This window comes from Phoenix dactylifera, chromosome 18 (assembly GCF_051530095.1).
Source record: "Phoenix dactylifera cultivar Ajwa chromosome 18, Ajwa_hap1_PhDact_Kaust_v1.1, whole genome shotgun sequence".
NCBI classification, from domain to species: Eukaryota; Viridiplantae; Streptophyta; class Magnoliopsida; order Arecales; family Arecaceae; genus Phoenix; species Phoenix dactylifera.
In genome coordinates this window covers 14,298,801-14,428,010 of record NC_143207.1, presented here as the reverse complement: position 1 = coordinate 14,428,010, position 129,210 = coordinate 14,298,801, and the positions used below count along the sequence as shown (strand labels likewise).

The following is a 129,210-nucleotide window of genomic DNA, read 5'->3' as shown; positions in this document are numbered from 1 at the left end:
AAGTTATATTTTCATAAAAATATAATTCTCACATTTTATGAAAAAATATTTTTTATAAAAAATATGAAAAAGTTATTTTTCCGTGAGTCAAAAATCACTTCATTTTTATTTTTTTCCAAAAAAGCCCTTCAGTATTAAATAGACATTAAAAACCTAATTTTTGTTAATGTGTAATAAATATTACACATGACTTTTTCAGAAAAGTGGATAATCAACTAAACATAAGCACTTTGAAAATCTGTCATTGTTCCATGGTCAACTAAATATGCCAAAAGTACTTTTTCAGGTATATTCTTCCAAAAAATTTGCTTTCCAAGAATTATATTTCTAGAAGCAAAAATGCTTTTCGCAAACCAAACGAGTGCTGAGAGGCCGAAAAAGATTATATTACGTAATCATGAATAGTGGTGAAGGATACTTTGTCCTTTTTTTTTTCCCCTCTGGAAGTGGATTTGTTCTGAATTAAAGGAACATCGGCCATCCTCAATCCATCAACCTTATCTCCTATTGGATTAATAATTCATCATCCCCATGAACACATTCAAATTGTAGTACATTATTGTTGCCTAATGTTGTCCAAATAGTCCTTCCTTTAGAAAAAAAAAAATCAAAATAGATTGTTCAATCTCACAATACAACAAGATAGAATCATATAGACATCCATCAAACTAACATCGCTAGTGTAAATCATCATGCATGAATCATGATGTGTCAACAAATATTCCATGGGTGGTCATGCATAAGCATGTGGATTTATAAAGCATCTGTTAGATGGTTGGGATGGATTTTGATAGTTAAAATCTCATTCAGAATAGCGGTACCAATGTCGTAGATTAATCTCAAAACATAATTTAAAATTCTAGTATAAATTATATTTATTTATTTATTTTTAATGGATATAATTAACTCTAAAATAAAGTATAGTATGTCTTTTTTTTTGTTTAGATAAATTTTTTTTTCCACCATCATCTCATGTACCATATGAAACTTGATCAACAATAATTATCTTTTTGATTCAAATGCAAAAGTAAGATTTTTATGGTTATTTTTTGCCAAAAAGGATGTATTTGATTATTTTTTTTTTGGTTGAAAATGGCAACTCACACTAACCTAGCATGAGAACAGCTAGCTACATCAGCATCAAGCAAACAACATAAAGCCAAAGGAACAAAATGTATTTGATTGTTTCATTGTCATCTAAGATAGAAGACACGAATAACCTTAATTCCATGGTACTTAACTATTTATACCACATCCAGATTGATGGTAGCAATTTATACGTCTATCAATGGCAAGCCAAGTACTAATATATAGATTCCAAATATCATATGTGTAGACCGAGTATTAGAGATGCAAGCTGACCATCAAGATATAGACCAAAAACTAGAGAAGGAGATCGACCAAGTACCAAGATGTCGGTTGTGTATCAAAGGTGCAAACCAAGTATTAATTAAGGTGCAGATCGAGTATCAAGGTGTAAGCTAAGTCCAGAAGTGCAGGCCAAGGACCAGGATGTGGGCCAATCCTGGAAGAGACCATCAAAGATGCGGATCAAGGGAGGGAGAGTAATCAACCTAAGATGAGGCATTAAGTGGAGCAAAACTCAAGAAAGCTGACTGGCCAATAATTGCTGCTACCTAGGGCTAAAATCGAATTGGATATGGATAGGATCCTAGCATATCCATATTCGTATCTGTTTTCTTTGACGAATACAAATATGAATATGAATGTTAGTCGGATGCAAAAATTCATATCCATATTTATTTTAAATGAATATAGATACAAGTAGGATACCGAAAGTATGGATATCAAAATAGATGTAAATTGAATAACTAAATTTAACGATCACAAAAACAAAAATATTACTAAGTGAATGATAAATCAAATTAACAACATGCTAATATGGTCATTTATTTTCTTAAATATTCATAAGTGCCACATAAAATTAAATAGGGTTACAAATAAAATCGAATATTTAGATTTGGATCAGATAATTGTCTATCCATATCCATATACATTTTCTTTAACGGATATGGATGCAGATATTGATATTAGATGGATGCTCAAATTTCTATCTATATCCGGATAGATTCGGATACGAAAACGGATCCAGATGGATATTATCCGATCCACTTTTAATAGGAAATGAGGGGGAGCACTACCCAAAAGTATAGGATTACTAATAGAAATGGTGACAACCACGCATAGGAATAATAATCTGCATAGCGTAAATCAGTAAGAACAAGTATCAAAACTAAATAGTGTAACTAATGTGAGCAGTTAAGAGGAGCCACTTATAAATATCAGGTTATAACAATAGCACGGATCTTTTATGATCATCGGAATAATAAAATTTTTATCGTTATTTACTGGTTGAATTTTATATTTATCTTAAGTATCCTATAGCTTAGTTTGCAATCTAGTCACCACCACCGTTACTTCATTTGCATAAATAGGATTTTATAGCGAAAGTTTTTGAAGATTCAAGATGGTAGAACCCACAATTTCTTTAGTCTTTAAGGTGAGAACCAACAGCAATACTTCCCATGTACCATGCTTCCACCTACCTCCATGAGTATATTAACTATCCATCATAATGATTGCGTTATCTCAAATAAAAGCACTGACTGGCTTTGTTCACCGCTACCGCATGGAGGCAAGCTGAAAAACTCATGTCCTTTGGATTTGTATTAGGGGCACGCGCCAAGCGGCCCACGAAGGAGACGTTGAACTGGACGAGCCTCCGGAGGTAGAGGTCAGGGATCTCGCCGGAGAGCCAGTTGCTGTCGAGGTACAGCGTCCTGAGGCGCGTGAGGGTGTCGAACGCAGGCGAGATCCCGCCGGTGAAGTCGTTGCTGGCGAGGTTGAGAAGGAAGAGCTTTCCGAGGGAGAACAAGCCGGCGGGGATCCTGCCGCAGAAACGGTTCCCATGGGAATAGACGCTCCGGATCTCCATGCAGCCGGCGAGGTCCGGCGGGAGGGGGCTGGAGAGGGCGTTGAAGCGGAGGTACACCGACCGAAGCGCCGTGAGGTTGCCGAGGGACCCAGCCGGGAATTGGCCCATGAGGCCGGAGCCCGGGAGGAGCACGGTGACGCGGCCGCCGTCGCACTTCACGCCCAGCCACGAGCACGGAGTCGCCGCCGCGTTCCACGGCAGCGCCGCCCGTCCTCCATGTTCACTTCTTGACCTTTTCTCCTCCTAATTTGCAGGGAGTCCGGTCCCGTTGCGCGTTGGAGACCGACTCTCTAATGTTCCGCTCTCAGTCTGCCCTTATCAACGCCGTCCATTTCGTGGACCCTCCCGTCCGGTTTGTCTAGGATGTGACGTGGCAACGGATAGCGAAATGATGGAAGACGGTGGCTCGTGGCGGCGTTCCAGTGGAAAGCGCGGTTGACGGCGTCGGGTTAGGGGGCGGCGGGAAAATGTCGCCAATTGGTTCAACGACCTCAGGACACGCGGACTCGCTGGGAAAAGATCCTGACCCAATTAACTCCACTACACTTTAAACCGATGAATTGTCCCAAGCAAGCAATTCTTTGGGGAATCTTAATTTGGATCCTAACGTTATATGCCATTAATAAACAACTCAGCAATAGAGCGTTGGAGGGTAACACCCCTTGCTTCATCCAGTCCATGATCAGTGGCGGCATGGCCTTTCAGGCTAAGTACATATTCAAAAAAGCTAATGGGGCCGTGGACTGGATGACTTTGAACATAGCTAGTCACTTCGGGGGGTCCCCAGTGGGTTGGGAAGAAAAAGTTGCATAGAACGCTTCGTGATTTGTTATTTTCTGATCTTTTTGAATATATTCGTACTAGAACTGTATAAATCATCCAGGACCTAAATTTGGAGGTCACAAATTTGTACAACCCGGCCATGCCTAACATTTATCCAACAAACAAAGATACAGTTAAATAAAACCTTTGTCATCAATGGCTGATATTGGACGATACTAACCAGAAAAATTATATTCCAAAGAAAAAAATCTGGTGCAGGTTTGAATTGGGCTAATGGCCATTAATTTCGTTATGGTGTCAAATAAAAGTATAACAAGGGAAATGGAAACAAGCTCTAGATCCTAGAGATGCAGGATAAAGGGGAGAAAGCGAAAAAAAAACTTGAAAGAGAGGCTTCCTCACCCCCAGTTGGAACAAACACATAAAATAGTTGTACTACAACAACAACACCACAGCCTTCACTTGCTTCTAATCATGTGTAATGCTTGGACCTCCATAATGCCATTCAGTGAATCCGCTATCACTATTTTGCCATTCCTCAAGTCCTCCTCTAAGAGACATTCTTGGATCGCTGTCGCCATCCTCGTCACAGCTGCTGGGTTTCCACTGTTCCACCAAGGAAGCCAGCTTGTTTACGACATGGCTCATGTCTGGCCTTTGAGAAGGCTCGCGGGCTGTACAGTATCGTGCAAGTTCTGCTACTTCCCATAGGCTTATTAGATCTTCTTCATCAAGATCGAGAGTTGGATCTGGAGATGACTTCAAAAAGTTTTTCTTGTCGAGGATATTTCTTCGGAAGACATGCACCAGATTGGTGTCTTCATCAGGGCGGGTGTCATCGAGCACCCTCTCTCCAGTAGTTAGTTCCATTAATATAACTCCAAACGCATAAACATCAATCTTGGTTGTCACTTTTCCTGTGACTGCAAGAAAACCATCATGTAAACCCATCATGATATTATTCATGGCATGTAATTGCAGATGATCAACATGGTCAAAATACATAAATAGCAGCGACAATGTCATGACTTAAACCACGAAATAAAGCCTACTATACCAACTAGAATAGAATGGTCTCTCTTCGCATCATGCAAGCCAGAGACGTAAGTATGTATATGCACGTTAGGTGAGCATGCGAATGGGTGATGCAGTTTACATGAAACAAGTTTGAATTCAAGGGACTCAGAACTGCATTGACTAGTTATCCAGAGCAACCAAGTAAGTGTTTGAATCAATCTCTTGAGTATAATTAGTACACGATTTAGAAGTTTTAGATGAGTTGAAGGATATATAGTCATACTTGGGAGTTGATATATTGATTATAAAGTATTTCTAACGTCAGTTCTAGCCTATTCTTTAATTTCAGGGTGATGAGTTTTGGGCAGTAAACTTTGAGAACAATCATGCCTACTTGGTCAAACTACAGTGCCTTGAAACTGCTACAGAAGAACAGAAAACAAGAAGACACGCATATATTAATTTGTTTAGTATCTGTAAGATCTTACAGCAATAAAATAGTAAAGCAGACAACATGGATAAGATTATTATGTTCCTTCAGATTGAGAGAAACATACTGTTAATTATTCTATAATGATGTTACCACTTATCAAAATAACGTTGATTGCGTTCATTTGCCAATTCCTTTAGAAAATTTTCCAGGTCGTTTTGTTGGCTCTTGATGCGACAACTCTTAACTCTAGGAGCAAACTTATGGGATTACATACAAGACAAATATTTGTAGGACATGGATGAAGCTAAATAGGGAAGAGTATAGTGACATGAAAGAAGAGCATATCACAAGCAACACATCAAAAACTTCAATAAATCTACTTATGAGGATCAATAACAAGAAGGGTATAAAAAATGATAATCAAAATTTTACTACAACGTACGTAATCCTACAATTTTTTTTCCTTCCAAGGAGATCGTTAACAAACTCCATGGTTACTGGAATGCCAAATCTTTCGAACCCGAGAATAAGGCACAAAGAGAACAAGAACTGCAGCATTTTTTACTCAATGTGGTCTTATGATAATAATTATTGATTTGTTAGAGCTGGTTAGTAGCTCAATTCTAGGATGCCTACATTGAGATGGAGTCTATGCAAATTAAAGTGGTTCACAAGATTGGAGAGACTGATGCTGTCAAAACAAAACTAACTAGTTGTTGAGTCAAGAAGCAACTTCTATAAGTCTCCCTGTATTTAATCCAGTGTGCAGGAAACAACAGAAAGCAAAGAACCAGCAAATTTTGCTGGAACAGATAGAATGCATTCAAACACTATCTTATGGAATTAAGGATCAAAAACAAAATACTTACTCGCATACTCAGGCGCGAGATATCCGAACGTGCCGGCCAGCCGAGTCATCATCGACTTCTGCCTGTCTACTGCAAGCTTAACCAATCCAAAATCTGAAACCTTAGCTCGCTTGTCATTGTCCAGTAGTATATTGGAAGGCTTCAGGTCCCTATGGATGAAGCTCTCCTGGGCCATGCTGTGAAGGTATTCCACCCCTCTAGCCACATCCAGAGCTATAACCAGCCGCTGCTTCCAAGTAAGAGGAGAGAACCCAGTCTCACTATGATCAAACAAGTGCTGCTCCAAGGTACCCCCCGGCATGTATTCATAGATCAATAGCTTCTCATCACCATCGTCGCAGTAACCTAGAAGGGCAACCAAGTGCCTGTGCCTTACTTTCTGCAGCACATCAATCTCTGCTCTGAACTCTTCATTCCCCTTCTTACCCATCAAGCCAGCCCTGTTCCTCTTCACAGCGATCGCCGTCGCATTCAGCTGCCCTTTGTAGACATCTCCGAATCCACCCCTTCCTATAATGTTGTCTTCGCTAAAATCTTTTGTGGCGCTACGAACGGCCTGTATCGGCATGTACATGCCTTGCGGGTCGACTGTACTCCCAGTGCTGCTTTGAGTGTGCCCTCCATTCCAGCCTCCATCTTTTGAATTCATTCCCATCATTCCTATCTTCACCAATTCTGGCTCATCCTGAAGGTTTTGTGAGGAGACCCTCCCAAATTTCTTGTGCTTCCTTCGATGATTAATATAGTAAAACAAAGCAGCTGCCGAGCACCCTATAACAATTAAGACAGCTATAACTATCCCTGCGATTTTAGCAGAATCTCCTCCGGAAGAACCCACTTCTTTGCCGATATTGGGGTTGCCATCTACGTTCAGCACCACGCCCTGGGGGAATTTCGGTATTTTTCCTGTTAGGTTGTTGTTGGCGACGTCGACAAGCGTCAGTTTTTGCAGCTTGGTCAAGCTATCAGGTATGCGGCCGGAAAGACTGTTGTTGCTCAGAAGCAGCTTCTGCAAGGAGGCGAAGTCGGCAATGGCGGGAGAGATGGACCCTGGATAATGCCGGTTTGCGAAGTTGAGGACCACGATTTCCTGGCCAGAGCAGGTCACGCCTTGCCAACTTTTACAGGGGTCGTTCCCCTCCCAGGATTCTGCGAGGTCCGCCGGGTAGCCGAAGCCCGCCGCGACTTCTAGCAGCTTCGTCACTCTCGGGTCGCACTGCTCCGTCGCGCCGCCGACGCAGAATTTGTTGCCCGTTTCGACGTCGGCCTTCACTCCGCCGGCGAACTTAGGGACGGGCCCCTGGAGCTTGTTGTTTGATAAGGTGACAAGCTTGAGAGTGGTGGCCGAGGTCAGGGACGAGGGGACGACTCCGGTGAGTGCGTTGTCTCGTGCATTGAACTCGCTCAAGGAGGCGAGCTTCGAGAGATCCGGGATGGGCCCTGTGAACCCATTTGACTGCAGCCAGACTACAGACAGCTGGGTCATCCATGCGATCACGTCGATGCTCCCGGTAAGCTGGAGGCCATCCAGCTGATTGTTGAGTACGAGAGACTGGATGTTGGATCCCTTGAAGGACGCCGGAATCTCGCCTTTCATGGTGTTGTAGGAAAGTGACAGCATCTGCAATTTGGGCATCTTGCCGAAGAAATCCGGGATGTTGCCGGTGACGCCGGCCTTGGAGGCGGAGAATCGCACGAGATTCTCACACCTGGAGACGTCATCCGGAATGGACCACGGCTTGAACGGGTTCCTGTCGAGCGTCACGAATTGGAGCCTCGTGAGGCCGGAGAAGAAATCGGCAGGCATGGCGGTGAAGGCATTGCCGTCGATGTCGACGCTCTCGAGGCTGGCGAGATTGGCGAGGGAGGGGAGATCACCTCTGATCTGGTTTCCCTGGAGCTGGAGGGATTTTAGGGAGGATAGCTTGGAGATGGAGCCTGAGAGCCCGCCGGAGACCCCCTTGGACTTGAGGTTGATTCCGACGACGCTCCCGCCTTCGCAGCTGACCCCGGGCCAGCTGCATGGATCGCCATTGGTGGACTTCCAGTCGGGGACGTTCAGGCTCTTGGCGATATCCTGCATGGCTTCGCCGTCATTGGAGAGAGAGGGAGAAGGGAAGAGAAAGAGGAGGAGGAGCAGAGGGAATGGAGAGGGGCTCTTTTCCTTCCCCATTGTGAAGGCATGGGGAGGGGGAGGGGGGGGGAGAGAGAGAGGAAATAATGGCTTCGCTCGTGGTATGTTTTCGTGGATGGAAGATCGGAGAGAAGACCAAAGAACGGCGGGTGAGGCGGAGAGATGGGCGGACCTTCTCTCATCTGAAATACGTACCATGCATGATGATGTACGGCTGCTAGGATTCCTGCAACAGGTGGGTAAAGTTTTTTTTTTTTTTTTTTTAATGTGAAAACGGTAATATCATGTATAACGTATACAGATACCGCCACAAAAATCAAAAAATAAAACATCACGAAGAGCACTCGGCAACTCCACCTCTCCCATCCAAAGATGGTCTCCAGAGTGGTTGGCAACAAAGGACGCCACCTTCTTCACATGGACCTCTACTTCGGTCACAGGCGTTTGAGATCATGCCCTCTTCAGATGGATCTTTGACAGCTCGGGATACCTGGGGTTCCCTCTCTACTCAGGCAACTCCTCAGATGGTGTTCTTCACCTGGAAACCTCCACCTTCGAGTTTCCTCAAGGTCAATTTCGACGGATCGGTACTAGATGGAGGCGAGCAAGGTGGTGCGGGCTTTATGATAAAGGACCTGCACTCCAGGATGGTGGCAGTAGGTGGCTGCCAATTGTTCGGCACGTCGATTCCAAGGGTAGAGCTGCGAGAGGCCTCGGCCGGTCTTCGACATGCGAGGACGATTCAGCCACAGTTATCGGATGGATCCAGGAGAGGCTGAGGGGTGTGAGCACAGACCACCTCTTGGTTCAGGATATAGGGATGATACGAGGGATGGGGTGGCCGTCGAGGCCAAATATATATTTAGAGAAGCCAATGGGGCGGCCGACTGGGTGGCTACCTTTGCGGCTCACTACTTAGGGTACACCCTCTGGGCGGAGGAGGGGGAGTTGCCATTGGCACTCCGCGAGTTAGTGTTTTTGAAATTTATTGAGTGTATTCGTACACTAATTGTATGAAAACCCGTTTTCAGCAAAAAACAAAAAACAAAAACAAAGGACGTCACCCAATCCACGGCTCTATTGGCCTCTCTAAACACATGCTTCGCCTAAAGCACCATTCCATCACTAACTATAGCCCAAATATCTCTCAGTAGTGGATAGTAATCGCCGACCCTCCTCCCCCCGAAACCTGCAGAATCCATCCGTTGACTATCGCAGAATCGTTCTCCAGAAAGACCACTCTCCCCTACAAGGCACGCCGAACGTAGTACAATCCAGACCAGACTGCTCTCAACTCCGCTCCTGGCATCGAGGTGTCGAACAACTGGCAGCCCCAGCTGCGAAAACCCAAGTTTATTCAGACATACTCAAATCGCCATAAAAGATCAATTTACGATTACAAACTCAGCTTGTAATCGCTATAAGCCGCTAAATTTTTACCATCTTTCGACCTTCTATAGCTTGTTTAAGAAATTAGGCATGATGGCTTCCAGGAACACGGAAATATTTGTAATTAAAGATCTGCCTTTGCTGCTGCTCCTGCTGTTGCTTGAGCCCTTTTGTTGTCCCTTCTCTTGTGATGGGTTTGAAGTTGCAATTTTCCTGTGTGACTGAGAGGCAGAGTTAAAATCAATCGATGGTTCTTTGTGCCACTTGCTGGTATTCTGTACGCTTTGCCAGAAGCAGGTGACTACAAGTAGAGAAATCAAAGATCACGTAGCCAACTTGCCCCTGCTAAAAGATTTGATGCTGCATGATGGAGCATGGTCAGATTCGTCGAACTCACAACTGACATAGTAACCGGGATACGCTGCAACTTCTTAATATAATTAGGCCAATTCGACTCTAACCGCCCTAATAGTTGGGCCGAGCCAACTAAAAGCAATTGACCTCCTAGATCACACGTCGCTTGAGGTGCCAAATCAAGTCTCGCAGCTCAATCAAATAGCCATTTAGTTTGATAGTCATCTTAGGCCGCCCAAAGCCCTCTTACCTCGGCCAATGGCCCTCTATTGCTTCGAATGTAGGCGCGATTCTTTCACTACAACAAGAATTAAAGCCTATAATAATGATCCCAGATGGTTATAACACGACTTTGGATGGTTATGGCATGATCCTATGCAGTTGCAGCACGTTCCTTAACAATTACTTCATGACCTCGGATAGTTGGAGCAGGACCCAAGGAACCCCAAATTCCATAGCTATAGATAGACGCAAAACCTTCACATGAAAGGTGCAAGACTCTCACCTCTCCGATGCTGCTATGGGATTTCTTCTCCTTCTCCTGCATCATAAAACTCTCTCTGACATAACCATCGAAGGGTCTGACCGGAGCCAGGGGCGGCCCAATACATTTGGAGGCCTTAGGCGAACTTACTAAGAGAGGCCTTTTTTAAAAATAATAATAATAATAATAATAATTTTTTAATAAGTGTAAAATACTTTAAAAATTTATTTAAAAATAATCCGTCTAGCTTTTTGAGATGCAAAATTGCTAATCAAACTTTTGTATTCAAGATTCATTAAAATACTATTTTCAATCGATAATATAGCTAATCCATTTAATCTTTCTTGTGACATAGTTGACCGCAAATAAGATTTTATCAACTTTAATTTTGAAAAACTTCTTTCCGCAGAAGCAACTGTTACAGGTATTGTTAACAATATCCTGTAAGCAATGCATGCATTTGGAAAAGAATCTATTTTTTTAATAAAACTTAAAGTATCAATAGGGGTACTAGTTTCTATTTGTAAAACTTTTTTTAAAATGTTTAACTCCGAAAACAGATCAAGACCATCAATATCAGAATATTCACCGTACTTTAAAAAGTTTTCAAGATTAAAACAACACCTTTTCAAATTTTCTTCATTCAAAGATTTTAACTTTCTAAAATTAAACAAAAAACCAAAAACATCTTCATATATGGTGAATTGTTCAAACCTATTTTGAATTGAAGAAATAGCTTGATCTACTATATATAAAAAGTAATCAATTCTAAAAGATTCATCAGCTGATCTTGTTGTCTCATCATCAGTATTTTCGTCAAATTGTTTTTTTCTACGGATCACACGTTTTTTACGAAATGTAGGTTCTATTTCCATTTCATTTGCAATTTCTTTAGATGAATTCAAAGCATTCAAAAATCCATTTTCTCTATAACTTTTCAAATAAGAAAGAAGACCTTTTAATTGATCTATAGCAACATCAATATGCATGTCTTCAGATTGTAAGTTCTTACTAACTGAGTTAACAGCAAACAATATATCGTACCAAATATTCATGCCTAATAAGAATTCAAAATTTTCAATCTCATATGTAGCTAAGCATATGGCTTCACTCTTTATTTTAGGATCTTCACTAGTTTCCGCTAATTGAACTAAGGCATCTCTTATTTTAGGAGCTTGATGTTTAATTGCTTTGACACTTTCAATACGACTTTCCCAACGTGTCTGTGACAAAGGTTTAAGAGTTAATGTAGATACATTATCTTGTAAAATTTTCCATCGTTTTGTAGAAGAAGAAAATAAGGTATAAATTCGTTGTATCACTCCAAAAAAAGATATAGCCTTAGGACACGAGTTAGCAGTATCACATAATACTAAATTCAAGTTATGACATCCACATGGTGTGTAAAATGCTCTAGGATTTATATCTAATAATCTTCTTTGTACACCTTGATGTTTTCCTTTCATATTAGATCCGTTGTTATACCCTTGTCCTCTTATATCATTAATCTCAAGTTTATGTTTTTCTATTATATTTATAAGTTCATTAAAAAGGCCCTTTCCAGAGGTATCATCTACTTCTAAAAATTCTAAAAAATATTCTTCTACTTTTACTGGACTTGTTGAAGTATCTACACATCTTAGAACTAGGGTCATTTGTTCCTGATGGCTTGCATCAGGAGTGCAATCAAGTATTACAGAAAAGTATTTTGCTTCTTTAATCTTTTTAATTATTATAGCTTTAATTTCAGATGCTAATATTTGAATCAATTCATTTTGAATATTATGACCTAAATAATGATTGTGAATTTCACCATGTTGAATGCGTCGAACATGTTCTTGCATTATTGGATCAAATTCTGCAATCGTTTCAATAAAACTTAGAAATTTCCGTTATTGTTTTGATAGATCTTTTCATTCTTTCCTCGAAATGCTAAATTATTTTTTGCAAGATTTTTTACGACAGCAATAATTCTTAATAGAACTTTTTTCCAATGATCTTTTTCTTGGTTTATTTGTTCTTGGAGACTTTTATCAATTGTCTTATTTTTTAGCAATCTCACTTCTAAATCAATCCACCTATTCATGCTAATGATATGTTCATTAGTTGTTTCATGACTTTTAAGCTTAATACCTAGATTTTTCCAATCCCTACTTCCTTCATTGACTAATTGACTCATGCTAGGCTTTGAATCAAATAATTTACAACAAAAACAATATACCCTATCCAAATCCTGCGAATACACTAACCATCTTCTATCATATTTTTCACCATTAGGTAACTTACGAATGTAATGTATAGTAGAAAAGTGTCTATTATTTTCATCTCTAGGAAAATAAAGATCATAATCTCTAATTGGACCTCTTTCCACTAATAGATCTTTCAACTTTGTATCAATATTTTTCCATTGACCATGATCATATATATTTATAGAAATAGAACTAGTTTCATTAAATTCTATACTATCCTTGTTTATCCTATCTCCATCTAATTTCTTATTGTGTTCTTCACTAGATATTGTTTCAGTAGATATTTGAATACCACTATAAATCTGGTTGTCAATCTCATTTTGGTTCGTTCTTTTTATGTCATCTTCCAACTCTATTTCGTTCTGAGTTGAACTTGATGTAATGTTTTGTTTATTTGTGACAATAAATCTATCTAAAGCACCTTTTTGAGATTGAATGAGTTTTTCGATTTTTCTTTTCTTTTTGAGTTTTTCATACCCACATTCAAATTTTCTATTAGACATTTGATCTAAAAATAATATTATCAAACAAAACAATTAAAGCAATCGCTACAAACAAATCAAAATAGAATAGAGTTGAAAATGATAAAACCCGAAATATCAATAGAAGCGGTGCCGGACTCGACGACGAACTCAAATCCCGACAAGCGGTGCCGAACTCAACGGTGGGAAGGCGTGCCGAAGCTACTGTCAATTTTAATGGAGACCCTAAACATGAAAAGCTATTGTCAATTTTTAAGAATAAATATAAAAATTTATTTTCTTAAAACAATAGCTTGAACAAGAATCCGACAATAAAAATTTTGATGGCATTGAAATGAAAATAGTAAAGTGGAACTGTGGTTATGGATGCAAAATGGAGCTCTGTAACAGAGAGTACATCATGACATTAAGCTCTGTAACAGAGAGGCCCTTTAGGGTGTTATTTGTCTCTAAAAAGGCCGAGGTACATCAAATTACAGGCTACTAAAGAGCTCCAAGGGTGTGTACTGTGTAAAAAAATAGAGGAAGAGAACCAAATTAGAGTCATTACATCACTTTCTATCAACACTACCAATAAAAAATAAAAATAAAAACAGAGCAAAACAGAGGAAGAGAACCTAATCAGTATTATTCAGTATTCACTATACAGAAACCTGATTATGAAAAAATAATCAGAGCAAAACAGAGCAAAGAGAACCTGATTATGATTTATGAGTATATAATAACAAAAATAAATAACTAATAACCCATTACCCAGTAACCCAACAGAGATTAACACCCTAAAGGGCCTAAACCCGTTCTCGGAAGGCGGAAGCTCACCTGAGTCACCTCTGGGCTCCGGCGACGGCGGCGAGGACGGAGGGCTGGGCCGAGAAGCCGAGAAGGAGAAGAGATGGGCGAAGGACGGAACTCGGAAGAACCGAGCCGAGGACGGCGAACGCGATTACGCGAAGCCGCGAAGGACGGAGAACTCGGAAGATTAGAAGAACCGAAGATTGAACTAGGGCTAGGGATTAACGATTAGGGAAGGAACTGGGAAGGACTTCGACTCTCTCTGGTTATCTACTTATCAGGGAGACTGAGATTCTGAGTGGTGACAACGGCAGGCGGATGGAGAAGACGGGCTATGAAGGCCCTGGATTGTACTTCGTAGGTAGCCATACGCGGATACGCCGATGCCCTGTTGTCCGTTGGGCGTTGGCCATGCCTGGAGGCCCTGGATCGTACTTCATAGGCAGGCAGGGCAGCACCGCAGCAGCCAGCTATGAATCCTACTTATGATGGGCAGCTGGAGGCTTGGAGCAGCTCGTAGGCAGTAGGCTTCCTTCCGACTTCTTCTTCGGCGGCGAATGGCGATCCCAAATTCCTAATTCCCATCATAGCGATGCACTGGAGAGTTGAGGGCCGGAGGCCTTCCGATGGGCCGAGGCCTTAGGCGACCGCCTCGGTCGCCTAACGCTTGGGCCGCCCCTGACCGGAGCTAGGTGCCCATGAAGGTTTATGTGAGAATTCGTGTGGGCATGTATTTAGTCCCAAATCAGCTATGCATTGAGTAAACCTTAGATACTTATACATGATCGAAAAATCCAAATATACCTTTTAGCTAGCCTTTTTAGGTGAGGTTTTGGGTTGTGACATTACACCTGATAAATAACCTATAAATATTGCTAACAACATATAAATGGAATAAAGTTTGTTGGTAATGGCAATAAACCCCTTGGCAATCATGCAGAGGAGAGAGAGAGTGAGGGAGATTTTAATTGGCATAACCTTAGTTAGTCCCTAGAGAAAAAAAAAGCCCGGCATTCAAAGCTTGGTGAAAGGCATTACTTTCCCCTGATTGGGGTGATTCTTGGGCTCTTTTTTTAGGTCTAGTGGTTCCGAATGTTATCGCTCATGACCCAATGGGGACTTCTTCAGACGGCCTTGTGACTCTTGGGCCTCTCCAGACGGCCTTCGAAGCTTCCAAGGTTGGAGGGGGAATGTGGAGGGATTTCTTCACTTTCAGACTCGCTGGAGGAGTCTCCCAATGTGATCATCCTGAGGCTAGGCTAGATAGGCAATTCCGGCTCTTCTGCTTCTGAGTCTGTGGATGAATCGCCCCAGATGACAACGTTGCAAGTTTGGGTTTCAGACTGAATATACCCCAGGCTCCTGGTGTGTGCTGCATGTCCACTAGCCAACACAGCCCGCCTCTGAGGTGGATTCCACATCCTTTGGAAGAATTAATTTGTATTGAGCCCGAGACTGTCTGAAGCTGCATCCGAACTTCTCCAACAACTTCCTCATCTTTGGTGGGTAGTACCTGGGGACTTCTTCATGTAAAGATGCTGCAAGAGCATAAAATTAAGTCTTTTGGTTTTGGATCAAAATAAGAATAGAAATATGAGCTCGTTTGGTTCGCAGAAATAAGAATAGAAATATGAGCTCGTTTGGTTCGCAGAAAGCATTTTTTCTAATAGAAATATGATTCCTGAAAAGTAGATTCTGGAAAGAGAATGTATAGGAAAGTACTTTTGGTATATTTGGTTGATTATGAGAAAGTGACAGATTGCCAGAGTGTTTATATTTGCTTGACCATCTACTTTTCTGAGAAAGTTATGTGTAATTCCTATTATACTCTTAATAAAAATTAAGTCTTTAATGTTTTGGATCAAATAAGAATAGATGAAGGGCCTTTTTGGAAAAAAATAAAAATGTTTTGATTTCTGGCTCACGGGAAAGTACCTTTCCGATGTTTCTCATGGGAAAGACTTTTCCATAAAACGTGGAAATCATATTCCCACGGAAATACAACTTTTTCGTCTCTCTCCTTGAAAAACTCCAACCAAACAAGAGGCATCTCTTTACTTTTCCGCTAACCACACTTTTCCTCCTTATTTTTCCGCGAACCAAACGAGGTCTATGAAAAAGCTCATTCACATAGAAAATGTTATGCAGAAATCGATGCTATGTGTAATAAGATTTCCACGTCGCATAAGATTTCTATACGGACATAAAATGCAGACATCCAAAGATGTTAAATATAAGAGGGCAATCTATCTAAGAGCAGGCTTTGACTTCAACCTTAGACGTTAAGTAAGAGCAGGCCTCAACTTCAACCTTAGAAATTAGGAGAGAAATTTCATGGCGAAGAATTTTTTTCCGCTGAAATGTTCTTTCTGAAAAGCTGATGCCTGAATATATGATACTTGGAGAAAGTGATTTTTGCATATTTGATTGACAATAAAAAGTTACACATTCCAGAATGGTGTATGTTTGGTTGAGTATTTAATTTTCTGAAAAAGTTGCATAAAATATCTAGGATGTCCTTACACAATTCTATCTAAAAACTTAATGACACTTTTGAAAAAAAAAAAATCCGAATCTCCGGCCAATAGGAATTGGACGCATGAGTTTTTCTTTTCTATAAAATATAAGAATTTTATTCCTATGACAAAATTACTTCTCATCTCTTTTTTTTAAAAATTCTAATCAAATATAAAGTATTTCTATATTTTTCTACTGACCATACCCTCTCTCGTCGTTTTTCTGCAAACCAAACTAGTTTTTAGAAACTAGGGGGGGAGATCGACACCCGAAGCGTTTTCCACGTTTGAAGCCAGAGAAACTATGAAACTTTCAAACATCCTACCTCTTTGCCCACAGAATTTTAACATATAATTGTCCACCCACTAGATGCGAAATGGACATTTGAATCAATGAGAGTGAAAAGATTAGTGTCTTTTAGCAAGACATGCATCGCATGATAGACTTGGCAAGGTCTAGTGTTCCAGAGGGAGCTACACTTTTCCAGTCTGGCAACTCCATATTGAGACTCGCTTACTAATTCCTTGCTCTTTGCCTTCTCTGGACTCGCATACTTGAATGTATGTGCAAATTTTGAGACCGGCACGCATCTTTTATCAAATACTATTTGCAAGAGCCATTTCCTCACCAGTGACCTGACACCTTAAACTAATAGGTTGGCCGCCAAACCTCATGGACCTTTGGAGCACTGGCAATTTCAATGTGGAAATATATGTTACGAGAAGGCAAAGGGGTGCCATGAACAGCTTCTAAGCTTCCTTTCACCACTCTAATTCACTGTAATCATTTCTTAGTACATATTTCTTTATCAAGAAAACTAGGGAGAAGTATTTCACTTCCCCATTTACTCACTTCCGAAGATAAATTTCAGTGGCAGTGTGATACTTGGGCCTAGCAGTCCTCGTTTCTTCTGTTTTGTGTAGCCTTCTTGTTAGTAATGTAGCTTGTTGTGCTTATGCAATAGCAGTGTGAGCAACTAATGTACTAAAAAAAAAAAAAAGAAGAAGTAGGTCTGGGTTTGTCATCAGAAGCTCTGACTCTAGCTTGATTCTGGCAGAGGGTTGTCGGCTTTATGACAGTTCTGATCCTAAGGGGGAGAGAGCATCTCTTAAACTTGCCTTGTTCTAGGAGCCGATCGAATTCAACTTAAAGAAGATTCGGTGACTAACATTTGGTGGATCCAGAGTCACTTCAGGGCTGACGTTGAGCATCCTCTTTTGTATGATATTTGTGGTTTTCTACGAAATTATCTAGATGATCGTGCCACTCATATATACCGAAAGACGAATAAAGCAGCTAATTGGATGGCATTGTTCTTCGTCCAGTTCTCTAGCAATTTACTTTAGGATAGTATGGAGTCTTCACTCTTTTTTTTTTTTCTTTTTTTTTTGATTTTGTTAGATGTACCCATACTAAAATAGTATAAATTTTTTTGTATTATTAAAAAAAAAGTGCCGACTTGGACTTGTCATGCTTTCACCTTCTACCTCATCGTTACTCGCATCACTCTTCGGTTCATGCACCAAGCAATGAATCCATGATCCATGCCTCGGAGGCCGGCTCTTTGGACTTGCCGAACTTTTCCTCCTACTTTTCATTGTTTCTCCCTTCGAGATGGTTCTCGATTCTTGCCCAAAACACATGTATGGGGTCGAGGCCGCCGTTTCTGCGCCCACAATTCTTCTATTGGGACCTACGTTGCCCCCCAACAGTTAACCAAACAGGTTATAGTGATCCAAAACCTCACCAAAAAACCAGCCACTGGATGTTTTCTAGATTCACATATGCAAGTAATATGGAATTAAATGAACGCTCGTGCATATCCTCATATATCTCCAGTTTAAACCGGTTGCATCATCAGGATAAAAATCTAAATCTATTCAAATTCGAGCATCCTTGTCTTGCTAAAAATTCAAATATAGTGAAATCAAAAATACTACGATCGATTTGTGATCAACCCTAAAAAAACTTAGCCGAGAATCAACGAATTCAATTACAAATACCACAATTAGTGAATGGTTGGTGTAAGAATCTAAATTCAATTAACCTCAAAAATCTACTCAAATTTTATTGACAGTATCTCTTAGTAAACATATAGGCTATGGACTACATCTGCTATGATAATATTTGTAACAATTCAGGATTATGCTCAAAAAAATCTAGGCATAAAGTGTTATTTGGGCTCATTCTCTTTGCATAAGTATAAACATGCGTCCTCGCATGTCCTCACATAAAAAATAAAAAAGAAAAAAACCATGCACTTCTTAACATTTGAGCACCCATTTTTAAACGAAGAAATGGTGAAGTGGATGTGAATATAAGACGTGAACTTGGAATCTGGAATTGGAAGACTTGGAATCTAGTCTTTTTTTGACCGCCATTTTGTTGTTAATCCTTGTACAGTGCATATTAATGTCTTCCCCCAGTTTCATTTTAGTGAAAGATAGAAACGAGCAATTAGACCCTACCTTTTATATTACTTTTGATCAGTATTTCTCCTATCAATATAAGGAGACAAGAAAAAGGGGACATCTGGTTATGAATAGAAGATTCAAAAGGCTCGCTAAACTAAAAATTGGTGCATTCATGGAGGTGATTAATTGTAGATTGATATCCAGTTGAGAGTTTGCTTCATGACTAGAATATATCATATGTGATAACTTAATGCTCAGTTCAAGAGTATGTTTCTAGTAACAGAAGATGAGAAGAAATTAGTTGATGAACAGTGCTCTCCGAGTGGGAGCACCATTGCCTCTACTACTGTGTGTACCTACCATGCACACCATTAGACCAGCATCCAAACAATTGCTATTAGTTAAAAGCTTACTTAGAAGTATGCAATTAATAGTGGACAGATTACATCGTACCTCCCTAAAAGATGATTGTCATAAAGGACAAAGCACCTTCTTTATCACTTCTATCATTGTTCCAAAGTTCTAAAGGAGTTTCTTGGAATCTAGCTATGGCATTCAAGTATAGCCAAGGCATCTAAATAATAGATGAGAAACTACACGAGAAGGGATATAATAATGCTTTTGAACAAATATTATAAACCATTAGGATGGATGCACTTTGGACTTTTAATATAGATAGGCATCAAGTCTTTTTCTTATTATATCTCGGCATTAGATTTTTTTTTTTTTTTTTTTTTGGTGCAACAGCGGCACATACACTATGGGTGTGAATGCGATCGGCGTCAGATCTTCATAGAAAACCATCTGAAGTGATTCTTGTTCTTTGAACTTTTTTTTTCCTCACTTCAGATGGTTCTTTCAACTTCATCAACTGAATGCGTTTTTCTTCGTCTACACTGAGAAGATTATTCTTGTTTTCACTCAAACATTTTTTTTTGGATAAAGTGATAACGATGTCTATCATTTTTTTAATAAAAAATAAAATTTTAAACCTTTGAAATATAAATAGTGCTGTTTATTTTTTAGGGGAGGGAGGTGAGTTGCATGAATATACTTCTAAAAATTCAAATTTACATGAATACCTTCTTAAAATTGATATTTATTTTTGTACCTTCATAAAACACTGTTTTTGCACTAACGCCCTTAATATAACGGTTCTTCTAACACCATTACTAAAGATCATATTTATTTTAATTAAAAATAAAATAAAATTATGAAATTACTTTTTTATCCTCCATTGCGATCGTCTTATAATTTTTTTTTTTGCACATCTAACTATTAAAAGTATTTTAGTTATTTTAATTTTAAACCGTTAATTTTTTAATAGCGTTAGATGACGTAAGTACATATATAAAAATAAAAATAAAAAAAATAAAATAGTTAAATAAGTGTTCTATGAAAAAATATATATAAACATTATTTTGAAGAAGATATTTATATAAAATTTGGTATTTAGGACTGCCATATAATGATTTTTTTAAAAAAAATGAGGTGCCTATGAATGGTAGGGTTGCAACTTTATCATCACTAATTTGAAACAAATATTTTATATACACGACGAACTCCATGGATCATTGCTTATAGATAGAATGTTTTAAAAAGGCATTTGAGATAATAAAATTTTTTTAGGAAAAATGTGAACCACACATGAACCTAATAAAAAAATAGGAAAGAGCTTCTGCCACCCTCCAATCTATTGAAATAATATGTTTTAAAAAGATCTAGAATGGCCTCAAATCAATGACATGGTGATGGATAGGTATGGTAACGGCCATTCTCTTATCAGAGAGATTCATAGGCTGATTCAAAAGATGGGTAGCTTTCATGCAGCACATATATTCAGAAGGCGAACATGACAGTAGACTGGGTCGCCTTCTTTATCGTCCGGTATTTCAAAAAATTTCTTTGGATATCTATAGCCTCTTTTTTGTACTTTTTATTTTTTTTCGTAATTTGATAGGATGTATAGTTGCATTGCATCAATATAAATTATCTTTTTTTTAAAAAAAAAAATTCAATGACTTGACAACGACTTCTAAAGACTTCCCAAATTACGCCTGCACCGCTTGACACCACTATGGGGAGGGGCCATTCAAAACCTGCAACACGGTTTCCGGCTCACTCAAAATCCAACCGAGCCGTCATCATCAATTGGAGCTGTGAGTCCAGTAGAGTTCCAGCTTCTCGATTTGACAGCCACCTCATGACCTCAATCTAGTCAACCAACAAGCCTATTAAACTCCAGATGGATAGATACTCAGAATCAATCCAACCGTGTTGACTCCGGAGTCCGGCCCAAGCTTAACACCGCTTTCATGCCCGTGAGAATAGAAAAATCATTGACGAATAGATGAAAGCTACCTTCCTATTAATTAAAAATTAATTTTTTTAAAAAAATATTTTTAAACTATTAAAATTTATAGATAAGATTTTTTTAATTAAAAGTATAATAAATATTTTGCACAACTTTCTAAAAAAAATAAATGCTCAATCAAATATAAGCTATTTTGTAATGTAATATTTTTTTTATGGTCAACCAAATTTGTCAAAATCTTCTTTTCAAACATCATATTCTTAAGAATCATCTGTTTAGAAAAAACATTTTTGGTGAGAAAAAATATTTTTGAAAGCCGACACAGAGATCCAATTCTTGACTTTCTAAATCACCGTATGCAGAACTCAACACACTGAGCTTTTAGCATGTAGTTTCTTAACTATTATCAACGAAATTTTTTTTTAGAAAGCTAATTTTCAAAAATATGATGCTTAAAAAAATAATTTTGGCATGTTTGATTGACTACGAAAAAATGACATATTATAAAGTGGCTTATGTTTAGTCGAACATCTATTTTTCTGAAAAAAGTTTTGTAAAATATCTATTATATTTTTAATTTAAAAAAAAACTTATCCATAAATTTTGAGGCTTAAAAATAGTTTTGGGAAAAAAAATCCAACTAGTAAAAAAATAGCTTTTTTATGTTTTTTATGGTTTTTTATTAAATATGAGAATTTTATTTTTATAAAAATATTATTTTTCTATCTCTTTTTTTTGAAATCTCCAACCAAATAAGAAATCTTTCTTCATTCTTTTTCGTTGACCATATTTTTTTCTTTTTTTCCCCCCAAGTCCTCATATTCTTTCTGCATAAATATACATAATTATGTGTAATTATGAACGGACTGGAGAATAAGTATCTACAATTGTTAGCACCTGAAAATTAAAAATAAATTGTAACTTGGAACGGGTATTAAAATCCCAGTCAGACCGGCTATTAATTTACTAGACTAATTATGGCCCATATTTTGCAACAAGTCAGATTCCAATCAAACATGATAAACAAGTCCCAAAATAAATTAAAAAATTTTGGCGACACGTGGGACCGCCCCCGCCTGGCGTCAGCCATCTCGCGTGCGGGTCGCGTCCCCGCGGAGTCGGTTTGGTCGGACAAAAAGAGAAGCCGAAGCGAAGGCGCTTCGCACGCGCTTCACACGTAACGCAGCCAAGCCACTCGGCTTCACATCAGGAACGAGTGATCCCTTTGGCTTCGCACGGCTCTTCTATAAATGGAGGCAGTTCTCGCTGTTCTTGGCTTCATCTCTCCTGCTTTTCGGATAACAGAGACAAAAATCTGGAAAGAAACCGAAGGTTTTCTCTACGTGTCTGTCTCTGTTTCGTGGCTCTGGATTGCTGCATTTGGTTGGAGGGAGGGAGATTTTGGGGGGATTTGTTTGTCGGAGTGTTCTTGGGAAGAGAAGGGATATTTAAGGAGGTCGAGAAAGGATGGTTTCGTTGGTTTCTCGCCAGGGTAGGCATCTGCAGCGGTACACCAGCACCGGGCGTCGACTCGTTGTCGGGTTCGTTCCTGTTGTATCTTTGTGTCTTCTTCGCTTCTTCTAATCGATTTTGCTTAATCTCGAGAATTAGATCGAGAAAAGAGATCTTGGTTTCTTGTCATATGATCCATTATTTGCATTGATTTCTCTTGTTGATAAGTGTTCGTTATCATTTTTCAATCATCGAATCAAGAGAAAAAGGATATTTTGATGGATGATTTATGCTGTGAGAATGGTGGAGACTATGGAGTTTTTTCTTAAAAAAATAAACTTTGTATGCGAAAGAATTGGGGGTTTCTTGGTGCTACTTTTTGAAAAGCAAAAGAAAAAAATTAATTTGAAATGGTGATTGAACCTGACACTAGTAATCATAAGGAGTAATCATGTAGGATTGGAATCCAATAAAAATTGTTACAAGAATTCGTTCCCCGTTGCTATAATATAGCTAATATCTTGCCTTGTTTTTCTACTTTTTTTCTGATGAAACAGATGCATTCCATACAAGTTTAAGGTTGACAAACCATGGGACAATGACATTGATCGAGCAATGGAGGTTCTCGTTATTAGCTCACAAAAAGGGCATGGAATGATGTTCCCAAAGGTATGCAGTCACGAAATCCTCAAAACTACTACGACCAATCATAAAATACTGTGGAATTGGGGAATTCCCTCCCACAACTTGAGGAATGATTAGTATCTGATGGAAATTTGACCTCCTACAGAATGATTAGCTTATGATATGGTTTCAAAAGAAGAAGACATTTAGGAATGTGATGCTATTTCTAGCATTATCTAACCGGAATCTTTCTGATATGTTTCTTCCAGGGAGGTTGGGAGCTTGATGAAACCATAAAAGAAGCAGTCTCTCGAGAGGCTTTGGAGGAAGCTGGTGTACGAGGAAATGTTGAGGTCGGGACAGGAACTCTTTCACCTATTAGATTAAATATTCCATACCATTTTCATAAAAAAGTTGAGACTTTTGGAAGCAGAGCTAATAAACTTTTAATGCAATCACAGGGTAGCCTTGGCAAATGGAGATATAAGAGCAGAAGTCATGATGCATTTTATGAGGGAATCATGTTCCCTTTGGATGTAACAGAGGAATTGGTTGATTGGCCAGAGATGGATGTGAGAAAACGACGATGGGTAAGTATATTTAGAATGCTACATGAAGCATTCTTGGACACTAACAAAGCCTTATTTGTTGATTCCTAGCAAGAAACAAGTGAACATGTTTATAATTCCATACTTTCATTTGGTTATATAGGTGACAGTAGCTGAAGCAAGGGAGGGATGCCAGCATCCATGGATGAAAGAAGCATTGGAGAGACTGGTGACAAGAATCTCGAATTCGAGTAGGCAAGAGACCACCATGGAAGCATAGCATGCCTTCATGACTGTCTATGTCTGTACATATAAGCTACTCCAAACAAGGGCTGAGGTTTTAGAATGACTCAGTAGCTCTCAAGAAGGAAACTATGCAGCTGCATCTTGGATGAGTACAGAATTTTAAAGCATAGAATGTAGATGCCGATCGGATTCTTTGGCAAATAGTTTCACACAGCCTAATCGAATAAACTTGTATCTTTTTGTTAAAATTTTTTCCTTTGATAAATTTGATGAGCAGTAGATACAAAAGTACTCAATGAAACATGTCCATGTGTTGCAAACTACAGCAGTCTCTTAATCTATCACTGTCATGCGAACTAGTCAACTAACACTGCTTATTGAAAGTGTCAAGCTCCCAAATCTTGGTTGTTACTATAAGGACCAGTGCAAGCGTGTGTCTAGTCCCACATCAGTTATTCGCTAGATAGATCTTGGATACTTATACGGAATCAAAAAATCCAAATAATACTTTCTGGCTAGCCATTTTGGATGAGGTCCTGGGTTGTTACAAATGGTATCAGAGCGAACTCGACCCATAGCCTATGTGGACTAGAAAACACTGCAGCACGGGTTAATGGATGTTGACTACGGGTCTATCGTAGTGCATATGATTAGATTTGAATGGATATGAACCCTTAGCCTGACGAGGACGTCAGGACTTAAAAGAGGGGAGTACGTAAGGATCCGTGTGGGCGTGTGTTTAGTCTCACATCGGTTATTCGCTAAATAGACCTTGGGTACTTATACAGAATCAAAAAACTCAAATAATACATTCCGGCTAGCTTTTTGGGTGAGGTCTTGGGTTGTTAGAGTTGCCGGGCCTTTTTGTTCCATGATACTAGTCATCATAGTACTCTATTTCTCCACAAGCGTGCATGGAGTACAGAGTACAAGCATGCATGGAGTTAATAGGACGAGCATTTGCTGCAAGTTCTGAGGGTTTGATTTTTTCGCAGAAAGAAAGAAAAAAAATTCAGGTTAAAATGATAATTAAAGATCTTTTATTTTCCGCATTATAAGGAGCAACCACCTGGAACAAGCACAGTGCATGTTGTATGGGTCTCATGCAATCAAAGGGATACCTTGGAAGGAATTTTTTCATAACCAAGGTGTTTTGGTGAAATTTCAGAGAGTTTCAGAGTAATGATTGGCGTTTATAGATCACCAGACCAGTTCCTAAGAACATATTAACTATAGTATAGCCATCTGAGGGAGGAAAAAAGGAAGAGATGGAGTCTTCCAATGCCCTGTTTGGGTGCAGGATGGAGTCATTCCAACCAAACAACTGCCCCAGATACTGAGTTTTACATGATTACATGATCCCATTCAACAGCCTTCTATTCCGGCCTATTCGGGTTTTATCAGATTAAATTGCTAAATGAAGAGGGTGAAACAGAAATTCTCCTGCAGCAAAGGAGGATCTCATTTCATGCTTTTTTTTTTCTTTTTTTTTTTTTTGAGTTCTGGCTTATGACCTAAGTCCCCAGAATAAAATGATCCACATGGAGGGTCACCATTGTTGAGAGGCATTGCAGTGTCCAGCTCTTTGAATATACCAGCTTGACTATGCTGAGTACTCTCCATCTCTAGCCATTCCACAAACTGAACTCCTTTGTTTTCTTTGCCAACTCCACTTGATTTAGAGAAATCAACTATGATGTTTAACTAACTAACTGGCAGTCACAAGAACTACAATGATAGGTCAAAGCCATATATTTGGAAATGGAAATGCTTGTTAATTGCAGGTAGGCACTTGCTGATCCCCAATAGTTGTGAATTCCCATGTTGCTGTGTCCTTCAAGATTTGTTTAAGTGGCTGGCGGGCTACTTGTAGATTCATTGTGTGGGGTTATGATGCAAATAAAAATGTACTTCACTTGATCATTTGGGAGACAATTTGTAAGCCAAAATCTCATGGAGGTCTTGGGGTTTGCCTCTTCAACAATTTATAGTGCAAAGAGTTGTGGATAAAACATACTTTCGATGGCTATTGGAGTTCCTACTACGTTCAGCCAAAGTAATCGGGGAGGGTTATTTATTTGTGGTATTGGCAGGCTTCTTCAACATCAGTTCCATTTGGTAGGAGCAAATGGTGAGAGCATTGGTTACATCTTATTACAACTTACAGCTTGACCAATGGATATCTTGTATTCCACTATTGAGACAGGTGATCCCTCTGAACATGGATTGTAATGTCCGGGGCCAATACAGACCGGGCCCAATACTGTAGGGCCCAGTTGAATAGTATTGGGCCAGGAAGGGGTTAGCTGGCCCAAGATGGCCATAATCTCCCGCCTGAGGGCTGAAAAGACAAGACCACCAGATGGCCAACGGAGAAACCCCCACCGGCATGCAAAACAGGAGCCCGCCACCTCCTTCCCCTCGGCAAATGAGCTGTGAGCTGGCCTGAGGAGGAGGGGCAGCTGGTGGCTCCCGGAGCAGTGAGGAAGGAGAGAACGCCACCTCTCCTTTGGGGTCAAGTCATAAGCCCTGTATTTAAAACCCCTAAGATTTGCTAACCCCGAATTGAATGTACCCTCCCTAAACCTCTAACCCTCTGGATCTACTGCACCAGAGAGCCAAGCCTTGGAGCTGGAGGCGGAAGGGACCCTGCAGCCCTAGGAGAGGAAGGAGGGAGTTGCCGAGAAGGAGATACTGCCCAACTCCAGTCAACCGAATCAAGGTAAGGCTCTGTAAGTAGGTCTCTAGGCAAGGACAGAGTGGAGGTACCCCTCTGTAGGGTATTCTCCCCTCTGTTTCACTGATGAAACAGAGGGGAGGAGACTGGCACAGAGAAGAGGAGACCGGCACGGGAGAAAAAAAAAAAAAAAAAAAAACAGGAGGAGGGCCGTGGGCCGGACCCACGGGCTGCGGGCCGGACCAACAGGCCGCGGGCCGGCCTGAGAACGGCCCGAACCCGAGCCCAATGTCACCCGGGCCGAGCCCACCCGGACTCGGCCTGCGGATGACCGGCCCCGGCCGGGGCCGCCCTCGGGCAGAGGGGCAGCCAAGGGGCCGCCGGGTTTGGTCGTACCGGCGACAGACGCGGCCCCGAGGCCGCCAGCCTCAGCCGAGCCCCCGCCTCTCCGTCGGCGAAGAGGTGGCGGCACGGCACACACACACACAAAAAAAAAAAAGAGAGAACTTACCTCGGACCACGGCCTTACCTCGCCGTGGTCGGAGCCGGTGAAGACCCCCGGAGGAGGTCCGGCCTCGACCTCGCCTCCCGGCCCTCCCCCTCTTCTCCGGCATCACTTCGGAGAAGGGAAGAAGGGGTCGGCCTCCCGCCGTCGTTGCCCGAGGGAGGAGAACCCTTTCGGCCGATGGATCGGGGGGCGCAGCATCTCCCTGGTCGACTGCGAAGGAGGGAAGGCGGCCGGGAAGGGGCTTCGGCCGGAACAGGAGGGAACCGGAGGCGGAGGAGGCCGGGAAGGGCCTCGGCGGAAAGCGGGGGAGACGAAGAGACCGGAGGAAGGGGAAGATGGAGAGACACGGGCGAAGAAGGGGGCCGAAGTCTCTGGAAGCCCCCGGAAGAAGAAAAAAGAAAGAAAGAAAAAAAAAGGGAGAAGGCCCTTAACGGGCTGCCTAGCGGGTCGGATCCAAGTTTGGATCCGAAACCCGTTAGGCCCAAATAAATGCAAATAGGTTTGGGTGAGCCCAATGATCCAAGCCCAATCGAATTAAACGGGTCGACTAAACCTGATTGATGTTGGGTCTGAACCCGACCAAGCCTGAATGAACCCAAAGTAAGCAATTGGGCTAAATGTGAACCCAATTAAACTCAATTCAGCTGGGTCCGAACCATGTTCATAACAGGTTGACCCCAGCAGGCCCAATTAGCCCTAAAACAGGCCCAGACCAGGCCCAATTAAATTGGCAGAAGGCCAAATTGGCTAGAAAAGGTTGGACCCAATTATAAACGAGGCCCAATCCTTTAATTAAAAAAAACCCAATCAACCCATGTGGACCCAATCTGGTTTTAAATCGAACCCCAAAGGCTTCAAATTGGACTTGGGCTGAATCCTTGGATGGGATCCAAGCAAGTAAGTTCATAGTATGATGAACTAAGAGATGTTATAATAAATGAATGGGGAATAATGTAAACCCTATGATGTTGTTTTAGGTGATTAAGGATTTGTCACCTGGACTTGAGCAATTTGGAAAGCGAATTGAAGTAAGTAATCTGTCTTAATCCTATCGTAGATCTTGTATTACGTTTTATAAGATGAACCAGTATTTTTCTTTATACAATTTGAATTGTATGCATGAATAGTGAAGAATGTAAGTAACCTGTCCTAATCCTGTTATGGATCATGTCATGTTATTAATGTTTTCCTAAGCATTTATTTTAAGTATATATGTTTCATGCATGATATGTTACAATGCATAAGTAACTTGCATGATCTCAGAAGCTATGGCTATGTATGCAACATGATGATACTGATAGTTTAATCATGCATGTAAGTTTATAAAGTCTTAGCTAGCCCAGAGGCACTATAATGGGCTCAAAGATGCTACTGAGAATGACTGAGCCGCCAGTGGCTGAATAGTAACTGAGCTGCCCCGCCAGTGGCTGAATAGTAACTGAGCTGCCCCGCCAGTGGCTGAATTGGAATTGGGCCTGCCCCGCCAGTGGCTGAATAGCAACTGAGCTTGCCCCGCCAGTGGCTGAATAGTAACTGAGCCTGCCCCGCCAGTGGCTGAATAGTAACTGAGCCTGCCCCGCCAGTGGTCGAGTCTGACTTCGCAGTAGCATCCGAGAGAAAAAGGACCACGGCATGCCGGGGGGCACGGTTTCATATGCATATAATATGAAAATTTTGTGATTTGCACTACTGCTTTGTTTAAATTGCATACTTATTATGCCAGGATGATTATTAGATAAACATGCATGTCAGCTTCTCAAAACCCTGATTTACATGTTTAGTCTACTGGTTGATCCGGTAGGATTATGCAGGATTACTTACTGAGCCGTGTAGCTCACATCTGTTTATGTTTCGTTTTCTTTCAGATCCTCACCAGTGATCGCCATCAGATATATTTTTATTTTGTTACAAAGCTTCGTATTTTTGGAGAAGCTTATATACTTCTGTACATTTGAATAGCATAAAAGTTCTGTATTTTTGGTTTCAAACTTGAAGGTTGTACTGCAAACTTTTAATATATATATAAGGATGAATCCTTTTTTGGCTACCTGTTACCCCTGTATGAGGCTGCGTGCTACTGTGGGCGATAGTCGGCAATAGCACGGCCGTGTCACGGATCCGGATCCGGGGCGTGACATGGATCAGCCCCAGCCGTTCTCAGGTAAACTTGTTTCTATTTCCCAACTGTAGATGGAACGTCGACCTCCTACATCATTTTTCTTTTCCTGAATAAATAAAAAAAGTCATAGTTCTTATGAACAAGGGTTGTGCTTTTGTTATAATGGATTGAAGAACACACACACAGAGAGAGTTGATCTTAACTAGCTCTGTGGACGAGGTTTCCAACATTATACCACAAGACCAGTTCTTATGAGATCGCTAGGGCGTAAAATGCAGCCTGGTAGATTTATCGGCAGACATATAGAAGAAATATGATGAGATATAGTCAAAATATGATAAGAAATGTCTTTGATCTCTAGAGAAAACTAATAGCCCAAACACGCATCCTAGTAAAGGCACATATTCAAAAAAAAAAATCACACTACTCCTGGCCTCTACCCAGCCATCTATCTGAAAGCAATCAGTTTCTAGATCTGAACATAATATCAAGCAATTGGAACTAGATTTCAATCAGAAGGCTCCTTGAAATGGGAAGACATATTATCTACAACTCAACATCCGTTTGGTATCAACTAAACAATGACATGACGTATGGGAAATCCAAATAGTAACAAACATTTCCGGTGGAGATGGCCGAAGTAAAACAAATACTCCTCTCTTTTTTTTTTCTTTTTTTTCTTTTTTTTTTCTTTGTTTTTGTGTGGAGGTGGAGTTGGGTGGTGCGAGGGCCTATGCGGCATATATTTAGTTTTACATTAGTTATTCGCCGAAGAAATCTTGAGTATTTATACAAAACTAAAGAGCCAAAAAAAAAAAGTTCAGCTAGTCTTTTTAGGTAAGATTATGTATTGTGACAAATAATATCAAAAGCAAACTCGGCCCATAGCCTATGTGGACTAGAAAACACTGCAACATGAGTTCATAGAGATTGACCACAAGCCGATCGTAGTGCTTATAATTAAATTTGAATAGATTAAAATTCTTAACCTGATGAGGACATAAGGACTTGAACAGGAATATGTGAGAACCATGCATGTATGTGTTTAGTCCCACAACGATTAATCGTCAAGAAGATCTTAGGTATTTATACAAGACTAAGGAGAAGAAGAAAAAAAAAAAAAAACCTTACCGTTAGTCTTTTTGGGTGAGGTCCTAAAAAAAACTGCACAAAATTTAACTCTTCATGACCGGAGAAATCTAATAACATATGATAAAGCAAAAGGAATTAAAATATGTAACAAGACAACAAGCAGCATAGATGGGTCGACAACAAGAATTGAATAGCATTGTAGAACAAGAAGACTGCAGATAGCCAGTTAAACGTTAGCTGGGCAATCAGTGTTAGCATGTATCATGTCCTCCAGTAGTCCTGACATACTAAAATCAGAATTTGACAGGGATGATCATTACCTAGCTTACCTTGGTCTCAAATTTTAATATGTGCAAGGTGGTGTCAAGCCATATAGTAAGCAAAGCTGGTCCACCAGTCGAAGAATTTTGCATTGATGCCAATTCACAAAGATAGATATGAACATAAGTTGATTAACTTAAAAATTGAAACCCCAAAAGGCCAATATAACTAGATATACAATCGAAGTTCCCAATTCATCTTATGCGAGTGGTTGCAACATTCCAGATACAGTATCAATATTGAATAAGATACAGTGAACAACACAAAAGCACTGATAGAATAGGCTAGGGCAACACTGTATGTCCCCAAAGGAGAACAGCTGGGAACAAGTTGAACTTGTAATGCAGAGTATTGCTACAGGATAGGTTGGCAAAAAGCTGACAAGCCATGTAACAAGTGGAATACTATCGCCAATACCATCCAAGTGAAGGGCTAACAACTTAGAATAGCTTCCACATTTGCTTACTGTAAGGTAACCAACTATTTTACAGGGACAAAGCCCTTGTGTCCAAGCAACAAAATTCATCAAAGTTTACAGGTGAAAAAAAAAATAGAACTATTCTTGCTAAGACCATTCCAGCATCAAAATCCTCTGCTCCCCACTCTTCTTCCTTTTCAGACTCCTCTTTTTATTCTTTTTTTCCTTAGGAAACGTGTAGAAATGTGCTTACTCTAGCAAAAGAGATGGGATTAAAGGGAAGAGAATAGCTCTGCATACTTCTCATTTTCTTCATCTAAGTTCTCCATTTCTTGCTCATATTCTGCATTAAGCTCTGCTGCTTTGTCCACATATGGCTTCTTTTCCTGTTTGCAAAGCATAAGATGATGAACACATCAAGAAATGATATAATTTTAGAAGGTAAAATCTCACATTATAGTATCAAAAGGAATCAGGGTTCTACTCACAATTATGGATTTCTGTGGGGGCTGCACCAGGAGCAGCTTGGTCTTCAGAACAATTCATTTCTGCCGGACCACTATCTTTACCGTCAGGGTCCACATCTCGGTGACCAGAGATCTCTTTACTCGGACCCTCAGGCGTTAGATCATCACTACAACTCTTGTTGGTAGGCTCACCATCTCTCTCCAATGTTCGACCAGGCAAATTTGAAACATTATCACAATTTAACCCAGTACAACAATCTACTGTCTCTTTAGCAGTGGAAGTTTCACAAGAACTATCTGTTTGAATAATATGAGCAGGCAAGTCTACTTGCTGATCCAGTTGATGGGTCTGTCCTGACACAGGAACATCTGACAATTTTACCGCAGTGCATTCTGCAATGTCATTAGCATTCTGAATTTGCTCTGATTTTTTATATGTAGCAACAGATCCCGTTACAGCCACTTCACTAACACCCCACTTGGTTTCTTGCTTGTCCGGTGCACATTCAGTTGCCCTGCATATGCTAGTCTCTGGTAGAGCAGTTGCTGATGAATGACAATTCCATATGGGATGATTGTTAATTTCAGCCACAGGAACAGTTTCACCTGGAGAACTATACTTGCTGGCAGAGCTATCTGGTTTCATTTCTGTCATGGATTGATCAACTGGAATACTTGCAGAAGGATCACACTCGGTTGGCTCGCCAATTGGAAATTCAGCAGTAATCCTAGCTTCAGATGCTTGCTCATCATTGCTGGCAACATTACTTGCAACCGAGGCAGAGAAAGAGTCTTCTTTCATTATTGACTCACTATGGCTAAAGTTATCATTTATTGCAGCAGTAGCACAAATGATTTCCGGGCAGACATCATTTGCAATAGACCCTGTTAAGATTTCTTTCGGTGTACATGTTGGCTTGCTTCCAGTGTCTGTTTCAGCCACTACTGGAGACAGTTCTTCGCCCTTAACTGCAACTGCTATCACAGGCAGTGAAGGTCCATCGCCAGCCTGTGTCTTCGGACTTTCCGAACAAGATTGATCGAGTGATGTTTTTTCCACATCAACCATAAGCTCATCCTTCAAAAGACAAGCATTAACTTCAGAACCAGGACGTACAGAACAGTTCATTTCTGTACTAGTCTGCGAAAGGTGATTATCATTGTCACTTTGCCTTGCATCTGCGATGACTTGCACAACTTGAGGACGGACACGAGGGACTTCACCAACCTCCACAATTTTTTCCTTCTCTTTGGCAACTCCAGAACTGAGGTTAGATGGATATTCACCAAGCTTCACAGAAATGAAATCAGATGGAGTTTCGCCAACCTCCACATCTTTCTCCTCTGCAAATTCAACACCAGGTGGGATGACACAGCTACTTGGATGCACAGAGCACATTTCTGTGGAGATCACATGTTCACTTTCCAACAAGGAAGTTTCTTTAGCATTAGTTTTGAGAACCTCAGGTCCACCATCTACTTGGCACGATTGAGATGCATTTCTTGTGCACAGCTGCTGCATGGCAGTCTCACTGGGTAGGTTTGCTAGTTGATTAACTGTTTTGCCTATTGCAAGAGTCTTTGGTTCTGAAGTCAGAATCACAGACTCCCCCGGGTCTACAGCAGTTCCAGCCTTGCACGACTCAAGTTCTATATCTGCATTGTTCTTTAATGTAGATTCCACAGGATCATGTAATAAGGCACTGTTTTTATCTCCTGTGGATGATTCAGGTACCTCTGTCTGTGTAAAAGAAGTTTTACCTGTAACATTCCCTGCTTCTGTGTTCGTTGAAGATGATCTGATAGTGTTTAATGGCAAAATTTCGTTTACACCAGGGGTTGGTGATTTAATAAGATCAACATCAGTACCAAGCACATTATCTTGGACCAATTTGATTTCTGATTTGGCAGTTGCAAGAGTTGTCCCACTCACACTGGCAGATCTTTCTTCAATTGCACATATATCAGAGTGCCTGTTAAATTGTTTGGATAGTTCTGACTTTTCAGATGAAATTTCCATCTGGGTTGAAGGAGTAACAGGGACCTGAATCTCTGGCAATTTCTCTTCCAAACCAGAAACAGTGACAAATGTACATGCTTTAATGTTGTCAGTCTCCTGTTTCTCTCTCACAATGACTGCCTTTACAGATTTTCCCTTACTCTCCACCTTCTTTGACCCTTCTGCCTGCTTCAATCCTGCAAGTCGAGCACGGCGTTCACAAGCTGCTGTTGCTGAATTGCTTCTATTTCTTGGTTCGCGAGAAGTGGCCTTTTTCCTTGTAACTGAAGCCTTGGTCTCAGCTACTCTTTGGGTTACATTAGGGACAGGAGAGCATTGCATTTGACCTAAAGGGACAGCAACCAGTATTTTTCCATGCTTCATGCTCTCAGACATCATAGCTGGCCCTATGTCAAGGTTTACATGTTCCTGGTGTTTGATGACTTCAACAGGCGTCAGGCACTGTAGCTGATCACTGGAGGTGGCTTTGTCACTACTTGCACCACTCACAGGACTAGCCAGGGCATCACTATGAGGTTCTACTATAAGGACGTTTTGAAGGGAAGCAACATGTGACTTTTCAACTAATTTGTGCTTCTCACTGGATTTAACATCAGGACTTGTTATTTCAATTGGTTTCTGCTTCCCACTAGATTTAACATCAACACTAGCCATTGCTTTCTGGGTGCTCACAAGAGAAGAATCATCTTGTTTCTCAGTTGGGCTCTGCTTCTCAGTTGACATGACATTAGAACCAGATGTTATTTTCTGGGTACTTCGAAGAGAAGATTCATCTTGTATTTCAGCTGGTTTCTGCTTATCAGTAGATACCACATCTGTCCCCATATGATTTCTCTCTTCTTTCAAATCTTGTGCAAACACAGGCATAGCAGATGCAAATGGCCCAGACATTTGACCTGGACCAGCTTGCCCCACAACACCTTTCACATTATCATGCATATTTGACTGCATGAAGCTCATACCATCCGCACTTGCTGTCAATTTCATTCCAATAGAAGATGGTTTAGTCTCAGAAGCCGGCATTCCTCTTCCTACTCTCATGTCCACAGCAGGTAAAGCGTTCTTAAATTTCTCTGGTACTTGTGCTGAACTGGAGGCTCTGCCAGAGGCAGTGTCAACAACTTTCTGCAATCTTGAAATTGGGTTAACCTGGTAGCCTGTAGGAGGAGCATTCGCAATTCCTGAACTTTTATCAAAACTTGGACTCTCTTGGGCAAATGCAGAAATTGCAGATTTATTATTTGCTGCTTCGATACCCTTTAGAGGTCCAGTAACTGTATTAGCTTGAGCACCAGCAGCAGAAGACATGGACTTCTGTTTTCTGCCATGCCCTCGAGGTGTTTGTCCACTCTGAGTCTTCCGACCCTTAGCTTGAACTGACACGGCAGGGCCAGGTGATGTCAGAAAGGCAGTAGTTCCTACACCAACCTCATGCTGTGTATGCCCAGTAGTTTCCTTTGTAGAAACAGGATCTAGTACAGCAACTGTTGAGGAAACAGCAAGATTTTCTCTCTGAGTTCCCATTTCCTGTGCGCTGATAATATTTGATGGCAAAGCAGCTGGAAATGGTGTGACATCTGTAGCTGATCTCTTTGGTCTACCCCTTCCCCGTTTTGCTGGAGGTGGTGGCTCCTTACATGGCTGCAATGACTCTTTGGATGTAGCCGAGGGATTTTTCGATGAAGATGACTGCACCTCCAAGGCACTCACTTTAGGGCCACTTGAATCTTTTGTCGCACTCGGATCTTTTGGTAGTTCTGTAGGTTGGGGTGAATCTGGGGAATCAACCTGACAAAGTTTTTCGAATTCTTCTTCTGTCCACTGATCTTCATAAGAGCGGACCTATGGGAAAATTAAAAAAGAATATCATTGAAAATGTGTAACTATAGACAACTTGCTCTGAGTTGTATGTGGATTGTGCACACCAACCTCACGAGCCCGTTTACCCCTTCCATATTGCTGTGTGTCAGGGCCCCCAAGATATTCACCTTTTCTTTTTACATTGACATTTGAGGATTCATATATCATCATAGCTTTGTAAAAAGGCTTCAGGTCCTCATCTGTAACAAGACGAGAAGGCAGCGGTAACGGCTCCAGCCCTTCTGTTGAACTTCCCTGCACCAATCTCTGCCATGCTGCCTGCAGGCATTTGAGAAGTAACCACATCACTAAGCATAAAAGCATATGTACGTTAGATTTTAAGTGTGTTGCCAACAAATAAAAACAGATACTAAATGTGCATGAATTAGCAAGGAATGGCAGACCATCTCTTCTTCATGCCTTTGTTTATCAACAGATTCAAAAACATCAATCTCAGATTCACTGCAAACAAGATCAACATACATGTTAAATTGTAACAGAACAGAATAAAGGCTTATTTACCTTCAAATTTAGCAGCTATAATAGATTTCCTCATCTTAAAAGGGTAATAGAGTAGTATGTGATATATATAAAATGTTACCTGCGGGCTAGGAGATCATTGAGAGCATCATCATCTAAAACAGGAGCTGCCTCTTCTTTCTTGCACTCCCTAAGGAGGGACTCCAAATATTCCCTTCGATCTTCAGCACTGTAATTTACCAAACCAAAGTTATCAGAATATCAAAAACTGTTCGTTCTGACTCTTAAAAGTCATGGACTTTTAACACAAATACCTTGTGTTATTGTCAAAAAAGCCTGCAGTTATACTCTGATTAGCAACACCTAGTTTGTGCTCAGCTGCAGCTCTAACTTGTTCTTCTACAGTGCGAACCTTTATCATAGTAAACATAAGAAATATATCAGGAAACACAAACTTCTGAATTACATAACAATCAGCATACTGAAATCATTTGTACAATTGAACTCTTTAGAACTAAAATTACAATAATGAGCTGGAAGAGAATTTGAGCCAAAAGAATTAGAAAAGCATAGTGGTAGGCCACTAATATCACCAAGTATATTTTACAATACTCGCAAAAGGCAGTGATATGCTAGAACCTATATGCAGGGACTGAAGACAATAAATTCTTTAGACAAATGTAATGCTCAGTAATTCAAGATATATAACAGAATATCATATGAATATGGATAGACAGGGAAAAAATCTGTGTATTGTTTATAAAAATAATAATAAGCAATAAAGAAATGGTAAGGAAGTGTACGATGGCTGCATGTCAGAAATAGAAAAGATTGAAATAGCACATGCCTGTGCAGTGCTAGTCTGGCACAGTTATGGCACATAGAGTGCCCTGCTGCACAAGGTAGCATGCTAAAAACTGACATGCTGGCATGCAACCTGCTAGGCACCAATTAGGCACTGGCATGATACATGCTGGCTCCCACCAACCAACATGACCAGCTTTTTAATGTATGCATTCCAATTTTATCGAATGTCTCCAAGGAGACGACCATTCTTTTTAATCTATGAAAATAGAATTACAATGATTAACAAGCTAGCCATAGAAACCACAGCATATAAGTAAATAAGAATTTCATGTCTGTTCTTGCATAACTTTTTTATATGAACAGCCATATCTAATAATCAAAATTATCAAACTATTTTCATTTTTGAGGAAGATGTTTACGCGGTCATAATATTCTATCATGACAACAAAAACAACTTGAATAACTTAGTAGCAATTTTGGATGACTTAGCGCTACAGAAGAATTAAGTAAAATGAACCTAATGCTACTAACATAATTGACTATATAAGAGCTTTCACATGACAGTATGCTAGACGGAAACAAGAGGAATATATTTACAATAAAGGTTAAATAAATGGATACATCAAGAATTTGTTAAAGGACACAGCTTTAGAGATTGTTTGACCTTGCAACTTATCACAGTAACCTTGAAATTAAGTGCAATCTCCCTGATTACAGGGACAGACTAAAATGGAATATATGCATATGTGAGAAAGAGTGAGCATGAATAAGGTCAGGAACCCAAACCAAATGCAACCAACTAAATGAAGAAAGTCTAGGCATTGAAAGAAAAGATTCCTACATATGAGAGGTGGAAATCCCAGCTCTACATGTAGTCTTAGCAAGCTCAAATGTTGACCTGTGCAGAAGTGGCCTGCCCACCTGGCCCGTAAATAGGCAGGCTTGGATAGGAACTTCTGGCCTGTAAGAGCAGGGCGTAGATATAGAGGTCAAATCAACATTCAGACCCAGCCAAAAGAGAGATTAGGGATGAAATGGAGAGTCCCTCAGCCATCATCCACCCTATCAGCTAATACACACCTCTCCCTTGCTCCCTCGCTTTGCTGGAGCAGCAAGCACCTCACTAACCTCCTCTCCCTCTCCTTTCACCCCGGCAATCCCAGCTCCTCAAATCTCCTCTCACCTAGGTCTAGTCATTCATTATTTGTTTCTGTAGATGCTTTGTTGCAATTTCTCAAGTTTATCAATTATTTATTCTTTAAAGTCATAGTTCATGCACTTGTACTTAAGAATGTTTATTTTCTTGTATCATATTTAATAAGTTTTATTTGAATGAAAACTCATGTTCAGTTGGCAACCCTCTAGGTTTATTAGAAAACTACTTTTCGTAATTTTGTATTTGATACTCAATTATTATACTTTTACCTGTAAATGGATTGCTAATTGCAGACCCATCCCAACCCAAATATGAACATTTTGGGTTGGGTCTGGGACATGCTTGACCTTGGCCTGGCATGAATGGCTTGTAGGGTATAAAATTCTTCCCATGTGCCTGGCCCAACTCGATCTGATTAGACAATCAGTTGAGACTGGATCCAAAATCATGACCCAAAACGTAACCAGGTCAGGTCCAGGTCCCACCCAGTTGCAGATTGACTACCAATTATTAGTCTCCTCTTGTACCCTCTTTACCTACAGGCCGGATCTTCTCCTGCTTCCGCCATCCATATATTAAATCCCCTCTCAATGGCGTTGCTTCAGGGATAGGGAGTTTGGGTAACATTTGGTCAGTTAGGCTCGGTTAGGTTGGGCTGTGGACTAAGAATATAACGTTGGACCAGGTTCATAATGCAAAAATTAGGCCCAAGTGGGACCTGGCTCAAGGCAGCATATGTTGCCTTGAAGTTGATATATGGACCAGCCCGAACCAGCCCCAACCCAACATATGCTCAGATCTACTCAGATGCAGTCGTCATATCCATTACCATTCAACCGCTAATAATGGTTTAAATAGATCCCTCACTTCCACCTGACAAATCAAAACTCATTTATCCTTTAACCATATATTTTGGGAATGTCAAGATAATCAAGTTTTGGAGGAAAAAAAATTATCTGGACCTGCAACAGGTGTCAACACTAGCAGAAAGTTAATCATACCACTCATAAGCCACTTCAAAACAATACCAACAACAAGGGTTCTTATAAGCTATCAATATATGAGAAATTCATGATTATCAATTTGCATTTATTTGCTTATGGTAACATAATGTCATCCAGCACAAAAGAGCTAAAGAATGAGTCGAAGAGGAGTGAACACAAATGCTTGAGAAGTTTCATTAAAGAGCATAATACTAACCGTCTCTAACCGTAGAACAAGTACATCCTTCTTTTGGCCAATCCTATGGGCCCTTGCCTGTGCTTGGAGGTCAACCTATATATACACCAAGCAGAAAGTAGGCATCAAGACAGATGAAAAAGTCAACAAACATACAGAAACTTGTTAGACAGAATAAGGTATTATAAATTGCCTGAGGATTCCAATCAGTGTCAAATATGATGACAGTATCAGCTGCTTGAAGATTTACTCCTACGCCTCCAGCTCGAATACTACCAGACGTGGGAAATAAGTAAACTATTTCAGGTCTTGTTTATTCAGCTATAACAACCGAAGAGAAATTAGCCAATAATTTTTGCTATTAATCCCTAATGAACAAAAAGAGAGAAAGCTGGCAGATCCCCTATCCATTATTAAGTACACAGGAACCTTAGCAGAAATATAAAAAATTCTGAGTCAGGACGATTGAATTCCTCGATGAGAGCTCCACGTTCATGTCCTGAAGTGTGTCCATCCAGACGAAGGTACTTATAACGTTTCCAAGCCAGATATTCCTCCATAACATCAAGCAATCTCGTCATTGTGGAGAAAAGTAGAACCTGCAGCAATGTCAGTCTAAATCATACAGAATGTAGTATCACCATAATTCTTTCAAGACAACAACAGTTGCATTAAAATGTATAGCGAATTTCAGGTTGAACTAGTTAAAAGCATGACCACCATAGTGCTACTCAGGGACCCATAAAGTTCATAAATTTTGCAAGCATCAATAGAAGGTTTTAAAATACAACAACGGCTACACAGATCCACATGCCTACAACTAGCAATAAAAATATTCATGCACAATGAAAAAAAGTAAAGTGTTCAAGGGAATAACCTATGATGGTTATGAAATCTAATACATCAGAGTTCAGGTTATATTATAATTATGATGTAATAAATTTAGTCTACTAGAAAGAACTAGAAGCATATAATTGCCAAACATATGAGTTCAATCTGACTCATCCTACAAAAAAAGTGATTTTGTAGGGTTCATATATAAAACATAGGTGTTGTGACAAAGGGCCCGCTAAATACTTGCGAGAGGAAAGTAAGAGCAACTCAGTAAACAGCACACTAAGTGAAATAGGGTACGCCAACCCCCTTTCCCACCCCCTCCAAAAAAAAAAAGAATAAAAAATTACAAGTAAACACAATGTTGGTGCGGAACCAGATTTTCTCATTCCAGGGCTGAGGACAAAGCTTATGATAAAGCAATTGACCAGAAAGCAAAAGTGCAAGTGGTTGCATGATGGAAATGGTATGTACTTAGCTGAATATAAAGTTGATATGATGTTGGGTTCATAAGACAAATCAATATGTTGCTCAAGATGCATGACCACAAATGAGGAGTCACAAGCTTTACCAACAAAAAAAAGCAAAAAGAAAAAGAAAGAAAGAAGCAATGCGGGAGGTGCTAAGGCATGTTCATGTGATGATTGAGAAAGTATCATGAGGAACTAGCAAAGCTCCGTTGGTATTCTGCAGCAACGAATCATTGAAATCTAAATATATCATAACCATGTGACCTGGACTCTAAAGGAAGCTCAAAGGAAAATTCTGTGTGGCCAAACTGACCCTCTGAAATCGTGGCATCCATAACATTGAAACGTAGACTAGCAATGGTATCAAACGGGAAATCCACCAATGTAGAAAAGAACCATAGTAATGATAGTGAGCTGAAGAGTTCAAATTGGAATCTGAAAGGCAATGAGAGGAACCATCCGAGCCGAAAGACTGACAAGATGACAAGCAAGGTAAATAGAGCATGGATATCAATTATAGGAATATTTTGCCAGCCCAAAAGGGTGAATCGTATTTACAGATCTCGAAAGAACCAAAAGATGGTCAAGAGTGATTCAGAAAAGCAAAGGTGGATGCCTAGAGCAAATTGTGGGGCCCATAGGCATCCTATGACAAAATAAAGAGAGGCAAAAGAAAAGCCATGAATAAATGCTGTGAATCGAACTTATTGAGGGTATTGAAACCCATATAAGTAAAATCCAATGAATGGAGCTTCCTTAAGGTATTAAATCTCATACAAGTAAAATGCAATTACCAAAAGGAAGTAAACAATAAATTTATAAGTGTGAAACAAAATAGGATAGCTCAAACAAGAATTATATTAAAAAAAGACCAAGTATCAACCTGTTAGCAAATCAAAAACAAGTAAAGGGACTTCAATGTTTTCTAATTGAGCGGAAAAAAAACGAGGAGGTTAAATGCCAAGTCTGATCCATCAAAACTTGATAAGAGTTATTAGCTGATTGATGAGAAAGAAAAATAGAAAACTCAAACAACACCCTCCAAAATCCAAAAAATATGGCGAATTGAAAATCTCAAAAGAAATAAAAGCCAGATAAAGAAGAATGAAGAGTTGGCAAACACGGAACTTCTAATTAAAAATGTACGAGATTTTCTTTTTCAATCAGGAAGTTAACTAAACCAAACAAAATTCAAGTTAAAATAAAGCCAAACTGGTAGCTAAAATGAACAGACTAATCAAAACACTCAAAAGAAAGCTAATGAATAAGGACATAAAAATCTTTAGAAAAAGAAAAAACTTAAATGGCCTAGAATGAAAGTAAAAAGAACCTATAACTAGATTTGGCATGGCTCAAGGCCATTAACAATGTTAATGTTGTCCCAAGATGTGGCACCAGGCATTTAAATGATGGAATGAGTATGAAATGGAAGTAACAATAGGTAGAAGAAGAAACAACTAGAGGAGAGAACAGGAGATAGGAAGGCAAAGAGAACAGAGTGAGACTTGCACAGCCGAAAAGCCTAACCTCTCTTCTTACTTTAGTGCATAAATATAACAAATATCCCTTAAATGGTCATCAGTTGCTTAAATAGATTCCTATTAGAAGTTATACAAATATTCCTTGACACTTATGATTTGTTATTACAGCTAGCAGTAATTATAATATTATAGACCTATTTATCTACCTATCTACCTATCTCGTATTACTACTATTGTAGCATTTATTATATTTAATATCAGCATAACTATACACATGAACAAAAAGGTCAAAAGTAAATGCCACATTTAAACAAATATAATTTGTGTAGACAAGTTCCATTTACATAAGGAAAAACATTGTGAAGTTTCACCTACCCGATGATCAGTTGTCCTGAGCTTGGGTAGCAAGCGGTCCAACATTTCAAGCTTTCCACAAAGTCTCACAAGAGAAGGCAAATAATGTTTAGGTAAAAAAGTATCAACCTGCAAACACGGAAAAAAAATAATAGGGAAACAAGTCAAGCAAATTTACTAGATATTTAATAGCTGAAACTTGCCTCTTCAGCATGAAGTTGACTGAGGTATGGGTGATTGCATATATTGCGCAATTCCATCACAGTATTATGTACGGAACGACCCTGATTGAAGATCATAGAAAGATTCTGTGAAGTAATGGCAAAAACACAAGCATGGCACACAAAGAAGAGGGTTAATGAAAGCACCTTTGAATTTCCAATTGAACCAAGATTCTCCTCCACTCTTTTCATTAAAAGTTTTTGATAAGCAGAAGCTTCGCATCTTATTAGCCTTTCAATTTTCTCAGGCAACTCATTCTCAACCTAAGCAAAGAGAAATGTCCAAAAAAGCAGAAATTAGCACAAGAAATCAAGATTTATTTACAATAAAAAAAAATTGGAGACTATTACATGTACAGACTAGCTGAAAATCAGAAAAATAATAGCCAGAAGTCTATACAAACCATTCAATTCAAGGTTTTAAATCCCATAGGATAGGGCTACCATGGTTTTGGAATAGGGGAAGTCCCAGAACATGCTGATTAGGATGCTGGGACAATGGTTCCACAGCCCCATCCAACACGAGACAATACCCGTTCCCGGCATATCCTCCGGGATGTCCCACCAAGATTTAAAACCTTTGATGAAATATCAGATAAAAATGCATCGAAATAACTTTAAAACTCAGTTGCAATTTCCCCAAAATTTTCTAAGTTACCCTATGACAAATTGTCTAAAGTAGGACTGCCCAACAGTCTTTCAGAAATTAGGATCCAAAAACCGACTTAAAAAAGCCCTAAATGTCAATACAATTATGACAAGAAAATATAAATTACACAATTGACTCCAAGAAGATTTAAAATAGACCCATACAACTCAATAAAACAACAAATTAGCTATAAAAAAAAATCTAAACATACTTTGATATTTATCTGCCTTGATGCCACCACCATGAAGATCTCATCCATGATATATATATATATAATGTCTACATATCTATCCCACAATAACAACTCCATAATTGGACGATGAAGTCATATCTGTCAGATAAGACCATGGTTGGTCATACCACACCGAACCAACAAACCAAACTACCGGGGGAACCATGATGGTTCACCCTGTTGGCTCGAAACAAAGGCCGACCATAGATTAAAACCTCTACATGTTTATCGCCTCCCCCCCCCCTCCAACCCCCCAAGGTGCTCGAAGCATTAGGGTAAAGGTTTTCCTCGACCCTCCTCTCTCTCTCTCGCGCGCGCGTTTTGCTAGGGTTAGGAAGGGTTTAACCCTAAGCCCTCCCCCTTGCTCTCTCCCTCCTGCTCTCTCCCTCCCTCTCTCTCTCTCTCACTCTCTACCTTTCTCCTTTTCTCCCTCTCCTTGTTTTCAGTACACCTTGGAACGACATGGTACAGACATGTACCCTGTCAAACAGGTCATCATCCAATATGCCCTCCAGTATATGGCGGTGGCTCAGTCTTGTTCATCTCAATCAATTGTCACGGATACTCAGATTTCTTAATGAAGGTAAATAAAAATAGGGTCTTGAAAATTGTCAAGGATAAGCATAACACCTTTCTAGTGGTTACACCTTGTGATGGACTTTCTTTTTGCAGATATTTGATCTGGTGTTTTAACATCATAATGTCAGATAAACCTTGACCACTGTTTTCCCTCGACCAACAAGCCTTTAATCTCTGTCTCCTCGGATGATGCATTTGTTAGCATAGATTGTCCAAATGAGTGATCCACAACTTTCAACTCTCCATCTGCTAGATCTTTGTCAACAGAATGTTTTGTCACAGTTTAATCTTCAGCTGTTGGATTTGCAGCTGATGCCCCTAGATGCTTCAAGATGGAAATAATCTCACAGACTGATACAAGATCCTTCATCTTCCACAAGCCATGCAGTCACTTAGCATCTCTCTCCAACTGACCTTGGAATTTCCGCCTCGTATTGCCTAGTCTTCTGCAGTATATTAACTTTCACTGACAACAAAAGGTTGAGCACATAATAGCAGTTTGACAAGCCAGCTTTAAGTTCATGACATTATTAAGAAAAATGCCCTAACTTAGAGTTCCACCTCAATTTTCAAAAGTTAAATTTCCTCCCAGATGCTGACCCCAAATAGTTGGGAAAAGGCTGGATGGTAACTGTACAGTTATGGTATATGTTTCACAAGATGACAGGAAACTAGCAACTGCTGGTGGGTTTTGCTAGATGTTACAAGTTACCATCAGTCATCCTCCAGAAAAGATGAAAGTTTTATGTCCAAAACAAATGAAAACAATGCCATAAAAGAGAATTTGTGATGACATGTAGCTTGGCAATGGCAGTACAGAGTATATCCATAAATTCAGAAGCAAGAAGTCAGTTACAAAATTGTGGAGAATTTGTATGAAGTTGCATGCATAGTATACAGTGGTGACCAGAAGAAAATCCAATGTCAAATATATTTTCTAGATAGATGTAATATGCATTTAAAGCATCAACATTTTAAAAGAATGACATTAATCATGAAAAGGGATGAGTCCCTGCAGAAAATTAGCATAATATGAGCATTACTCTGACACAAAGCAGACCTTGTGTTTCACAAGTTCAGAGTTACTTAAAAAGAAAAGGTATAATCTTGATATAAACCTAAAGGTATAATCTTGACATAAACATACACAATGCAATTGCAGACCTTATGTTTCAGCCTTCGAAGTACAAAAGGTCGAAGAACTTGGTGAAGGCGGTTTATAATCAAAAGATTCTCCTCCTCAGAAAGTAAAGCCTGCATATGTGTGACAGTATTTATGTTAATAAAAAATGAAAATACCATCATAATTTAATATCATAAATTTAAAATTAAAAAAAAAACTTACTTCATCAGGATTGTTATCACCGCTACCCTCAAATGGTTTATTAAACCATTGTGAGAAATCCTCTGATGAGTTGAAAATATTAGGTAACAAGAAATTGAGAAGTGCCCAAAGCTCCTCAAGATTGTTCTACATAAAAAATTGGCAGGTGCTATCAGCAAAAGGAAATTTACTATCAGATTATAAACAAAACTTGAGTGTACAGCAAATTGTTTCGGTAAAGATTAAGGAAAAAAGATATATCAGCATAGAACAGCAAACACTTAGAGATGACATCAAACAATGCTTAAGGACTTAATAAATAGGACACTAAATGCAACTAATAAAAGGAAAAGAACATTGATGAAACAACCAGTCTTGCTGGGATAAAATTCAAAATGAAAATAATATAAGTAAATAGCATAACAAGGGGACAGATCCAAAGATGAGTACAAGACAACCTGTAGAGGTGTTCCAGTCAAGAGCAAGCGGTGAGAGCTCTGGTAATGCTTCAAGTCTGCATTGAGCTTACAGGATGCATTCTTAATGCGATGGCCTTCGTCAATTATTATATAATGCCAATGAATTTTGCTTAACTTTGGTCTATCATGCTTGTTCATCAGGTATTCATAAGTTGTTAGAAGAACATTGAATTTCTGATGAATGATCATTTCTCTGCAGAAGAAAGAGACAGTCAAGATTCCTCTCCCCATAAAAAATGGCAAAACAATATTCTTCACAACAATGTGCCATTACTTGAATAATCTACGCCTCTCTTCAGGAGGACCAGCATATGCAATTTTGTTTACACCAGGTGCCCAGAAGCTGATTTCAGATTCCCATCCAGGAAGTACAGATGATGGTACTACAACAAGAAATGGGCCCCTATCATTTTTTGTTTCCATAAGATAACATATCAGAGAAATGACCTGTTAATAAGAGGCTTGTCAGTTTCTTCTTGCATGTTCAGGACACGAAGATAACAAATGAAACTCACAGAAAGAATCAAACAAACAGACATAATATCGCACTAAGCCATACTTGAACAGTTTTTCCTAGTCCCATTTCATCTGCTAGAATCCCATTCAAGTGGTTATTGTACAAGGAGACCAACCAACGCAAACCATTCATCTGATACCTATAACCGAATGGCAAAAATCACATTAGTTGAAGTTTTCATAGAATGCTACACTATGACCCATAATCAAAGATAAAAGTTACTACGAAAGCAACTGAAAGTAAATGATAGTAAAACTGAATCTAAGTATCACTTACTCCCGCAATTTTCCACCCCGAAGAGAGATTGGCTGCTCATTTATTATCTCTTTTACACTGAAAATACATAATATTCATCATATTATAATATTTGAAAACAAATGGTTAGTGAATATCACTAGAATTTTACCAGAAATCTTATGAAAAAAATCAACAGCCAGCAATCATGGATATGTAACCTCTAAATAAGCAAGAAATAGAAAATTTAAATCAGACATTATGAGTACCTGTGAGCCAACTTATAGTATTTTTCATTGCTTTCCAGATAATGCTGCAGCACGGGGAGCCAAAGTTAGATGGAGATATAAACCATCCTATAAAGTACACAAAAACAACTTACCTGAGCCTGGTCGCATTCATCTTCATCGTCATCTGAAAAATCATTCTTCTCAACAAAATTAACTGCTCGGCTATCATCCATTTCCATCTCAAACCGCCTTGACATCACCTTAGCATCTTGTAACTTTGAACCCAGCTTCTGAAGATACTTCTCTGTCTCTTTGAGGAGCTGTTTAACGCGATCTGATTTTGCATCCTATACAGAAACACATGGATGAATACAAAAAGAATATGAGTTACAAATGAAGCAAAGTAACTACAAATAGAATATTGGTACCAACCTGAACCATTCTCAAGTATCCCTCCACGTCATTGTTCTTTAGTAGATTAATCTTCTCACGCTGGATCCTGTCAATCTTCTCTCGATGTATTCGTTCCTTCCTTTTATGGAACTCTTTCACATATCTGTTGAAACCCTTCCAGCGCTCTCTCTTGACCTTGAAACAGTCCTCTAGTTTCTCTCTGTAAATTCAGTGCGCAAGGTCTGACATCAATAGTGCTGGCATGCTACGTGAACAGCTGAAACAATAACTAAAGCATAATACAAACTCCAAAAAGTTTTACAATGAGACTATTATAGGTATTGAAGATGCTTCAGTTAAAAGGAAAAAAGTTGACTGTTGTGAGATAATTGCATGATAATACCCACTTATGGATTTCTATTTCACCAAAGAATTCTTTCTGTCTTTCACGAATTCGCTTTTGCCTCTCTTCCTTCATTTTCTGTTCAAATTTTTCAAGTTGCTTCATTCTCCTTCCATGTCTATGTTTCTTGATTGATTTCAAACGGTCCATGTCAGATGTGATTGGTTTGAAAAAATCATTCAGAAAATCACTGCCCAGTGGAAAAATAAAAGTGTCAAGAAAGATAATTTGAAAAACAGAAAGTGCATACCAAAGAAAAGGTTGGAGCAATTAAATTGATAAGACATTATGCCAAGGTTCACCATCTCGATACCAGACCTTGTACCACTACCATCCTATTACAGTATCGGTATGCGGTACAGTATGAGACAACAAGACTTACCGAGTGTCGGTATGGTATGAGACTGCATACCAGTACAGTATGCCCGGTACAGTACGGTACTAAATGGATACAGCAAACCTTGCATTACGCCCTTGCTAAGTATTACAGAGAGCTTTATTCAAAATATGTATCAAATAAAGAGCTTAGGCACCTGCGTAAACGACGTTGAAGCTGCAGAAGTTGAAGCTTTTTCAATTCAATAACACTTTTTGTCTTGGCAGAGAGATCTTCTGAGGAACTCACATTTTCCTGATTAAGAAAATAGATTAGAAGGATATTTTACAATACAAAAGAAAGGAAAATAACTAATGTACAACACATAACAGATCTGCATCTAGAGAATTATAAACAAACATCATATTTTATGAAGACTTGCCAGATGGATCTCAAACAACAGGAAGATATATAATCAGGGGGCACCACCACATTAGTACTTACTGATCCAGAAGAAAAAAGGGTTCATGATACAATATAATGGTTTCCCATCGCAGCAATTTTTTTAGAAAAGGTTCACATTTCCTTTCCACTTCTTCAATAGGCAGGGCAAGAACAATGTTGAACAAGAAAAAAGTTTATAGAAGCAGAGGGGGGTGAGGGAGGACGCGGAGGAGGTTACAAGGACAATTAAGGAGATGAGACAACGAAGAGAAAACAAATCAAGAAAATATGAACAAAGATATATATTTGGTCCTTATATTGAATACCATATCAGTAGCCATAAGGCATATCATGTCCAAATATTATTAACTAATTCAGTTCTCACTTGATCTTTTTTACAGTGCACATCAATATTGTACCACAAAAATTACTTTAACATTAGTGCACATTCAAGAGATAGGATAGGCTAATGGATGTAAATTTCAATACAAAATAAGCAATGAAAAGAAACCATAAGATATCAAATAATTCTGTACTATCTTAAATTCTTAATGGTGCAAAAATGAAACGTTTCCTAGAGATGAATTGATCAAAGTTAAATAATGAAACTTTAGAGTTGCAGAAAATATGGAGGGAACAAATTGTGGACTGCATTGAAAGCATGATCATATATTAATATTATGTATTCATATGTTATGCTATATCATAAAACATACTTAAACCATGTTGCTAATAAGCACATAATCGCCAATATCTATAAGGGTAACTAGAGTCATTTGCAATCTATATTATAGTCTAACAAATGGTATATAATGATATGTAGCAATCTGTACATATAATTATCAAGATTTTTGAAATTGCATAGGAGGAAGCCATTTTCTACATCAGTCTGCAAATGTAAGTTGTTATAATGATTATAACATGTATTAAGTAATCATAGTCACTAGTCAGTAAAGGGTTCCATGTTATCATTCATAAATGTGAAATATACTGTTTATACATTCAAAAAGTGACATTTCTTGTTTTTTAAAAATATTAGAAAAAGATCTAGACTTAAGAAACAAAAAAGCAGGCACTCATCTGCCTTTCTTGCATATGTCTATGTTTATGCATGTATTTTGCATCTATGTTGCATTTGTTAAAGGAAGTGTAAGCATCAACTTTCCTAGGCAACTACCAAACCACTGGCTCAAACTGCTTACGAGGAGTTTGTGCTAGTTAAATGTACATATCTATGAATGTAGGTTCATAACCACATAGAGCACATAGAAAGCAAACGGCTCAAACAAGGAAGAAAGGACAAAGAGAATACATTGCAAAACTTAGAAACAATACCTAACATGAAGATGACTAAACCAATCTTCATACATACTGATAAAATCTATCATACAGAATTCCCAATTGTTCAATTTAGAAGAAGTCATATATCAAACTTATCAGGCACCTCCCATAAGCACATTCCGGAATAATGGCTTCTAAGAAATGACTTTTATCAGTAGACGTCCAACTAGTGTGAATTGGTACAAGTCTTGCAAATTTTTATTTGTGAAGACTCATAAATGTCATCAAAAATTTAGATGATTCTTATCGACCAATGTGATGAGCATGTATTTAAAATATGCTTTGTTTTAGTATTTGATTGAGGTCAAAAGTATGAAAATACCAACCTTAGAAGGCATGTTTCTCGCAATAACCAGTAAACTGTGATAGGCAGGCAGTCAAAAGAAAAGTTCTAAACAGTGCCCGAAATAGCTCCTGTAAACTCTGTTAATTCTGTGTAACCTTTCTACTTGCTTTGGAATGATCGACTTTGGCAAGAATTTCATTCCAAAAAAGTAACCGTGGAAAAGATACAAATTTTGGAGAACAACTTTCCCAAACCATTTATACATGACTCTAGTATGGTCTTACATAAGGAAAACCAAGAAAAAAATCAGATAAAGGGCTATTTCAGCAGCACCATATATGTAAGAGATAAACAAATTACTAAAAATTATCCACTAGAACAATTGGCTTGTCATAATAATGGCTACTGTCAGCTCCTTTGTTCACTGAAGCATTACATAGTTTCAAAAATCTACAGCTAGATGATTTTCTAAAACTTATAGCAAGTCCTAGACCAATAAAGGAACATCAAATGGACCAAGGAGATCTAAAAGGAAGCATAGACCTCTCAGCAGTAATCTTTGGAAGTTCAAGATTGATCATTCTAACACTCATTGAAAGTTTAATGACAACCAAAGTAAAATGATACCCTCGGTTTGGTTGGTTTGCTCAAGGTAAGATTAACCCGACACTGCATTATTTGCTTCAAGCTACAAATTTTAAGTTCTGATCCACCTGATCTAGGTTTCTCCTACTCTGAGAATGCTTAAAACTATAAAAGAAAAAAAAGAAAAAAAAAATCTTAAGAAATGGGTTCAGCTTTAGAATTTCAAGGGAAAAGACAAAACAGAAATGTGAAACAAAATCAGGCCCAAATAGGGTAATATCTTCTTTCCACATATCCTATCAAACTGGTTCTACAGAAATCTTCATATTTTACACAACATTAAATGTTCCAAAATTTTAAACCATGTTCCAAGCTTGTGCTACTCTTTTAATACTGACCACCAACTGGCACTGGAAATGATGCTTCTAGCCACCAAATCACATGCAGTTTAACAGTTACAGAAATCGTGACTTCAAGCATGAAGAAGCTAACCGAATTTAACCCTGAAAAAGATAATGGACTCAAAGCCTCAAAATGTTTGATCCAAAAAAATCCCAGTAAACAATCACGTTTAAATCCGACAAGACTAAGAACGATGACTATATTCCAATTCAATAAGATGTAATGTTTCATTAAAACATTCATATTCGGATCGAGAGCTTCCACCAGAAAGCACTGCCCAGATTATATAAAAATTGAAAAAGAAAATCTGATTTAGTTTAGAATTTCAGCTTTTTCTTTGTTCTTGCAGCTTCAGAATGCAGAAAGTATTGTAACTGGGAACCGGATCAAAATCATTATCTAATCTATATGTTTCTTCCTTACAAACAATATGATATTGTTCTTTTTATCAACCTTTTAAATAGACGTTATGATAATAAGCAGCTTGTGTACTTACTCATATCTAAAATTTAGGATATTTTAGATTATTGATCAAAGAGAAAGGGCCATTCCAAACGACAATCATTGTCAAAGTTAAGCAAAAGAAAAAATAAATAGGAACATGTGTAGCATAATAACATCTTTTAGCTGGATCTTTTCTCATATTGGTTGACTCTAGAATTTGGACAAACCCGATATGAGCGAAGGCTTCAAAAAAATGGGTCGCCTGATGCATGGAACCTCAAAAATAAAGCAAAGGTCACATTTTATAGGATAAAATTTTGAAGTCAAACCACGGTCAACTGTATTTGGAGAGACTTTGGTTCTTTGCAATGGTGGTGGTAATAACTGAAGAAAGTAAAAAAGGGATCCTGGATAGCTTGTCTCCATGAAATGGAGTTCACTCATGGACAAAGAAGGATTAGGTCCTACACAGTATATGAAAGCTTTGTTAGAAATGAGATAGACAGTCTTATTTCTTCTGCATTGACTTGGATCTTTTAATTTTTACAGGAATCTTATAATTTTTACAGGAATATGATTGAAGTCTGCAAAATTTGTCGGTACTCTTGTAGGCTTGGTATCTGATTTCAGATAATCCTGCTTATCATGTGATGGCATATAACTACAGAATCGTGTATCTTCCATTTTTGCATCTGATTTCTTCCTCTCGGAACAGAAGAAAATTTCCATTTGAATTAATGATTTTTCTGAGCTAAGATATTGTTTTACCACTGAAGCGCTCAAGTTAACAAAGACCAAGTACCTAACACTCCACGTGGAACATATTAAAAATTTCAAAAAGAAAACTGGTTCATTGAGGTATTGCTAGAGAAAGATATTAGAATGTTGAAGCATTACCTTTAGCTTGTCAAAACATGCTGCAATTCTTTCCTCGGCCTTCCTCTGCTTTAATGCCCACTTTTGCTCTGCAATAAGTTTCCTTCTCTGCTGATCCATAATCCACTTTTCTGAGGTACAGTACTTTGGAGGAGAAGAAGGAATCTCATCAGATGATGATTTGTTCCCCTCTTCTTGATCAGCAGATTTATCCAGCATTATCTCCAGATTTCCATGTTTTACCGTATCATTGATGGTCAAAGTCTTGAATCCATCAGAACCGCACTGCTTTTGGATAACAGAAACTCTCTGTTCATTCAGCCCATTACTTACAGCATAAATATTGGGTAGACCATTAGAGATTATTGACTCAGAAGCTGCGGAAAGCTTTTCTGCAGGACTAACATGAGAGAAAAACATGTTTACATCCTTTGAAGGGTTCACCATGTGCTTGAGGTTTTCAACTTTACTTCCTACAATCTGTGGATTCTGCTCTTTTACTAGTGTTGAAGACTGGTATTTATCTGCTAGTGTGTGGGACTCTGGCATTGGAGCATCTGGCTTAAATAACCTACCTGTACCATCATGGCTATCGATGATATGAGATTGATTAAAATAAGCTTCTCGATGAGCCACCACAGTTGCCAGTGATTCTTTAGAAGGGTCATCATAAATACCGGTTCTTGTTGCAACAGTCCCCTCAAGCTTGGGAGGTGGATTATTGCCACCTAATACAGATGTAACTTGGTTTGTCCAGGCAGCTTGTTGATTCGCATTCTCTGGACCCTCCCTATCACGATGATTGTCCAAGGCACCTTTTCCAGCATGAATCAGAGAATCGGGCTCTTGTGGCATGACTAACACTACATGTGATTCTGCAGTTTCCTGAATCCGCATTTCAGAATCAGTTTTTTGTTTAAAAACTGGAGGCCGCCTATTTTCTTCTGTCATCATGGAATTCTCCAAAGTTGTGAATTTCTTGCTTTTCTTCTTTGTGTTTTCTGTATCCTTGGATGATGAGTCTGTCTCCACTATACTTCCAGTAGATGGAGTACCCGGTGGTATATTTGCAATATCATTAGCTCTACAGGACATAACAGAACTCTCATGACTGTTACCAGGCTCCTTTGAAGATGTATCTGCCACCCTGCTGTCACTCAAGCCTTTGTTAGTTCCATCTGCAATGCCACCTAAACAAGTAAATAAAGGAGAGATAAGCAATGAGCAAGAGAATGACACAAACTTTGATATCATCAAAATGCATGCAGATATTAAAATGTTCTTACCTTCTTTGGAGTAGCTTCCCCCAAGTGCAATTTCAAGATGTAGCTTCCTAGGAATCAAATTATTTCTGCATGCAACAGAGAAAATAGTTCAGAACAAACATCAGATTGTTGGGTGGTTAGTACATAACCTCTAATACTGGGTTGTTGATACTATAAATCATAAAGGCCTGCAAAATCAACAAAAAGGATCTTATCATGCCTGAATGCAAGAAATACAAGGCACTGAGCTCTAAGCTGTTTCAATTGCTGCTCCTTAAAAGGCATGTTTGAAGAAGCAGAGGCTTGACGCACAAGACCTGTTCCAACATCTTTAGGAGTTGCACTTCTTAGAGTACTTATTTCTGCATTATTTTTTGGTTCGCCATATAATTTGGCCTCTGAGCTCGGTTTAACAAAGAAATGTTGACTACTCTGTTGAACTGTCTCAGCTTTCACTTGAACATTGTCCCTGTTCTGTAGCTCTTGAATTCCACCTCCCTGTATAATCCAATTATTAGAAAAAAAACAGAAGACACCAAACTTGCAAGGGGAGAAAGACAAAACACTATCAAAGCATGACTTGTAAACACCAGATCTGCTTAATATTATACACAGATAAGCACTACAATACATTTCCCAGTCAAAGGTGGAGCAAGCTATGACATATTCTTTCTTTGATTCTTATAAAAACAAGCATAAGAGATGCAACAATAAACACTAACGAAAGCACCACTGCTACCAAAAACTGAATACAGCTAACCTAACTGAATACAGGAAAGTATTAACATGATCTCATTGCAAACTAATCTTCCATTACAAGCCCACTCCTAAGCACTCTTGGGTTGTGGCCATCAACATTGTTCAGCCATGGGGGAGTGATGTAACTGATTGCTGCAGAAAGGGTTGGCTATGATATCAAACTGATATAGTCCTGAGCAAGGTTCGCCGTACCGGTACCGAACCCCGTACCGGTGCCGCATTAGTATAGGCGTACCGAGTGTCGGTACGGTACCGTACGCTCGGTACCGACCGTACCGACATTGGTGTACCGATACCGGTACCCATCGGTACGGATACGGTACGCTCGGTACCGACCGGTACCGACCGGTACAGCGAACCTTGGTCCTGAGGATAAGGTTACAAGATTTTTATATTTGGAAGAGAAAAAAAGGGGAAAATGAAAGCATAAAAGAAGAAACAAGCAGAAAAAGGGAAGTTGAATGATCGTGTATAGGTCTGTTTTCTTTTCTTATCATAGCGGTTCATTACATACATATTCACAAACTAGTCTGAATGCAGTCTAAGATGCATTGAATGTTAAATATAGCATCCAAATTTGAACAATTATTCCATATAAATGAGGCTCCTAATAATATATAACCCCTTGTTTCACATATAAATTATTAACAATAACAACAATGACAACAAAAGGATGTAGAAGGTGAGTTAATCTACATTTTAGTTGGTCGGGTTGTCATTTAGGGGTGCAATGTATGTGTGGACGTAATCTCTCTCAGGACAAAGTTTGTGAAAGTGGGTAGCATGTTCTCTAGCATGGTGCCTTGAAGCATTCAATTTTTGTTTGTTCACTCACAACAATTATTTCATATAGAAGCCAAATTGCTGGAGTCAGAATAAAGAATGACAAATAAAAAAGTAAACCTGCCCAATGAGTACTATATGAATTTGCTTCTGTAGCATGGGATGATGAACCAACCTGGGCTTCCAAAAACTTATCAGAATATCGTGATGTTCCATCTCTCATGATGCCAGATTTCATGATCTCCGAATCAGCTGCAGCTTTTGCAGAAACACCTGAGGGGAATTCAATGCCACTATTGAGAGCAATCACATCCTTGCCTTTTTCTGACAAATGAAAACCTGAGGCCTCAAAACTTCTTTGCAAGTGCATTTTTGAAGCAAACTCATGACCCTCAAACGGAGAACCTGCAAAATGTGCTGGCGGAGGAAAACCCATCTTTGCCATCGCAAAAGAGCTGAAAGCACCAGATGTTCCTACATTAAGTCTCCCCATACCATGTGCATGGTTTGCAGGCAACCTTACAGGCTTTGAGCCATCAATTGTTACCTCACTTGAGTTGATTTTTGATTCATTTCCAGTATAAATAGCTTCACTATTGACTCCAGGAGAAGTTTCCACAAAACCAGGAACAGAACCTTGAGAGTTTTCTGATGACAGTGAGAATCTATTCTGGTTCCAGACATAAGCAGGGCCAAAAGTATTGGTTCTAGGCGGCAGTAGAGCTCCTTTCTGCAGCCCAAGAGCCCTATGTGCAGAAGACACTTCTCCTTCTTGAAGTTTTGAAGCAGGAGTTACAGGAAATGAACTTGGGTTCTTAATTTTGTCCATAGTCCTCTCAGAGAAAGCCTGGGCATTTTCTACTTTGGCTTTGTAGAGCGATCCAGCACCACTAGATAATGATGTAAAGTGCTCTGGTTGACCAGCATACTGAACAGAACCTCCTTGTTCATTATCACCAACTTTAACAGCAAATGCACCCTGCATACGACCTTTATCTACCTGCTTCCCCTTTCTTGAGTTATGTCCTGTAGCAAGAACATCTGTCTGATGGGGGTTCTCAGAATGAACATCAACAGCTGCTCTTGAATCTGCCCTTTTTCGCTTGGCACCAGATTTTTTAACTTCTTTCTTGTTCACTTGATCTTGTTTTAAAGTGTCATGCCTTTCCTGGGAGTTTGCAGATCTGGTATCCTCCATCGGGACACTAGCTGGACTTTCATGCTCAGAAGACTTGCTGCTTTTCTGAGAAACAGACCCTTGATGAGGGTCAGCTCCCATACTGTCCATCCTACTTATTCCCGCAGTTGGCCTGTTTGAAATAAGTACCTCATGCCTAGCCACATCTGTTGCACCTGAAGCTGCTAAAGAATCTTTCACCATACCATAACTTTGAAAAGAACCAGCATAAGCTTCTTCCTTCGTTTGACTACTTGAAGCAACTTGCCATGTGCTAGCGGGCATACTTTTACGAGGCAGATCAATTCCACCTGTAGGTAATTGATTTTCAATTGTCTCTTTGTCCTTTGATCTCATATGTCCCAGCTCACCCGTGTGAGGCCCACCAGCAAATGGAAATCGAGAAGATCTCAAAGCATCAATATCAAGACCGTTCTGACTTATAACAGTTTCCATGGCCCTGATGTACACAAGCATTTTAAGTAATCAGGTAAATGCAACTGTTTTTCAATTTGCAGTTTAGGAAACTTGGTATGCTGTAATAACAAAATGAAGCATTCAGAGAACCAAACAGGCATTGACATAGTGATGCATTAAGGTAATTGTCAATAGCACAGGGGAGGGGGAAACTAATTCTTGTTTGTTGCAATATCATAATATTATAAACTGTTAATGATCAGACAATCCCCATATTTGCTGTAAAAATTTCTCCAGCAATTACCACATAGCATACATTTAGGTTCAGCCAACAACCACATGTAGTCACATCTAGCAAAATATTATATATTACACCTTATATAGATTAATGGAGCTAGGATTGCCTCTTTCGGTGAACTCTCGCTTGATAATATGTAGTGACAATTTTTAACTTAAGAATCTTTCACTTGCAATTTAACAGAGGTTTTTTTCTCCAATGAAAACTTAAATTGTTTGACAAGGTAAAAGCTTTTTTGGTAGCTCACTTCATCTAGTTAACAATATTTCCGAAGTGGTTGGTGAGGGACATGGTGGGCCTGTTAAAGAAGAGGATTCGGTGTTTTTATGTTGCCTTTGGATCTAGTAATTTTGAAAGGACACCAAAAATATGGTAGTTCATATTTCGTCTGTATTTCTGAAGGTACAATAATTTGTATAATAGGCTATGTTCAAAGTTTGTAACTGAATTTAGTTTAACATTTATGGTTTTTTATACACCTTTAGATATTTAACTACGCTATGTCAAATCGTTCAATTTGTCTTAAGGATGATCAAAAATTGATGTTCCTTTTGATTGATTCGGATAGCCACCATGCTATGCTGAATCAGCCCGTATCGGCCGGTTCAGCCCGTATCGGACCAGTCTAGTTGGGCTGTGAAATACGGTTTCGGCCCTATGAGACCGGCACCCGTACAAGCCGGCAGCAGTGCGAACTCCGCGCACGGGGCAAGGTGCCAAGGCGGTTCCACGCGCTGGGAACCGCGCCTGCGCAGGCGCGCCGGGTTAGCACGCTAGCGAGCGCGCAAGTTAGGTGCATTCGCTGGGCTTCTTGTGTGCCTTGAACCTGGGCGAGCCTTATCACACCTTTGACAACATTGATCGGTAGTCAAAATTTATTTGTTTTGAAATTTAGAATGTTAAAAATTATTTTAGAGCAAAATATATCATTTTGGTGTTTCATGGCAATCAAACATGCGACTATCTGAATGCCTATGGTATTTCATCTTTATAGTAGGCAAATCCTCATCAAAGTCTCTGTCTTTCTACTATCTTTTTCGAACAAAATGTCAAAATGCTTCTAAATCTTTTCAAATCCACAAAAATGTAGAGAAATGCTTTTGTGATTGAAAGAAATGAATAAATGACAATAATTTGCATAGACAGCTCACCTATACAAAATGTTAGTTTTAGCTGAAGTTCCAAAATTAGCACAAATTTCAGATTTGCTCTAAGCAACTAGAACATTTCAGTTTCAGTTTAGGAATTTCATAGAAACTTCAAACCATGGTTAGAATTAGATAACAAAGCATGAAACCAATCAATTAGAATATTGGAACTCCTATAGCAACTGGAAAAAGTGTATATTGAAAAGGTTCTTGAAAGAGCATAAAACCTGTTAATATGCAAGACTAGTTGAATAGAAGCTCGGTGCAAAGCTGTAACAAAAGGGATTTTGATGGTAGGATCAACCTCCCATCCATTATCACCGCAAAAGCATGCCTCATTATTCAAGTCCTTTAGAGCATTCATTGCTCCTCGAACAGAGGTATTCAATAATAGTTGTGCTTGAAGGTGTTTCTAAATGATTATGGGTTCCCTTGTGCATGTCTAGTGGAAAGTGAAAACAAATAAAGAAGAATTCATTGACAAATTAAAATCAGTTACTCTTTCTTCAATCTTCCCAGGTGTTGTTTGAAAGATTTTCCAGCTATATGCTCCTTCTGTTTCATAGTTACATATGGTCCTGTGTGATAGTTTTGAAGTCTCAGCTTCAAGAGTACTCTACTGAGAAAATTCATATTTTTCAGTCTTAGGAAGCAAATTGCCTTTTTCAAGACTTGACAGAATTATGGTGAATTTGGAATTCTACTTCATGAAAAGAAAAAAGTAACAAGAAGACTTTTATATGAAAAAAAAAAAACTAATAGTTGGATTTGTGAACAAAGTCACAAGTGATTCACCTCGATATAACTTGATACGGCAATGATTGCTCCTTTCCACTTAATTTCATATGTTGGCATATCTGGGCCAGTTCAGAAAGATAGGCATCAGATTCTAAAATTAGGTTTTAATTTAAGCTGCCTGAGTTTTCTTGCTGGATATGAAAATTTTGCTACATACCACATAGAGCTTTGTTGCTAACTTAGCAGGCTCATCCTTTGATTCTTGAATAAGTTTATGCAAAAGTTTGGCTGCCTCGACTTCAACATGCTGAGAAGAAGCCATCTCATGAAGAAAACTGTCATCAACAGAAAAAGTAGCACAGCTAAAATCAGATACACAGCCACTGATAACTCCACTGTAACATTTTTAATTAGCTTAATAAAAGAAAAATCATAAATATCAATCACACTATCTGCATCAAATTCATTTTTACAGCTAGACGTACATTAACTTATATTTACTTCATTAACTTGAGATTGGAAATAAAGAAAGATTTAATAGAGAACATGAAAGATGATTTACTCAATGTCTGAACTTGTGTTAGGACTAAAACATTCAAAAAATGAAGATTTTTACCAAACTTGAAGCTTACATACACATCAATACATCATAAAAAAAATATGAAAAACTTAATGCTTTCAAATAGGACAAGAACCTCTTTAGCAAAAAAAAAAAAAAAATAGGACAAGAACCTTGTATTGGTTACCATGAATGTAAATCCACATCAATACATCATAAAAAAATATGAAAAAAATTAATGCTTTCAAATAGGACGAGAACCTTGCACTGGTTACCATGAATGTAATTCAGCCTGATCTGTAGTTTGGGTTGTGATGGAAATTATGAATGTAGCTTAGGTCAAGATTGGATTGCAAATATGAACTCAATTTTAGGCTAGGTTAACATTGAGTTGAAAACATTTTGGCAAACAATTCTACTCTAATTGTTAGGTCTTCCAATGCAAACTTGTGTTTTTACTATACAACATCCCAAAATACATAAGCATACTCTCAATCTGACCAAAAGTCATGCATCAAAGATTAGTTAATCATGTTATACTAGTACATATAAGTAATCTTAAAATAATTTAACATTATTAATTGTTATCAAACAGCCCAAAGACAAAAGGAACTGCAAGGATAATTTGTCCATTACATCAAAAATAACTTTTTTTCCTTTCCTATCCTCAGACAGCATCCAAACAGCACAACGACCAAACCGCAATCATTGCTTGGGATAACAACATCTATCCCATCAGAAATAAGGCTCTATCCCAGCTAACCTACCAAAAATTACACTTACCCGGTACAAAGCCTGCATGTCCCCAAAAACAACATCCTCATTCCAAACTGGGGCTTAAGACTTTCATATGCAATCTCAAAAAGTTAACAACTATATGGCAAACTACAGCATCTAAAATAATAATAATTTCTGGAAGGTGAAAGATATAAAAAAAATTTATTCATGGTCAATTATAACCTCTGATGGGAGAGTATAAATCATGATAAAAGACAACAAACTATAGAGTTTAAAGAAACAGTAGTTAGTCTTGACAGAGGAGAAATAACATAAAAGGATGCTTCATAAGAGAGCATCAATAGCTCTTGGAAACAGGAATGTGTAAGTAAATGGAAGCTCTAGAATGAACACACATAGCATCTGAATTTATATATGCATCTAACAAGGGAACATATCTCAAACACTTTAATGATGATAATGACAAATAAATTAGACTAGCTAATTAAGCTGCTTAAACAATTAAAACAGCAGACTGTTATAACTTATAAGACAGGTCTGATGTAATGCAAAGAGGAAAAATGTAGAACCTGGTTAAGCTGTATAAATTAGACTAACTAATTAAGCTACATAAAACAGGGCTAAGGATGTTACTGTCCATGCAAAAGGAACAGAACTAAAACAGGGTCTTACCGCCTAAATAATAATAACCATTACTCCATTGGAAAACTATTCCAGGAATAAGCATATTTGACCAAATTAGTTATCCCTCCCTTATTCTTAACATTATCTAAAACCTGTTTGGCAGGAACGAGACTTATTCCAAGTCTGATTACAGCTTTATTCTTGAACATAACACAGCCAAAGGCAATATAAAGGAATATGTTTGATGTGCATTAAGAACATTTTGATAGTAAGTTCAGTGTATGTATATATATAGCCTAAGTTAGGTATACAGTTCCAATCCCAGCTCACTTTCATTGATATACATAAAACTTTGCTCCTCCTAGCCTGTTTCTACAGTATAATTAAACCAAAATATTCTTCGAGTTCTATCACCGATTCTTTTGTCTTTCCATTCCCGAGCTAATTATTTATCATCCAGAGCTTACACAGAGAAAAAAATGGCTCATCGTAAATGGAAATGGGAAAGAAACTCCTAATACCTGGCATACACTCTTTAGGTCATAAACATCAAAATGAACTCATGATTATTACCTAATCTACCATATTTTCTACAATTGAAAATAAAAAACCCCTAGCATGGTTTGACATTTGCATGTGCAAACATGATGCACCAACCACTTTAAGTATTTTCTTCTTTCCGAGCACACTCCTCTAAGTCCTCTAGGACTCCCTTTCAGACATCCCGATATTGTTAAAAGAAACAAGAGACATGTTAAGCAAAAGCGGCTGTGTATGTGTGCATAGGTATGCATATGTAATAAAGTTAGATATATGTACATACGTACATACAAATATGAATGTATATATAGATAGGTATATATCAATATAAATATCAATATTTATAGATACAGTATATATGTATTTACATCAAATTAAAGAAGAAAGTTGTCTAAAGATATGTATGTACATACATATATACGAATATGCAGGTTATATAGATATTTGCAGGTATATATAGATATTTATAGATATAGTATACATGCACTTATATCAAATTAAAAAAGGGAATTTTTTGTAAATAATCTTGACGGAATCATGAACACCCATTAGATACTCCAACCACTTATATCTGTCACATGCATTGCACATGTAAGTACTAGACTACAGTCACCTAACTCAATCCTCCTACATCAACTCCTATTAGATGTTCAAGTTTGTGCTCGTGAATATTCTCAATACTTCGTGTAAGTCCTTTAAATCATCCCACCTCTTCTATAGCCTCTTAAGTTGAACCCTTCAATCCTCACTACATCATATCCTACCTATAGTGCACATGTAAAAGCCATTCAAAAACACATAGTAACTTTATTCTGGATTGATGGTATTCACTAAATTTTAATCATGAATCTATCTCGCTATCCCCAAACTTCAGATGCTTTTAAATGCTGATGATCCATTTCTTTGTAAAGCAGCTTGATTTACATATCAAAACTGATCTTATAATTGTATGTTTGAGTTTCAAAGTTATCTGAACACTCTTCAAAAAACATGAATGTTATAACTTCATAAGTTAATCTATGCTCTGGTTCTCCTTTTGCCACAAAAATTAATCCATGCATATGGAGACAAAAAAGTAAATTATTAGCATAATACTCAACCTCCTCCTACTTGGGAATAAAATTATGAGTTCTATACTTTGAATTGGCATAAAGCACAGCTCAGCATTGTTAATGAGTCCAATCCACCGAGTTCTACACTTCGATCCAAATTCTTCTAAATTGTTTACCTAACTGTTTATGAAAATCGACAGTTCCACAAAAAAGTAGGTAGCTGGATGTTGTTATCCAACAAGAAATTGGATAAGGATAAAAGCTGCAACCAAGGTATGCAATCTCGGTATCTAGTGCTATATTGACACCTTACTGGTTCGGTACAGCACGATCTATATGTATGATACACACCCCGTATTAAAACAACTCTCTAACCATTTTTCTCACTTTTTATCTTGATACGCCTCGGTACAAGTTGGTACACACTTGACACGCCTCGGGATGAAGCAATAGAGGATGGTAAAAGACCAGTACAAACCCGAACTTGAGTTTCACAGCGGTTCCATCCAATACAATATGGTATGCCCCATACCGGGCAGTATGGCAATCCATGGCTGCAACAATGGTTATATTTGCTAAAACCAGATCATCATAACGATTTATGCTAGGGGCATAACAAAGTAAAATGACAGAGTGAATATTTGTGGGGATCATGTTTTATAATGAAGATCCAAAGCGAATATTTATGGGGATTATGTTTCACAATGAAGATCCTAAGGGTTAGGTTCATTTTCCTTCCCCCCTCCACCCCCTTTCTTCTGTTTGTGATCAAACACCCTTTTCCCACTTGATTCCTAATTTGTTTTGTAAAACCATCACCATCATGTTTTCTTCACCTTAGCTAAATTCACATTTTCTTTCATTTTTGTTCATCAGGAATAGTTGATGAACAGAGTACCACTAGCTAGTTAAGCATACATGGAACGGGGCTTGTTGGCTACATTTAGGTACCAACAGAACAGCCAAGAAAGGACACATAAACCTCATTATCAATGGATATCAACTATCTTGACATGCAGCACCAATAAAGAAAGAACAAAGCTCCTAAACTACTACAAAAAAAAATGCAAAGAGAACATGTCCAATAAAGCTACTAGCAACTAAGGCAACACATTTCAGGCCCCCATCATTTATGATTTCCAGATTTTATAATAGTTGTGACTCCCATCAAAGAAGAAGAGAGAAAAGAATAGAGTTTACATATGCTCTTATAGAACAATCCATAGGCGAAGAAGCAGCGGAAGAAGGAGGAGAAGAAGAAGAATAAGACATCAATTTTTCCCTGCAAGAAGGGCATCAACATTTTTCCTACAGGAATGACATCAACTTTTTCCCCTGACTAAATCATAAAACCTTACAAGCTAAATTATACACAGCATTCGCTCAAGACCTATGCATGGAGCAATTAGACGTCGACTTCAGCATTGGAAGAAGCATAAAATTCGCCAGAATAACGGAGAAAAAAAAATAAACCATGGAACATCAAAATCCTCCCTTTCTACTAGCGGTAAAAAGACCCAATCCGTAGGGCGGAAATAACAAAAATCACCAAAAAAAAAAACAAAATAATGGAGGAAAAAATAAACCACGGAACACAGGGCACCTCGCAGCACTAGCGGCTGGCTCTCTTTCTCTTGGATTCGCTCAAGGGGGGAAAGGAGACGCAGTCGAATCGGGGGCAAACGAAACCCTAACCCCCATCCCACGGAATCATGACCGAATTTTCCTGTGAGATCAATTGAAGAAGGTGGGGGGTTTGATGGATCGGTGACAAGATGAGGGGAAAAGGGGATGTCTCGCTCACAGAAGAAACCCTGATTCCGCCATGAGCGACCTCAGAGAAAGCTTTTCTCTTCCTCCGTCTCTCTCCCTGGGGACGGGGAATATTTGGAGAGAAACATGGAAATGCTAAAGAAAAGCGCCATGGAGCGCCGGTCCACCACGTAGCATGTTCATCTGGCACACATAATTATGGCGTGGCATATCCAAAAGCAGTGCGTGGAACCGCTTCCTGGGCAAAGACCAATCATTTAATGGCACGTAGCAGGAGGCCTTGTGCTACCGGACGGGCGCCCCCAAGCATTATGCGCTGTTGAATGAAGCGGATCGCGGTACGTGCGATAGAACATGGAACAGCTAAATGACAAATAAATTTGATGCTGGGCTGACCGATCCGGCCCAGTTTCTTCCATTATGAGCGTTTCATTTTGTAGGAGGATTGAACAGTGCGCTTAGATTCTGAAACCCTAGATGGTGGCTAAGGGAGCCAGGCTTCTAAGAGCCCGAGTCTGATCGATCTCGGTTCTCATTTTCTACTTATCTACTTTGATGGAATCTAATTCCTAGTCAAGCTGAATGCATGTCTATTTCGAATGCTTAGTACTCTTTAATTGAATTGTGCTCTAATCAAGCAAGAATGAATGGCAAACCATTCTTAGCTCAAGTTTAAATACAATACCTTGTTTAGACAAATAAGATCTACGATCGATGAGTCATCGTGCTAACGGTATATAACCCCATTCAAATGGTTGCACCATAGATTATAATGATATGATGAAACTATATCCAACTGCACTTAATCGAGCATGTCTTATTATACATGTCTTGCAATAGATTTCAAGCCTAGATTCCAAGAACATATCGAACTAGTATAAATTTAATTTGAGCTTGATGAACCTAGAGATTAGCTATGCACTAGCCTTTCATGTGCCATTGAAGTTGATTCTAAGCCTAAAAATATTTTTGTCCAAGTACAGATGATACTAGGCATAATGAAAAATCTAAATCTATATGCATATTGTACTAAAAGGAACATAGTTGGCTAAGGAGTCCATCATTTAAGACATTGATATTTGTCTCAAACTTTTATTGAAGAGACAAGCTTTAATTCCATGTAATTGTAAATAAAAAATATTTTTTTGTTTACCTAATCATGCAATATTTTCCTACCTCAGCTTTCCCTTCATACTGATGAGTTTTGAAGATATTAAACTCATTTATTAGCCAGCAATTAGCAATTACATAGAATTTTAAGAGGAAGGTCTGGAGAATCGTCAGGAAATCACAGGAGTTAAGGCCTAGAGGACCGACTAAGAGGACGGATTGGAGAAAACGGTTTTAGTAAAGGACTTAATTGAAAAGGGTTAAGAGAGAGAGAGCACCGTCCTTTGGAATGGTGCCGTAATGTTGTTGGACGATCGCAAAGGAGGACATTGAGTCGATCGAGTTACTTGGATGCAGCTTCAAACATGTGGGATTCGTTCGGAATTTGAGCAAAGGCAAAGGGTGAAAGCGTATTTTCATAACTTTTTACCGTTGGATCGCGCTGACCGCTTCCAGATCTGTGCAGCAAGGCGTCCGTGGTGCTTTGAGATCTGTGCGTGGCGCTACCGAACGGCGGCTGGTGCATCATCCTTTGGTCCGGTTTCCAAGCAGGAGATCAAATCTCCGTGCCATCCCCTTTTCCACGTCGGTCGCAAGGATAAGATTGAAGAGTCCGAAAATCCGATAGCAAGCGAAAGGAGGCGAAAATCGGGGGGGCGATGGCAACCGCGGAGGGCTACGACCGGCTCGCGGTGCTGAAGGAATTTGACGAGTCCAAGACCGGCGTCCGCGGCCTCGTCGAGTCCGGCGTCACCACCATCCCCCCAATCTTCCGCCACCCCGACCTCCACCCCTCCGACGCCAGCCCCGACCTCTCCATCCCCACCATCGACCTCTCCCTCCCCCGCCCCCTCGCCGTCGATCTCATCCGCGCCGCCTCTCGCGACTGGGGCTTCTTCCAGATCACCAACCACGGCGTCCCCCTCCCGGTCCTCGACCGGACCATCTCCGCCGTCCGATCCTTCCACGAGCTTCCCCCCGCGGAGCGATCGAAGCACTACTCCCGCTCCACGGACGGCGGCGTGTCCTACTCCTCGAACGTGGACCTCTACAGCTCGTCGGCGGCGAGCTGGCGGGACACAATCCAGGTGATGATGGGCCCGGCCCGGGCGGAGCCGGACCGGATCCCGGCGGTGTGCCGGGCGGAGCTGGTGGCGTGGGACGAGCACGTGACCGGGGTGGGGCGGGCGTTGATGGGGATGATGGCGGAGGGGCTCGGGTTGGGGCCGGGGCGGCTCGAGGAGATGACGTGTCTCGAGGGGAGGACCATGGTGTGCCACTACTATCCGCCCTGCCCCGAGCCGGATCTGACGGTGGGGATCGCGGATCACACTGATCCCGCGGTTTTGACGGTGCTGATACAGGATCATATCGGTGGTTTGCAGGTCAAGAGGAAGGGGGAGGCTGGGGAGGCCTATTGGGTGGACGTGAAGCCTCTGCCCGGGGCTCTGGTGATCAACGTCGGAGATCTTTTACAGGTTCGCTCTTGACCTTTTTTTCACTTCCAGTATTTGATCATATGATGATGGTGATCCGATGACTTTATTGTTTGATCGAATGATTTATGGAGCCACATGAGAACCTGCTCTTTTTTTCTTTTTTTTTTTTTTTTTTTTTTTTTTTTTTTTTTTTTTTTTGCTAAAGAAAAAGGGGTAGGGGGGAGGAAGGGACAAGCCCACCCCCGCGTAGCAGCCCCACTGGGCCCCCGCCCCGCCAAGAGAATGTTCGATGCGGGCAGAAATGGCCGTGTGTTGGGCACCCCGACCGGTTTTACTCATACCCTCCCCACCCGTAGGCCCGGCTCAGCTACTCCTCTGAGCTCTGGCTCGAGTCCCACGTGTGAGTACGTCACACCCGGCACCACCCCGGCTACTAGCGGTTCAAGAGCGGTCCTACACCACAAGTCCAAGCAGTGGCTAAAGTAGTGAGCTCCGGTCCATAATTTAATCGTCGCCGCAGCGATTCGAACTTGGGACCTTGTGGTTAGAATTGCTGCCCAGTACCACTAGGCTACCACCTTGGTGGCTACATGAGAACCTGCTAGCCTAGCACTTTATGTCCCTATGGCCAAATTGCTACACTTTGGTTGTGGATGATTGGATCATACTGGTGGTCTATTTTTCGTTTAATCTAACTGTGATTGTGCTAGGAATTGTAACTTATCATATCACTTGTGTCATAAAGGTGTTCAAAAATTCCCCTAGATCGACGCTGCCTGTTTACTAAGTGACATGATCTAAGATGTGTAACCCATTTAATAAACAAAACAGTAATGTCGTGTTACTCGAACAGATAATCCTATTAACCCCACTTACAATGAATAAACTTAATCCAAGACATTTGACTCGACACTGATTTTGGTGATAGGTTTAGCCTATTAATTTGTGGTAAAGCACTAATTTCATTACTTATTTATCTATTGATCAGTATATTATCCGATGAATGCAACTTTAGCAAATTGAGCTATGACCTAGCTGTTTTATCCATCCTACTATTATAATCACAAAAAAAAAAGAGAGAACACTTTAACACATAATTTCATTCATGCATGGTTAAATGTAGGGATGCAGATCGGGTGGGTTAATTTGTGTCATAGGTTGTCTTGGGCACCTTCCGTGCTACTAGACATCAAAATCAACAGTCAGCCAAACCCATGCTTTCCGAAAAATACTATATCCAAATCCACTGCAACATGCTATGGTTGAGCCTGGACGAAATGGAGATGGCCCAAGCATGGTTTGGACGCAAGCTATCTACTTCCTCACCAAAGTGCATATTTATAATGGTAGATTATCTGGGTAGGAACTTGAAAGGAACCGAGAATGCTGAAGCCATGAGATAGTTGGTGTACAATTCTCGGATGAGTGCCAAAATAATTAACAGAGATAGAGCTTTCTATGCTGAAATTTACAAGGACTAGGACTCATTTTGTGTTAACAAATTACAACCATTATCTCAGACTCCCTTAAATCACAGCCGGATAAGTGATAAGTCCAACCAATTAATTTGAAACTGGATTCAAGGAATAATTAACTTATATAAGTTCTTAAATATAAAGGTTATACAATAATTGGTAGGTAAAATTTGACATATTTATAGGGATTAATAAAGTTTCAGGATATCCGATTGTACCTCCAACTCAATGTTGAAATATATAAAACCTCTTTGTCACTAAAATAACTACTGATGGCTTCAAAGGAACCATGGTAATCTTCATCTCATACAAATATAGTAATGGACAGGACACAAGATGAAAAGGCCCAATGAGAGCAAAAGCAAAACCAGACTGACCATAGGTAGACGTTTTGTGGACAGGACAAGGGTTTGAATATAGTTTTTTTCCCCTACAACTGTGTCCTTGTATAGTTGTATATCTGTTTATCTTCTGTTTTGTACTAATGATATTTGTGTTATTATTGGACTAAATTCTTTTTTTCAAAAAGAAAATTGCCTTTCATGTAAGTATGTGCCATTGTGCCTCTTCATGTCCAAGCAGCAAAGCAGCAGAAATATTTCTCTTTCCTTTCACATCAAGCCAAATAGCTGAAAAATCAGATATCCTCTTTTCTTAAAAACTCATTTTTTTATTTTTTTCGTGTTCCCTATTTTCTTTCTGCTACTTCCTTGCAGCTAACTCTGTGTTATGAAAGAAAAAACACTTCAATAAAGAAGAAGAAAGTGAAAGTCATCAATATTGAGAAATTTCTCTTATTTAATTGCGGTTAGATATTTAGAATTACACAGGTAGATTGGCTTGTGCATTAAGGGATTAGCTCGATCCACTGGTCATCCTCTTCATTTCTTTGAATAAATGGAAAGTTTTAGGACCATTTGAAAAAATTACGGTTCTTTGTATGGCTTTCTTTTTTTTAATTGATTTTTGCGAAAAGAACTTGCCCATAACTTTCAACTTTCTCTCCACCTAAACAGATTCTACCTTCACTTTAAAGATAAATTCTTTATAAGAATTCTAGCAATTAAACATATTGGAGAGTTAAGCTGGAAGCTATTATGGTTCTTCTTTGCCCCCTTTACCAGTAACATGTATTCATTCTATTAAAAATTTCCAGGGCTTGTAATGTTTTATGTTTTGGATCTGCATAAAAGGCTATAACATTGAATCTTTTTTCACATTTTAATTGGGTTAACCAATAAAAGAGTACAATGTGGTAGAGGGAAAAAATCTATTTGGAATGACTTGGTACCCTTGGAGTGCAATAAGAGGGAGGCCAGAGTACAACTACATCTCTGTTTTGAGATTCCTATATTCATCTCTGAAAAATTTCTGAAATATTTTGTTATTTCCAAATCTAATTTCAAAATTTTCTAATATATACATTTTATTATCCAGCAGATGATCTCCAATGATGAATATAAGAGTGTGGAACATCGGGTGGTGGCCAATTCTCATCAAGAAGCAAGGGTTTCAATTGGCGTCTTCTTCAACCCTGGGAAGAGGGGGGAATCTGATTTTTATGGGCCCTTACAGGAGCTGGTGTCTCCAGAAAAACCAGCATGTTATCGAAATTTCACAATATCTGAGTTCATGGGAACCTTCTTCAGTAAACAACTAGCTAGTAAATCCTTGATTGACCACTTTAAGTTATAGATAGATGTGTGGCCCATGAGGAAATGTACTTAAATAGCCATGCCTTTGGTTCAAAAAGGGTAGAATGTGTCATGTAACTTCTGAAATGGATTCCTCTTTACTACTAGAGAGTGGCACAAACAAATATAGTATGTTTCTATTGGGTTTCCTGTACATGCTATCTTCAATATCTATCATGCTTCTGTTGGTTTCCTGTACATGCTATCTTCAATATCTATCATGGGTTGAAGTCTCTTTTTTAAAAATGTAATAATGAAGGCTATGTATTCATTGGAAGATTCTTAAACACAGATAGTCTGCTATATCTGAAGGACAGTTACATCTTTTTAGCTGCAAATTGTTATTCCATCCATTAATTGTTTGTGAGGCGAATATTAGCTCGGTCACTAACTTTAAGAATATGAGTTATCTTATAGTTTCATAGTGTTGAAAATAGATAACTTATCAATCTACATGATTGGGCAAAACAATGTGATCTGATGCCACCTTGAGCCAACCGACAGGGTTTTCACTAATTATATTACTGCAATTTTTTTTTTTATTTCTAATATATTTCAATAGTGTAGATTATAATTAACAATGTAGATTTTCATTTGAAATAATTAGCATACTGTCATTTGATTTCTATTAAGAGCCAAATATTTTCCCTTTCTCTCTATCTATTTATCTATCTATCTCTCTCTCTCTGCGTGCGCTCCCACCCTTTTTTTTGAAAGAGCAAAAAAAACAAATTGCCTATCAAGAAAATGGGCAGATCTTAGGTTTTCATGTCTTATACTTAAATACACAAGCAAATAACTGAAGTATTATGTCTGCTATATACAAAGACCATAGTCTTCATATTTAAAATACAAACTGTTGCTGGAAATTGGACCCGGGGGCCGCCGTGAAGCCGGAGAAGGAGGAGCTCCGCTGCTGTAGGAGGCGGGCGGCGGTGCGCCGGCTGGCTGCGTCCTCCGCCGCGGGGGGTGTGCAAGTCCTGCAAGGAAAACCGGTGGCCGGGCTCCCCGGCGCCGGCCCTCCGATGCCTAAGTCAGAGGGGGGCTTAACTTTGAAGAAGAGAGAGGGATTGTATGTGGAAGCCCGAAATAATCCCCTTGGGAGGAAGAGGCCTCCCCCTCTCAGAGGGAGAAGCTCCCCTTATATAGGGAGAGCGGCCGGATTACCTGTGATGTGACTGGGCGAATTAATGGGTTACCGTCACTATCAGGGAGCTGTCACGATTGGTCGGACCCGTTGGGGTGGTTGAACCGCCGGCCGTGGTGGGCCTGGGGTCCGTAGATGACAAGTGCATTGATTGCTGAGTGAACCGGTGGTCAGAAAGAGCCGTGCGCTTTGATGGTTTAGTGATCCGGAGATCATCTTGAGCCGTGTTCATTTAATGACTGAGTGCATTGGAGGCCTGAGGAGGTCTCATGCATTAATGATAAGGTGTGCCGAATGCCTGCGAAGATCTTGTGCCTTAATGACTTGGGGATGGTGGCAGATTGAAGTGGAGTCATATATTTAGTTGTCAGATCCTTTGGAGGGTTAGGCGGAGATTGGATATTTGGCTAAGGCATGGGCTCGGCGGGGCTGCCTTTCTGGTCGGCGCTCTCTGGTCTCGGCCTTCTGTGCTCGGCAGCCTTTTGTGCTCGGCAGCCTGCTGTGATCGGCGGCCTGCTGTGCTCGGCTCGCTGTGCTCGGCAGCCTGCTGTGCTCGGCTCGCTGTGCTCGGCAGCCTGCCGTGCTCGGCTCGCTGTGCTCGGCTCGGCCTATGAGCTCGATCACTTAGAAGAGCCCGATCACTTGATGAGCTTCGAAAGCCGAAGAGCCCGATCACTTGGATGAGCTCGATCTTGCTGACGGATTTGGGTGCTATAATTGCATTTGTGGGGTGGTCCATTTTACCACCAACACAACCCCCCGACTCCCGAGTTCGAGCTGCTTTTTGGCTCGGACGAAGGAAGTAGTCCAGTCGTCGATCATCCTGTAATATAGCCAAATATATATAAAGATGTACGTGCCAAGTAGGGTGTACCTTTCATACAGTTGGAGTTAAGTGCTCCAGGTTGACTCAGCGGCCTTCTTTGGCTTGTCGTAGGAGGCGTCGAATGGCGTTGAAAGGCGTCGAATGGCGTTGAATGTCGTCGAATGGCGTCGAAGTGCCGTCGAATGGCGTCGAAGTGTCGTCGAATGGCGTCGAATGGCGTCGAATGGCGTCGAATCGGCGTCGAATGGCGTCGTATGGCGTCGAATGTCGTCGAATGTCGTCGAATGGCGTCGAATGTCGTCGAATGTCGTCGAATGGCGTCGAATGGCGTCGAATCGGCGTCGAATGGCGTCGAATCGGCGTCGAATGGCGTCGAATGGCGTCGAATCGGCGTCGATCGGCGTCGAATGGCGTCGAATGTCGTCGAATCGGCGTCCCGAGCTTAGCTAGAGCATCATTGGAGACGCATACAGGAGACGGACCTCGTCCGTTGGCGATCGTGCGCCCTATTCGGGGCGACGTTGGTCGTTTTTTGGATTCTCCGACCTGGAAATAGATAAAATATTGAAATTATTTGAAGCCAAAGTGGCGTCCTGTACCTTTTGGAGATATTTTGATGGCTTCCGAGCTTCGAAGTCCCTTAGGACTTAGCTTGGCACTAGCTTTCTTTGGCTCGATTTTCTGGGGGAGGTGTTCTGCATTCGGGCTTCGGAGCTTGGCAGCCTTCTGAGCTCGGCGGCCTTTGGTGCTCGGCCTTCTGAGCTCGGCGGCCTTCGGAGCTCGGCCTTCTGAGCTCGGCGGCCTTCGGAGCTCGGCCTTCTGAGCTCGGCGGCCTTCTGGACCATGAAAGGATTTAGCTTCATAGTACTTTCTTGGGGTAGGATCTCCTATGAATCTAGCCAGAGGAGCGCTCATCCTTTGGAAGGCATACAAAATAAGATATCAGCCGAGCTTTCATGATGTACTAAAATCTTTTTTTTAAAACCTTGCAATGATGAGGGAAATAGCTACAGCGTCGTCATAAAGAGGGCTCAACACCCTTTTGGTCTTCATCAGAAAAGGAGATGTGACTTTCACAGAGCACGGATGCTTTGAGGAAGCTCTTTTTTCCGAGCTCGGAGCTTCTGGTACCTCTAGTTGCCCGCCCTCTGATGGTATTGATGATGCCCGTGAGAGGTCAGTGGTCATTCTGCTCCTTATGCGGCACTGGATTTTGTTCCTCGGGCTCTCTCCTGTAGGTATGATCACGGACAAAATAACTCAACCGACCTCGGCGGACAAGTGCCTCGATCTCATCACGAAGCTCGTAGCAATCCTCTGTATCATGGCCGCGATCTCGGTGGAAGCGGCAGTACTTTTTTGAGTGCTTCCGCGACTCTGTCGGACGCATTCTCAATGGAGGTCGGAGGTAGCCCCGACCCTCAATCTCCATGAGGATTTCTGCTCGGGTGGATGTCAGAGGAGTGTACGTCTGAAATTTTTGGAGGGGAGACCCCGAGCGAGCTAGGCTCTTGGGCCAAGGAGGCTCTTTCTCATGCCAGGGGAATCTGCTACTTGGTTGGGAGTGCTCCTGGTGCTTCTTCTGCATCTTGACAGGTCGTTCGGCTTCCTCCTGCCGAGAGGCCATGGCTTCCTCAGCCTTGGCGTACTTGCGAGCTCGGGTCAACATTTCGGTGAGGTCCGCAGGGAAGTTCTTCTCGATAGAGAAGAGGAACCTGTAAGACCGGGCTCCAGTCTTTAGTGCCGACATGGCGATTGACTGGTCCAGCTCCCGGACTTCCCATGTTGCGGCAGTAAACCGATCCAAGTACTCCTTGAAGGACTCTCCCTCCTCTTGTTTGATGTCAAGGAGGGAGTCCGACGTCCGCCGCTGGGGCTGGCTAGCGGCAAAATTACTGGCAAACTGCCTGCCGAGCTGCTCAAAGGAGGAGACAGTACTCGGCTTCAACCCGGTGAACCAAAGCCGGGCCGGTCCTCGGAGCGTTGCTGGAAAGGCTTTGCACATCATGGCCTCCGAGGCTCCTTGTAGGGCCATTAAGGCCCGATAACTTTCCAGGTGGTCAAGGGGGTCGGCTCTGCCGTTGTAAGGCTCCACCTGGGGCATCTTGAACCGTGGTGGGACCGGTTCATCTTCGATCTCCGGGGAGAAGGGAGACTTCGTAGTGAACTCGAAGTCGTTATCACGTCCTGATTTTCTCCCGTGGAGTGCCTGAATTTGGCGCTCCAGCTTTTCGACCTTCTTGTCGAGTTCATCATTCTGGGGGATCGCTGCAGCGGTCCGTTCGGGTGCAGGTTGCCCTGGAACCGACTCAGCTTCTGAAGGCTGTGGCCAGCCTCCGTGATCTCTGACTGGGTGCTCTCTCCAGAGGGAGGCCTGGACTTGAGAGTCCTGACCTCGAAGAGGAAGCCCGCTTGTAGGGGGCTCCGGTTGAACTGGAGCCGGGGGAGGCGGTGCTGCTGGGATGCCCCTGGGTTGCAAGCTTTGGACGGCGGTAGCCAACGCCTGCACTTGCTGCACCAGGGCATCAAATTGCTCCGGCCGAACCTGGGGGGTTGACTCGGCCGGAGGTGGTGAGTTCCGGACGGAATGCTCAGGACTGGGTGGAGGACGTCGAGAGGCGTTGGAAGCCCCTTTGCTTCTTAGCTTCATGGCAGCGAACTCGGGCCCTTCCTCTAGCGCCAACTGTTGCTGGAAATTGGACCCGGGGGCCGCCGTGAAGCCGGAGAAGGAGGAGCTCCGCTGCTGTAGGAGGCGGGCGGCGGTGCGCCGGCTGGCTGCGTCCTCCGCCGCGGGGGGTGTGCAAGTCCTGCAAGGAAAACCGGTGGCCGGGCTCCCCGGCGCCGGCCCTCCGATGCCTAAGTCAGAGGGGGGCTTAACTTTGAAGAAGAGAGAGGGATTGTATGTGGAAGCCCGAAATAATCCCCTTGGGAGGAAGAGGCCTCCCCCTCTCAGAGGGAGAAGCTCCCCTTATATAGGGAGAGCGGCCGGATTACCTGTGATGTGACTGGGCGAATTAATGGGTTACCGTCACTATCAGGGAGCTGTCACGATTGGTCGGACCCGTTGGGGTGGTTGAACCGCCGGCCGTGGTGGACCTGGGGTCCGTAGATGACAAGTGCATTGATTGCTGAGTGAACCGGTGGTCAGAAAGAGCCGTGCGCTTTGATGGTTTAGTGATCCGGAGATCATCTTGAGCCGTGTTCATTTAATGACTGAGTGCATTGGAGGCCTGAGGGGGTCTCATGCATTAATGATAAGGTGTGCCGAATGCCTGCGAAGATCTTGTGCCTTAATGACTTGGGGATGGTGGCAGATTGAAGTGGAGTCATATATTTAGTTGTCAGATCCTTTGGAGGGTTAGGCGGAGATTGGATATTTGGCTAAGGCATGGGCTCGGCGGGGTTGCCTTTCTGGTCGGCGCTCTCTGGTCTCGGCCTTCTGTGCTCGGCAGCCTTTTGTGCTCGGCAGCCTGCTGTGCTCGGCAGCCTGCTGTGATCGGCAGCCTGCTGTGCTCGGCTCGCTGTGCTCGGCTCACTGTGCTCGGCTCGCTGTGCTCGGCAGCCTGCTGTGCTCGGCTCGCTGTGCTCGGCAGCCTGCTGTGCTCGGCTCGGCCTATGAGCTCGATCACTTAGAAGAGCCCGATCACTTGATGAGCTTCGAAAGCCGAAGAGCCCGATCACTTGGATGAGCTCGATCTTGCTGACGGATTTGGGTGCTATAATTGCATTTGTGGGGTGGTCCATTTTACCACCAACACAAACATAAATGATTGAAGCATGAGATCCACCATCCATAAAGACTACAATATTTATAAAATGAAAATAAATAATTGAAATATGTGATCAATTGTACCGTGGCCTTCATATTTAAATACAAGAGCGAATAATTAAAGTATGAGTTCCAACATATATAAAGACCAGATTATTCTAGGGAAAGTATATGGATGCTATCTTCTACTTGATGAAGTAGCAGGTGCATTAGGTGTTCAATAACTTGAGCAAACAAAAACAACAAACCTGAGAATTCTAGAACTTAATGAAGTAAAAGTAAAATGCTATAATGGGCAACCTAGGTAGAAGAAAACTCCATTACCATATGTCATATAGAGGTTTGGTATTTTGATACGACCTACACCTTATATGTGTTGCACTACACGGTGCATTCTATTATACGTACTGCTTTTGTAAATTACACTGATCCTCACATACTATATGGCACGTAAACTTTTTAATACTATTGTCAGGGCAGGTAGAATTATTCAAAACAGAATTCTAATTACAAACCATAGTCATGAGATTATATATTGATATTATTTTTAGTGCCAGGGTGGAGTTTGTGTGGAGAAACCCTTGCCCCGAAGATAATCAGTAAACCATCATCATATCTCACCATCAATGTGACTTTGCTCAATGCTGAACTAACATTATTTCAAATGAATAACGTTAAAAAAATTAAGATTGGCATTTTTTTTTTTTTGGGTATAACGGCGGCTCACACGTAATGGGTGTGAATGCGGCCAACAAAATCAAAAAATAATAGCTCATTGAAAGGGTTCGGCAAAGATCCTTGGGTTTCCTATATAAAGCCCGCTGAATGGTGGACAGCAAACAACGCAACCTAGTCAGCCGCGCCATTCGTCTTCCTGTACACATACGTGGCCGTGAAAGAGCCACACTCCTCTAGTAGTCTGCAAATATCGTGAGCAACGGTCGTTCCTTCGCAGCCCCTCCCCGACTCTGGATTCATTAGATCACCATGACCGAGTCACTCTCAAGGAGGAGACAATCTGCACCCAAGACGTGCCTCACGAAGATAATGCCCTTCCAAGCAGCTCTGAGCTTAACACAGACGGCAGACGTGTCAAAGATGCACTGGCCCCTAGCCACCATCAGTTTGGCTCTATGGTCTCTGATGATGAAGCCTGCGCCGCCACAGCTTCCACTGTCACCAACGCTACCATCAAAGTTCATCTTGAGATAACCAAAAAGATAAAATTAGCATTCAAAAGTTTTTTATTCATAAGGCATTAGTGTTGAAACAATTGAGTTACTGAGTTACAAGGAGACTGTCAAGTAGACACCCTGATCCTTCATCCCTTAAGCACACGCTAAATCTGTTCTCACACAATTATTTGTTTAATGTTACTTTAATATCATAAAAATGCTAAAAGTCATCCGTTTTGATCCTCAATCTCACATAAAACCAGTGATCAGTTGGTGATTGTATAGATGATATGTGGAACAGTGGAAACAATTTTTTTTTTTTCATGTGTGTGTAGTTTCTTTAGAGCGCAGTAATGATTATTTTTCATGCGTTCACTGTGAAGCCATCATACTCTCCTCTCTAATTACAAGCACACATTACCCACAACTTGATATCTTGGTTTCCAAACTAATCCACTGCACCCTCATCTAAAGCATGACTTTCTCTACCTGCATCTGTGTGACAACTAATAAGCTGTAGAATCCAACCAAAAAAAAATTGGTTCGTAAGAGGAAGAGAAAATATATGATCAACAAAAAAAATAAAAAAATATATATTTAATTGAAGTTTCTAAATAAAAAATAAAAATAGTTTTTTATAAAAATAAAATTTTTATATTTTATAAAAAGAAAAAAATCATAGAACATAGAAAAATTAAATTTTTACTAGTTAGTAATTAAAATAATTTTTTAAAAAATATTTTTAAGTTTTTAGATAAAATGATGTAAGATTTTTCTCTTTATTAAAAATATAATAGGTATTTCATATAATTTTATAGAAAAGTAGGTGCTTAACCAATTAATGTAAACTATTATACTATATTTTTATGATCAATAAAATAGGTGAAAACTATTTTTTTAAATATTATATATTTGAATACCAATTTTTTCAAAAAAATATTCAAGTGATAGAGAATTCTTCAAATGAGTCATAACGAGCATTTATGCTAAAGCGTGATCCACTAGCTTCAAGAATTATTTAAACTATTGTACCATTTTTTTATGATCAATAAAATAGATAAAAACTATTTTTTAAAAATATTATATACTCAGATACTAAATTTTTTGATAAAAATATTCTAATGACACAGAATTCTTCAAACGAATCCTAACAAGCTTATATGCTAAGCGTGAACACCACTGCCGCTTTAAAGAAAGCAAGTTAGCAACCGAACCGCCAATAAAGCTGGGCACGTGGCAAGTAGAGAATCACTTCGTTTGGCACGTGTCGATCGATCTAAGCCCTATTCCCATCCACCGGTCGCTTTGAGATGCGCACGGCGGATTCGCATGGTGGAAGGCGAAGGCAACCGCGAACCGGCGATCGCTGCCGCTTAACGTGACACCGATGGCGAAATGAAAGCAGATGTGCCGGCCACCAAGGTGGTAGCTTAGTAGTACTTGACGAAATTTTTATCCTCATTGTCCCAAATTTAAGTCGCTGCGGCGTTGATTAAAATATGGCTTCGGCCACTACTTGGATATGAGGCATAAGAATGCTTCTTGGACTTCTAGTAGTCGGAATGGTGCCGGATGTAACATACTCATATGTGGGACTTGAGCTAGAGCCTAGAGGGATAGCTGAGCCGGGCCCACGGATAGGGAGGATATGAATAAAATCAATTGGGGTGTTCAACACACGGCCATTTCTGCCCGCATCGAACATTCTCCTGATGGAGCGAGGGCCCAGTAAAAGCTGGAAGCTGCTACGCGGGGGTGGGCTTGTTCCTTCCTCCTTCCTCCCCCCACCCCAACCGGCCAACCCCCCACCCCCCGCTTTTCCTAAGCAAAAAAAAAAAAGAAAAAAAAAGAAAAAAAAGAAGAAAAGAAGCAGACGTGTCGGCGGATGCGACGCGATTCCCTCGCAGAAGGAAAGCAAAAGCCATTCTCGAATGATGCTTGCCGTACCCACTTCCCTCCTTCTTTCCCTTTTATTACCCGGCTACCTCCACTGCTTTCTTCGGTGCTTTCTCTCTAATGTCGTCCTCATCGTCGGCTTCCGATGGTACGTTCCTTTATTCATTTTTTTTTCCCAGCCAAATCGATCTCAGTACTGGCTTCTTTTTCTTGATAACAATTCCGTTTAGTAGTTCGGGTTTCTCGTGATTAGATTTAGCGAATGAAGGAGAGGAGGGGGAGATAAACAGTGGCGACCTGACTGCGCTTCAGAAGCACGTCGCCTTCTTTGACCGGAACAAGGACGGCGTCATCTATCCCTGGGAGACCTTCCAAGGTCTCGTCTCTTATCTCCTATCTTTTTGTTATTATATGCTTCTCGTTCTTTTAATTAATATGTGCGTCTTTGTTTATTTTGATTTGTTAGGGTTTCGTGCGATCGGGTGCGGCGTTGCCTTATCCACCGTGAGCGCCGTCCTAATTAACGGCTTCATCGGCCCCAAAACTCGCCCTGTATGTTCCGTGTTTAGTTCTTCGTTTTCGCAATTTTTCCCACTCGCTTTTCTTCGTCTTAACGGTGTTAGATACTTTATGGATATCGTCACCAGCGTGATTGGTTTTGTCTTTACCGCTTCACTCACCATTGCTGAGGACGACTGTGTTAAGGATCCCTTTGATTTGATGCCTCTGGGCTCATGTAAACAGCACTGATCATGAATCAAAAACCAAATAGGGAAAAAAAAAGGGTTGCCATCAAGGTGGTAGCACAGACGGAGCAGGGCTTTGTTTCCACCGGGCTGGTCCAGGTTCGAAATGCGTGGATGTCGATTAAATTTGGAGACCGAATGGCCCACGCCTGGATGCTTTCGGTGGAAGTGCTACTGGTTCACTGGCACCGAGGTGGTGCTGGGGTGATGTACTCACACGTGGGTGAAGAACCTAGTGTGAAAAACTCACAGGTCGGGGAAGGTACGCGGAAACTTGCGGCCTGCATCGCATATTTCCTGGAGGGGGGCCCAGTGGGGGCTGCTACGCGGGTGAGATTCTCCTCCCCCCCCCCCTTCCTATTTTCACAAAAAAAAAGGGCCAATGATGACCCAAGGTCTTAGGCGGGTTAATTCGGTCTTGCATGGGCAACACTAAACTATAATTTGGCCATAAATAAACTTTAGAATATGTGATGCACAGCCAATCCTCCTGTCTGCAAAATCAGATGGGTTTTATGAGAATCCTGCATATTGGAGTATATAATAAGCAAGATTTGTTTGGTGTTAGTTTTATGAATTTTCCCTTGACTACAAGTGCTCATTTAGATGAAATTTATATCTAAATATTGGAATTAGCCTTTAGAAGCTGGATTTTTTGGTTTGGGTCAAGTCAGCTTTTTTTGATCTATGTACTGCAGAATGATCAAGGTTTGAAAAAGATTGAATGAAAAATCTTGGGTTTTAATGTGTCAGAAAGTACTAAGGAATGTGGGTTCGCAGAATTTAAATTAAAAGTGAGCTTACAATTAAGGATTATGTTATGGGTCGATTATACTGTAATTTAGTGTTCTAATAAAGCTTCATGTTGGTTTGCTTGGGCTAGATTAAGTTTCACTCAAATATGGTTTCTTGTAAATCGCATGCAAACAATCCATCACAACCCTTTATTATCTTAAGTTATTTTTGTTTCTTCCTATATCAGGATGAGAGCTTTGGTCCTCAAGATTGTCGGCGAGTGCAATGCTAGGGGATCTTGAGAGTGTGAGGCATTGAATTATAGGGATAGGATTTTCGTGATTTTTTTTTGTATTTATAGTGGGAAAATCACTGTCGTAAAGTGAGCATTTTAATTAGTGCGCCTTTCCTAACCAAATCTTTGTCCTACATCTCTCTTTCTTTTATTTCCTTCCATTTTTTTTACTTTTCATATCACTAGCTATTCCCAATATTATTTTCCCTCCTCTATCGCAAAAAGTGAATAGAAAAATATTTTTTTGAGAATAACAGGGAAAAGTTACTTGAAGTCATGGTTAGCATTTAGACATGTCTAATTAATATTATCTAAATAAAAGAAGGAGAAAGAACAATGAGAGCTTTAATAACAGTATAAGCAGACCTACATGGTAGATAAAAGAAGTAAATAGTGGCTGTGGAGGATTGTGGTGAAGGCAAATATAAGTAAAAGGTGGAAGAAGAAGAAGAAGAAAAAGCACATGCCGCCACTTAATTTTTTGAAAAGAGATCACAACCTTTTGTTTCCATCTTGCTTCAACAACCTCCTATTCAGGATTTTTTTTTAAAAAAAAATCTTTCGAGGATATACTTTAAATTGGGTTCTTCATCTAATGTCTTTCATTGAATGAAGACTACAAGTTAACCCTTTGCTCTTAGTTGAAAAAAAAAAATAAATTAAAGCCTATACAGGTTTTTCTATAAATCTCCACAATGGCCTGAATTTTGTTTTCCATCTTGGTAATCGTCTATATCTTCAATCAATGCACCATCTATGGCATCCCATATATTTTATGCTTGAAAATGAATCCATTTTTAGAGTAATTAATTTCATGAAAAGGACAAATGCAGTTTCCATGAACAAATTAACTATAAATGCTCCTCCTTTGTTTTCTGGTAAGTAATAGAATCACCTACATTGAGCAATTTTTTTTTTTCACTTAAGACTTTCTTGGGGGATAGTGAAAATATTGTAAAACATAAATGTAATTATGTCTTTACGCCCTTCTAAAAGGGTCTTTGTAAAAATATTTATCTTTTGAATGTTTGGATTGCCTTTTCTAAACGATCTTCACAGTATTAAAATATTGAGTCTTATGATGATAATTTACAAAACTATTGATGATTTTTGGTGATACCAAAATATTCTCCATTACATGCTATCAATGTCGGATATGTATGATATAATGGTACTTGTTGGAGCTTCTGCGAGATGTTTCAGATATTTATTTTAAGTATCCTATGTTTCAAAATTTAAAAATGGCTTCAGATACTTCTTGGCTATGCCTGAGCTACTTCTTTGTTATAAGAATGAATAGCTAAACCAACGAGTAAGAATTGCATTCTGTCCCAAATATAGATAAGGTTCTCCCATATGGTCAAGCATAGGTTTGAAATGGGAAATCATGGTATAACCCCATGCTAGCACTTATTGACACATTTTGGTATGCATGCTTATGCACAACTATGGATGGATATGCATCCATATGGGCTAACACAGATGGTATCAGCATATGCTCCTCTATACTGTGTTGACGACTTGTGGGAACAGCATATAGCTAGATATGATAGGATAGGTAGGTGAATTAGGTCTTGCTTATGATTCTATGAGATCCCTTCAGGCAAGTTTAGAGGAGGAACTAAGTTAAGATTAGGACCAATTGATCATAAAATGAAGAGAAATAAGATTAGTCATCAATTTACTTATAATGTAGACAAGAGCAAGAAGAGAAAGGGAAGAGGACAGAGTGAGTGAGATGGTTAAGATGGTGAGGAGATGACATGGGGAGAGAATAAAACTATTTTTTTATTAATAATGTACTCACAAACTATAAGTTAGGATTCTTGTTAAGTCATTCATGTGAAGTTACAAACTATTTTATAACAAAATCCTAATAACTTTAGGGCTTGTTAACCTAATTTAGAGCCAAAATATGGCTTTCTACTCTAAAAAATGCTTGGTTTATGACATGACTCAAGAAAAAATTTCCTATGTGAAAAAATTACTAAACCTACTTCAACTAGTGTTATTAGTTTAAGGATTTATATGAACTATGGCCCTTTTTTACCTTTCTAATCTTTAAATTTATAAAACTTTTAGATATTCATAGAATGAAGAGGAAATTAAACTGAAATTCTGATTTCTAAATCTTTGTCTTACATTTAATGATGGAAAAAAAGCAAACTTTTAGAGTTTGTGAAGAACATATATATGCATATGATCAGTTGCTTTCTCATTTCATTTCATTTCATGAGGGTCATCTTTCAAACACAAATAGTTACTTCGTAATTCCTTTTTAAATTAATAGTTACTTTCCGTATGGATCTACTGGAAATTTGTAAAGCTTAATCTGCAGCATATTTGGATGCCTTGTTACACCTTTTAATATGTCTTTTTGTTGACATATGTATAGGGAAAAGTACCTTCACCCCTTCTCCCTATTTATGTAAAGAACATTCATAAAGGCAAACATGGAAGTGATTCGGGTGTCTATGACAGTGAGGGGAGGTAAGCATCATACTTATCATTTATTTCTATAATTACTGCATTGTCAGATTGTTCACAAAATTTACTTGGATATTTTAGAGTTGTAGTAATCATTGACTAATCATTGACATTTTGTCTGTGATATTTGAGAAACAAACTGATTCCAACAAGAATTTGGTAATCTCTACAGAAAATGCAAGATATTTTGTATACATACTAAATATGAAATTAAAAATTTGATATAACTAAATTTCCCTATACATATATGTTTACATTTTGAGCTAACTCTTCAGCTTGAGACAAAATCAAGCGAAAAAGTAAATGAATAGCTTCATTTGAGACTTCCAAGAAAATCTCTAGAAACAGGGACTTTGAAACATGACTATTAAGGGTATGTCTTCATAGAGGATGTTTTATATTCAATTTTTCTTTGAAGTAGGTGCACATATAGGAAGAGAATATTTGCAAGTATTTTTATAACTTATGCTAGTCTTAGTGCCCTTCTTACTGTCTGACCCTTCCTTCTTTTTGACTTGACTGGTTATGTGGACAAATAGGCATCCCTTAAATCCAGTGCTATTGACTGTTGCAGTTGCAAACACAAGGCAATGGTAGTGCAATCAAAGAATAAAAAGAAAATACAATACATGGACAAGTCTTGACAATTATGATGCTTATATATGAACAAGAATTTTAGATGGTTCACCTGAAAGTTGAAGCTTCCTTGCGATCTTTAACCCCTTGAAGAGAGCAGGCCTCACCTTCAGCATGGGTATGCCTTCTTTTGGCGAACAAGAAAAAAGTGACCACCATTAGAGAAGACCTGTTGAAGATCTTCAATAAAATGCTCTTAAGAGAACCCCACATTTTCTTCTCCATAATTTTAGTTTTCTTTTGTTAGCCTCCTTACCAATCTCTTTTTCTCAAGAGTTGACTCTTCTTCATTATTCCTTTGTCCTCTATACGATTCCCAATAAGATCTAAATAGAACTGTCTTAGTTGTCTAATTGATATTTTAAGTGGCCTCTATTATATAGGTTGTCAACTAAACTGTCGACAGTTAGCGGCGATGATGACTGTATATGGTGATTGCACAACTTGAGGATAAGAAAATGAATATTTTGTAGTGTATCTGAATGGGTTTTAATTATGTTCAGTCAATCAGTGGTGATTACGGGCATGCCTAGTGAGCATTGAGGAAGAGGAAGAAGCTACTATTTTCCTATGTGAAGTGCTAGACTCATAAGATTCTCTTATGTTTATATTTTATCTCTCAGCATGTACGGCTTGTATTCCACTGTGCCATTATTACTCATTGAAATATTCCATTATAGCCCAAAAATAGCATAACTTAAACAACAGCAAAGTGCGAAATAAAGCAAGCATAAGATGCCAAATATATATGCTTTGGCAAATTTGCTTGTCTATTGGCACAACCCACTCTTCGCTAATGGAGCGAGAAAATATAACTATAGAGAGACATTTTTTGATGCAGTGCGGCAACAACAAAGAAATCTAGTGTATGAAAAAATGCCTCTTACTAAGTACAAGAAAGTTAGATGATAAGAAGAAAGTTAGATGCCTCTCACACCCCTTCTCTCAGTAATGTTCTACTCATCTAAGCAGCCCTCTTTATTTTTCTCTTTTTCTTAGTTTGAAGGCTAACATAATAGTTAAAGCTTTATGAAGGTGTCTCCTCATCAGGTCAGAAAAATATCCCTTGCAAAACATCCCGCGATGCTCCATTTGTCCAGCAGGTCGAATATTACAATGCTTGGTTGAGATCTCGGGTAGAGAACTTAATAATTCAAACTTTTTCTTCTTTTTTTCTGTGAGAATAATGGTGTGTATGCAAGTATGCAACTTTTTGGAGTTGCACTATGCCGCTGTCTTGACTCGAACTCAGAAGCTCTCCCTTGAGGAGAGGGGAGCCAACAGGTTCAGATAAGTAATGTTGGCAAATTATATGGTTGGTTTATTTAGTAAATCTATAGCTTGTTTTTTTGACCTACCTTAATGCACATCAACTGTTGCAGGAATTGCCTGCACATCTAATTTGTCATGAAGTTTCTTTATTCCTCTTGCTGGATATGTTAAAAATGGGTATTTACATTTTTCTTTGAAAAAAAATCAGATTGTTAATTTGACTTGATCTATGTAAATATCAGGTTTGTTCCAGAAAAATTTGAGCAGATATTTAAGAAGCATGCTCGAACTAATCCTAACGTACTGACATCGAAAGAGTTGAAGGAGATGCTTCAGACGAATCGAACTCCTAAGGACTGCATGGGGCGGTAGGTTATGAGTTTGGAAACGTTATGATAAATAAATGCTTAGGATTGCTAGGTGAATCATAGGTAAATATTCGTCATTCTCAGTGGTCCAGTGAGATTACTCACCTTGGGACTTATTTGTAGGATTGCTAGCTGGACAGAATGGAAGATCTTATTCACTCTCTGCAAGGATAAAGATGGATTGCTTCACAAGGATACCACAAGAGCTGTTTATGATGGAAGCTTATTTCTTGAGATGGAGAAGGCGAGAGAGTCTTCTCAAAGGAAAGCATGATGGTCGATAACCGGGAGAATGGATCGTGTGGCAGTTTGACTTACGCAATTCGATAAAGCTTATTGTGTGTCCCTTCAAAAAGATAAGGTTGTTGTGTGAATTATATTTCAGAATGTTGATTGATTACGTAGTTTGCCTTGTGAATCTGTATATTCCAATTCTGTCAAAATCTTTTCCCTCTTGATCGAATATAAACATCCATTAAGGAGCTCTAGTTCCAATATGTGACATGGCATGTTGGAATCCTAAAAAGGTTTTTTTTAACCTGAGATCAAGGCAGTTTGAGCCTCCTTTATGTCAACCCCAACAATGTTTATATTGCTTTCGGGATACTAGTGCCCAACTAAGAGAAGCACCGAGAGATGGAAAAATAGCATTGCTGTAGGAATAAAATTTTTATATTTTATGAAAAAAAATTATGGGGTTGTAAGAAAGCTACTTTCCTATCAGAAAATTGGGGTTCTTTATTTTTCGGAAAGTATCCTTAAGCCATTATAATCTATAGGTAAGGACTTTTGATTTATCATGAAAATAAGAGGTATTTCATATAATTTTATCAAAAAATAGATGCTTAATCAAACATAAAATTATATGCTACTTTCTAATGATCAATCAAACATGTCAAAATTATTTTCTCAGGCATCATATTTTTATAAATCATTTTTTTAGGAAAAAACATTTCTGCGTGAAAAATTTTTTTTGTGAGCCAAACGAGTCCAAAGATTTTTCAACAACTATGTCATTGAAGAAAAATAAATGAAAATGGAAAAGAGCAAGATAGAGACAGGGATTGCCCAATAAGGCAGTGGACCTATTTAGCTTCTCAAAGAAATTTCAATTGATTGCTTAAGCCTACATTATACAACTTATCCAATTAATAGCCTTTTCCTGATTACTAAAAATTGCATCGCTATGTTGGTTAAAGATGAGCAAAACCTTATACCAAACGCAAAAGAAATTTTATCTAAATGAGACTTAGTATAAGTAGACCATTTAAGTGGCCTAGTTTTAACAAGAAGATTTAGTAGCCGACAACTTTAGGAGAAGACAATGGATCTAGTTCAGGTGTTGAAGTCGGAAGAAGTGCGAAGAGAATTGCAGCATGAAGACTAGGTCTCATTGTTCTTTTACTTTCTATTTTTGATTTAAGCTTTTGGATTTGTCTCATGATGACAATGTAGGAAAGGAAGATACTAGAGCTTAAAATAGGTAGCACGATTATTTATCAATATGTAATATTACCCTTCAACAAGAAGAATTCATCATTAGGAATGTAGTTGATTTGTACAATTCTCTTCTAACGGGCCTCCTTGGAAAATATTTTTGCAATTTTCTCCTTAGATCATACCCTCTATTCTTCAGGGGAAGATGAATGGTGGTGGAGAGGTAGGGAGGGAATTAGGTTCGAAAGGAAGAGGGAAGATGGTTAAGGATGAGAAGGGGAAAGAGCGGGGGTTGGGAGGAGCAATCTCAAACAAGCAAGGATCTTGATAATTGGAATGTAGAGCTAATCGAAGGAGCCAGTATTCAAGCCTCGGAATTTTTGAGTTGTAGCTCAACCAAACAACTCAATTTATTGTGTAATTTGAGTTGCGAACATCTATATAAACATATTGACCTACAACTTAAACTATATGTAGCTTTATAGAACTCTAATTTAACTAAGTTTTCTGAGTTTTCTCCACTTTTTGACATAGGCCTTTTATGATTCAACCCCTACTTTAAGATGCCTCCCGTTTCTCTCTTTTTTCTCTGAAAAAAAAAAGAAAAAAAATGGTTTCTCCTTTTGGGTTACCATAGTCTACTAGAATATCTTCTTTCTATGCATGCCTGTTGTCCTCACTACTTTATGGCTGGGGCTGGAAGTGGGTTTGATCAGGTTATGCCCCTATCCAAACTTGGTCAAAATATTTTTTTTCAAGCTTTCGGCCAGACTTAGGCTCAAAAATTTTTAGATAATCTAAGCCCAAGCCTCGCTCGAATTGTCCATTTGGGCCAAAATACATCTAGCTCGAACTTGATTGATGTTTAATATTTCATAATATTGCTTTACAAAAAAATAAGTTAGTTAAAAATTAGATTCTCTCCTATAATACAAATAAATGATGAATTATATATTATTCTCAACTAAACTTATTTTAACTTATCCTTTACTTTTTCATTATTTTCTTTAAATAACAACATAAAAAACAAATTAATTTGAACCTAAATTCGGGCTATGTTTCAAACCTTATTTGGCTCGGGCTCAGGCTCGGGCCGGGTCCCGACCGGGTAAGTGACATATCCGAGCTTGGTCCAAAAAAAATTTAAGCTTAAATCTGATTTGAACTCTTTCAGACCGTCCAAACCCCTTTCCAACCCTAGCCGGGTCTCTCTCGATAAAACTTGGTCAAGTGCTTGACCGGGAACAACCCATAGAATAATCTATGTACAAAAAGGTGACTGCACATTTGAGTCTTCTTGAAAGCCAAGTAACTCCAACTTTGCTCCCATTTCCAACTTTGCTCACTTGCCACCTTTTCCACCGTCCCAAAACTTGGAAGAAAATGCCCATGCACTAGTTAGCCCTTCTCTACTCGAATGTTTAATTTCCCACCACAATCACTACCTCATCATTCCTCTCCTGGTCTCCTTCTCTACAAGTAGCCTCTCCCCTCTTCTCTTCTCCTTCTTCTTCTCCCCCAGACACTAACACTTCCTCTTCCACAAAAAACACAAAGCAAGCAAGCACTCTTTACACCAATAACAAAATAAAGAATGCCAAAACTGTCTCTTCTCTTCCTTCTCTCCCTCTTCTTCCTCCCTTTTATCTCCTCTTCAGATGACTACAACTCCGTCGCCAAAAGAAAAGATGACTACAACTCCTTCGTGTACGCCGGCTGCTCTCAGAAGTACACCGCCGGCTCGCCTTACCAGGTGAACGTTGAGTCCCTCCTCACCTCCTTGGCCAACGCCGCCGAGTTTTCCACCTACGCCAACTTCACCTCCTCCTCCGCCTCCTCCGCCACCCCTGCCTATGGCCTCTTCCAGTGCCGCGCCGACCTCCCCATCTCCAACTGCGACTCCTGCATCCGCTCCGCCCTCACCCAACTCTCCGCTCTCTGCCCCGGCGCCGCCGGCGCCGCCGTCCAGCTCCGCTCCTGTTTCCTCCGCTACGACAACGACTCCTTCATTGGCAAGCCTGACAACAGCCTCCTCTACAAACGCTGCGGCGGCGACGCCCCCGGCGGGTACGCCTCCGACGTCCTTGGCATGCGCGACGCCGCGCTCGGCTCCCTCACGGCGGCGCCGCCAGCCGGTGGGTCGTACCGGGTTGGCGGCGCGGGGTACGTCCAGGCCATGGCGCAGTGCGTCGGCGACCTCAGCTCCAAGGAGTGCTCCGACTGCGTGGAGTCGGCGGTGGCGCAGCTCAAGGCCGTATGCGGGCTCGCCGTCGGCGCCGACGTTTACCTCGGCAAGTGCTACCTCCAGTGCTGGTCCAATGGCGGCTACTCCTCCAGACACGGTCATGGTACGCGTCTTTCCTGTCACCGGCGGTGGTCGTACCATCTTCTTTCCTCATTCTCTTTTCTATATCTTTTGGGTTGTGTGTGGATTTAAATTAAGGAATTCTTCTTGCAGCGTCGTGCTAAGATTATTAACGAACTAATACCTGCTTAGGTGTGTACGGTTTGAGGTTTAATCTTATCTTTAATTTGGATGTATAATTTTTGTTTTTTTGTTTTTTTTTTGTAATATGGCCAACTTGACAAGATGGGTTTAGTGAATAATTTGTGGCTCTCTTTGGAAGGGATGGTTATTGTTAGGAGGAGACCACTTCGTAAAAGAATTATGGGCTTTTAAATTAAGGATGATTATTGAATGACTAAATTTAGAAATATTTCTTGTCTATAATTAAGTTATTGGGAAGAATTTTTTTTTTGATAAATTAGATGATTTATATTAACAGAGTATCAATGCATCCGAATTAAAAAATAAAATATTAAAAAGCTGAGTAGGAAGATCTGCCACAGAAATCCATAATGTAGATTTCTTGTGGTTTGTCACATAAGATGACATCCAATCAGCTGCACTGTTAGTTTCTCTATAAATATATGCAATATTAATTGATAGCAATAAGCTAGAGCTAGATGTGGACCATATTTTGTTTGATCGAAGACGACTGAGAAGTCAACCTCAAACAACTTAACTCTGTGCTTATATCACGCTATAATCTGCAAGACTATTTTGACTAGATCCCATAGAAGTTGGTAAACCATGAAGCATGACGGTTTGAGTCGTTCAGACTTAGGTGCAAGCCTTTGCATGAAGTTGTCGTCTTTATAGTGTTATAACAGTCCTGGTTATTTGGACATTTTGTTATTATAGTACCTTCAATTTTAGTGTGTTTCCTCATCCACACATTCAAATTAACCAGCGATAAAGAAAGAAAAGAAAAATGACCTTTGGGCTCAGTTTTGAAGGGGAAAGAAGAGGAGGAAGAAAAATGATTTAGTTTGAGTTCCATCAGCATTAAGGCTCTGTTTTGATTCAGCAATAACATTAATTTAGATGACGCGGATGGGGAGTCTTTTCACAATATTTAGAGGGGATCAAGTTAAAGTTATTATTGCACCAAGCTAAGAACTGCCGTAGTTTATTTAGGCGAGTAAATGGTACGCAAAGCCTCAGCTGCACGTATCCTGGTCGCAAAAAGGTTTAGGTTTTTAAGATTTCCTTTTGGTTACTTAAACTAAGTGCCTTTAATTATTGTATATATATATATATGAGAGGAAAAGCTTGTAGAACCAAACTTTTAGCTTTTCTTCCTCCCTAAGCCTACAAGAATGCATACAACTTGACAAAATCTGGCTCTGGTTCAGTGGTCCATTGTTTAAAAGTTGACAAGTTGATCACTAGAATTTGCTGCTATTACTCCCTAGATCAAGATATGTGGAGCCCTACTATATAGGAACGCAATACATTGGATGAATATGGCTAAGAAACCTCCCAATCTCATACCCTCACTCCCTCTCTCTCTCTCTCTCTCTCTCTCTCTCTCTCTCCCTTCATCAAGTTCAACTCAAAGGCTACCATACTTTCTAATACCGATCACAAGCCTGGATATTAAGTCATTTGGACGAACATACGACCCAGTTTGGTGGCCAACTTGCGGTTCCACGTTCCACCAACTTTTCTCCCAAGTGTATAATAACAGTGCTCTCCCCAAGTCCTCATAACAATGATTTCTTTTCTTTTCCTTCTTTTTTATATTAAAGATACAGCAAGAAGTGGTAGTTTGTCCCAAACGAAATCAAAGGCAAAGAAATGGAAAGGATGGCTTTACAACCTTTTTGGCCTGTAAGGTTTCTTTTTCTTTCTTTTTTTTCCTCCTGTCATATGGTGCAAATGTGACACTTGATTAGGAGATCTCATTGATTATTCTCCACAGTATCAGAATCGATGACAGTAACTTGTTTAATGCGAAGGGGTCTGGTCTCCATTATTGCACTCCTTTTCTTTTAAAAATTTCAGGTGGCGAGGCCGGGAAAACTCTGGCTGTTGTCGTTGGGCTCATGGCCGGAGTCGCCCTCATTATTGTCTTCCTCTCCTTCATTAGACGAGCTGGAAACAGTGGTTCTTACTCATCCTTCTATTCAAGTTTATTTTTCCATCCTAGAACTGAAATGTTATTCCTTGCCAATTTCTTTCTCTTTTTTTTCAACTGCAGGTAAATACTAATGGAAATGCGGTGACTTTGCTCTATTGTTTTGGTGGCCTTTGTCTCAACTTCTTCTTCTTCTTCTTCTTTTTCCTTCGCTCAAGCTCGTTGGTGTTCTTTTTATAATATTTCCAAACCCACCCCACTTTCGGGGATGTCATAATTAAGCTGCATATAGTTGTTCCTTCTAGAGATATTCATTCATGGTTTTAATTGGAACTCTTCCAGAGAATATGTTGTTGTCTCTTGGGTGGGGCATGCTTTTCTTATATATATATATATATATATATATATATATATATATATATATATATATATATATATATACACACACACACAAATTAACTTAATTAGTTGTCTATTATTCTAACTCCCTTAATTAATAAAATTATATGGAATCTTACTTAGAAGAATGGTTGTTATTATCCAATGGGCCCTATCTAGCAGTAGACAAGATGGCAAGTGCATGAAGATAAAATAGTTTAGAGAAAGCAATCAAAGTTCAATGATAACTAACTAGCATATACCATCAAAAAAAAAAAAAAACATATCTTAATTGATCTACAGCTCAAGAGCCGATCGAACAGTTCAAGATACTTCGATATTGGAATAAGCCCTTAAATAAGAATTTCAGATTGTGGCAACAGCACTATTTCGCACCATGTAATGGTAGACGGTGAAAACCGATTTAGTTCTCTCCTACAAAAAAACCTGTTTACAGGAAGATAAAATCCAGAAGACTGCAAATCTTCTTCTATGTGAATGTTCCCTAGCTTAAATAATTGGTCTACTACTAAACAATGTGTTAAAAGTATAAGCTACGTAAGGTAATAGTAATGCATTCCATGGGAAAAAGTTGGTGGATATTTTAGTTGATACACTTCAGCCATCAAACCCAGGTTCTTTTTCTTTTTTTTTTTGATAAAATGAGCATGATATATTAATTATTAAAATTCTCATTTATATTGTTACTTACATTCATGTACCCATAGTGAGCTACATTTCATAAAGAAATACGGAACAAGTGGATTGGAATGAGAGTGTTTTATAATTTACGCACTACTAAAGTATGGCTTTTAACAAAGCATTTTCTCCAAAGGTGAATCTCAATGGACTAATCAGTTTGCAACAAGAAAGAGAAAAAGATAAAGTGAACCAAAAGCATAGCTTTTGCAGAATGATGGGTGGGGCTAAATCTAGTCTACTTGCCAGTGTACGTATGCTCAACCTCGCCATCAATATTCCACCATTGCTTCCCTTGCCACTCCTCTCCCCTTAGTCCTTTATCAAGGAGAAAGATATTAACTCAAGTGAGCCATTTCTACCTTGCCTAGGACAGAATTTTCGTAGGAGATGGTTTTGAATGTATCCCCAAATAATACTACTCCTTGGGCAAACAATCTCAAGCTACAGTATCAAGATTAAATGCATGGACATTCACTATTCTAACAGCTTGATTTCTCTGTTGGAAAATTTTGAAGTTAAAGGAACTGGCCAACGTATCAAATCAGCAATGCCCACAGATACCAAGCAATAAAGAGGATATATTAACCGAGTGTGGTCTGTATGGAGCGGCACATGTCTACAAAAAAGCGAACTGTGTGGCTGACTGAGTGGCTTCATTCGCTGCCCACTATGCCGGAGGTTTCATCTGAAATACTTGTGCAGTGGTGCCTCATGCTTTTAGTTATCTTATTTCTTCTGATTTAACTGGCTGCTTCCATGCCCAACATGGGTGAGCTGCCGTAAGAAGGACGTACAAGAACCCTAAGGGATTGGGTTCACCAATTCCAAAAGGCCAACAGCCACGTACCTTTAGAAGTTTGTGGTGAATAGCTATGATTTTTGCCATTAATCCAGGCCCATTGAGGCACTCCATGGGCAGCGTTCGCTTATATCGCAAACCAAAACTAAAGACAGTGAAGGTCAAGTCCGCAAGTTTTGTTCAACAGGATGTTTTGGATCAAAGACAGGGATGGTATTTGGGAAGTCCGAAGAAGAAATCTTCTCTCTCTCTCTCTCTTGCATGCATGCATCCACCATCTTACGTCCATAGAGTATCTTGGAGAATTGAGATCTGTTTTAGAAACAATTTGGATTGCCACCATCAAATCACTAGAGATTTGAGATTTGAGATTTAAAAGTGGCTTTTGAGTTTTTAATACTGGTACTCCTCTGGAAAGTGGCATGCCACCATTGAATGCTTTAAAGGGATGTGCATGGTGGAAATAAAGCGAGTGTATCTTCAGTATATCCAGCTCTCCTGCGTGCAATTATTCAGCTGATCCATCTCTCCAGAGGGAGAATAAAGTGGGCGTAGTGGGGCTGACACCCTTTCAACTATTTCAACCATGGTTCGCACCATAGAAAGAGAGGATCATTCCTCTTTTTTTATTTATTTGTTTATTTTAAAAATAAAAACAACATGGTAAAAAGAAGAAATATATATATATATATATATATATATATATATATATATTATTTATAAAAATTATTTTGTATATAAACACTTCTAAATATCCAAAATTATATAAATATTCTTGCAAATCTACTATTTATGTGCACACTTTTATAAATTCTATGAATACCTTCACAACTGGCACCCTTTTTTACAATTAAGAAATAAGCTAAATCCATCATCTATCATTGGGTTGGACTATGCTCAACGAGGACTTAATTTATGTTACCAAACATTTTAAATTAAGTCAGGCCCGGACCACTTTAGGCTTGAATTTTTCAGGCCCATGTTGGCTTTTAAGTCCTCCATTGGCATCCCTAAATTTCTCACTAAAAGGTTCTCCAACTCTCCATGATGACTGTAAAGACTTGAACCTGACGAACGATGGGGTAGGCAGTATGACCGAGTCGGCGATGCCAGCCATGGATGGAGACGCGGACACCAGTGAACGCCAATTTCAGAGTACGATAGGATGGAAGGGAGAGGCAGTAGAGACCATCACGCAGAGGGCCGCGATGCAAGGTGTTCCCCAAGTAATCCTTAATCACGAAATGGGAAGCATGAAATTCAAAGTAAACATTATTATCACGAGCAAATCGCTGAACAGATAAAAGGTTCGTTTGAATATCAGGGACTAAGAAAAGTTGGTCAAGAAGAAAAGAGGTTCGGGAGGTGGAAATGGTGGAAGAGCCAACACGGGAGATATGCAAACCTGCACCATTGCCGACTTGAATATGATTATTGCCGGAGTACTCCTCGTTCTGAAGTGTAAGATTGTTGACGTCCGCAGTTAGATGATGGGTTGCACCAGTGTCCGGATGCCAGTCATGGGGATGAGAGACATTAGAAGCAGCCACCATAGCATGGGCTGAGTGCTAAAAGGTACCAGGAGTGCTAGATGTGTCTTGCAAGAAAGGATCAAAACAACGATAACACTGCAAGACACTATGTCCTGTTTTATTACATATTTGACAAACAGGACGAGGAGGGGTATGAGACCCTGGGTACCCACTGGGAGGTCTGTGAATAGCGACCACCATGTCCACGATTGCTTCCGCGCCCCCGAAAACGATAGGAGGAGGTAGTGTCACGGTTACCTTGTCCATGACTACGAAACAGAGTGGAAGAATTCCGGGTGGCCACATTCGCCGAAGGGTCAGTAATATCAGCGAGAGAGAAAGGCTGATTGTTGTGTGTAAGACATGACTCATGGGTGAGGAGATGACAGTAAAGTTCCTCAAGAGAAAGAGAATCAAGTCGAGTAGTAACCATTGTAACAAAAGGATTATAATCGGATCCAAGACCGGCAAGCAAGTAGCTTTCAATATCAACATTACTTAAGGAATGGCCGGCAGAGGCAAGTTCATCGGAAAGCTTCTTTAACTTTACAAAGTACTCAGCAATAGAGAGGTTACTTTTCTTCAGACTTGCCATAATTGCACCACCCGTGCACGTGCACGGGAATGTGAGGCAAAGCTCTTCTCCAAAGCTTGCCAGACTTCATGGGAAGTGGTATAGCCAATGATCAGAGCCAGGATACCCTTAGAAAGAGAAGACATGAGGGCTGAGGATGAGTTGATCCTGTTTAACCCACTGATGATAAGCGGGATTGGGCACTCGTGTACTCTCCACTTCATCAGTTGAAGAAGACAGTAGCCAAGGAGATGGAGCTCTGATAGATCCATCAAGAAAACCAAACACGTCCTGACCCCGGAAGTATGGGACCAGTTGAGCCTTCTAGAGAAGAAAGTTGTTACGGGTGAGTTTTACCGTGAGTGTGAGGTATCGCCGTGAAGATAGGATAGGTAGAGACGATATTGTCAGGAGAGGATTGGGAAGACGATTGCCTAGAGATCGACATCTTGACGTTTGTCTATGGTAGCTTTGATACCATGTAAAGACTTGAACCCAGGTTGAGAAGAGACGATAGGAAAAGAGTTTTAGAGAAAGAATAAGACGTTTCAGAGAGGGAAAAGATATTCGATTGTATTCCCGTGGTCATCTACAGTACCAATATATAAGTGATACAAAACGGTTCAGATAAACATAGGAAAACAGAAGTTGTTAACCTGGTTGGTTGGGTAACAGAGGCTGTTGCAACTAGGGAAGGAGGTCACAACAATGTGCGGGAGGAGATGATACGCCAGACTCAACAATGACATAAGTATTAGTGCAATCCGCTTAACCTGACATACGTTTCTCCCTTTAGATCATGGACTTTGTTCCGGGCTTCAAAATAGGCGAGTAGGCCTCGACGGGGCAAGAAGGTGAAAAAGGTTACAAAGAGGAGTAAGGATCCTCCACAGTGCACACATAGCATTGCATAATGCTGTGTAGTCTTAGATGGCTGCCATCAAACAAGACAGTCTATAAGCGTGTGTCATGTCATACATAGTATGTGTTATTTGATGGTCGTTCATTTTTTTCATGGTAGCCATTCAAGGATGCACAACATTCTACAGTGCACCAGCCACACCCCAAAGAATCCTAGTCATACAAAAAAAAGGTGGGATGTGATGGGGCAAAAAGAATGCTGAAGAATGATGGGCTTTGCCGGCATTGAGGCCATTTTGGAGCTGGTGGGTTAAGGTGGTGATAGGTGATGAGATGGGTGAAGATGAAGGATTGTTGCTCTATCATATATTTTTCTTGCTCATTAAGCAAAAATCAAGAATCTATTTGAGAAATCTAGCAGAATTAGATTGGATTTTCCAAATCAAATAATTTAGCTCATTTAAATTAAAAAACTCCAGCAACCTGATCATGCGAGAGGAACAACAAAATCCTCTCCAGATTTTTTATTTTTCTTTTTCCATCCTACAAATCAATAGCCTTGTAAGCTAAAATTAGGATAGCTTTTTAAGATAGATTTCTAGAATATTCTTATAGAAATATCCAAACCGGCCTCAACTTGGATTGCCAACTGATCGATTAATTCAAGCTTTTCTATAGATTCAGATTCAAATAAGGTTCAAGTCTCATTTGAATCTTGAGCTATCATTTAAACTATATATACTCGACTAGATCTAGGCAAATTTAATCTAGATGGTTCTCTTTTATTTTGTCTTGATTTAAAATTAATTTAAGTAACTCAAGCTTGGTTTGTTTAACTTACCATATTACTACTTGTTATGGCAGTGATAAGATAGAGATAGATTCCGGAAGGTTCTGCCATTTCGCCTCTTCTTCTGGAATCATCGTTTCCACCCCTAATTCTATCAATCAAATCCTCCATCCTCAGCCTCCAATTAAACTACTCCACCCCTATAAAAATCGAAACAAATCCACGCCCGATAGAAAGAAGAAAAAAAGAAGAAGACGAAGGAAATGGGGGATTCGTTCTTCGGCGAGCCCTTCCGGCGGCTCTTCTGGAGCCCGGCGATCTTCCGCGAATGGCCCGGATCGTTGGCCGCCGCCGTGGACTGGCTCGAAACCCCCTCCTCGCACGTCCTCAAGGTCAACGTCCCAGGTAAACAAACTCCTTCTCTTCTCCTTCTTTCTTCTCTGGTTCTCTTTTTCTGGGGCTATTGGAGATCTGGATGATGTAGGGTACGGGAAGGAGGACATCAAGGTCCAGCTCGAGGAGGGGAACGTCCTCAGCATCAAGGGGGAGGGGCCGCCGCCGGCGGCGGCGAAGGAGGAGAAGCCCAGGGACGCAGTGTGGCACGTCGCCGAGAGGGGGAAGGGGGAGATCTACAGGGAATTCGCGCTGCCGGACAACGTGAGGACCGACCAAATCAAGGCCCACGTCGAGAACGGCGTCCTCACCATCGTCGTCCCCAAGGAGCACCTCCCCGCCAAGCCCAAGCCCAGGACCATCGCCGTCTCCAGCAAGCTCTGATCAAATCTCCTTCCCAATCTCGTCGCCTTTGTCTTTGTCTAATAAAAAGCTAGATGAATGCTTGTTAGAAAAAAAACTTGTGTGTCATAAATAATAAATTATAATGAAACAGCGTACGGATGATGAACAATAAGATGTATTTTGATGGTCCTTGTGTTGATGTCGTTGTAAAATTTCATGCGCATTTCTATTTGAAATTTGATTTCGATTTTTGCACATGTCCTCCTTTGATTGTGGATATCTCATAAGGTAATATATTACAGAGGCAAATAGAGCAGGGGATTGGGTTAAAATTTATATATAGCAAGGTGCAGTGGAGCTGGGTATATCATTCATGATTATATTGGATTCATTATATGCATAGGATTTAGCGTCGATGATTTATATTGTTTTAGTTCTGGTAAGATTTGAAAATAACAAGTTCGGGCAATTTCTTTTTCTCAACTTGTAGGGTGCTTCTAAAATGATTGGCTGAAGCCATACACTCTGCAGCTCCGTTAATCTCTCTAAACACGTACTTGGCTTGAAAAGTTATATTGCTATTAATCAAAGTCTGAATGTTCCAAAGCAAGAGATGACACCCACTTCGGATTGCTAAGCTACATTGCTAGCAGCTTGGAATTGAGCTGAAGAAGACTTCGTCGCACCCACTTTTGGGACTTGGATTAAGCAATCAATCTCATCCTCTGGTTCCATCTTCTTGCTGCATGATGTTTTGCTTCTTTTGAACTCTTATTTCTAGTACACTTGGTCTTTCATATTTGTGAGGGAACCAACAAACCTACTCGTTGGCTGTAATCGAAGTCCTTTGCTGACTCCGTTATAGTGGTGACTTGGATTAAATAATCTAGCTCCCTCATGGTTTCAACCTTTTCTTGCATGATATTTTGTATGCTTTGAGCTCTATTTTGACGTTCACGTAGCTAATGTTTAGTGGGAAGCTGGATCAGCCGGCTAATTGGATTTCCATTTGGAGCTCCTTGGCTAAAAGCAGTTTCCTTTTTGACTATCGTGGCAATATAATTCCATAGGCTTTGATCTCCTTAGCGAAAAAAAAAAGAAACAAAATCAGTGATTTATCTTTTAAATTTCTGCTTGCTTCGATTTATGAATATGTCCAATGAAGATTTGAGAATGTTTAGAATTTGTTTATCGAAGAGTGCAACAAGAGAAGACAAAGGAAAGCCTAAGGAATGAGGATAGTTGGCAAAAGGATTTGGAAAGGCACACAATGGCACAACCCATCATCATCTTCTTCTTCTTTTGGTACTATGGTGGCTTACATATAGCAAGTGTGGATGCGGCCAACAAAATCAGAAAATAAAGAACTATATAAAGTTTCCGGCACAGCCCCACTATCCGTCCATACAAAGCCTCCAGAGTGGTAAGCCGCAAATGAAGCAACCTAGTCAGCAGCACCGTTTGCTTCCCTGTAGATGTGCGTGGCCTGGTGAGAGTCGCACTCCCCCAGTAGTCTACAAAACTCATGGATTAGTGGCCGATCCTCAGCTATGTGTCCTCGACCTCGAATCCACTCGATCACCATGCCGAATCCCCCTCAAAAATAATGCGGTCCGCGCCCAGTGTCCATCGTGCATAGGAGACACCGTCTCAGGCAGCTCGAAGCTCGGCACACACCACTGACGAGTCAAAGATCCGTCGGCCCTTTGCCGCAACTAGTCTGGCATCGTGGTCCCGAATGATGAATCCCACACCTCCGCTGCTCCTGTCCTCGGTCTCACTATCATCGAAGTTCACCTTAAGGAAACCAGGGAGTGGGGGCATCCAGAAAACAAGCACAATTCTAGACGCTGCAAGAGCAAAATGGGGGCCCCAGATGTCCCTGGCCAACCTAGAAGGTGATACCTCAATAGTGCCGGTGATCTCCACCGCGTGCAAGAGAGCTCTGGTCGCCACCGCTCTCGGGTGAGAACTAACTCCCTCGAAGATTCAGGCATTCCTATCTAGCCAACAGTAGTAGGCCAAATAGGCAGCACGAGTCCCCCTCTCCTCTCTCACAGATCCCCATGTCGAAGCCTCCAAAAAATCGTAAGAAATCCTCAGTAGACGTCCACCTCTACCACCGGATAGGATGGGCTGAGGCAGCACACCATATCTGACTGGCCCGCGGACACTCGATGAGGACATGGTAGATGGACTCCTCCACACTCGGGCAAGACACACAGGCTGCAGAGATCCTCACCCCCGACCGCCCTAGCACAGCTCTGGTAGGCAAGCATCCCCAGGCCACTTTTTAGAGGAACAAGGCGATACGAGGGTGGATGCGCATCCTCTAGATCCATCTTCTTCATTTCAGTTTTTTTTTAATTATTATTTCTGAAGAAAGGAGGCAGCAAGTCACAAGAAACTACAGCATCTCAAAGTAACATCCCAGGGATCAGCCATTACATAGATATTGACCTTAGGGTGTAAGGCTATGAGTCCAAAATCCTGAAATCATGCTGGCTCCCAGATTAGCTTACAGCAATATACCAAATGCTCCATAGGTTGCACAAACTAGTAGATTCGTGATCCATTGCCCAACCATTAAGGAATCTTCCTCCACCCAAATTCTAGAGGCCTTTGCACGCCTCTGTAGCTCCACTAATGGAACTGAGCCCTGTAGCTCCTTCAGTGTGCGATCGAAGTTGGCATTGAGGAATCAAAGTTAAGGGGAGGGTGATCAAAAGTGCATCAGTTGAGTTGTTGGTCGGGGAAAAGGTTCTCCCGGAAAGTTCATCGCAGGAATTAGGGTTCATCGTCGTGCATTGTCATTTACGTGCACATCAAGATTTTGTGATCCATGTCGAAGCCGGCATCTACTATGAGGCTGTCGAAACATCAACGAAAAATCTAATGATAACTGGAGATAGAATTATTACTGGTAGTAAAAACCTCCGAAATGGCTTCACAACGTTCCAATCTGCAACCTTTGGTGACTTCTTTTTTATAGCTCTTCATCAAATCCATTTCTATAACTCAGTTCCGCATCAATTGGATCATCTCTTTCATCTCTTCAGACCGAAAAATTAGCAAGTCTCAAGAAAACTAAAATTCCACGAACTCCCTTGTATTATTATTATGTATATAGGTATATATATAACATGATTAATTAAGTGTATTATTATTATGCATTTAAGAGATAATGAAATTAGATTTCTATGTATTCTAAGATGAATTTGGAAGCTAATATATTATTAGCTTCGTGTTATCATGAATTGTATCTCTCGGTTGCAGGATTAAGGGCTAAAGCACTGAGCGAAGTTGACCATCAAAGAATTTACACCATGTCACATCATTTACAACCACAAGCACATGTACATGCTTGCTTATTTGATGCTTCTCGTGGTTTCAGCTGTCTCCGGCGATGGCTTCATTGCTCGAGACATGACCTTCCGGAACACGGCTGGGCCGCGGAAGCACCAGGGAGTTGCATTCCGATCAAGCTCAGACCGCTCGGTCTTGAAGGACCCGCTGTCGTACGTGCCCTCCGAGCGGCATTTCTACCGCAACTGCGACATCCACGGCACGGTCGACTTCATCGTCGGCGACGCCCCTGAAGTCTTCCAGAAGTGCAGCATTTACGTGAGGAAGCCGATGAGAGGGGCCAGTCGAACACGGTGATGGCTTTGGGGAGATCCAACCCGGACGACGACACCGGGATAACCATTCACGATTCGGTGGTCACGGCGGCGTCGGACCTCAAGCCCCGGTGCAGGGCTCGTTCCGAACCTACCTTGGTCTGTTTAAAGACCCTTCCTCCTCCTTTGAATTCACCAAGTTTTTGATTCCCAAGCTTCTCCTCCGATCTTCCTTCTCAATTTGTCACCGAAAGAAGCCACCAGACCACCTCGCTGAACCGAGGCAGGCCTTATTCTTCTCTCTCCCTTTTTTTTTTTCTTTCTTTTTACTAGACTTTCTCTCTCTTTCTAAACTTTCTTTCTCTATAATTGATTGAACCACGTAAGTACGATTCTTAGTAATTTCTGGATCAACCTACATAAAAAATTCTGATCCAAGATCGTCGAGCGGTGTGTTGGCTTCTACCATGGCCTTTATCAAATATTATTGATTTTGATCATCCTTGATCTTTGTTGAACCATATGTGCCTTAGTTGGAACATGATTCGATGAAATCATTTTGATTAGACCCATACGGATATCAGGCACTCCTGCTTGGTCAGTTTTGTGGGTGTTGGAATTTAGAGTTTTTATTTTTAAAATAATTATGATAAAATTTTAATAAAATATATAATTTTGGAATATTAGACTTTAATAATAATTTTTGAGATTCATTGGATCTATTAGTTGGATTGTATTAGTTGAGATTAAGTAATGGTCTGCCTTTTCTAAATTTTTTATTTATATAATATTATTTTTACATAAAAAAATTGTTAATCAATTTATATGTGATTTATAAATTTTGTGAAATGGTGTTTCGAATGAAAAATAAATATATAATTTGATATAATATTTTTTAGACTATTGCTATATTGTTTACTAATCTTACATTATATATGCATATTTTGATTAGATTATGATTGTTGCTGGAAATTGGACCTAGGGGTGACCACTGGGCGAGAAGGAGGAGCTCCGGTGCTTGTGGTACGTCGGTGGGCTGCGTCCTCTGAGGGACCTGCAAAAAGCCGGTGGCCGGGGTTTCCGGCGCCGGCTCTCCGATGCTTAAGTCAAAGGGGGGCTTTAGTGGAGAAAGAAAGATAAGCTGTATATCAGAGTCTAAAAACCAGAATCAAGAAGAAGAATCCTCTTTAAAGAGGAAGAGGTTTCCCTTTTATAGGAGGGGTAAAGGGTTACCTGTGATGTGATCGGACGAATTAAATGAGTTACCGTCATGATTGAGCACGATCATGTGAATTAATGCATTGCCGTGGAGGGCTAGACCGGAGTCGATGAGTCGTTGTGGGTGACCAGACGTAGTTGAGTGAGTCAACTGATTGCCGTGGAGGGTCTAAGATTTTGAGTAAGCCAGAGATCCGTAGAGGCCATGCGCTTTAATTGTTGAGTAAGTCGGAGATCTGTGGAGGCCATGCGCATTAATTGCTGACAGTCGTTCAGACGGAGATCACGGGATTAGGTCCCGTATGAGGAGGAGAGGGGCTTGGTTCCCGACGGAGTGAAGGAGTTTGCTTCGTCCTTTGACCGGATCTTCCTTGGGGTTGAGGTCGATCGGGGTTGGCTTGACCGAGACCAGGGGCCGCAAGGCCGCAGGGCTTCGAGCTCTGAGGTCAGGGATGCCAAGGTCGGACGCTTGGAGGCAAATCAGACGGAGGGCATCCGGTTTTCGCATTTAATCGACGTCCATACGTTTCGAATCTGGATCCTCATTTTTACCGTAGTACCATCTCCATGATTTTTTTGCTTTTTGGTTATGGTATTATGATGATATAATTTATATTTTTATAAAAAAAAAGTTATAACTACGCGACGTTTGCTGCGACTCTGCCCGGAAATTTCAGGTAGGGGACGTGCCATAAAGATACGGTTGGATTGCCTGATTGATCCGGCTGGGTGGCTCGAGTGGGACGGGACGTTTGCTTTCAGCGCTTTGTATGATGGCGAGTACATGAACACCGGTGATAGGGCTGATACTTCTTTGTCGGTTGAGATGGCATGAGTATCATGTTATTAGGAGGGCATCGAAGGACAGCAAGTTTAGAAGGTTCATGGATTGCCCCCACCGGGGTCCCATATAGATGTGGTCTTTAAAACAGTCTTAAGCCAAGGGTTTACTTAGGTATTAAGCAATTGTCTTTCTCTCTTTTTGTTCTTTCTTGCCTTTTATTTGAGCATCGTTCTATTTCGACGGTACCCGCCTCAAGGAGGAGGAACGCCCACGAAGTCATGCTTTCTTTCTTTCCCTCGCTGCTTCTCTTTCCTTTCTTCTTCTCTCTTTTCTTTCACACTTTTTCTCGTTCTCTCTCTATTTTACTCTCACTCGCCCACAGCCCAACACCTAGTAATAAGACTCGGTTTCATGATGGCAGTCGAAGCCGCTTTACTAACACCACACTCAGAGCCGGCTCAACTCTTACGCGACTCAGGCGGTCGCCTAGGACCATGATCTAAAGAAGGCCCACCGTATGAAAGATTTTAAAGACAAAACAGAAAGAAAAAAAGGTTCCTTTAGAAAAAAAAGCCTCTTGTTCACCTTTGACCCCCAAATGTATTAAGCCATTCTTGAACATACTAGAGAAGGGTGGAAGAGAGGGGACAAGCGAACTGATAGAAGGGTTAAGTTGGCATCAAAAGCTTGGATCGGGTCTAGTGTTGGGCTCAGACTTCAGATCAGTCGTAAACAGGCGTAGTTATGTAAATCCGGCTCGAAATTTAATTGGACTTGATTTCTAGGCCCAACCCTACTTTCGAAGGCTGGACCTGGATCATGATCCTGTTGTGAAGCCGATTCGGCCCGGCAAGCCTCAGACCTGTTTAGATTCATTTTGGCCCTAGCTCCAAGCAAATTATACCCTCCACTGCATATACCATATGGCCATGCACCATATTAATAGTCTCATCTCCTTCTTATAGACCGCCCTTGTCTCCATGGACAAATTATATCAAATACCATATACACCACATCACCTGTGCATCGTAGAAACAACCCTAATTTCGTGATGACTTGAGAGCTCGACAATTCAAGATGAGCTATATGCAGCCTATAGAAATGAAAAATCTGATTGATATGGTGCACGGATGATACGGTGGACTTTCGCATAGGGTGTAACTTCTTATCTTGATGATTGGTCTACAAGAGTGAGATGATATGATTGGCTTGGTGCACGCCATGCTGGTGCGCGATGCAGGATATAATTTTTGCTGGGCTTCAAAGTTGTCTCATTCCTTCCTTCCCAACGAAGCAAAAGCGATAGAGAACGCAAGGAGAAACCAGTGCAAAGGAATTAAATAACTATAAGCGCAAGACTCCGAAAAGAATACCCAGGCTTTGAGCCACAAATTCTGTGGGCTCCAGCCAGCTGATGATGAAGGGAAACACCGAGTCGAAATCGAAGTCAAATAAATCGGTGTCTTCCTGCTTTCCTTCCATCCTCGAATCCTCATATCCGGACATCCGCATAAAAGTTCAAGAGTCTGCCAACCGATTTCGACATTTCGAGCTTGGACGGCAGATATTTCTCCTTCGCATAGATAATATATGCGGAAACTGATGAACAACCACTTCCGCACCGCTTGCAACACTCCGTATGCGACGTGTCGACCGTCTGACCCACCACAGCGCCATTAAAGGCAACGCCCTTCCCTGGTTTCTAGGTGGAGAAATAAAGAGAAGACAAGGAAGGGGGGAAAAAGAAAAGAAAACTCCGATCTCATTTCCAGGTTAGGGTTTTGGTCGCAGGGCGATCGAGAGCTAGGGTTAGGGTTCCGTCGTAATCGCCGGAGATGGCTTTGGAGTGGGTGGTGCTGGGGTACGCGGCGGGGGCGGAGGCGATCATGCTGCTGTTCCTGACCCTCCCGGGGCTGGATGCGCTCCGGCGGGGGATGGTGGCGGTGGTGCGGAGTGCGCTGAAGCCGCTGCTCTCGTTGGTTCCCTTCTGTCTCTTCCTCCTGATGGATATCTACTGGAAGTACGAGACCCGGCCGACTTGCGATCAGGAGCACGCCTGCACACCTGCCGAGCACCTCCGCCACCAGAAGTCCATCATGAAGAGCCAGCGCAACGCCCTCCTCATCGCCGCCGCGCTCCTCCTCTACTGGTTTCTCTTCTCCGTCACCAACCTCATCGTCCGCCTCGATCAGCTCAACCAGCGTGTCGAGAAGCTCAAGAGGCAGGATTGATCGATTGCCAGGCGCGCAGATCCCTCCTGCTGAGGAGCATAGAGGTAGAACGAACATAAGTCCTGATTTCTTGCAGGCTTGGCTTTCCTTCCCTTTCTTGATTTCTGTTACTGTTTTAGATTTCGATTTCTAGGGGGAAAAAACTTCTCGTTGCTTTTGATGTTATGATGTGTACGGATATTTTTGATTTGTATACTCTGTCGCCGTTGATGTGCATCTTCTAATGAATGAAACCTTGAATTTGGAATTTAGGGTTTGCGGTTATTTTATTTTGTCAGATCCGTTCAATTCATATTTGATTTGTTTATTTAGTAGGCTCTCAAGGCAATGCATGCCCTGGAAGGGAATTTTGATAGAACATGAGAGAAAGAGGGGAACATAATTCCTCTCTGTTGCAATCAGTTAGATCTGCTGTCAACGAAATCGCAGAATCCTCTATCCTTTTGAATTTGTTTTGATTGCATGCGGTGTTGTTGCTGATGCTCTTACCCGAAGGAAAGCAAAAAATTGACGCTTTCTATTGCTATTTTGGAAGATATTCTTCCTCCGTTGAAGAAAATCTCATTAAAGTGCCCCAGGAATGGAAAATCTAGAGAAATGATGCTGTTGTCTTGGTGGGTTGATTCCTGGATGTTTACCCAGATTAAGATTGCAAAATATGAGTAGTAATTTGAAACATGATTTGTTTAGCATTAATTTCTGCTTTTGGTTGTCATGTTTAGTTTGTTGAACACATCTTAGTAACTACATCTCCTATCTGCCCAGTTAACTCTAACATTAAAAAGTGCCATCTCACTGTGTCCATTTTTCAATTCTTTTTGTGATCTTGTTCTTATCATCTTTTTTTTTTTATTCCTTTTATTTCTTTGTCTCCTACTTCTTCTTTCTTCTTGCTGGTATTTATGCAAGCAAGTTTTTCCTCCTCTCAACCATAACCTTCTTATACTTCTCCTTTTTCTTCTTCTCCTTCCCTTGCATTTCTGGCTTAGAGGTTTCCTTCTTTTTGAGTTCTATTCTTGTGGTCCAATTCTTATTTTTTTTAACCTGCAACTAGATCTCAAACTTTTTACTCTCTCTTATTTGGATTGCGTACCATAATATTCTTTCCTTTGAATAAACGCCATGTCATCCTACAATTGTAAGCACGCCCTAGCATCTGTGATCTTTTAATCACATAAATAATATATTCATAATGGAAGTGTGGAAAACAATATTTAAGGCACTTGTTAGGTTGTGGTAAGATGCCTACATAATCTTGCTTATTTCTTATGATCAAATATAGTTGTAGCACAAGATTCTGGTAGATTTGCTCAGCCGACTGTTGCATGTATTTTCATCCCTGGTTTGACTTATGGCCTTTATGGACCACCTAAGTTTAGCACCATGCTTTGAAGTGGAATCCAATTCATGCTTTCAGGAGGTTTTAATGAAAATTGTTGAACTTGCTGTCCATCATTCTACTTGGTTCTATTATCCTTTACAAATTATTCATGTCTAAGCGTGTAATTCTGGAATCTGTATACATCTATTGTGCTGTTATTTGTTTGATATAGAATTGCTAGTTAAAAAAAAAACTATGTCTAAGTTATTTATCATAAGATGCGTTTTCTGTATTGCATTATTAACATCTCGTTTTTTTGGGCTCTAAGTGACGATGTCTTGTAAAGTTACCATGATGGAATTAGGATTCTTGAGGTTAGACCGAAAAATGGGGCATGGTATCATGAGCTGATCTGATTTTACTTGGAAAACTTGAATTTCTAGGAATGATATATAAGTCATGTAAAAAGCATGCATTGAAACAGTTTGTCACAATTTCTTTAACTCTCAGTAAAATTGTTTATCAGTTTTGGATGGGATTTGTGAACTCTCTTTTTTATTTCTCCAAGTATTTGTGCCTTTCAAAGCCCATAGTTACAGCTACACTCTCTTTACATTATTAACAGCTCCCAATTGTGATGTGATAATTAACTTTGACAGAGATCTGGTGTTTTATTATTTTTGGAGAGAAACTACATTTCAGTGTCACTTACAGATGCAATGTTTCAGCACCTAGTGATCTAAGAATTTCTTGCAGATCAGTTTATTTGTTTCTTATACTTTTGTTCTCTCCCCCATCCAGTCGTATTGTTGGATAGAGCTTAATCCAGTGAAAGTAATTTATTTGGAAATTTTAGCGGAAACCTAATGGTCTTGTTGAGGCCCATCAAAGTTGCATTTTGTGTACATTTTCTTGGAAAATCATTTGCGGAATGCTTAGTCTGATCAATTGCTGTCTTATTCTGTTTTAGAATCAGACCAGTTAATCTCATCAAGCAGAAGTGCATACTCTGAAAAAACTATCTTTTGACTATTGGCAGCTATTTTATCTGCAAATGTATCATCTTTTTATCAAATCTGAAGTAGTCTTGTTGGAAAGATCCTCTCTTCTCAGTTGGCATGGAATTCTCACTTATTTTTGTTTAGCAACCCTTTTCTGGAGCTTCAGATTATGATTCTAGGACAGAATGTGGATCTTCTGACTGAGCTAAAATTTGTGATTTTGCATCATGTGCACTATCTTCTGACGTTTATATAAGCGTCGGTAGAGGCTTTAAAAAGCATTGGAAAAAACAATTTTTTTTTAGTAATTCATCTATTCCCAATCTCCCACCTCCTTGGGATATAGTGATGATGGATTCCAACTCCATTCAATGGTGAGTGATCCCCATCTCATGGCTCATGCCATCCAATTGCTATGAATCTCTACAGGATTTCACAAGGGACTTCCTCTCCAACAGTGAGTGATATCATGTGGCATTGCAATTTCGTACCTTATCTTATAGCTTTTTGACTTCTGTCCTACTGTAACTACTTGCGTCCCATAAACTAAATAAATATATCCTACATAATTCCATTTTTCTTCGTCGGATGGAATTGTCGCTTGCATTTGTCTTTTTGAGCTAGTCCTCCCCAGAGCTTTAGGTATGACTCCAGGGTCGAAGGCAGATGTGTCGGAAATCCAAATTTTGGTAATTTTAAATAATAACAGTCTCTTGAAGTTTCACGAAAACTTTCAAATTTCGTAATTGTCCCCCTTCCTTTCCTAGTTACAATTTCACACTGTTGCAATGTTTCAATTGCTTACTTTCGCGATGAAAAGCCTCACTGAAATTAAAATTACAGATGTGGAGCTCCATTATTTTTCTAGTTAAATAGAAAGCAAAAGGTGTTCTAGGAATAAAAGCCACCAAAAAGCAATTGAGGTTTTTTCCATGGTAATTGTGCTATTATGTAATTACCCATATTTCCTTATAAATTTAGAACACCTGAAACTTATCCTTTAGGCTGGCATTCTTCTAGTTTTTATGACCTTAATAGATTTATGATCAAATTCCCTTGTGATCATCCATTGTTGTATTGCTCTCCTGGTAGTTATGATGTAATGGTAAAAAGGCTTGCATGGACAGCTGCAATGGCGTAGGTTCAAATCTTATGGCAGCCACTTTCTGATTCCTTGGTCTGCCCCTATTTAAGATTCTGGATTGCCGACTGGGTAATGGCCCTTTAGATATTTATAGCTCAGTGTTTTGATTTATCATGGTCTTCCTGTAGTGTTCAAAATTTTCAAGTTTCTTGTCAGTTCGGGGATTCTCTCAAATCCTTGCTTTCGAACATGTTTTCTTAGAGGTGCTTCTTTTGCCTTTGGAATACTTTGCTTCTTCACCAGTCTTTATCACGGGACTATCTATTCGTACATTACATCAGGTTGCACGTTTATTGTCCTGATCTTCCAGTTATTTCTTTGAAGCATGCTAGCTATTCTTCTAATCACCATTAAATCTTTGATGCCTGTGTCTTTCTATCCTTTCACTAATATCTTAAACTACCATCTCTCTATATTTGTGATGGTTTCTCAGAGGGTAAGCTTGCAATATTTATCGTGGTACTTTTACCAATTGGAGCCGTTTGCAAGTGGGATCTGGTTCTTGTGTAAGGATTATCCAAATTCTCTGCCTTGTGTGTTGTTTGTAGAATTTGTTGCTTCTTGTTTTAACAAGGTACAATTTAGAATATGTTTCTACAGTGCTGATTATCTAATCCTCCCTATCTGATCAGGATAGTTAATAGAGCACCTCTGAGGTATTAAGATCTGGAAACTAGTTTAATAGAAAATTATAGATGGAACGAAATGATTTATTTTTACTAGTTTTCTGTATATTGTTTCGCATCGTTTATTATTTCTGCAAGGACATGGTTGTGTTCTAATATGGAATTGGTGGGTGTGGGTGAGGTGAAATCTACATTTTGACTATCAGATATGACTGAGAGATGACTTCGAGATGTGCCTGGCATCAAATATTTTGTATCAAATATTGAGGAGATAGTTGCTAAAATTTTCAGAGTTACATGGGCTGGAGGAAATGGAATTATGTTGTGGCTTGTTATGACATGTTAATGAAGCCAAAAATTTGTTACAGCAGGAGTATTCGGTAACTAAATTTGCACACAGGCACATAAGACTAATTAAGGAGGAGTGAAGACTAATTAAGGAGGAGTGAATGTTAACTTATGTCCAGTAAAATTAAGATTAGACATCAGGGCAACTAAATTTTTGGACCGGGGTGATCATATTGAAGAAAATGTTGATTCATAAACCAATTTATACTGAAGTTACAGGACCTATAAACCAATTCATAAGCATGTCAATGTAGTTAGAATTTAGGTTTTCTTTTCATCCATATCCTTCTAAATATTGGAATTTGTTTTCAAAATTGTTTTTACATGTACGCTCTCATAAACACCTGTTTTGTATGTATGCCTTTTTTTTTTTGTGCATATGTTTTTATATCATCTAACGTCGTTAAAAAATTAGCCGTTTAAAATTGATATGACAAAAATACCCTTAACAAGTAAATATGCAAAAAGAAATATTTCTAAGGGTATGGATGTAAATAGCAATTTTGGAGAGTATTCATGCGATTTCATATATTTAAAAGGGTATAAATGCAAAAAAAAAATCTTAAATTTTTACATAATCTTAAATATTGGAATTTGCATAAATATCCTTCACAATTAATATTTACATGTATGCCCTTACAAAATATTATTTTTTTATGAATATCTTGAACATAGCGATTTAGCTGATGTGATGTGCCAAAATCATATTTATTTAAACTAAAAATTAATTAAAATTAATTTTTTTTTTTTTACTCCTAAAGCGGGTAATAGTTTAATGGGTCTTGCTAGAAATTGATATATCTATCTCCTTTGAAATTTTTTTCGATCTCTCTTTCACTCTTCTGTCCGAAATTAATCCTATTCATTCGACTCCCTTCACCATAGGCAATTCTTCTTCTTCTATTTCGTTCGTCGAAGTTCTTGCCACCGATATCTGAGTCTCTCTCATTGCCGTTGAAGTTCTCCTTTTGTTGTATCCCTTTTTTACATGAAGATGGTTAGATCTTGCCTTTAGCTTTACAAATTATTTAAATAAAAATATTGTTAGAGATTTGCAACATATATTTTTTAGTATATAATATTTGCAATATTTATTTTTTATGGCTAGACAATTTCTCGCGTGCAAGTTGGTAACTGATTTAATATTGCTGTGACAAGATGGGCTCCATACACTAGATCTTTTTTTTCTTCCAAAAAATCGAAGCTCCAAAGAAAAGTGGGTTAAGATACACAATGTAAAGGGTAGCCTTCTACCATATGGCTGCAAAGGTTGTTAATAAGTTTGAAGGGGTCCTTCAATAATTTTGCTTGAGGATAATTGATGTTGTTTTTCTACCCATGAGCACAATAGTAGCAAGAAAGCTTGGTCATTGCAATCTATCGTATGCTTTTAAGATATTTTATTTTTTTTTTATATTCTAATATATACCATCATATATGCATCTATTAATAATAAATATTATAAGTTATGTTTTAATGAAATAAGATATAGCGGCTGTTATAAATGCAGAAGAATAAAGTAGAATAATTCCATGATTAGTAAAAGAACTTCCATAGCTCTTTTTATTATCTAAATTATTGAATCAATTTTTTACTTGAGCAAGCAAGCACTAGACTAAAATTCTAGTATTGAAACAGGTTGAAATAGATAAAAATAAAATTAATTTTTTTTTACGTGTAAACCCTCCTAAATATATGAAATTATATGAAGTTTCTTGCAAAGTTGCTATTTGTATGTATATTTTTATAAATGTTTCTTTTTACATGTCTACTTATTAATGGTATTTTAGTTATATTTAATTTTAAATCGCTAACTTTTTAACGATGTTAGATGGTATAGGCATATATGCAAAAAAAAAGAAAAAAGAAAGATATACATGCAAATCAAGTTTTTTGTAAGGGTGTACATATAAATATCAATTTTGAGAAGGTATTAATGCAAATTTTAATATTTAGGAAGATGTGTCTTAAAAAAAACTCTTAGAATTTTTGTTGTTTGATGTCATGCTTGTTCTATAATGAGAGAATTGAAGGAAGTGGCCATAATTAGTTAAATAGTCATTGAAACAAAGAGCCATCATGAGTATGAGTTTTTTTGGGAGAAAAAAAATATCTCCACCATTTGTTAGAAATGGCAAACATTTGTAGATGTTTCTTAGTAACATTCAGTTAATCGACATTGTGTTGTTGTTTTAGGTAATCTGCTTGGAGATTCCGTTTGTAAATGCTGGATTAAATAAGGCCCTGTTGGATGCTCCTAAGGCAGGCGCTTTGTTGTCAAACTTTTATTTTTATAAACAGTCGATAGGGCATTTCTCAAGGAAAAAAAGGGCTATGGTTGAGTTATAACAATCTTAAGACTTTCCTTTAAAAAAAGGGTTATCCCCTTGGGGATTTTGGGTTCACAGATCCACATGGATCATACATCATAAATTTTGCAGCACTTTTGTAATCAAGTAGATTATTCTTTTTATCCAAAATTTTTGCACAAATTATCAATCTATATCCACTGGTCTTGGATATTTATAATCTTTACGAAACCAAAGTAACATATGAATACGCGGTAAATAGCATTTTTGAAACTCTATCATGTCCAAAGCTGAAAACATAAAGAGTATGCAATGTATCAGATATGTATTTTTGTCGCTAAATAAAAAATGAAGAATATAGATATTAGGAGGATTTTGTTGCATGTATACCTTTCTAAATATACAAAATTGCATGAATACTCTCGTAAAGTTGTTATTTGTATATATATACCTTCATAATACACTTATGCTTGTATATTCTTCTTTATATATATATATATATACCCATATTATCTAACGCCGTTAAAAAATAAATGGTTTAAATTTGAAGTGACTGAAATATTCTCACGGGTAGACACACACAAAAAAACTTTATAAGGATACACACATAAATAGCAACTTTGTAAGGATATTCATGTAATTTAGCATATTTAGGAGGGTATACACTTAAACAAATCCAATAAAAATGATCAAAATCTAGTAAATATAATCTAGTTGTTTTTAATAAAAAAATTAAAATTATCATGTCGCATGATCTCATATTAATATTAACTCCTATAGAATAAATTATATTGTTTGTACGAAATTCTCGCTCCAACAAACGAACCACAACAACTTAACATTTACAAATTACTAAAAAATATTTTACTCATCTATGCATCTATAATTAATTTAAATTCACTCTAAGTACTATTTTTACTCAAAGCTTCGCTACGTCAAGTCTTCCAACAATATGCTTTAATCTTATGAAAATAATGAAGAATATATGGATGTTAGAAATTCAATAATGATAATTATATCAAAATCAAATAGAGAATAACATTACTAAAATGATCATCTTATATTCCAACATGATTGAGTTAAGATCTTAAATGAAAAAAATTAACTTAATCTTTTTTCGCTTGTCGATCCAGCTAAATCATAAAAGACTCGGCAAGTCTCATCGAGTTTTGATTTTTTTTAATAGATTTTTTGAATGTATATGCTTTTAAATATAAAAAATTATATGAATACTCTCGTAAAGTTGCTATTTGCGTATATACTCTTATAAATTTTTTTGCATGTTCACCCATAAGGGTATTAAAGTTATTTTAATTTTAAGCCATTTAATTTTTAATGGCATTACATGGTACGAGGGTAAATATATATAAAAAAGAAAAGAATATCTTCATAAAATTATTATTTGCATATATGTCCTCATAAAATACTTATTTTGCATGTATATTATTAAAAAAAGATCAACACTTGCTTGGATGTATTCTCTCTTGCCCTTTAAGGGCGAAGTTGAGAGTTCGATTTTGGGTAATGCTCCAGTCTCTAGATTCCATCACAGGACACCTTGCATAGATCCATGTCCCTTAATTATCTCCAATCAATTTTGAGAATTAATTAGCTTCTCCACTGAAACTCTTGACTTATAGGCCCAATAGTGAGAGGTTTTTCTAGGGTCCTTTATTTTCTCTTTGATGCCAAAGGAAGGAACGATCACCCATTTAACTAGTCTTAGCTATTCTATTAACTAGGATGTTTCATCCTACTTAGTCCCTAACTACTTAGATCCTATACTTTGCTTGCTATGCACATCTTTGATTGCTTGCTAAACAAGTGTTCTTTATTCCCTCTCAGTTAGTAGTTAATAACCATAAAAGATCTCATGACATCACCAACCAATCAAAAGAGTTTTCCTCTTGCCAAGGGTCAGACAAGTGTTTGGTCATCTGGAACATATTTGTCTCATTCCTGAAGCCTCTGAAGCAAAACCAAGAAATGTTCAATATTAACAGCAAAACTGCCGATTCCAGTAACCCCTCCCCCGGAGCCAAATGTCAAAGAATCCATAGTCCAATTCAAGCTAGATTGAATACCTCCCACAGAAACGCCCAAGTCTAAAATTACTCAAACCAGTATTTCCAAGAGGAAAAAAGAAAATCTGAAACCTCTTAATGAGATTTTTGTGAAGTATAAAAAGTTAAATGAGATGGATATTGTATATCTTTTTTCTTTTTGGTAAAAATGAATTTTATTCATACTAATTTATAGGAATCAAAAAGAATGTTCAACATAGTTGTCCAAAAAGTAATTCCAATATGATTCGCCACATATGTCAGCATCTCGATCAGCAATGCTATTAGCTTCTCGACATTGTATGTCATTAAAGCTATTAAATAGTTATTAGATCAATGATCACATCATCTTATCCATGGATTCTCTTCCAAATGGGTTTCCATGGATGCACACAAGTTTTAGTTTGTGCATACGTACTCATTTCACTTGCCTAACATTTGCTTTGACCCGGGCTTCAAACTCAATAATCAGATGAGGCATAGGATAGACTTTGATTACTGATTAAAGTTTATGGCTTTTGCTTAAACAAAAGATGGTTGAGCCACACTATTCCTTTCCCCGACGGTTCAAAAGTAGCCGTCTCCAACTGATCAAAGTATAAAGATATTTCCTACCCACCTTCCCTTCCTACCTGGTCCTCACATGCAAACCATGCCCCTCTCCCCCCTCCACTCTTATTTAGCATAGATAAAAGAGACCCAAAGAAGATTGAGGTAAGGTGGCCTTGGCATAAGAGTATTCCTCTGCTATTCTCTTAGTTCTTGGAATGGAAAACATGGAGCAGAACATGAGAGGTGAAAAGGAGAGCTTGAGGAAGGAATATCATGTTCCAGTCCACAGCCAAGTGAGAAGGATCAAGCAAGAGGATGAGAAGATGAAGGACCAGCTGCAGCCTATGGTTCTCGAGATGAGACCCGTCTTTCGGGACCTCACAAGGCAGCTCTCAAGGTCACCTTTGGGAAGAGCAGGTCAAGCTTTCATTTGAACATTTGAAAGCTTTCATGGGAGAAGATTAGTAGAGGAAGAAGCTTCCTTCTTGATCTTCCTTGGAGTTTCCTTTCCTCCTCTAAATTTGTAATGAGTTATACTAGTGTCTTCCCATGACTGCGTAGGTTACAGAGAAAAGTATGATGACTTCAGAGATGGCATCTCATGGGAGTGCATGTCTTTCATGATCTTTTTCTAGGTTTTTTTTTTTCTTTATTTGTTTATGTTTGGTTTCCTTCTAGACGATGTGAATATGTGTTATCTTGGTTTTCTTGCTTTCAATTGGATTTTTTATTTTTTGTAAAATTTCAGTTGCATCCTTTGATAAGTTTTGATGTTTTTATTTCTGAACAGAAAAGGAGAAATTCTGAACTCCGATTCAAGAGTAATCTTTTTTCAGGGGGCGGAAAATAATCTATAGAGAGTTAACAATCCTCGTATCATATTGGTGTCTATGGAGCTGTAACAATATTTCTTTATTTATACAAATATAGTTTACCTTATCTCTTTTCTGAGAGCATACTAATAGGACTTGCTAAATTATCCTGCAACTTTTCCAGTTCCCTTGTTTTTAAAAAGGAAAAAAAAATATCCCTGTTTCCTTCCAGTTCTCAAAATATAATAATCCTATCTGATAAAAGTTGGTTAGGCATGCTAGAAGAAGAATCTAAGAACAAACCATACAAAATCGAACCTCCTACTGCATACTTTAAGAATAAACTGCAAAAGGAAAGAAATAGAACGGAAAAGAAGTGGCACACCTCCATCAAATCATCTCTGGGGATGTTGATTTCCTCTGGATAGAAAAGAACAAAATTTGGTTTGCTGACTCTAGCTTTTGTTAACTGTCATCCGACACTTTCCAAAGTATTTCTGGAGCTTCAACATCTCAAAACTCTATTTCAGGTCAGGCAGTGATATGCAACTCAAACCCAAAATATAAATGTTGTCATAGACTTGGGCAGTAAAGCCAATGGGAGAATAGCAACATGCTGGAAGTTGCTGGATGGAACGATATAATTGTCCAAGTTAACATGTGAAGCAACAAAATACAGAAAAAGCTCTTTCCATGGAAGCTTGCTAACAAAGAAGAGAGTGATAATCCACCAAGGCAATTCATAAGTTGGGAGAGTTTAGATTACAGCCATTGACAGTAAAAACATACTAACTTGGGGTAGTGGATTTGTCCTTCAATAGCATCTGAACTCTCTGAGTAAGCTTTTGCATCACATCTATGATCATCAACTTCTTTTGCATCCTGAATTGGACGGACAGTCCTGTTGAACTGGAAACATTCCCTTTCAAAATGGATTCAACCTCCATTATCTTTGTGGGGAAGTGCTCCAGTGTAATGACAGAGAGGGAAATAACAGTTGAAGACACTCCTAAAGGAGCTTCCTCTGACAATGGCATTAGAGTGTTCGAATCATGCCACAGTACTGTTTCCTTGTCAGTCGAAAGAAGTCCTTGTAAGGCAGCTAAGCGGCCATCTTCCAATCCAGGACCCCCCAAGCTTACCTGAAAAGAAATTAAAAGGACATCACACAAAGAAAATCTTCAAAAACCAAATGATGCATGTTGATTTTGCGATAGCAACATTATGGTTGTTTAAAAAAAAGATGCTCAATACTATAAACACCCTGCAAACAGGCACGAGGCTGCAGGTGTGCAGACAATAAAGGCCACTTTCTGATTGCACATTCAAGATACTATAAGCCTGGATAATTCTGAATTAGAGCACAAAAGCGAGCTTGTAGTTAGGAGGCAAAAAGAACTACCATGTCAATTCCATTGCACTATAGAATAATGCAGCATATTCTGTTGTACTAAACTACTATATGAGCTCTCAAGCTTTCCGTTGGTTCGTAACAAATATGTCCTTGGGTTTCAATATTTTTCACTAACAAAGAAACTGTTTCAATATTTATTACTAATAAAGACACTGTCTCATATCAACAGTTATATTCATAGCCTGATTTGTTGAAATTATCATTAATTCCTCAAGAACAGAAAATAATGATACGATAAGTTGCCCTCCGATCTGCAGGGTTTGCTCAAACCATCAAGGTACGGGTGATGAGATGAATAAATGAGAGCTCAATCAATGAGAATCGAGTTTTCTGAGAGTATTCCATGTTTATAGGACTGACAGTTCTTTATTTTAAAAAAAGAGACTGAAATCCTTCATTTATATAGACAGAACTCTTGCTAGTCAAGCCAATTGATCAATTTGTCAGTTTAGTTAAATTGTCTGATGTAAGCTGGAGCATGGATTTGCAATGAGGATCTCATAATAATAAGAAACAAATTCTGCAGTTTATGAGTTGTTGATGCCGATATTTGTGCAATTACAGTACTTGATATTTGAGACATGCGAACGTCACTGGAAAGCTAATCTCAAGCCAACTCAGTATTTCTAGTTTTGAATTCTCACACTTCAGTCATTATGAATTCAGGTATCAAGTCAAAAACTGAGCATGGGATTAAATAAGGAGTTTGGAGTGTTTTTATGTTTTATTTGAGGATACAAGGTATATAACATGTAATGGTTAGAGTATTGCTACCACAACCAGTTAATGGGACAGAAAATGTAACAGCCAATGAAGCCTAACCTTTTCCATCATCATGACATCAGCAGGACTCAGAAAAGAAAGTAACAATACTTCAAATTTAGAGAACCAACACGAGACATATAGAGTCCAACACATCCCATGTTGTCAAAATGAGTGCTACCACCCACTATAGCTTGGGATGGGATTTTAAAGGTTTTTATGCTTGTTCTCCATCATTTTAAGGTGGGAACTAGCGTCGGGAGAAGCCACAATTACTTTGGATGCAATTTCCACAGGAGTGAAGCAAGGATCATCGATTTTTTGGGCTAGAGAATCATTCCAGCTTGACAGATCTCCATCTGAACTTTTTTCCATTTTTTTTGAAAAAATTAAGGATCATATAGTGTTTAACTGAAAAAATAATGTGGAGGTTTTAATGTAGGTGGATCTAATGGCTTTAATGACCAGATTCATGCCTTAGAATGAAGCCAAGATCAAAATCAAGGAAAGGTAGAAATTGCAAGTTATGTTCCAATGTGTTTTTAGATTTGATGAATTGTAAATCATTTCAATTGTTAATGTTCATTCAATGATTTGCAAGAAAAACAAACTAGCATGGTTCATCAAATTGAAAACATAACATCCATCAATTCAACAAATTTTATGTGTTCCAGGAAAATGGTTTCCTAGAATTCATCAAATTAAAAACATAATATTCATTAATATTAAATTATTTCCAATAACCTAATTGCACTTCAATAGTTAACTTCAGCACATATATGTTTTCAATACAATTTTAGTTGCAAGTTATTTAATGTTATTTAATAAGTTAGCAACAAAAACACTAATCAGGACACATCAAAAACCATGAGTAGCACTTAAAGTCATGCCGATACCATATTTCTTGCAAAGAAAAATTATTAAGAAAATAAACCATAAGAAAAATGAAAAATGGAAGCCAAAATCAGCAGTATCAGAGGTGCATCGATCATATCAAAGTGTACTGATTGATAAACTTTGCTAGCAAGTGATATGATGCACACCATGCTATACCCATCCTTGGTCAAGACATGGTCGATACCTGGTATTTTGAAAGTTGGAATCTGGGAAAGTAAATTCCATCCCAGAAACAATGTAAAGTCAAAATCTTTATGAGGTGGAGAATATTCAAATAACTTGCACATATTTGGTCCGTTTATATCTTTTCTTGGGCAATTCGAGCATTTGGCTGAAAGCTGTGGCTGCACATATCTATGAGTGGAAGCAGCATAGGTATATCAGTGTTTTTGTCATCAGGAAAGATCTCACCATGCAAACAGAAGGCACTAGAAGAAACTGTTGACATTGCCCGACCAAGGGAAGATGCATTTACAACTTGACCTCCAAAAGGATGATCCTTCAAAGTCACATCATCAAGTATAAGCTTAATTTCTTTTTCAAACTCAAGAAGAAAGAAACATTCCTATTCACCTGAAATGGCTCCAAGATCTGCCTTTGAGTTTTGTACAAAATCAACTCCTTACTAAAGCTCAGTACAGCCTAATTTGCAAGGCAGAATGTCACACACTAAACTAAGCCAGAGATATTTGACAGCATCAGCCCAAGAAACATCAAATGCAATAAAACTTTCCCACAAGTTCGTACAAATAAATATGGCCTACTTCTAATTAATAATGAAGTAGCCATATGAGAGCTTTGGAAACAGATTGTGGCACTCTTTTGCTGTCAACTCTGAGAAACAGGCAATTTCCTATGGTGGATGAATGATGCAGCATGAGGAATGTTCATGTCTAATCGTGCAGAAACTGTTGTTTTCAGGTCATATAGTGGTCCGAAGAACTATCATGAAGAAGGGCTGGAAAGAAGCCTGTATGGGCTGTTTGGGCTTCCCTATATTCACGGGATTCAAAGTTGGTTCTAGCTTGGACAAAGCTTAAAGGCGAGACTAAAGCAGAATTCGTGCATCTATTTATTTTGAGCCAGCTCACATCTGAATGTAGCTTACGAGCTTTTTTGCAAGCCAAACCTAAAGTTGGAGCCTGGGTTTGGCTCATTAGTAAATAAATGAGCTTGAGTGAGCCCATCATCAAGCTGAGTTGAAGTCGTTCATCAATAATTTGGTTCAAATTGCAGGCCTAGGCTGGAGAAGTACCATATTGATGGAAGGCCTAGCCTGGGTGATTTGTTGTTAAGAAAGCCAAGCCTATAGATATTCGGGTATCTTGGCAAACTAGTGTTTTTTTCAATTAAGGTCCTCATGAAAACTGAAACAATCCTATCTTTCGCTAGAATTACAGATAGATGAGTTTCATCCTTAGATCTTGGCTAGGCAAGGCTCAAAGGATCAGTTTTGGATCCATTTCATTACAGAACAATTGGCAATAATCAATTGGCTGACAAAGTAATCAGTTGTGAAAAAATTCAGTTGGTTTCAAACAATTTTAGCAAAAAAATTTTAGTTTTAACTTTGGCATTTTAGTTTTAGAGGAAAATTAAACTTTTTTCCAGAAATAAAGTAACCCCTTATCGGAAACTCCTAGTTCTGTGTTCTATTACCCAATCTCTCCTTACAATCCAACATGTTTTCTCCAAAAAAAAAGAAAAAGAAAACATTCAAACAAGATTTTAAACCATGTGAGTGGAAAATCAAGCAATATAGCTCCCATTTAATGTAGTCAAAGTTGAAGATCAAATATTGCATGGCAAATATAAGCGACTTGGGAAAAAAAGTAACAATGCATATCATGACACTCAATGGAAATTGCTGAACAGTTATCCATGAGAACATACCTCGATAGATTGTCAAGTAAATTGGCCATTGGTTGCTGAATTTGGGAAAGATAACTCCGAATATAGTAAAATGACCTTGATCAAAAAAAAAAAAAAGACCCTAATCAAATGCCTTTCTCCCCTGGCTAAAACAGAAGCAATCAAACCTAGTATCATAGCAATCTATAAGAAAAGGTCACACTTCTTCCAGTGCAGGGAAAACACATGAAAGAACTTCAAACCAAACTGTTTTTCCAACGAAAAACATAAAACATTAAACAAAGAAATTGTTATTCTTCGTAAATATCATCACATGTTTTACCATTTCTTGCTCCATTATCAAACTTGAAGGAAATTCTTAACTTTATCTGCAGAATGTTTTCTTCTTTTTCTTTTCCCCTCATTGTTTGAATGAATTCCGCAAAATACTTTGACAAGAAACCAAACCAAAACGCAAAGAAGATAATATATGGGATGGAAAGCCAATTACCGGGACGTCTCAGAACGGAATCAGAGCCCTTGCCACCGCCATCGGACTCGGGGTCTCGGCAGAAACGAAGGTGCGCGTGGCTCGGAAGGACGACGAGCTCCGACCGCCCGGGGATCTCGTCGGTGCCGACGACGCCGAGCCCGTGGGAGTAGTGGTCCGCTATCTTGAGCTTGGGGTGGATGAGGCCGCCACCGGACGAGGTCCGGCGGGTGGGGGACGAGGCGCGCCACTGTCTCCGCCGGCGCGGGGCACGTCAGCGGGCTGCGGTGCCGCGAAGTTGGCGGTCGCGGTTAGCATCCCGGAGGCCGCCATTTCTGGAAGATGGAGGGAGTGGGTTAGTAGGAAGATGGAAGAAAATAATGCCGTAACTCTGCTACAGATGAACCCGATATTTAGGAGAAAAAAAAAATCTATAGTATTACAATGGCATACCTTAGATCTAGATATTGACCACTCAATTACTTTTGAAATTTCTCCACCTTCCATTTGAAGATGTTTAATCTCCATTTTTCAGATCCTCACCTCGTAACGAAGGCCTGAGCCTGAAGTGAATTAGGATAGTAGTTTATCTTGGCCAAGTTTGGGGTTGATAATTTTTATAATAGGACCACTCATTAAAGATGGGAATTTTTAAGCTGCAGTTGGTAAATTTAGGGGGGGAGTAGAGAGGTAGCAATTCCGTGATGAGATTATGATAACTGATAATATTAATAGTTAAAGTGGCCGGCTCCTAATACTATATCTTCCATCTCATATTATACGGCTCTTTGCCCTATTTTTTAATAAACAATAAAAATTAAAATTAAAAAAATAATTTACATGCAACTATCCAATTTTTTTTTTTTTTTTGTTTTGCTAATACGGGTGGATCATACCTGTCGGGTACGGATACACCCAATAAAGTCAGAAAATAGGATACCTCGGAGTGCCAAAGGCAACTCCCCATCTCCAGTCCACAATGTGTCTCCGGAGTGGCGAGCTACAAATGCAGCCACCCAATCCGCAACCCCATTGGCAACTATCCAACTTCTTTGATCATGCTAAATATGTTTGGATATGTGAAGTGTCAGAATGTTTGCAAAGAATTTATTCATGGATGTCCTCCGGTGGGAGAGATTTAAACTCCATAAATTTTTTTTATGGAGCACAAACTCACACCTATAATAGAAAGGTTCGTGTATAATTATGATATAAAAAATTGTAATCATAAAAACTAATATAAGACTTCATGATTCGAAAGCTTGATTTGTTTTTTAATCATCCTTTCGATACGTACAATTAATTTTTTTTTCTAATTTCTTCTTTCACCTTGGTACAAAAATAGTCTAATTTACTCACCCTGTCCTCCTAACAATTTCTTGAATGCATTTGGTTTGGCCCAATATTTGTTTGCCGGGAGAGAGAGACTCCATGTTTTTTTTAAAAGTTTTATGTAATCTATGCTTTTAGCTTTCTTAAAATTTTGAAGAATACATCATTATCCTTCTAACGTTTTAGGTAATCTATGCTTCTGTTCCTTCGCCATTGTATAGTTTACATTTTAGTAATTCAATTAGTTGTGTTCATGTGAGATCAATGTGAGCAGCGGTTGTACCAAAAATAAAAAATAAAAAAATATTTTTTTTCTGATGTTTGCACGTGCGATCACCTGCCGCGTGCCTCCAATGTGCCCCAGTTTCAGCGAAAGGGGATTCATCTGGCTTTCATCGAATCGCACCGTTCAATTCAAATCTCCCTTCCCCGCCCGCACCCTCAAATCTTCACGGCGAAGAGCGGAAAAGAGCGAGCGAGCGAGAGAGAGAGTGCGAACAATGGTGGAGACGGGGCAAGAGAAGCGGCTGGCTCGCGAGATCGCGAGGGTTCTGGACGAGTGCCGGCTCTCCCACGCCGTCCACACCCGGAAGCTGAGAGAGTTCTCCACCCTCCGCTCCTCCGCTCCTCCCGGCCTCTTCTTCCCTTCCTTCGTCCGAGCCATAACCCCTCTCTTCGACTTTCCCCGCCGCACCCTCGCCGCCGAGCGCACAGTCCGATTCGTCTCCACTTTCGCTGCCCTCCCCGACGCCAAGGACGCCGCCGCTTCCGATGCCTTCCTGGAGGAGTTCCTCCGGTTCCTCCTCGTCGCCTCCGGTGCTGCCCACCGGACTGCCAGGTTCCGGTCGTGCCAGATCATCTCCGAGGTGTTGTGCCCTTCCACGATTCTGGATCTAGGGTTTTGAAGGATCAACAAGACCCTTTCTGCAATTTTTTATTTCCGGGAAAAAAACTGCAACTGATTTGTAATTAGTTAAATTTGGCTATTTTTTTTTCTTGTTTTTACTTCAATCCATTTGCTTGATGAATTTCTGAGTGCTTTTTTAAGTCGATACTCTGGGTTTGGGGTTCCTCTGCTGCTGAGATTTCTCTTCTACCAAATCAAGTTCTTTCGTGCTCCATTTGTTCGATATCCGTCATTCTATAAATCACGCCCATTTCTTGTACTCCTTGAATATTTTTTGGTTGTGGTTTAATTGTTTGCGGCAAGAATGAAATGAGTTGTTTTTGATATAGCGACTATTCCATCATTTGATTTCAATTCTTTTATTTCATTACCCAGAATATCTGCTTTGTAGTTTGTACTGAATTCAGGAAAAAAAGGATTTTTTTTATAAAAATGTTCCTGCAAACCGAAAATTGAATTTTGTAGAATTGTGTTTCAATTGTTAGACAACATGTTTTGATGAATAAGAAACAGCTCACCGTGTCATTGTTTTTGTATGTCTCTTTTTCAGTATATTTAGGTATTTTATTGAATGATACAGTCCAACCGCTCATTCAATTTTTCCATGTTTGTAGATTATAATGCGATTGCCAGATGATGCGGAGGTGAGTGACCAGCTGTGGGATGAGGTGATTGACAACATGAAAGAGCGGGTTGGAGACAAAGTCCCTGCAATCCGTGCTGTTGCAGTGCGTGCTCTGTCACGATTTGCCAATGATCTTGAGAATGGTGACATTCTCAGTCTCTTCCTACAAACTCTTTCTCAAGAACAAAATGCTGTATGCTTCTCTCCTAGTTATAGTTGTGCATAAATATCATTACACGGTTCTAGTTGATCTTCTAAACTGTTTGATGTATTTAGGAGGTTCGGAAAACAATAGTATTATCTCTGCTCCCTTCTAATGCCACAAGTGAGGCAATTGTCGGGTCCACGCTTGACGTGAGTGAGTCAGTGCGCAGATCAGCATATTGTGTCCTGGCAAGTAAATTTCCACTTCAAAGTCTTAGGTAATGACACATTATGTTAGCGAAAATGAAATTCAAAAAAAAAACTGTGATGCCATTATTCTAAATATTTTTCTTGTTTTTATTAAAACATCAGCATCAAGCATAGGACCATTATCCTTCAGAGGGGGCTTTCAGACAGATCTTCATCTGTAACAAAAGAATGTTTAAAAATGCTGAAAGATGAGTGGCTTACAAAGTCTTGTGGGGGAGATCCAGTTGTCCTTTTGAGGTTTCTTGATGTAGAGACTTACGAATCAGTTGGAGAAGCTGTGATGGAGGCCCTTCTAAAAGATGGCATTGTGCTGGTTCAAGAAGGTCAGAGCATCAGACACTATTTGAAATCTTCTAATAAAAGTGAAGGTAAGTTGAGTAGGTTTACGATCATGAATATTACTTTATTCAATAGCTTAAAGTGTTTTTCTTTTGATACTTCATGTCATTCATTCTTTGTTGCTATACTCCATGCATCTTAGTTGAGCAATTTTTTTTTAAAAAGTTGGTATGGACTAGGCATTGGAGATTCCAAATGGTTATTTTGTACTAGAAGTGGGAGGACTCTTGCTGGCTTGTATTTAGTCCCACATCGATTGTGCACTAGGAAGATCTTCGATACTTATACAAGGCCAAGGATTCCAAATAATACCTCTGGTTAGCTTTTTAGGGTGAGGTCCTAGGCTGTTACAAATGATATCAGAGTAGACCTGGTCCATGATTCATATGTAATTAGAAGACATTGCAGCACAGTTCTTTTTGTGGCTAACCAATGGTTGATCATGGTGTTTGTGATTGGATTTGATCTTTTAGCCTTGCCAAGATGCTAAGGTTTAAATTGGGAGAGCAGGGCCTTTTTGGGGTTGACCATGGGCCGATCATAATGTTTGTGATTGGAGCTTGATTGTTAACCTAGCGAAGATGTCAGAGCTTAAACTGGAAGAGTATGCGAGGACCCATGGGAGCATATTTTTAGTCCTATATTAGTTATACGTTGAGAAGATCTTGGATATTTATATAGGGCCAAAAAATCTAAATAATACTTTCTAGTTAGCTTTTTTGGGTGAGGTCTTGTTTATTATTGGAAGTATAGAAGGCAAGTTAGTGAACTTTTCCGTCTTGTTGCACGATTTTGCTTATAAAATTGGGATTCATTATTCCAAGTTGTTTTTCGAATTGGAAATAGGTCATGACAGAGTGATAAGAAGTTGATACTTGATATATGGCATTGCATTCATCTTGGAGGCTGCAAATTGTCGTGATTTGGATCCAAGCTTGTTGAAAAAATTTGGGGTGAGGCAATGTAGAATTCAAGCTTGGGTTGGGCTTTAAATTTAAGGACTAAAATGAATTTCGATTTGATTTGGCTGACTTTTGGTACAATTTGGCCCTGATCCAAAACCCAATTGATTATAATATTTTTTAAACCTCTATATATTTGTTTCCTTCTTCTCTCCTCCTTTTTGCCATCTATCTCATTGTTTTCACTATTAGCTTCATCTTGTCTCATTAATTCTCGATAATCCTATAGGTGCTCTCTCTCCATTCCCTTTTCTTTGTCTATCTTTTTCTTTTTTCCCCTTGCTTCCTACCATCTTCTTCTTCTTGATGCACAAAACAATCCCATCTCACCCTTCTCTCTCTTACCCCACCTCTTCGCTCTCCCTATTTTCCTCTGCACCAATTTCTCTCTCTGTGTCCCTCATCTTTACTCATCAATTCCCCTTTCTCTTTGCACAAGCTTCAGGCTTAGTTTTGGCCTTGACCTAGAATCTTTATATATTTTTGGGCTTGGGCGAGACTTGGGCTTGCCTTGCACCAATTAGGAATGAGTTGTGTTTGTTGTGGCTTGGCCACACCTGACTCATTTCTAGCTTGATCGTGGATTATTGGTCAAAGAACCTAATTGAAGCTAAAGCCTTAATTTTTATAATAATGTTAAACATAAGGCTTACAATGAGAAAAACAATGATTGATACAAACATATGCATATGATATGAATTAGAAACTTTTCTATCCTGTATTGTTGTGCTGTATTTTCACGTAATAATAGATAAGATGGCCATCATGGAGCTGATCATGCAATGAGATCTTATAGCTCATCAATTTTTTGTCTATTGAAGTGGATGGAGGGAGGTGAAATTGTTTGTAAGGTGAATTTGGTAAATTTATGATAGAACATAATGTTCCATCACTTAATTACATGCATGGGATTGGGAACTTTGATTTCCATGGAATGGCTTATTTATATCTCAAAGTAGTTTAGGATGCTTTAGAAGTATGAGTCCTTGTTATCAAGGTTAAAATTTTTAATTTTAGAACATGTTTGGTTCTTTCATCTCATTTTTACATTTTATTCATAAAAAAAGAGGAAGCGAGACCCGTTCGCTTGTGATATTATAAATTCAATCATTGAGTACAATGAGTTAACTGTTTTGAACATGATGACCTGGGTTGAACCACCATGGTGGCTAGTCACAGTTCCAAGTTTGACCACAGGTCATTTGTGGGTCAACATGATCTATATATATCCTTCCTTCCCAAATCTTGTACCAACCTAGATGCATTATTTTCTCCTTTCCAGATCCCAAACCCACCCATATTTCTTTCAACCATCGAAATCTCTCTCCTTGGATCTAGGGTTCCATTTGAGCAAGATGAAGAACAAGGGAAAAAAAGGAAGAAAGGGTTAGGTCTTGTTGATTGGGCCACCCAAAACTACAGGAAGAAGGAGGAAGAAGAGGAGAAGAGATTAGATATGGTTGCTCCACCGCACTTCCTACCATATTTGGCTGCATCATCCTTTGATTCTGTTGGATCTGCTTATCCTGCCCACTCCCGCGGATCTAACCGTGTTTCCTCTAGTCCCATTGGATGTGGTTCATGCTCTATGGCTATGCTGTTATGGTTTGAGGGAGTTGAGGGCGAGAGGAGAATGATTTAAGATCTGGTGGTCGAAGATGATTGGCTTCCTTCTACCTCTTTGGTGGCACTGTAGATGGCTATTACAAGGAAAAGTGGTCGAATAGATGGCGAAACTTCTTTCTTTGTCTCTCTATTTTTCTTTTTTTCTCTTCCCTTCTCTTACATTTTTCATTTGGATGAGTCAATGCTGGTTTGATTAGATAGTTTGAGCAGTTAAGCCTTTTGAGTAGCTGGGTCAAAGGGGTTCAAGACATTTTTGGGTTTTTAAATGACCTAGCACATAATTGTTGTCATGTGGTGAGTTGGACAGTCAACTCGGTCAACCCACCTAGGTCTCAAAACACTAGTTTGAGTTGATATCAATTTTTGGTTGTTGCTTTGCATGTACTTTTAGCGTCCATCGATGTATTTTATATATGGACAATGTCATCAATTTTCTCATGAAGCTGCTTTATGCTTGACTAATCTTTATAATTGTTTGTGGGGATTCATGTTAGGGGAATTCACTACTAGTTTTCAGCTTATGGAAGCAGAGGTTTCTCTTTATTGGAAAACTGTCTGCAGGCATCTTCAAACTCAAGCTCAAGTAAGGAAAATACTTCTATTATGTCTTCATATTTTACATTATCCTACTATTTCTTTGACACATATATTGGCATTATGTGAATTTGTATTTTATGATTAAAGTAGATCTAAATGTATATCTGATAATATTGTAAACCATGTTCTGTAAAAGTGCAACTCTATAACAAAGTGGTGAGGAATAAAAGAAATATTTATGATTTTTTCCATGTTTCTTCTGCCACCAATATTATTCCCTAAGCCTACATATTCAAATTGAGTCTTGCATTGTACTTTTTAACCTTTTTGGAAGCTTAGAAGTTCAAACACATTGAGAATTTGATCTGATGTTTTCTTCTAAAATGTGACCAACAGTATTATTAATGTCTTCATGTTTTGGTAATTATGTTGTTTATTTGGTGCTTTCAACTCATCTGAAGTGCCTTTTTCTAGATCCATGTATGGCTGTGCGTTTTGATGTCATTTCTTGTAGATTTATCTAAGTCTACATTTGAAGCAATTTCAAAATTAGATTTTTTTTTTTGTTCGCATGTTATGTTCTTATGAGAAATAGTTGTGAGAAGGCTGGAAGGTTATGGTTATATTCCTACATGACCAGCATCTTTGCTACAATAGGAACTAGCTTGATGTAAAATGATAATTGATTTAAATTGCAAACAATTTTGCTCATGCCTTAGTGTAATGTGTGGCTAATATTAATGAGAATGCCTTTAGATGATGTTATATAAATAGATGGAAAAAGAAATACTGTTGTATGTAACCATTAGCCACTTCCTTTCTAATAGTCATATTCTGTATGGTTATATAAACAGGAGTAAAACAAAATGAACACGACCAGTCATATGTCAGTAAGAATACCTGATGATTTATGTTTACATTATATTCATTAAAATTTAAGATTGAATACATCTTTCTACTAGAAAGAAATTTGTCTAAACCCAATGAACTAGGTGCCCTGCATCCACAATTGATGGAAGTTCTTGAAAAGGAAAAGAACTAAGTTGTGATGAAGATAGTCATGATTATCATATTAAGATGTACGAACATTTCTATTGAGTTGAGGCCTTGGTAAAGAGAAATGCTCAAGTTTTTGTTGAATATTAAGAAATGTTATGAAAGGACCAGAGGTAACCTGGACTGGAAGTTGCAGAATGAGTTTGAAAGAAAGCTTGTTTAGAAACAGATAAGCAGTACCCATAAATGAGTTCAGGTGTTTAAATAAGGCACACAGATTTACAATTCTGGCATGCAAATGAGGATGATACATAAAATGAAAATGAAAGAATATGCCATAAGCAATTTGAATAATGTAGTCAAGTGATGGGCATATGGTTTCATCTTAAAATTAAATAATCAAATATTTAACAAATTTAAGCATCAGTGATGAGTGTTCGATGGAAAAGCACGGTTTAATTTACAATTGAAAAAAAGGAAAGGAAACAAATTAAATTAAAAAGGGGAATGCTAAAGAGAGCATCTACCTTTGCATGGTTGTTGCCAATGCAAAAAATTGTACTATCAGTTCTCTTATACACTAGAGTTGCAAATGTGT

General features: G+C 39.5%; 12 protein-coding genes and 1 non-coding gene across 21 annotated transcripts in view; 8 read left to right on the top strand and 5 right to left on the bottom strand.

The window, feature by feature from the left end:
- Positions 1-4,146: 4,146 nt before the first annotated feature.
- Positions 4,147-8,277, bottom strand: LOC108511658 (receptor protein kinase WSS1-like). The gene is made up of 2 exons (XM_017845235.5): positions 6,059-8,277; positions 4,147-4,662 (listed from the first exon to the last, which is right to left on the bottom strand). The coding sequence occupies exons 1-2, from the start codon at positions 8,229-8,231 to the stop codon at positions 4,208-4,210; spliced, it is 2,628 nt and encodes an 875-aa protein (XP_017700724.4). The 5' UTR covers positions 8,232-8,277; the 3' UTR covers positions 4,147-4,207.
- A 14,236-nt stretch (positions 8,278-22,513) lies between these two features.
- Positions 22,514-24,322, top strand: LOC103717335 (nudix hydrolase 17, mitochondrial-like). 2 transcript variants are annotated; one of them, XM_008805666.5, is made up of 5 exons: positions 22,514-22,728; positions 23,197-23,308; positions 23,533-23,616; positions 23,725-23,853; positions 23,975-24,322. In XM_008805666.5, the coding sequence occupies exons 1-5, from the start codon at positions 22,655-22,657 to the stop codon at positions 24,089-24,091; spliced, it is 516 nt and encodes a 171-aa protein (XP_008803888.1). In that variant the 5' UTR covers positions 22,514-22,654; the 3' UTR covers positions 24,092-24,322. The 2 variants fall into 2 exon arrangements, with proteins under 2 accessions (XP_008803888.1, XP_088570425.1); XM_088714299.2 differs by having other exon boundaries at positions 23,533-23,853.
- Positions 24,323-31,059: 6,737 nt separating this feature from the next.
- LOC103717336 (uncharacterized) lies at positions 31,060-65,813 on the bottom strand. Of its 4 annotated transcripts, none has more exons than XM_088714298.2 (30): positions 65,667-65,813; positions 59,058-59,175; positions 58,898-58,959; positions 55,238-56,699; positions 53,741-54,018; positions 53,542-53,606; positions 52,277-53,445; positions 48,095-48,192; positions 47,566-47,751; positions 47,198-47,378; positions 46,918-47,112; positions 46,805-46,848; positions 46,578-46,634; positions 46,344-46,440; positions 46,059-46,231; positions 45,764-45,977; positions 45,327-45,452; positions 45,146-45,235; positions 42,669-42,785; positions 42,504-42,584; positions 42,322-42,429; positions 39,591-39,760; positions 39,355-39,433; positions 39,183-39,257; positions 36,334-36,431; positions 36,141-36,248; positions 35,944-36,001; positions 35,609-35,818; positions 31,681-35,521; positions 31,060-31,578 (listed from the first exon to the last, which is right to left on the bottom strand). In XM_088714298.2, coding segments are annotated over exons 2-30 (9,549 nt in total). In that variant the 5' UTR covers positions 59,163-59,175; positions 65,667-65,813; the 3' UTR covers positions 31,060-31,576. The 4 variants fall into 4 exon arrangements, with proteins under 4 accessions (XP_088570424.2, XP_008803891.3, XP_008803890.3 ...); XM_008805669.6 differs by lacking the exon at positions 65,667-65,813 and adding an exon at positions 63,957-64,316 and having other exon boundaries at positions 52,277-53,433; XM_008805668.6 differs by lacking the exon at positions 65,667-65,813 and adding an exon at positions 63,957-64,307.
- An 82-nt stretch (positions 65,814-65,895) lies between these two features.
- On the top strand, positions 65,896-70,042 carry LOC103717337 (1-aminocyclopropane-1-carboxylate oxidase homolog 3-like). 4 transcript variants are annotated; one of them, XM_008805673.6, is made up of 3 exons: positions 65,896-66,549; positions 66,622-66,714; positions 69,591-70,042. In XM_008805673.6, exons 1-3 carry the CDS (start codon positions 65,896-65,898, stop codon positions 69,843-69,845), a joined length of 1,002 nt encoding a protein of 333 aa, XP_008803895.3. In that variant the 3' UTR covers positions 69,846-70,042. The 4 variants fall into 4 exon arrangements, with proteins under 4 accessions (XP_008803895.3, XP_008803894.3, XP_008803893.3 ...); XM_008805672.6 differs by having other exon boundaries at positions 69,588-70,042; XM_008805671.6 differs by having other exon boundaries at positions 65,896-66,714.
- A 2,418-nt stretch (positions 70,043-72,460) lies between these two features.
- Positions 72,461-75,574, bottom strand: LOC149750947 (uncharacterized). Its single transcript, XM_089928467.1, has 2 exons — positions 75,354-75,574; positions 72,461-75,287 (listed from the first exon to the last, which is right to left on the bottom strand). The coding sequence occupies exon 2, from the start codon at positions 74,465-74,467 to the stop codon at positions 72,995-72,997; it is 1,473 nt and encodes a 490-aa protein (XP_089784593.1). The 5' UTR covers positions 74,468-75,287; positions 75,354-75,574; the 3' UTR covers positions 72,461-72,994.
- Positions 75,575-78,645: 3,071 nt separating this feature from the next.
- Positions 78,646-85,684, top strand: LOC103717338 (putative peroxygenase 5). The gene is made up of 6 exons (XM_008805674.5): positions 78,646-78,805; positions 78,911-79,033; positions 79,124-79,209; positions 82,829-82,923; positions 85,071-85,196; positions 85,320-85,684. The coding sequence occupies exons 1-6, from the start codon at positions 78,778-78,780 to the stop codon at positions 85,468-85,470; spliced, it is 609 nt and encodes a 202-aa protein (XP_008803896.2). The 5' UTR covers positions 78,646-78,777; the 3' UTR covers positions 85,471-85,684.
- A 2,280-nt stretch (positions 85,685-87,964) lies between these two features.
- On the top strand, positions 87,965-91,396 carry PDLP7 (plasmodesmata-located protein 7). The gene is made up of 3 exons (XM_039117697.3): positions 87,965-88,981; positions 90,985-91,086; positions 91,181-91,396. The coding sequence occupies exons 1-3, from the start codon at positions 88,228-88,230 to the stop codon at positions 91,189-91,191; spliced, it is 867 nt and encodes a 288-aa protein (XP_038973625.3). The 5' UTR covers positions 87,965-88,227; the 3' UTR covers positions 91,192-91,396.
- A 3,438-nt stretch (positions 91,397-94,834) lies between these two features.
- On the bottom strand, positions 94,835-94,974 carry LOC113463401 (small nucleolar RNA Z247). Its single transcript, XR_003387556.3, has one exon. It is a non-coding gene; the product is annotated as a small nucleolar RNA Z247 (small nucleolar RNA).
- Positions 94,975-96,800: 1,826 nt separating this feature from the next.
- LOC103717340 (HSP20-like chaperones superfamily protein) lies at positions 96,801-97,686 on the top strand. Its single transcript, XM_008805677.4, has 2 exons — positions 96,801-97,098; positions 97,178-97,686. The coding sequence occupies exons 1-2, from the start codon at positions 96,957-96,959 to the stop codon at positions 97,468-97,470; spliced, it is 435 nt and encodes a 144-aa protein (XP_008803899.1). The 5' UTR covers positions 96,801-96,956; the 3' UTR covers positions 97,471-97,686.
- Positions 97,687-104,717: 7,031 nt separating this feature from the next.
- On the top strand, positions 104,718-105,535 carry LOC103717341 (uncharacterized). Its single transcript, XM_008805678.6, has one exon. The coding sequence runs from the start codon at positions 104,889-104,891 to the stop codon at positions 105,282-105,284; it is 396 nt and encodes a 131-aa protein (XP_008803900.1). The 5' UTR covers positions 104,718-104,888; the 3' UTR covers positions 105,285-105,535.
- Positions 105,536-105,687: 152 nt separating this feature from the next.
- LOC148699517 (uncharacterized) lies at positions 105,688-118,407 on the top strand. The gene has a single exon (XM_088714392.2). It carries the CDS (start codon positions 114,864-114,866, stop codon positions 115,080-115,082), a length of 219 nt encoding a protein of 72 aa, XP_088570518.1. The 5' UTR covers positions 105,688-114,863; the 3' UTR covers positions 115,083-118,407.
- Positions 116,249-121,402, bottom strand: LOC103717342 (uncharacterized). The gene is made up of 2 exons (XM_088714167.2): positions 121,328-121,402; positions 116,249-116,602 (listed from the first exon to the last, which is right to left on the bottom strand). The coding sequence occupies exons 1-2, from the start codon at positions 121,400-121,402 to the stop codon at positions 116,249-116,251; spliced, it is 429 nt and encodes a 142-aa protein (XP_088570293.2).
- Positions 121,403-122,568: 1,166 nt separating this feature from the next.
- Positions 122,569-129,210, top strand: part of EMB2656 (ARM repeat superfamily protein) — a 10,413-nt gene continuing 3,771 nt past the window's right edge. The window contains exons 1-5 of one of the 2 annotated variants that reach the window (XM_039117698.3): positions 122,569-123,072; positions 123,728-123,931; positions 124,015-124,160; positions 124,255-124,520; positions 127,574-127,662. In XM_039117698.3, coding sequence (XP_038973626.2) covers positions 122,707-123,072; positions 123,728-123,931; positions 124,015-124,160; positions 124,255-124,520; positions 127,574-127,662 — 1,071 coding nt within the window. In that variant the 5' untranslated portion in view covers positions 122,569-122,706. The remainder of the gene's footprint in view (positions 123,073-123,727; positions 123,932-124,014; positions 124,161-124,254; positions 124,521-127,573; positions 127,663-129,210) is intronic. The other variant, XM_017845237.5, reaches the window with a different exon arrangement.

Bases quoted from the DNA above. Each gene is read 5' to 3' on its own strand.
- LOC149750947 (XM_089928467.1), bottom strand. From the start codon at position 74,467: ATGAAGCTAAGAAGCAAAGGGGCTTCCAACGCCTCTCGACGTCCTCCA.
- LOC103717340 (XM_008805677.4), top strand. From the start codon at position 96,957: ATGGGGGATTCGTTCTTCGGCGAGCCCTTCCGGCGGCTCTTCTGGAGC. The intron at 97,099-97,177 runs GTAAACAAACTC...TGGATGATGTAG, and splicing joins CCTCAAGGTCAACGTCCCAG to GGTACGGGAAGGAGGACATC.
- LOC103717336 (XM_088714298.2), bottom strand. From the start codon at position 59,162: ATGGCTTCTTCTCAGCATGTTGAAGTCGAGGCAGCCAAACTTTTGCAT. The intron at 53,446-53,541 runs GTAAGAACATTT...TTACTTGTTTAG, and splicing joins GGGAAGCTACTCCAAAGAAG to GTGGCATTGCAGATGGAACT. The intron at 42,786-45,145 runs GTCTGCAATTGC...CTCTTTGCTTAG, and splicing joins TTCGAAGGCTGAAACATAAG to GTTGAGAATGAGTTGCCTGA.
- LOC108511658 (XM_017845235.5), bottom strand. From the start codon at position 8,231: ATGGGGAAGGAAAAGAGCCCCTCTCCATTCCCTCTGCTCCTCCTCCTC. The intron at 4,663-6,058 runs GTAAGTATTTTG...GTTTTCTTGCAG, and splicing joins TCTCGCGCCTGAGTATGCGA to TCACAGGAAAAGTGACAACC.
- LOC103717338 (XM_008805674.5), top strand. From the start codon at position 78,778: ATGTCGTCCTCATCGTCGGCTTCCGATG. The intron at 78,806-78,910 runs GTACGTTCCTTT...TCTCGTGATTAG, and splicing joins CTCATCGTCGGCTTCCGATG to ATTTAGCGAATGAAGGAGAG. The intron at 82,924-85,070 runs GTAAGCATCATA...TGTAAATATCAG, and splicing joins GTCTATGACAGTGAGGGGAG to GTTTGTTCCAGAAAAATTTG.
- PDLP7 (XM_039117697.3), top strand. From the start codon at position 88,228: ATGCCAAAACTGTCTCTTCTCTTCCTTCTCTCCCTCTTCTTCCTCCCT. The intron at 88,982-90,984 runs GTACGCGTCTTT...TAAAAATTTCAG, and splicing joins CTCCTCCAGACACGGTCATG to GTGGCGAGGCCGGGAAAACT.
- LOC103717342 (XM_088714167.2), bottom strand. From the start codon at position 121,402: ATGGAGATTAAACATCTTCAAATGGAAGGTGGAGAAATTTCAAAAGTA. The intron at 116,603-121,327 runs GTATGCCATTGT...ATTTCTTTTCAG, and splicing joins GGTCAATATCTAGATCTAAG to GTAAGCTTGGGGGGTCCTGG.
- LOC103717341 (XM_008805678.6), top strand. From the start codon at position 104,889: ATGGCTTTGGAGTGGGTGGTGCTGGGGTACGCGGCGGGGGCGGAGGCG.
- LOC148699517 (XM_088714392.2), top strand. From the start codon at position 114,864: ATGGAAAACATGGAGCAGAACATGAGAGGTGAAAAGGAGAGCTTGAGG.
- LOC103717337 (XM_008805670.6), top strand. From the start codon at position 65,896: ATGGCAACCGCGGAGGGCTACGACCGGCTCGCGGTGCTGAAGGAATTT. The intron at 66,715-69,587 runs GTTCGCTCTTGA...TTTATTATCCAG, and splicing joins ACGTCGGAGATCTTTTACAG to CAGATGATCTCCAATGATGA.
- LOC103717335 (XM_088714299.2), top strand. From the start codon at position 22,655: ATGGTTTCGTTGGTTTCTCGCCAGGGTAGGCATCTGCAGCGGTACACC. The intron at 22,729-23,196 runs GTTCGTTCCTGT...CTGATGAAACAG, and splicing joins GGGCGTCGACTCGTTGTCGG to ATGCATTCCATACAAGTTTA. The intron at 23,309-23,532 runs GTATGCAGTCAC...TGTTTCTTCCAG, and splicing joins ATGGAATGATGTTCCCAAAG to GGAGGTTGGGAGCTTGATGA.